This window comes from Oncorhynchus keta, chromosome 11 (assembly GCF_023373465.1).
Source record: "Oncorhynchus keta strain PuntledgeMale-10-30-2019 chromosome 11, Oket_V2, whole genome shotgun sequence".
In the NCBI taxonomy this organism is placed as follows: domain Eukaryota; kingdom Metazoa; phylum Chordata; class Actinopteri; order Salmoniformes; family Salmonidae; genus Oncorhynchus; species Oncorhynchus keta.
In genome coordinates this window covers 48,374,996-48,514,423 of record NC_068431.1, presented here as the reverse complement: position 1 = coordinate 48,514,423, position 139,428 = coordinate 48,374,996, and the positions used below count along the sequence as shown (strand labels likewise).

General features: G+C 42.8%; 12 protein-coding genes, 1 long non-coding RNA gene and 1 other non-coding gene across 31 annotated transcripts in view; 11 read left to right on the top strand and 3 right to left on the bottom strand.

The window, feature by feature from the left end:
* LOC118390452 (pyruvate dehydrogenase E1 component subunit alpha, mitochondrial-like) overlaps positions 1-8,686 on the top strand; it is a 9,195-nt gene extending 509 nt beyond the window's left edge. Inside the window, exons 2-13 of one of the 4 annotated variants that reach the window (XM_035781036.2) lie at positions 345-365; positions 1,113-1,901; positions 2,465-2,533; positions 2,615-2,788; positions 2,907-3,033; positions 5,286-5,377; positions 5,532-5,624; positions 5,715-5,870; positions 5,955-6,026; positions 6,130-6,197; positions 7,725-7,833; positions 7,997-8,686. In XM_035781036.2, the coding sequence (XP_035636929.2) occupies positions 345-365; positions 1,113-1,901; positions 2,465-2,533; positions 2,615-2,788; positions 2,907-3,033; positions 5,286-5,377; positions 5,532-5,624; positions 5,715-5,870; positions 5,955-6,026; positions 6,130-6,197; positions 7,725-7,833; positions 7,997-8,161 (1,935 nt within the window). In that variant the 3' untranslated portion in view covers positions 8,162-8,686. The remainder of the gene's footprint in view (positions 1-344; positions 366-1,112; positions 1,902-2,464; positions 2,534-2,614; positions 2,789-2,906; positions 3,034-5,285; positions 5,378-5,531; positions 5,625-5,714; positions 5,871-5,954; positions 6,027-6,129; positions 6,198-7,724; positions 7,834-7,996) is intronic. The other 3 variants (XM_035781037.2, XM_035781038.2, XM_035781039.2) reach the window with 3 other exon arrangements.
* Positions 8,687-14,796: 6,110 nt separating this feature from the next.
* LOC118390450 (ribosomal protein S6 kinase alpha-3-like) lies at positions 14,797-27,169 on the top strand. Of its 3 annotated transcripts, none has more exons than XM_035781033.2 (23): positions 14,797-14,921; positions 15,033-15,189; positions 16,382-16,426; positions 17,296-17,412; positions 19,134-19,215; positions 19,388-19,468; positions 19,603-19,682; positions 20,614-20,720; positions 20,954-20,991; positions 21,204-21,346; positions 21,488-21,558; positions 21,674-21,762; positions 21,952-22,016; positions 22,154-22,256; positions 22,932-23,056; positions 23,163-23,288; positions 23,392-23,481; positions 23,789-23,947; positions 24,989-25,150; positions 25,321-25,397; positions 25,526-25,643; positions 25,810-25,950; positions 26,042-27,169. In XM_035781033.2, exons 2-23 carry the CDS (start codon positions 15,124-15,126, stop codon positions 26,162-26,164), a joined length of 2,208 nt encoding a protein of 735 aa, XP_035636926.1. In that variant the 5' UTR covers positions 14,797-14,921; positions 15,033-15,123; the 3' UTR covers positions 26,165-27,169. The 3 variants fall into 3 exon arrangements, with proteins under 3 accessions (XP_035636926.1, XP_035636924.1, XP_035636927.1); XM_035781034.2 differs by having other exon boundaries at positions 14,879-14,894; XM_035781031.2 differs by having other exon boundaries at positions 14,868-15,189.
* Positions 27,170-27,699: 530 nt separating this feature from the next.
* Positions 27,700-33,732, top strand: LOC118390451 (eukaryotic translation initiation factor 1A, X-chromosomal-like). The gene is made up of 7 exons (XM_035781035.1): positions 27,700-27,923; positions 28,465-28,548; positions 32,419-32,522; positions 32,707-32,757; positions 32,876-32,957; positions 33,149-33,240; positions 33,432-33,732. The coding sequence occupies exons 1-7, from the start codon at positions 27,908-27,910 to the stop codon at positions 33,435-33,437; spliced, it is 435 nt and encodes a 144-aa protein (XP_035636928.1). The 5' UTR covers positions 27,700-27,907; the 3' UTR covers positions 33,438-33,732.
* Positions 33,733-36,385: 2,653 nt separating this feature from the next.
* On the top strand, positions 36,386-59,968 carry LOC118390448 (MAP7 domain-containing protein 2-like). Of its 4 annotated transcripts, none has more exons than XM_035781028.2 (19): positions 36,386-36,875; positions 39,242-39,343; positions 39,999-40,100; positions 40,959-41,036; positions 41,269-41,432; positions 43,188-43,287; positions 44,097-44,177; positions 50,824-50,949; positions 52,029-52,150; positions 52,277-52,392; positions 52,477-52,913; positions 53,029-53,179; positions 53,307-53,466; positions 53,611-53,715; positions 53,824-53,883; positions 54,221-54,263; positions 54,971-55,523; positions 56,690-56,942; positions 58,555-59,968. In XM_035781028.2, exons 1-19 carry the CDS (start codon positions 36,830-36,832, stop codon positions 58,597-58,599), a joined length of 2,844 nt encoding a protein of 947 aa, XP_035636921.1. In that variant the 5' UTR covers positions 36,386-36,829; the 3' UTR covers positions 58,600-59,968. The 4 variants fall into 4 exon arrangements, with proteins under 4 accessions (XP_035636921.1, XP_035636920.1, XP_035636922.1 ...); XM_035781027.2 differs by having other exon boundaries at positions 39,999-40,109; XM_035781029.2 differs by lacking the exon at positions 50,824-50,949 and having other exon boundaries at positions 39,999-40,109.
* Positions 59,969-64,791: 4,823 nt separating this feature from the next.
* Positions 64,792-73,179, top strand: LOC118390444 (serine/arginine repetitive matrix protein 1-like). Of its 3 annotated transcripts, none has more exons than XM_035781017.2 (9): positions 64,792-64,958; positions 65,877-65,938; positions 67,884-68,576; positions 68,805-69,416; positions 71,444-71,574; positions 71,728-71,833; positions 72,060-72,126; positions 72,352-72,453; positions 72,653-73,179. In XM_035781017.2, the coding sequence occupies exons 2-9, from the start codon at positions 65,889-65,891 to the stop codon at positions 72,788-72,790; spliced, it is 1,899 nt and encodes a 632-aa protein (XP_035636910.1). In that variant the 5' UTR covers positions 64,792-64,958; positions 65,877-65,888; the 3' UTR covers positions 72,791-73,179. The 3 variants fall into 3 exon arrangements, with proteins under 3 accessions (XP_035636910.1, XP_035636909.1, XP_035636911.1); XM_035781016.2 differs by having other exon boundaries at positions 67,884-68,606; XM_035781018.2 differs by lacking the exon at positions 65,877-65,938 and having other exon boundaries at positions 64,804-64,958; positions 67,884-68,606.
* A 1,198-nt stretch (positions 73,180-74,377) lies between these two features.
* Positions 74,378-77,405, top strand: si:dkey-71d15.2 (SH3 domain-containing kinase-binding protein 1). 2 transcript variants are annotated; one of them, XM_035781025.1, is made up of 7 exons: positions 74,378-74,762; positions 75,229-75,245; positions 75,456-75,556; positions 75,924-76,067; positions 76,200-76,465; positions 76,560-76,623; positions 77,069-77,405. In XM_035781025.1, the coding sequence occupies exons 1-7, from the start codon at positions 74,692-74,694 to the stop codon at positions 77,105-77,107; spliced, it is 702 nt and encodes a 233-aa protein (XP_035636918.1). In that variant the 5' UTR covers positions 74,378-74,691; the 3' UTR covers positions 77,108-77,405. The 2 variants fall into 2 exon arrangements, with proteins under 2 accessions (XP_035636918.1, XP_035636919.1); XM_035781026.1 differs by having other exon boundaries at positions 75,132-75,245.
* Positions 77,406-77,408: 3 nt separating this feature from the next.
* On the bottom strand, positions 77,409-91,195 carry lipia (lipase, member Ia). Of its 3 annotated transcripts, none has more exons than XM_035781020.2 (11): positions 91,055-91,195; positions 83,446-83,509; positions 82,790-83,160; positions 82,555-82,663; positions 82,341-82,442; positions 82,142-82,231; positions 81,795-81,962; positions 81,412-81,501; positions 81,094-81,202; positions 80,823-80,996; positions 77,409-77,821 (listed from the first exon to the last, which is right to left on the bottom strand). In XM_035781020.2, the coding sequence occupies exons 2-11, from the start codon at positions 83,498-83,500 to the stop codon at positions 77,737-77,739; spliced, it is 1,353 nt and encodes a 450-aa protein (XP_035636913.1). In that variant the 5' UTR covers positions 83,501-83,509; positions 91,055-91,195; the 3' UTR covers positions 77,409-77,736. The 3 variants fall into 3 exon arrangements, with proteins under 3 accessions (XP_035636913.1, XP_035636914.1, XP_035636915.1); XM_035781021.2 differs by having other exon boundaries at positions 91,063-91,139; XM_035781022.2 differs by lacking the exon at positions 83,446-83,509 and having other exon boundaries at positions 91,055-91,161.
* A 6-nt stretch (positions 91,196-91,201) lies between these two features.
* On the top strand, positions 91,202-93,947 carry rbm11 (RNA binding motif protein 11). 2 transcript variants are annotated; one of them, XM_035781024.2, is made up of 5 exons: positions 91,202-91,306; positions 92,448-92,610; positions 92,857-92,935; positions 93,036-93,132; positions 93,283-93,947. In XM_035781024.2, exons 1-5 carry the CDS (start codon positions 91,256-91,258, stop codon positions 93,631-93,633), a joined length of 741 nt encoding a protein of 246 aa, XP_035636917.1. In that variant the 5' UTR covers positions 91,202-91,255; the 3' UTR covers positions 93,634-93,947. The 2 variants fall into 2 exon arrangements, with proteins under 2 accessions (XP_035636917.1, XP_035636916.1); XM_035781023.1 differs by lacking the exon at positions 91,202-91,306 and adding an exon at positions 91,626-91,829.
* A 1,817-nt stretch (positions 93,948-95,764) lies between these two features.
* tmprss15 (transmembrane serine protease 15) lies at positions 95,765-107,430 on the top strand. 3 transcript variants are annotated; one of them, XM_035781014.2, is made up of 25 exons: positions 95,765-96,124; positions 96,337-96,476; positions 96,570-96,637; positions 96,755-96,891; positions 97,192-97,275; positions 97,391-97,510; positions 97,859-97,967; positions 100,885-100,994; positions 101,103-101,240; positions 101,532-101,681; positions 101,802-101,907; positions 102,011-102,179; positions 102,291-102,432; positions 102,658-102,747; positions 102,829-102,954; positions 103,090-103,233; positions 103,369-103,479; positions 103,598-103,730; positions 103,949-104,044; positions 104,321-104,370; positions 104,493-104,733; positions 104,997-105,178; positions 105,476-105,571; positions 106,436-106,575; positions 106,842-107,430. In XM_035781014.2, exons 1-25 carry the CDS (start codon positions 96,004-96,006, stop codon positions 107,001-107,003), a joined length of 3,165 nt encoding a protein of 1,054 aa, XP_035636907.1. In that variant the 5' UTR covers positions 95,765-96,003; the 3' UTR covers positions 107,004-107,430. The 3 variants fall into 3 exon arrangements, with proteins under 3 accessions (XP_035636907.1, XP_035636906.1, XP_035636908.1); XM_035781013.2 differs by having other exon boundaries at positions 101,799-101,907; XM_035781015.2 differs by lacking the exons at positions 95,765-96,124; positions 96,337-96,476; positions 96,570-96,637 and having other exon boundaries at positions 96,864-96,884; positions 101,799-101,907.
* Positions 107,431-108,168: 738 nt separating this feature from the next.
* On the top strand, positions 108,169-115,853 carry LOC118390442 (uncharacterized). Of its 2 annotated transcripts, none has more exons than XM_035781011.2 (6): positions 108,169-108,565; positions 108,723-108,844; positions 111,127-111,283; positions 111,421-111,727; positions 112,278-112,368; positions 113,202-115,853. In XM_035781011.2, the coding sequence occupies exons 1-6, from the start codon at positions 108,447-108,449 to the stop codon at positions 115,709-115,711; spliced, it is 3,306 nt and encodes a 1,101-aa protein (XP_035636904.1). In that variant the 5' UTR covers positions 108,169-108,446; the 3' UTR covers positions 115,712-115,853. The 2 variants fall into 2 exon arrangements, with proteins under 2 accessions (XP_035636904.1, XP_052313341.1); XM_052457381.1 differs by lacking the exon at positions 113,202-115,853 and adding an exon at positions 112,892-113,191 and having other exon boundaries at positions 108,170-108,565.
* A 1,715-nt stretch (positions 115,854-117,568) lies between these two features.
* On the top strand, positions 117,569-120,646 carry LOC118390441 (uncharacterized). The gene is made up of 3 exons (XR_004826950.2): positions 117,569-118,576; positions 119,008-119,086; positions 119,811-120,646. It is a non-coding gene; the product is annotated as an uncharacterized LOC118390441 (long non-coding RNA).
* A 724-nt stretch (positions 120,647-121,370) lies between these two features.
* poglut3 (protein O-glucosyltransferase 3) lies at positions 121,371-123,167 on the top strand. The gene is given in 6 exon segments (XM_052457535.1): positions 121,371-121,388; positions 122,049-122,203; positions 122,205-122,238; positions 122,395-122,419; positions 122,422-122,498; positions 122,660-123,167. Coding segments are annotated over 6 exon segments (453 nt in total). The 3' UTR covers positions 122,804-123,167.
* Positions 123,168-123,269: 102 nt separating this feature from the next.
* trnac-gca (transfer RNA cysteine (anticodon GCA)) lies at positions 123,270-123,341 on the bottom strand. Its single transcript has one exon. It is a non-coding gene; the product is annotated as a tRNA-Cys (tRNA).
* Positions 123,342-131,078: 7,737 nt separating this feature from the next.
* LOC118390440 (coiled-coil domain-containing protein 82-like) lies at positions 131,079-134,567 on the bottom strand. Its single transcript, XM_035781008.2, has 7 exons — positions 133,760-134,567; positions 133,373-133,583; positions 133,185-133,277; positions 132,964-133,088; positions 132,608-132,778; positions 131,959-132,147; positions 131,079-131,773 (listed from the first exon to the last, which is right to left on the bottom strand). The coding sequence occupies exons 1-7, from the start codon at positions 134,282-134,284 to the stop codon at positions 131,708-131,710; spliced, it is 1,380 nt and encodes a 459-aa protein (XP_035636901.1). The 5' UTR covers positions 134,285-134,567; the 3' UTR covers positions 131,079-131,707.
* Positions 134,568-139,428: the final 4,861 nt, after the last annotated feature.

Below are 139,428 nucleotides of genomic sequence, written 5' to 3'. Positions count from 1 at the left end.
AGAGCGCCTCCTCATATCACATCATTGGTTGTTTTTGTTTCTGTGCCACAATGTCAGCTATTAATCAAGATACCCAATGGTAAGGTCTTAATGATGTGAAAAAGCTTCTGACGGAAGTGCCAGTATGATGAGAGGATCAGTGTTGTGAAGGTAATCACAGGGAACTAAACATGTGTGATTGGCTGGCTTGGCCACCATGGATAACACAAGTCAAACATTTGATGTGGCACATAATTGTTGGAAATTTAGTCTTCATGTCTGATAATCTCGTGATGCTCTAATTGATCTTTTTCCATTATCTCAATTTTCCCCTTTGGTTCTCTCTCCTAATGGCTGCCTTATAGGGAGCCCAGGTTGTGTCAGAGGTAAGATGTGGTTTAACTCAAGTAAGAGTGATACAATCCCTGTGATGCCTGACTGCCTGTTTTGCACTCCAGCTTTAATCCAAATTATTTATTTCCCTTTCACATGGTATGTGCCATACCTAAACTCAATGATTACTTTTGTCCCTTTCCAGCATCCTTCAACATTGTATTTACCCAACCCGCCACTAGAAAAACAGTATTTAATTTTCTCTTTAAGAAATCATGCTTTACTATATTCTTATCCCTCACCTTGTTGATTTTTGAATATTGAGCTATTCATTTTCACATGCACACCGACCTATCTCATATAGCTTCTAGCTAGACCTACTTATTTCACATTGGCTAGTGGTGTCAGAGCCAACAGGCTAGCGCAGATGCTTTGCGCTATTTGGCTAAGCCAAATGTGGTCTGATTGGTAGGTACTGTTTTATGTTGTGATGGAAAGTAGTTTGGTTTGTAAGTTTAGTGCAGAGAATGTGGTGTAGAACTAGCCTATTTCTTTTTAAAGGGCTTTAATTGGTGCGGTAGTTATGTGGAATAACACTATCGTATTCCTGATGAAACAAAGAACTCTGATGCACTTTGTTGAGAATAGCTTTTTTTTAGTATTGAACTGGATCAACACCTTCAGAACAACCAAAATACCTTTAGATGTTTGAGCTGGAGGAGTTAACTGCTGCTGCTTTCAAACCTCTCAGTGGTTGTTGACTCTGCAGTGACTTATCTGCCTGGCTCTTCTCTCCCCAGTCCTCCATGCGCAGGGCTGTTTTGCAGCTGCTGGCAGTCCAGGGACAGTATGCTGACACAACCTCTCCACCTGATCCAGCACTACGACCCTACAAGCCAGACACAGATTTATACTCCATCTCACACAGTCTTCTAGCAGACAATTTCAAAAGACCAAAGACTGATCAAACATTTACTGAAATAGACCCCAGTGCTGTACTGACCACAGAACGTACAATTGCCAGCAGACTGCTGGCAGCACACCATGTGATCAATACGGACCCGTCAGTCTCAGAGTTATCCGTATCAGAGCAACCAAATCTAAACTCACCAGAACTCTTAGCAACTGGCCTGACTGTTTCAGAAGCAGAACCCTTCAAGGCAGATACCGCCACGACTGTTTCAGAATTAACTTTATCCGAACCCTTCGTGAGTACAAACCCATTTATTCCAGAATCAAACTCATCTGAACTGTCAGCTGCGATGGCCTCTCAAGTATCAGAATCGACTTTACCAGAGCCTCCAATAACCTCTGATGCACCTATCATAGCCCACTCTTCAACACAAGCAGAAATGGACTTTGACCAACTAACGCTAGAACTATCATCACCAGAACAACCTCTAAACACAGACCAACCGACTCAGGAATTAAACCCACCCGAACCTGACATCAATACAAACAGCAACACTTCCATATCTGAGCCTCAGCTGGCAGAGAGGAGACAGAATACAGACATAATGTTGCTTTCACGCCCTGAGATCCCCCTCAGCTTGACTGAAGACGCTCCTTTACCAGAGCCACAGCTTGCTGTGAGTACTGGCAGCCCCCCTGTCTCTTACACTCCTCCCCTCACCACTACTCATGCTTTTACAGTACACTGCATGTCCTTATGCACAGGTGCAGTGATCCACCTGTTTTCTCACACTAAGGCTAAGCACATGGAGTGGTGATCACTGTTTCCCTAGAGTGCTTGAATTGACTGGCTGTGCGAACCTGCTCACCCCTCTTTCTCCATTAAACATTCACATTTGAACACACATGAGATTTTTCCAGGGTGAATACAGTGTTCTGGATATGTCGGTTTTCAGCCAACGAGGCATTCTTGTTAGTTGATTGGTTCAGTGTTTGAGACTGACTTTTCACTGGCGATCTCGGTGACAATGGAGTGTTTATCCACACTAGTTGTGGTGTGTGGCTCAACCACTGGAAGTTAGCTATGTTTTGTCTTAAGGTTGTTCACTCCACCCTTTCTCACTGTTTGGGTCTGTCCTCCTGACTTGCCCAACTGCAGGTCTTGCGAAGTATATTTGTGATGTCTGGTAGAAGGTACCGTACACGTGGAGTGAAACCTCTCAATGTCCTCTTATTTTAGGCTGCCAGCATGGTGGCGTCGTCACGTTCATATGCTGATTTCACTCCTGAGGCCACCTTTGACATAAAGGTAAGACAAATAAAACTTTTTTTTTTTAGCTGATTGGTACTCACTTTTCGCCTTGATCTCATTGTGTGCTCCCTCCTACAGAAAGTTGACCTTCATCGTCTGGAGGAAGGCCCACCCCTGACGGCCACTCTGACCCGGGAGGAGGGGCTGAAGTACTACCGCACCATGCAGACAATACGACGCATGGAGCTGAAGGCAGATCAGCTGTACAAGCAGAAGATCATCAGAGGCTTTTGTCACCTGTATGATGGCCAGGTTAGAGTGCACACAATCACTCATGTATTGTATAAGCAAACGTACAGTCTCGCATGAACACTCAGACGCACTTTATTCAAATATAAACGCTCAGATTCTGTTTGTTATTCTATGATAGGAAGCCTGTGCGGTTGGCATTGAGGGGGGTATCACCCTGTCAGATCACCTGATTACTGCATATCGTGCCCATGGCTACACCCTCACCAGGGGCGGGACCGTCAGGGAGATCATGGCTGAGCTCACTGGTGAGTGGACTTGACTCAGTCCAATAGATAACTAATAGTGCTGAACAAGTACTGCTTTTTGAGGTCTGTTTGATTTATTAGGGAGTAACGGGTTTCATTTTATATACCGTAATTTCCGGACTATAAGCCGCTACTTTATTCCCACACTTTGAACCTCGCGGTTTATACAACGACGTGGCTAATTTATGGATTTTTTCCCGCTTTCACAAGATTCATGCCGCCAAAAAACTGAGCACCGTCACATAATGTGACGGAAATCGAGCGCGCTCAAACTTCCCATCATTCTGATTACGGTAGTAATTTTGTCACCCTCATCATGGCAAAGACGAGGAGAAATACATATGATGCAGCTTTCAAGTTGAAGGCGATAAATCTGGCTGTTGGAAAAGGAAATAGAGCTGCTGCATGTGGGAGCTTGGCCTTAATGAGTCGATGATAAGACGTTGGAAACAGCAGCGTGAGGAACTGACTCAGTGCAAAAAGACAACAAAAGCTTTCAGAGGGAAGAAAAGCAGATGGCCCAAAGTGTAAATCGTGCATTTAAGGTGGCGTTCCTTGTTCAGTGGGAGGCTTGGATGACAAGTGGGGATAAATCCTTCACTAAAACGGGCCGCAGACGAAGAGCATCTTATGGTCAAGTCTGCCAGTGGGTCCTGACAGCGTGGAGCATTGTCAAAAAATCCACTATCATCAACGGGTTTCGAAAGGCTGGACTGCTGCGTGTTGAAGGGGCAGCATGAGCTCAGCGGGGTATTTGCCTCCGGATGAAAGTGACGAGAGCGACAATGAAAACGATCCAACATCGGATGAAGCAATTCTGAGGCTATTCAACTCCGACACCGAAGGAGATGACTAAAGTGGTTTCAGTGCACAGGAGGAGGAAGATGGTGACCAATGACTTTCTTGGTAGGCTGTTTTAATTTTTGTTACAAGCCGTGTTTCGTTAAAGCCTATTTATTTTTGTTACAAGCCGTGTTTCGTTTAAAGGCTGTATAAAGTTCATTTGTTTCAATGTACCGGTAGGCACGTGCGGCTTATTTATGTACAAAATACATATTTTTTTAATAATTCAGTGGGTGCGGTTTATATTCAGGTGCGCTTAATAGTCCAGCAATTACTATATATATATATATATATTTCAAACATTTACATTAAATGCATTATTAAACTGTGATTAGCAAATTATTTTTAAATTTTATTTTTTAAAATGGAAATGCCAAAGCTAGAAATGATGAACATTCAATTGCAAAAACATTCCATTGTCTTTGTCAGGTCCATATAGGGGGAGGAGGAAATTACTATTACATAATAAAATATTTCAGTTGTGTATATTACTTAGTTTTATGACTATATATAATTTTTCATTCCTTAGTCATCTCATCTGCTCAGACAGTAGCAGCCAGCCAGACTGTTCTCCCCATACTGTGCTGTCTTTGGTCATCCTATTTAGCTCTGCTAGCCTTCCCTAAGTATGTTTTCTGATTTAAATAATTTTACTAGTTCTTCAAAGTAGATAAGGCATACTTTAAAACGTTCTATCCCTCTCTCGTTGTGTACATTACACTCTCATGCAGTGGTGTATGCTATCTGTGTGTATCTAATCTAACATAGTAAAAGTGTATCAATCTGTGTCGGAAAAGAACAGGCTCAATGGATTATGGTCAGTGTCTTTAATTACCACGGTTCTGTGCTGAACTAGGTTGAATATTTGCTTCATAAAAACTACTACTCCCTTCAGCCCAGCGTCCCATTTAGTTCTTTACTTAATTTCTCTCGTGACTGATTTGATTTCTCTCTAGAGAAACAGAACATTGGGCTCACCCCCAATAACTAAATGGAATTAAAGTAATTGAAACTGTCGGTCAATTATTTGTTTAATAACCCCCCCCAAAAAACTAACATTTGGGCTCCCGAGTGGTGCGTCGGTCTAAGGCACTGCATCTCAGTGCAAGAGATGTCACTACAGTCCCTGGTTCGATTACAGGCTGAATCACATCCACCCATGCTTGGGAGTCCCATAGTGCGGCGCACAATTGACCAAGCGTCATCTGGGTTTGGCCGTTGGTAGGCTTTCATTGTAAATAAGAATTTGTTCTTAACTGACTTGCCTAGTTAAATAAATAATCGCTTAGCACCAAGAGCTAATCATTGTACTTTGCACCTCTGATTTTGTCTTCTAAACCATTCAAACACCTCTTTCACTCATTGTTTTCTTCCCTCATTTCCTATTTTCTTCCCTTGCTGTCTCTAAGGTCGTAGAGGAGGCATTGCTAAGGGAAAAGGAGGCTCTATGCACATGTACACTAAAAACTTCTACGGAGGCAATGGCATTGTGGGAGCTCAGGTAATTCAAAGGCCTAGCGTTATTCATTCATCTTAGATTTGAAAGAATCCCTTTTTGATTTCCTTTTTAAACCTAATTTGTCTAAGCTGTATATCCCATTCAAAGATGGTGGGTTCTCCTTCTCAAATATAGCACCTGCCTAATCTCCCCTCAGGTACCGCTGGGAGCCGGTGTAGCCCTGGCCTGTAAGTACCTGGGCAATGACCAGCTGTGTGTCAGTCTCTATGGTGATGGTGCAGCCAACCAGGTTTGACATGCTTCTTGAAACATATGAAGGACAATCATTTCAAGTTTCTATTTGAGCCCAACTGTTGACTGAATTTGTATTAATCCACAGGGTCAGATATTTGAGACCTATAACATGTCGTCTCTTTGGAAGTTGCCCATCATCTTCATCTGTGAGAACAACCAATATGGCATGGGCACATCAGTAGAGCGCTCTTCTGCCAGCACCGAATACTACAAGAGAGGAGACTACATTCCTGGCCTCAGGGTAGACCGCTATCTAATACATTCACGCTTCTGTACAACATAAAAAAATGTCATTCTTAAACTCACGCAATGTATCTGTATCCAGGTGGATGGGATGGATGTCCTGTGTGTTAGAGAGGCCACCAAGTTTGCAGCTGATCACTGCCGATCTGGAAAGGTGAGCATCAAACTTACAGTATGTAGGGTTGTTAATTTTGTCTGTGTGTACTGTGTACAGGTTTGTGTGTTTAAGTCTGTTTCTCTGCTCCATCTGTGTTCAGGGCCCTATCCTCATGGAGCTCCAGACCTACCGTTACCATGGACACAGCATGAGCGATCCTGGCGTCAGGTAAAAGTTCACAGCTACACTGAGTATACCAATGACTCAAGTGCTTCCCACAGTGCCAAGTTGGCTGGATGTCCTTTGGGTGGTGGACCATTCTGTATACACACGGGAAACTGTTGAGTGTGAAAAACCCAGCAGCATTGCAGTTCTTAACACAAACTGGTGCGCCTGGCACTTGCTACCATACCCCGTTCAAAGGCACTTATATTTAGACTTGCCCGTTCACTCTCTGAATGGCACACATACACCGTCCATGTCCCAGTTGTCTTGAGGCTTAAAAATCCTTCTTTAACCGGTCTCCTCCCCTTCAGGTTTGACATGAAGTGTATTTCCACTGACTGAAGTGGATTAGTCAGGTGACATCAATAAGGGATCATTTCTTTCACCTGGTCAGTCTGTAATGGGAACAGCAGGTGTTCTTAATGTTTTGTATACTCTATTCTTGTTGGATTAGTAGATTACTGTTGTAGATTATTACCTACCCAGCTGTTATTTTCTCTGGAGAAGTTATTTGAACTCCCATCAGTAAACAACAAGTTTCCATCCAACCATTTAATGTGGATGATTTACCTGGTGCATAAAAACAACCACGACAGGGCTAATGGAAACGGGAAATGTCGGTTAAAATGTATAAATGTCGACAATTTGTTTGTTCGACATGGTGGGATCTGTTCAGACCCCTCTTGTTGGTGGAGAGAGATTTGCCATTTTAAAGCTAACTTACTGCAATTCTACACATTTTGCCATGTCTTATGTGTGTTCATATGATGCCGGAGTGACTCAACAAAATCAATTGGGGCCCCCTGGGGATCAAGCCCACTGGCCACGTAATCTGGCCATGATAAGATTTAGATAAGTCAGACTGACCAGCTATCTAGCAAACATGGTCAAGTATTTGATCATCTGGACATTTGAGTGTCTGGCATAGTATGTTTTTTTTATTTAACCTTTATGTAACCAGGTAGGCCAATTGAGAACAAGTTCTAATTTACAACGGCGACCTGGCCAAGAAAACAAATCAGTGTGACAAAAACAACAGTTACACACAAACGTAGTCAAAAACACAATATAAAAATCTGTATACGGTGTGTGCAACTGTATTAAGATTAGGGAGGTAAAGAAAATAGGCCATAGTGGCGAAATAATTACAATTTAGCAATTAAACACTAGAGTGATGTGCAGAAGATGAATGTGCAAGTAGAGATACTGGGGTGCTAAGGAGCAAAAATAAATAAATAACATGGGATGAGGTAGTTGGGTGGACTGTTTACAGATGGGCTGTGTACAGGTGCAATGATCGGTAAGCTGCTCTGACAGCTGATGCTTAAAGTTGGTGAGGGAGATGAGGCTCAGTGATTTCAGTGATATGTTACTGTGAGGGAGGTAGAACTGGGAGGTTACATACAGATTCGCAGCCATGGCCTTTTTTAGGAACATGGCCGCATTTTATATATATATATATATATATCTCTCTGCATTATCTTAGCTGCCATAGTGACACTGCATACCCCTACCCCGCTCTTTCCTCAGCTACCGCACACGTGAGGAGATCCAGGAGGTCCGTAGTAAGAGCGACCCCATCTCCATGCTGAAGGACCGTATGCTCAGCAACAACATGGCGAGCATAGAGGAGCTCAAGGTGATTCTCAAATATTCACTGATATACTAGCCATTCGATTCAGATCTTTGACTACTAAGTTTGAAAAATGCCTGATTGGAACGCATTGTAAATAGTTACAGCTGATAGAAGCATGACTTGGAGGATGTAATGACCAAACTTCACTTGTCCCGTATGTGTGCAGGAGATTGATATTGCGGTGAGGAAGGAGATTGAAGATGCTGCACAGTTTGCCACCACAGACCCCGAGCCCCCTCTGGATGACCTGTGTAGCCACATCTTCGCCAATGATCAGCCCTTTGAAGTGCGTGGCACCACCCCATGGACCAAGCTGACGTCGACCAGCTAAAGGCTCTTGTGCCCACCAGCTAAAGGCTCTTGTGTCCCCCCCCCCCGTCTCCTATGCCCTTCCCCTATGCTCCATCAATGCACTTATCTTTTCACACATCACATTCCTCATCTCAGCCAATGGCCTTCATGGACTCTAATCTTCTTTGCCTACCCCCTCCCACCACCACACACACATCCTCATCCCGTGCCAAGAACAACTTATGCCACCCATTTATTTTCCATTGACCCTCTGCCAGAGCCCTAATCCAAACACCGCACCCAAAAAGAGTGCCTGACTGGTGTCATACCTCATTGACTAACTCTGAGTCATTGCTACTTGCAGTGCTCATGCCACACGATTGGCTCTTGTCTTTTCTGTTGAAAGGCCACTTCAAACACAGCAGAGAAGTAAGAAGAGCCTTTCATTATCCTACTCCAAATGTTGTTCTGAGACTGGTCACATGGACCAATTGTCCTTAACATTACTGGCATAAGTATTAACTATCCAAATATATAACATTAAATAAAGAGCTTTATGTTGGGATGTTAACTTTTTTGATTTATCTTGCCAAATCAAACCTGTGCCTGTGGGATCTTGTTTGGAAGATGTCTCTAGGCTGTGTCACACTCGTAGCCGAGCACAAACACCGCAGATCCACATGAACAGAGGCTGAGTCTGTACATTGTGCTGTGATGCTTCAGAGAGAGGATTTAATACTGCTGACTTCATGCCTACACTGTGTCAGTCATACACCATTTTTGTAGACACTCTCCTTCTAAATCATAATGCTCTCTAGTTCCCTAAAATATTTGCTTTCTTCTAATCAGCCTCATATTTATTGCCGACTGTGTTTTGTACCAGTACTCAAACTATAACTGCTTCAAGCAAGAATAGGAAATGCCTCTTTTGGGAGACTTGGTGGTCAACTGTTACAGTGAATCATGGTCAGACTACAAAACAGTGGGGCACTACACATGGATCTGTCCTGGTCCCCCCCAGGATGTGTATGTGCGCAATCATTGTCTTTGTATAGTCTATCAACACAAATAAACTTAAACTAATTTACTTGCTTTGGGCTTTGTGGGAATATGTGGTCCCCTGGCTGTTGGTAGAGCACAGCACTTAAAATGGCGTGATTGTTGGTTTGATTTCTGCTGGGACCACCCATACAAAATTGCATGCATACATGTTGCTTTTGATAAGTCTGCTAAATGGCATATGCATTTTTTCTTTAAGAGCAAGGGATACATTCTGTATGTGTGTATATAGTTAAATTTAATAAGGTGTGTGTGTGTGTGTATATGTGTATATATATAAGTACCAGTCAAAAGTTGACACCTACCTATACAAGGGTTTCTATTTTTTTTAAATTGCATTGTGGAATAATAGTGACGACGTCAACTGAAATAACACACATGGAATCATGTACTAATCAAAAGTGTTAAATCCTAAATATATTTGAGATTTCTCAGTAGCCACCCTTTGCCTTGACAGCATTATACACTCTTGGTATTCTCTCCATTTAATTTTTTTTTTTTTACCTTTATTTAACTAAAGTCAAGTAGTTAAGAACAAATTCTTATTTTCAATGATGGCCTAGGAACAGTGGGTTAACTGCCTTGTTCAGGGGCAGAACGACAGCTCGGCGATTCGATCTTGCAACATTTTGGTTACTAGTCCAACGCTCTAACCACTAGACTACCTGCTGCCCCAGTCAGCTTCACAAGGTAGTCAACTGGAATGCATTTCAATTAACAGGTGTGCCTTTAAAAAACGTTGGAATATCTTTCCTTAATGGGTTTGATAAAGTAGGGGTGGTATACAAAAGAGCCCTATTTGGTAAAATACCAAGTACATCTTTTATTTCCTTTCACCTTGATTTAACCAGGTAGGCCAGATGAAAACAAGTTCTCATTTTCAACTTCAACCTGAACAATATAAAGCGAAGCACTGTGTGACAAAAACACATTTACACACAAACGTACAGTCAACACAATAGAAATATCTATGTACAGTGTGTGCAAATGTAGAAGAGTAGGGAGGTGGGCAATAAATAGGCCATAGAGGTGAAATAATTACAATTTAGCATTAACACTGGAGTGATAGATGTGCAAAAGGAGATACTGGGGTGCAAGAGGGTAAGTAATAATATGGGGATGAGGTAGTTGGGTGTGCTATTTACAGATTGGCTGTGTACAGTGTTCGGTAAGCTGCTCTGACAGCTGATGCTTAAAGTTAGGAAGAAATAAGACTCCAGCTTCAGTGATTTTGGCAATCCGTTCCAGTCATTGGCAGCAGAGAACTGGAAGGAAAGGCAGAAGTGTTGGCTTTGGGGATGACCAGTGAAATATACCTGCTGAAGCATGCGATGGATGGGTGTTGCTATGGGGACCAGTGAGCTGAGATAAGGTGGGGCTTTACCTAGCAAAGACTTCTAGATGACCCGGAGCCAGTGGGTTTGGCGACAAATATGTAGTGAGGGCCAGCCAACGAGAGCATAGAGGTCGCAGTGGTGGGTAGAATATGGGGCTTTGGTGACAAAACGGATAGCACTGTGATACACTACATCCAGTTTGCTGAGTAGAGTGTTGGAGGCTATTTTGTAAATGACATCGTCAAGGATCAATAGGATAGTCAGTTTTACGAGGGTATGTTCGGCAGCATGAGTGAAAGAGGCTTTGCTGCGAAATAGGAAGCTGATTCTAGATTTAATTTTGGATTGGAGATGCTTCATGTGAGTCTGGAAGAAGAGTTTACAGTCTAACCAGACACCTAGGTATTTGTAGTTGTCCACATATTCTAGGTCAGAACCGTCCAGAGTAGTGATGCTAGTCGGGCGGGAGGGTGCGGGCAGCAATCGGTTGAAGAGCATGCACTTAGTTTTACTAGCATTTAAAAGCAGTTGGAGGCCACGGAAGGAGTGTTGTATGGCGTTGAAGCTCATTTGGAGGTTTGTTAGCACAGTGTCCAAAGCGGGGCCAGATGTATTCAGAATGGTGCCATCTGCGTAGAGGTGGATCAGACAATCACCAGCAGCAAGAGCGACATCATTGATATATACAGCGAAAAAAGTCGGCCCAAAAATTGAACCCTGTGGCACCCCCATAGAGACTGCCAGAGGTCCAGACAACAGGCCCTAAGATTTGACACACTGAACTCGATCTGAGAAGTAGTTGGTGAACCATGCGAGGCAGTCATTAGAGACGCCAAGGCTATTGAGTCTGCCGATAAGAATGTCGTACATACCTACACATATGCTACGGTCACAAGACGCAGGCCTCCTAATTGTCCCTGGAATTTCTAAGCAGCTGGAGGCAGGGCATTCTCCTATAGAGCTCCAATTTTATGGAATGGTCTGCCTACCCATGTGAGAGATGCAAACTCGGTCTCAACCTTTAAGTCTTTACTGAAGACTCATCTCTTCAGTGGGTCATATGATTGAGTGTAGTCTGGCCCAGGAGTGTGAAGGTGAACGGAAAGGCTCTGGAGCAACGAACCGCCCTTGCTGCCTGCCTGGCCGGTTCCCCTCTTTCCATTGGGATTCTCTGCCTCTAACCCTGTTGCAGGGGCTGAGACACTGGCTTACTGGTGCTCTTCCATGCCGTTCCTAGGAGGGGTGCATCACTTGAGTGGGTTGAGTCACTGATGTGATCTTCCTGTCTGGGTTGGCGCCCCCCCCTTGGGTTGTGCCGTGGCAGAGATCTTTGTGGGCTATACTCGGCCTTGTCTCAGGATGGTAAGTTAGTGGTTGAAGATATCCCTGGTGTGGGGGCTGTGCTTTGGCAAAGTGGGTGGGGTTATATCCTTCCTGTTTGGCCCTGTCCGGGGGTATCATCGGATGGGGCCACAGTGTCTCCTGACCCCTCCTGTCTCAGCCTCCAGTATTTATGCTGCAGTAGTTTGTCGGGGGCTAGGGTCAGTTTGTTATATCTGGAGTACTTCTCCTGTCTTATCCGGTGTCCTGTGTGAATTTAAGTATGCTCTCTCTAATTCTCTCTCTCTCTCTCAGAGGACCTGAGCCCTAGGACCATGCCTCAGGACTACCTGGCATGATGACTCCTTGCTGTCCCCAGTCCACCTGGCCGTGCTGCTGCTCCAGTTTCAACTGTCCTGACAGCGGCTATGTAATCCTGACCTGTTTGCCGGACGTGCTACCTGTCCCAGACCTATTATTTGACCATGCTGGTCATTTATGAACATTTGAACATCTTGGCCATGTTCTGTTATAATCTCCACCCGGCACAGCCAGAAGAGGACTGGCCACCCCTCATAGCCTGGTTCCTCTCTAGGTTTCGGCCTTTCTAGGTAGTTTTTTCAAGCCAACGTGCTTCAACACCTGCATTGCTTGCTGTTTGGGGGTTTAGGCTGGGTTTCTATACAGCACTTTGAGATATCAGCTGATGTACGAAGGGCTATATAAATAAATTTGATTTGATTTGAATGTGGTGATTGACAGAGTCGAAAGCCTTGGCCAGGTCGATGAATACAGCTGCACAGTACTATCTTTTATTGATGGCAGTTATGATATCGTTTAGGACCTTAAGCGTGGCTGAGGTGCACCCATGACCAGCTCGGAAACCGGATTGCATGGCGGAGAAGGTACGGTGGGATTCGAAATGGTCGGTGATCTGTTAACTTTGCTTTCGAAGATTTTAGAAAGGCAGTGCAGGATGGATATAGGTCTATAACAGTTTGGGTCTAGAGTGTCTCCCCCATTGAAGAAGGGGATGACCGCGGCAGCTTTACAATCTTTGGGGATCTCAGACGACACGAAAGAGAGGTTGAATAAGCTAGTAATAGGGGTTGCAACAATGGCAGCGGATAATTTTAGAAAGAGAGGGTCCAGATTGTCTAGCCCAGCTGATTTGTAGGGATCCAGATTTTGCAGCTCTTTCAAAACATCAGCTGTCTGGATTTGGGTGACGGAGAAGCGGGCTTGGGTAAGTTGCTGCAGGGGGTGCTGAGATGTTGGCCGGGGTAGGGGTATCCAGGTGGAAAGCATGGCCAGTCGTAGAAAAATGCTTATTGAAATTATCGATTATCGTAGATTTATCGGTGGTGACAGTGTTTCCTATCCTCTGTTCAGTGGGCAGCTGGGAGGAGGTGCTCTTATTGTCCATCACTTTACAGTGTCCCGAAACCTTTTGGAATTAGTGCTACAGGAAGCAATTATTTTGGCAAGAACAGCTAAAATAAGCAAAGAGAAATGACAGTCCAGCAATACTTTAAGGCATGAAGGTCAGTCAAAACCATCAAGCACTATGACGAAACTGGCTCTCATGAGGACCGCCACAGCAAAGGAAGATCCAGAGTTACCTCTGCTGCAGAGGATAAGTTCATTAGAGTGCCTCAGAAATTGCAGCCCAAATGAATGCTTCACGGAGTTCAAGTAACAGACACATCTCAACATCAACTGTTCAGGGGAGACTGTGTGAGTCAGGCCTTTATGGTCAAATTGTTGCAAAGAAACCACTACTAAAGGACACCAAGAAGAAGAAAATACTTTCTTAGGCCAAGAAACACGAGCAATGGACATTAGACCGGTGGCAATCTGTCCTTTGGTCTGATGAGTCCAACTGCTGTGTCCTTGTGAGACGCAGAGTAGGTGAACGGATGATCTCCGCATGTGTGGTTTCCACCGTGAAGCATGGAGGAGGAGGTGTGATGGTGTGGGGTTGATTTGCTGGTGAGACTGTCAGTGATTTATTTAGAATTCAAGGCACACTTAACCAGCATGACTACCACAGCATTCTGCAGCTATACGCCATCCCATCTGGTTTGCGCTTAGTGGGACTATCATTTGTTTTTCAACAGGACAATGACCCAACCCACCTCCAGGCTGTGTAAGGGCTATTTGACCCAGAAGGAGAGTGATGGAGTGCTACATCAGATGACCTGGCCTCCACAATCACCTGACCTCAACCCAATTGAGATGGTTTGGTATGAGTTGGACCGCAGAGTGAAGGAAAAGCAGCCAACAAGTGCTCAGCATATGTGGGAACTCCTGCAAGACTGTTGGAAAAGCATTCCAGGTGAAGCTGGTTGAGAGAATGCCAAGAGTGTGCAAAGTTGTCATCAATGGGTGGCTACTTTGAATAATCTAAAATATAATTAGTTTTTGTTTAACACTTTTTTGGTTACTACATGATTCCATATGTGTTATTTCATAGTTTTGATGTCTTCACTACTATTCTACATAAAAAAAGAGAAAAACCCTTGAATGAGTGAATAGGTGTGTCCAAACTATATATATATATATATATATATATATATAGCATGGATGGGAGGCTCAATGTTGCCCAATAATGTTTGTACACTGTTTTGTGCTGCTGCCATGTTGTGTTGCTACCATGCTATATTGTTGTCTTAGGTCTCTCTTTATGTAATGTTATCTCTTGTCATGATGTGTGTTTTGTCCTGTATTTTGAATCCCAGTCCCCTTCCCTACAGGAGGCCTTTTGGTAGGCCATCATAGTAAATATGAATTTGTTCTTAGCTGACTTTCCTAGTCAAATAAAAATAAATGTTACACAATGACATGGCTATTTGACTAATAGGACCCCACTGTAATATAAGTCCTAGGTGACATTTGCCACCTCAAGGCATATTTGATACGTTTTAGTTTATTGCTTATTACCTGTCTTGAGGACGGTATCCTGTTCCTGCCAACCAATGGCATAAGGGTGACGCATTCCTCAGTCTGTTCTGACAGACAGGTACACCCAGCCACGGCGCCATATTGAGAACGGAAGTGAGAGATTTTGTTGTGGAAAAAAGTGTAAGCTATGTAGTTTCAAGAAAACATTAGGAGTAGTGATAAAAGTAGTGTATACTTACAGTCGCGTTTACATTGAAACCCTCTTACGATTTTGTTTTTCTCGTTGAACAGAGACCCCCCCCACCTCAAGAAATATTTGTATTTATCTCAACCCTTGAAAGCTTCAAGTCACTGGAAGCTCGCGACTGAACTCTTGTCGAAGATGCCATTGGCACAGTTTGGAGCAGACCCTTGGCAGAAAATGGCATTGGGCAATTCTGAAACAGAGGTAAATAGGCATGGAAATGAATGACCTATGGCCACCGTAGCTGTCATTTTGTCGTCAATGATTGCAGCGGTCTCTTGTGAGTTGACGTCCTCCCTAGAGTTTGTGGGACAGCAACCTCGTTTTGGTTTCGCACAAACGGATTTTAAAACTTAAACTATTAACAAAAGGACAGCATTGTGATCTTAAGTTATCTAATTTTCTCAAGTGCAGGTTGCTACATTGTAACAACAGACATTTGTGGCCGGAAGGAAGCTGTGGTGGGGTTAAACTTAACGCAATATACACTTGAGTGCACAAAACATTAGGAACACCTGCTCTTTCTATGAGACTGACAAGGTGAATGCTACGACCCCTTATTGATGTCACTGATGTTAAATCGGCTTCAACCAGTGTAGGTGAACGGGAGGCGACGGGTTAAATAAGGAGTTTTTAAGCCTTGAGACAATTGATACATGAATTGTGTATGTGTGCCATTCAGAGGGTGAATGCAAGACAAAATATTTACGTGCCTTTGAATGGGGTTCTGGTAGTAGATGCCAGGCACATCGGTTTGAGTGTGTCAAGAACTGCAACGCTGCTGGGTTTTTCACGCTCAACAGCTTCCCTTGTCTATCAAGAATGGTCCACCACCTAAAGGACATCCAGCTAAACTTGACACAACTGTGGGAAGCATTGGAGTCAACATGGGCCAGCATCCCTGTGGACCGCTTTCGACACCATGTGGTCCATGCCCGATGAATTGAGGCTGTTCTGAGGGGAAAGGGGGTGCAGCACAATCAGGAAGGTGTTCTTGTTCCTAGTGTTTTGTTTCACCTAGCTACTCACTCACTAGCTGCTGGGCTGGCTGACCTTTGGGTAATTCACTCACTACAAGGAACATGCAATGTTAATTGGACAAGTTCTAATGTGTAAACTAGGCTTATTAATAAATAGTTGTATTTATATGTTTTATAATCAACTAAACAATTGGCCCTGAAGCATATTTAGACAGTGTCCAAAAATACCTCAATTTTGAGTTTTTTATTATTTTTTATTATTAACAATAATAAATCAATACGAAGGTAGATGGGGGGACACAAGTACACATAAATAGTATACAAATGACAGTAGGGCTAGGGGCGTGGCTAAGGGGTACAATTATACAAGGACCTTAAGGGATAGAGAGAGATGATATGTTTTATGTGTTGTACAGGTCATGGATGACTCCATGGGGGATGATGATGATACTGCATGCAGTGTAAGTTAAAATAATATAAATATAATCTCAACTTCTGTCTTCTTCCTGACTGTCTAATTTCCACAGTTGGTGTGTTTATGTTGTGTTTTCTTCTTCTCTCTTACTCACTTGCTCAAACACCTACATTCAGGCACTCCACAATAATGCTGAGTACTATGTATTAAAGTGGCGTAGTGGTGGGGTCGTCTGAGTAAAAGGAGAAGAAAATGGTTAGCGAAGATGAGGGGGTAAAGAAAGAGCCTGAGAGTGACTGTGAAAGAGAGAGGGAGCATACTGTGTCTTTAGTCATCCTCCTCCACACCACCTCTGATGCAATGGGAGGGGGTGTTGGTGGCATGGCAACCAGTTGCAAGCTGTCAGTCCCGGCTGATCCGAGTGCAGCGCAGTCTCCCCCACCGCAGCCTGTCGGCAACACTGACACAGGGAGAGGGGCTCTGCTGGCCCAGCACCGGCATGGGGGATTTGGCCTCTGCTTGGGCAGAACACGGGCCAAAGAAGGACTTCACTGTAAGCTGGTGTGCTGTACGTGGGTCTGGTTTGGTGTTGTGTTTTGGTGGGAAAGCATGGGAGTTTATTTCTCCATCCTCTCACAGTAGGGCTCTCTGCTTTAGTGCAGAGAAAAGGTGCTAAGTATGCAGTCTCTTTATTAGTGTGGTTTTAAATCAAAAGGTTGTGAATATATTTGATTTGATTCATTCTATTGCTTTGTATATTTGCTTATTCTTTGCATGTCTCGTGTGTTTGTTTTCGTACTCACATCTGCTTTTGTTTATAGAATTGCTGTGTATTGTTGTCTTTTTCCATACTGCTGTGCTGTGTATTTGGGTCGCGCCTGGCTTTGGTTTGACTGTGTCTCTTTTCTTTCACAGGATGAGGGCTTTGTGAATGAGATCAGTATCACAAACCATGTTAAAGAGGGCTCTGAAAAGGCTGATCCGCGGCAGTTTGAGCTGCGCAAAGTCCTGGGACAGGGATCCTTTGGGAAGGTAAATTATTGTGTGAGGTTGACATTTATAGACCTGGTTGTAATGTTTATTTTTCTTAATGATAATATTATTCATATACAGTTGAAGTCGGAGGTTTACATACACTTAGGTTGGAATGATTAACTTGTTTTTCAACCACTCCACATTAACAAACTATAGTTTGGTCAGTTGGTTAAGACATCTACTTTGTGCATGACACAAGTAACTTTTCCAACAATTGTTTACAGATAGATTATTTCAATTATAATTCACTGTATCACAATTCCAGTGGGTCAGAGGTTTACATACACTAAGTTGACTGTGCCTTTAAACAGCTTGGAAAATTCCAGAAAATTATATCATGGCTTTAGAAGCTTCTGATAGGCTAGTTGACATCATTTGAGTCAATTGGAGGTGTGCCTGTGGATGTATTGCAAGGCCTACCTTCAAACTCAGTGCCTCGTTGCGTGACATCATGGGAAAATAAAAATCAGCCAAGACCCCAGAAAACTCCTGAAGGTACCACGTTCATCTGTACAAACAATAGTACGCAACAATAAACACCATGGGACCACGTAGCCGTCATACCGCTCAGGAAGGTCCCCTAGAGACGAACGTACTTTGGTGCGAAAAATGCAAATCAATCCCAGATCAACAGCAAAGGACCTTGTGAAGATGCTGGAGGAAACAGGTACAAAAGTATCTATATCCACAGTAAAACGAGTCCTATATCTAGATAACCCGAAAGGCCACTCAGCAAGGAAGAAGCCACTGCTCCAAACCGGCATAAAAAAAGCCAGACTACGGTTTGTAACTGCACATGGGGACAAAGATCATACTTTTTGGAGAAATGTCCTCTGGTCTGATAAAACAAAAATAGAGCTGTTTGGCCACATTGATCATTGTTATGTTTGGAGGAAAAAGGGGAGGCTTGCAAGCCGACGAACACCATCCCAACCGTGAAGTACAGGGGAGCAGCATCATGTTGTGGGGGTGCTTTGCTGCAGGAGGGACTGGTGCATTTCACAAAATAGATGGCATCATGAGGTAGGGAAATTATGTGGATATATTGAAGCAACATCTCAAGACATCAGTCTGGAAGTTGAAGCTTGGTCGCAAATGGGTCTTCCAAATGGACAATGACCCCAAGCATACTTCCAAAATTGTGGCAAAATGGCTTAAGGACAAAGTCTAGGTATTGGAGTGTCCATCACAAAGCAGTGACCTCAATCCTATAGAACATTTGTGGGCAGAACTGAAAAAGTGTGTGCGAGCAAGGAGGCCTTACAAACCTTGAGTTACACCAGCTCTGTCAGGAGGAAATGTGCCAAAATTCACACAACTTATTGTGGGAAGCTTGTGGAAGGCTACCCGAAACGCTTGACCCAAGTTCAACAATTTAAAGGCAATACTACCAAATACTAATTGAGTATGTAAACTTCTGACCCACTGGGAATGTGATGAAAGAAATAAAAGCTGAAATAAATCATTCTCTATCATTCTTACATTTCACATTCTTAAAATAAAGTGGTGATCCTAACTGACCTATGACAGGGACTTTTTACTAGGATTAAATGTCAGGAATTGTGAGGTGTATGTAAACTTCTGACTTCAACTGTATGAATTATGGTTGGAAGTATGATCATATCTCTAAACATTTGTGTAAATGAGACTGACAAATTGATGGAAGATGTTGTGATTAACAACTGAACTGATTTGTGTCTCTGTCTATTGATGTTCAGGTGTTCCTTGTGAAGAAAATAACAGGGCCTGATGCTGGACAGCTCTATGCTATGAAGGTGCTGAAAAAGGCCACATTGAAAGGTACACTAGTGCACAGATTTTTTTGTTTGTTGTGAATTTGTTTATATTGAATACTACTTTACAACTACAGTGTCTATCTTTTTGGGTTTAGAACTACTTTACAACTATCAATCTTTCTTGTTGAATTCTATATAGCCGGATTTCACTTATTATTCTTATCACGTATAACCAGTGCGAGATAGGGTCCGGACTAAGATGGAGCGAGATATTTTGGTGGAGGTGAACCATCCTTTTATCGTCCGATTACATTACGGTGAGTTATCAGACATCTGACCTGCCATATATATATATATATATATATATTTTTTTTTACGTCTGATGTAAAGAGAGATTATCAAAACTTACAGATGTGTTTTGAGTTGAACATGTACCCATGATTCTTCACAGCATTCCAGACAGAAGGGAAGCTGTACCTGATTCTGGACTTCCTCAGGGGTGGAGATTTATTCACACGGCTGTCCAAAGAGGTAAACCAAATTCTAATCCTGAGGGGGGTTTTCTACGATTTATAATTGTTTTACACTAAACACAAATATAAACGCAACATGTAAAGTGTTGGTCCTATGTTTCATGAGCTGAAATATAAGACCCCAGATGATATTCATAAGCACAAATAGCTTATTTCTCCCAAGAAATGTCACAAAACACAATGCCAGAGATGTCTCAAGTTTTGAGGGAGCGTGCAACTGGCATGCCGACTGCAGGAATGTCCACCAGAGTTGTTGCCAGAGAATTTAATGTTAATTTCTCTACCATAAGCCGCCTCCAACGTCATTTTAGAGAATTTGGCAGTACGTCCAACCGGCCTCACAACCGCAGACCACGTGTAACCATGCCAACCCAGGACCTCCACATCCGGCTTCTGCACCTGCTGGATGTTTGAGGGGGGGTGCTGAGGAGTATTTCTGTCTGTAATAAGGCCCTTTTGTGGTAACTCTTATTCTGATTGAGTGGGCCTGGCTCCCCAGAGAGTGGGCCTATGCCCTCCAGGGCCCACTCATGACTGTGCCCTTGCTCAGTCATGTGAAATTCATAGATTAGGGCCTAGAAGGTGGTCCTTCTGTAGCTCAGTTGGTAGAGCATGGCGCTTGTAACGCCAGGGTAGTGGGTTCGATTCCCGGGACCACCCATACGTAGAATGTATGCACACATGACTGTAAGTCGTTTGGATAAAAGCGTCTGCTAAATGGCATATATTATATTATTATTATTATATTATTACTAATGAATTTATTGAAATTGCCTGATTTTCTTATATGAACTGTAGCTCAGTAAAATCTTTTAAATGGTTATTTTTGTTCAGTATATTTAGAAAAGGGACACATTTTGAATAATTTATGTGTATTTTGTGTATCAGTAGGTATGTTATTTTAAATCGGCCTGTCTCCATACTCCCAGGTGATGTTCACAGAGGAGGATGTGAAGTTCTACCTGGCAGAGCTGGCTCTGGCACTGGACCATCTGCATGGCCTGGGAATCATCTACAGAGACCTTAAACCTGAGAAGTACCTATCACACTAATGCTATAAACATTGCTTATGCACATTAGGTACTTGTTTCTCTTCCAATTAGCAACCTGGAAAATACATGTGTATTATTCATATTTAAGCCAAACGTTATTTTGAGTCAAATCAACTTGGAGCGTAGAAGGGACAATGTTATATACTGTCTATTTACTGTGAGTTTCTGCTGGTGGATGTTGTTTTCCTCTCTGACTGAGATCACTCTGTCCTTTCAGCATCTTGTTAGATGAGCAAGGACATATCAAACTCACTGGTGAGTAATGCTCTGCTTCTATTAAATATTCATGCTTCATATTCACACTTAGCCTGACTCATTCACCAAGCACAATAGGAAAGCACTGCTAGTCATATTAATACCTTTGCATGTCATTTTAGGAGCCCTCAGTTTGCCTATGTACAGTTTTCTGCTTGATTATGAATAGAATTTAAGCACAGGCTCATTTTGCTGCCCTTTGTTTGTTCCAGACTTCGGCCTGAGTAAAGAGTCCATTGATCATGAAAACAAGGCCTACTCATTCTGCGGAACAGTGGAGTACATGGCACCAGAGGTCGTGAACCGCCGAGGACACACCCTTAGCGCCGACTGGTGGTCCTACGGCGTGCTCATGGTGAATGCTTGTTGCTCTTTTACCTTTTATTACTCTGGGATGTGTTCAAATATCTGACTGGTATCAAGTGTGCCTTCATATCTGCCTGTATGGGCCAATGTGTCCAATGGCTGACAGGACCACTGTTTTTGTCTTCCCCAGTTTGAGATGTTGACGGGAACACTGCCTTTCCAAGGGAAGGATCGGAAGGAAACCATGACCATGATACTGAAGTGCGTCCTCCCTCAACATCTCCCATTCTCTCGTACCAGTTTTACCATGCTGTTAAAATTGTTAGCCATAATTTGTTCTTCATCTACCATAGTACTTTTTTTGTTTGCACTGCAGGGCCAAGCTGGGAATGCCACAGTCCTTGAGTCAAGAGGCCCAGTCTCTCCTACGTAACCTGTTCAAACGCAACCCAGGCAACAGACTGGGTAATCAATCTCATCACTAAAATTTTATTTTCTGCTGTGTCTTGTAACTAATGGGTGGCTCAAATAAAACACACTCAAACGAAAAAACGCTAGTCCGACTTTACTGAAACAGCACCGAATGTTTGAACAACTGCAATCCTATTACCCCAGCTGTCCTGATGTGATGTGTATGTTTTTTGTTGTTCACAGGTGCTGGTCCAGACGGAGTGGAAGAGATCAAGAGACATTTCTTCTTTTCCACTATTGACTGGAATGTAAGTTTTTGGCTATTCAGATGTGTACCATCTGCCTACTACGCTGTCCTTATGTATTATACATGTATTTTTGTGTTTTTAACATGCATGTTTAGGTTTATTCCATTTAGCATCCCTTTTTCTTGGTATGCCTGTAGAAATTATTCAGGAGAGAAATCCATCCCCCCTTTAAACCTGTGAGTGGCAGACCTGATGACACGGTCTACTTTGACTCTGAATTCACTGCAAAAACTCCACGAGGTAAATAAAAGGTTCTTGTTTGGCGCTTTTACAATACACAGTTTCATAATCTGAACAGTGTTATTGGCGGCAGGTAGCCTAGCGGTTAGCGTGTTGGGCCAGTAACCGAAAGGATGCTAGTTTGAATCCCAGAGCCGACAAGATGAAAAATATGTCTGTGCCCATTGCTCACAGAGTTGCCGTTGATGGTGGCTGACCCTGCCTGTGATCCCACTCTCCCAGGAATTGGGATATGCAAAAAACTCATTTCCAATTCACACGTGAAATAGGACAAATAAAAGTGTAAGAACCATTTTGATGTGTGTTGTGGCTGTTTGGTCTTCTCACCACTAGAGAGCAGTCTCACTTGGGTTATGGGTCAGGTGGTGGGTCAGGCGTATAGGGTCACAGGCAAACAGATAGTAGGGCTGCATGGGTGAATTGGGAGATTCACATGGTTTTTACCGCTAGTCAACCCGGATTACTCGACCACAAACCATCGCCATCAAGTTTAATCTGTCATCGTGTTATTTTATGAATTAAATGGGAACATCGCCCAACGGTATATCACTCTTGCATCAAGTGGCGAATTGGAACTTAACAATAGCCAGAAGAATAAATACCCACTATCATTATAATTATTAATTGTGTCAATGAAAAGTAGCGAGTGGATTGACGTGAGGATTGTCCCTACAGACTCTCCTGGCTGTCCCCCGAGTGCCAACGCCCACCAGCTTTTCAGAGGCTTCAGCTTCGTGGCCATCTCGAAGGAGGAGAGTCAACCACCACAGACCACCAGCATGAACATGACCTCAATACAGGTACCAACACATACACATACATTATGGGGTATGATCTGCTGTTATTATATGGTTGTGTGTGAAAATAACAGAACTGGTCTCTGTATCTGAATCTTTGTCTTTTCAGCAACTCCACAGAAACGCAGCACCGTTCAGTGATGTATACGATGTGAAGGAGGACATCGGCGTAGGCTCTTACTCCATATGCAAACGCTGCGTTCAGAAGAGCAACAGTATGGAGTATGCTGTAAAGGTGAGTTGTAACACTGTCCTTAAACACTGTCAGTTTCTCCTTCTGGGGCTGCCCATGTTTAGAATGGTATGATTAACGGTCATTACTGATGTTATTATCTTAGATCATCAGTAAGGCCAAGAGGGACCCCACAGAAGAGGTGGAGATTATTCTGCGTTATGGACAGCACCCCAACATCATCACTCTCAAAGATGTGAGTCATTACATCCGCAGTATGCTCATGAAGCAAGCGACACTGTTTTGCTTTTGAGCCACAGTTGAAAGTTACAGCAAGATGGTGCTATTATTCTAGATTCACGTGTTTTGTAGTTTCATTGTTTGGCTAGTATGTCTATGTTCTGAGTGAGTTATGGGCTTATTTTCTCTGACTAATTACGCCACCTGTCTATGTTTCTTTTGTGGGTTTTTTTGTGATTGCGCTGAATACTCTTCTAACGACTCATGTTATTTGTGAGTATATCTCTAGGTAACAGTGTGAGGTTGTGCTCTGTTAACTGTAGGTGTATGACGATGGGTGCTCCGTGTACCTGGTGACAGAGCTGATGAAAGGAGGGGAGCTGCTGGATAAGATCCTCCGACAGAAGTTCTTCTCTGAGAGGGAGGCCAGTGCTGTTCTCCACACCATCACCAAAACTGTGGAGTACCTGCATGTACAGGGGGTAAGCAATCACCATCACTATGAGACATTACACTAATATACTATGCCTTCCATGTATGTATTATATTGTTTTTACCTAGAGCACTTCGGTACTTTCAAAGCAACATATGCACCTTTTCCTGTATGTGACGATCCACATATGATCTTGTCACATAATTTTAAAGACATACCTTATATCAATAACGCTTTATGGGTTCATAAGAATCCACATATATTTATTGAATTGAATGTGTTTACCTATGTCCTTCGGTGCGGCCGACCGTTCGCCTGTAACGAGAGAAATGCATCTTAGAATTTACGCCGACAGTCATTTTGGTTATGGGCGTGCCAACCATTTGTTTGTAGTGCTGGGCATGCTTTTTCTGAGCTAAATGAACATTTGAGGGCACATGCTATGGTAATGTAATGGCTAGATTGAAGGTAAAGAATTGTTTGCAAAAAGTACCTGTTTTTCTCGTTGTTGAAGAGTTCTGTTCAGAGAATTAATGGGAAATGGGGGCGTGTTTGAGCGCATGGTTATTTAGGGTACGAGTAATGTGGTAGTAGCTTATTCCGGGGGACGTACATGTATATATCCCAGGTTATTGACGATTAAAGAATGCTAGCACCTTTATTGAGATGTGTGCTGGTATAGGTACATATATTTAGCTGAACATTTCTGTATGGTATATCATGTGCTTTGAATGTTAATTGACCAGATATAGTATGTGTAAGGGTTTCCATTGGTATTGCTATAAGAAGCCTGTCCTCATTGAGGGACAGGACAGGGAACAGTTTGGCATGCTGCTTGTTTTTGTTTGAGGAGCTCTATTTGATCCAGTTTATTATTTTTCTAAATACTTTACATTTTGCTGGCTATTATTATCTTCACTTGCAAGTAAAAAGCCTCACTCTGGGCAAGAAAAATCCATTCATTTCATCGCTATTAAAATCCTACCGCATGGTCAACCTCACACTATATAAGAAATATGAGTTGGCAATCTATGAAATTTGACTCACTGACTTAGGATGTCACTGATGTAATATATGTCCCTCTGCTCAGGTTGTCCACAGAGACCTGAAGCCCAGTAACATCCTGTATGTGGATGAGTCTGGAAACCCAGAGTCCATCCGGATCTGTGACTTTGGCTTCGCCAAACAGCTGAGAGCTGAAAACGGGCTCCTGATGACTCCGTGTTACACGGCCAACTTTGTCGCCCCTGAGGTGTCTCCTCTACATGTTTCTGTGACTAGTACCTGCATCCTCAGCTAATGTTTGTCTGCTGTATAACTAGTCTGTGTTTTCAATTTTCAATATGTTTGTCTAGTATGTAACACAATGTTCTTTGCTTTCTGTATTCTAATGCAGTGTGCAATACTTAATGTTGTTGTTAGGTGCTGAAGAAACAGGGCTATGATGCAGCGTGTGATATCTGGAGTCTGGGAGTACTGCTCTACACAATGCTTACTGGGTATGTGTGCTCTATCAACTGTAATGCAGGCAATAGTCAATGATGTGCAATACAATTTAAGAGGACCAATTAAGTACTTTCATATGTTAGAGGTCCTTTTGAAGTATGTGTTTTTCTTGATGTTTCAGGTTCACTCCTTTTGCCAATGGACCAGAAGATACTCCTGAAGAGGTCTTAGCTCGGATTGGCAGTGGAAAGTTCTCTCTGACAGGCGGCTACTGGAACTCTGTCTCAGCAGAGGCCAAGGTATGTCTGGAACATCGGTTGGACGACTGAAACTGCATTCCATAGTATCCAATTACTCTATGATAATAGTTTCCAAAGTAAATACTTTGTTCCTAGCACAATGCACTTGATGTTGTAGTAATGGCAGTTTAATGCACAAACTGAACTTTGGAATTGCTTTCTTTAGGACCTAGTGTCAAAGATGCTGCATGTGGACCCCCACCAGAGGCTAACTGCTTCTCAAGTGCTGCGACACTCCTGGATAGTACACAAGGACCGGTTGCCCAAGTACCAGCTCAATAGACATGATACCCCTCATTTGGTCAAGGTAACAATAAAACTTTATTCAATGCACTATAGTCTCTCCTGGGTATTGATACATTTAAGACTCCAAGACTTTTCTCTTTTTCCTCCTACAGGGTGCGATGGCAGCCACTTACTCTGCTCTGAACATGCATGTTCCCCCTGTGCTGGACCCTGTAGGACACTCCTCATTAGCTCAACGAAGAGGAGTGAAGAAGTTGACTTCCACAGCCCTGTGAATCCATCTGCCACTACTATCAATCTCACCTGTTTAATGCTACTGCACCAGTGCATTCGTGAGTTTTGACTCCAGCTGTGTTAGAAGAACAGTGTGTAAGACCAAAAAGGAACTTGACAATGTATTTGCGTGTACAATCTTCACTGCCCACAGATCAAGAGTTACAAGACTGTATATATTATTTTATGAAAATTAGATATATTTACCAGAAAAAAAAATAGAATTAACTGTATGGATTCCTATAGGTCTGTTTAAACAGAGATTGAGTTAAGCACTGTGGGATGAAGGGGTTTAAAGAGGATTACAAGGATGTTTCCTCCAATTGCATGGGGCACAAGATGGCAAAAGCCAGTATCACCCCCCCACACCACCACTACCTATGCACTTGTGTAAATCTGAGAAGATACGATAGGTACTCAATATGGGCTATTGCTTATACCCATCTATCTGGCAAACTCCTCAATTCTACAACGATCAGTTTACCAAGACCCTTTCAAACCTGGGGGGAGAAAATGTGCTCACCTCTGCTGCTGCACTTTCTCTCAGACCTTTGTGTTGGGGCAGGGGTCAAACGTTTTTTTTGCTTTACTCAGTCTTTACATTTTTTTTGTCCTTCTCATGATTTATAAAGGGAAACACGTGAACAAGGGATATACTTATAGCAATTAGGATTACTTTTACAGTCTAATTTTAAGAGCCTATTAAGAATGTAATTTTGTATGTGGATGAATGAAACATTTTCTACTTGGTGTGCATGTTTGAGGCCACAGGACAGCTTTGTTTTAAAGGAAAGGGCTTTCCAAGAAGCTGCTGTGAAATGTAACATGCTAGATGGAGGTGAGAATAGACACTGTATTTCGCCTCTGCTTTGGCATCTGTCTATCCATGTTTAACAGATGAAAAAAAAAATTCTCAGGTGTAGTCCAGGCAAGTGTCTGCAGCTTATTTTGTAACTTTATTTTTTTTTTCAAATTATCACGAATAAATAAATATACAATCAACTGTATCAGTATTTTATTATTTCCTCCACTGAAAGCCACAATGTAGGAGACCAGAACCACTTTTTAGAAAAGAATGCTGCTTCACGCAAGGGCAGTATGGTGTCACAAGAGGAAGAGGTTTCGCAAGAAAAAAGTATATCTGGCCAAACTTAGTTAAGGAGATGGGAAACTCAATTGGATTGGTATTAACGCCCAGTGTGTAGTTTGCTCATACGTCGTCAATAGGACGACCAATGCATTCTGGGCTATAGGAAGAGATCTCCTTCAAGGAGAGAATGGGAGTCAATTGGGCGCTAGCTCCAAAAAAACATTAGCATGAATTTCGTGAAAAAGAAGTACAACATTAAATATTTTCCCGAGATAGCTAACTTGTTTTCTGTCATATCATATAGATTTGGAATCGTGACATTACGTACTTTCGAGGAAAAAAAGGCAGATTTCTTGATTTAACAATTTTTAGAAGGGATTAAGTGAGGATGACTTTAGCAACCTCGTGACGTCGCAGTACAACGTGAACACGATTGGTCGACAGTCTGCTGGTTGGGGCGTTATACGGTCCTCTATTCATTGATCAAGGAGATTCCCATCTCCTTTCTCTAATATCTCTGGTTTAGCTAGCTAACTTTGTAAAGAGTGTGTGACATCGTCAACGATTGGTTTCCATTCAATTTGAATAAAACTAGCTAGTTAATTTGTTACGGAAAAAACAGGACTCGTTTAAAGAAGTCTGTTCGTTTGGGAATATGCCGAAGAATAAAGGTACGCATCAAATATGTTGTCTTTGGTTGTTATTCCATTTCAGGGGGAGTTTATGCTAGCTAGCTAGCTCGCTTCCCGGCCCATGCTTAGCAACGTAACCGGAGGAAGGTACGGTATGGCATTGAACAAGTATTGAAAGCGTGGAAACGTTAACCTTAGTTACAACCATCCTCGTTGTTTATTTAAACGTAATTAGACTATTAAAATAAGGAATTCAAATGGCGATTATCCAGCTAAGTGAAGTGCCTTGCTTGCTTTTGTCACATTCTGTTGCGCCACAGAATGACTACCATCAACTAGTGGTAGGCCAACAATATCCCTGCCCAGCGGTTTCCATCATCTTGAGCCTCTGCCTTAATCGCGGTCACATTTAGTTAACTACCACATGTAAAATGGGTTAGTTAATCTTTGTAGCTAGATAACAGGCATGTGGTTGGTTTATTTATCTGTGTTTATTTGTCTTATGATGCCAATGAAAGGTGGAATTGGAATTACAGTTACCAGTGCCACATATTTACAATCTACCATCTTCTCATTACAGGTAAGGGAGGAAAGAATCGGCGACGTGGTAAGAACGAGAATGAATCAGAAAAGAGAGAACTGGTATTTAAAGAGGATGGCCAAGGTGAGTGCATGGACCCCCTTCAACCTTATTTAACCTGTACATTTAGCAAGCCGGTTTTGACATTGCTGTCAATCTGGCCTGCTCCGTGAGGGGGGGCAAAGGGGGCTTAAACCCACTCAATTGAAACGTGTGCCCCCCAGTTTTAGTTTTATGTCCCTATATAAAAAATACCAAAATTAAAATGAGTGAATGACAGGTTGTCACGAAATCTGTATCAGCACCATGGACAGAGAAAAAAGTGGGAGGAAATGCTGCTCATCTGTGGTAGGCTATGTGAATAAAAAGATACGCCTCCACCTGTAATATTTTAATTCATAAGGACAGGGTCAAGTTTACAGTAAAAGCTTCTTCCCTCAACTCTGCCCCACCAATACAGAGTTAGCTCTAACTAGCTAATCTGCCACTGCCACGATGGATATCAGAAATGAAACCACTAAGGTCGTTGTCAAGCCAGGCAGAAATTATGCTGCCAAACTAGCGAAATGCTTGTGCTTCTAGTTCCGACAATGCAGTAATAACCAACAAGTAATCTAACTAACAATTCCAAAACTACTGTCTTATACACAGTGTAAGGGGATAAAGAATATGTACATAAGGATATATGAATGAGTGATGGTACAGAGCAGCATAGGCAAGATACAGTAGATGGTATCGAGTACAGTATATACATATGTGATGAGCATGTAAACAAAGTGGCATAGTTAAAGTGGCTAGTGATACATGTATTACATAAGGATGCAGTAGATGATATAGAGTACAGTATATACGTATGCATATGAGATGAATAATGTAGGGTAAGTAACATTATATAAGGTAGCATTGTTTAAAGTGGCTAGTGATATATTTATATCAATGGTGGTTATGATATCGTTTAGGACTTTGAGCATGGCTGAGGTGAAAGCTGGGATCCTCTTTTAAATGGTGGCCTGTCAGATCTCATAAACATTGATGAAAGTTACAAGTGTTAAACATACAATTAAAGAAACTTCTCCTTAATGCAACCTCTTGTGTCAGATTTCAAAAAAGTTACAGCCATTTTCCAACCAAGGAGAGGTGTCACAAATAGCGTTAGAAATATTCACTTACCTTTGATGATCTACATCGGAATGCACTCCCAGGAATCCCAGTTCCACAAATGTTTGTTTTGTTCGATAAAGTCCATAATTTATGTCCAAATACCTCCTTTTTGTTCGCGTTTAGTCCAGTAATCCAAATGCACAATGCGCGGGCACTAAGTCCAGACGAAAAGTCAAAGTTCCATTAACGTTAGTAGGAACATGTCAAATGATGTATAGAATCAATCTTTAGGATGGTTTTTAACATAAATCTTCAATAATATTCCAACCAGACAATTCCTTTGTCTCTAGAAATTAAAGGGAATGGAGCTCGCGGCCATGCGCGAGACTTAGCTAATGGCTTTCAGCCAGGCCCCTGATTCAAACAGCTCTTATTTGCTCCCCCTGCATATAGTAGAAGCCTGGGAGGATATTGACCTCATCCCGTCAGAGGATGCCAGGTTGTTGCTTTCCACCTGCCTACCCCGGCCTACGGGGCGGCAGGATAGCCTAGTGGTTAGAGCATTGGACTAGTAACCAAAAGGTTGCAAGTTCAAATCCCTGAGCTGACAAGGTACAAAACCTGTCGTTCTGCCCTTGAACAGGCAGTTAACCCACTGTTCCTAGGCCGTCATTGAAAATAAGAATTTGTTCTTAAATGACTTGCCTAGTAAAATAAAGGTTTAAAAAAAAAAAAAAACATCTCAGCACCCCCTGCAGCAACTGGCCCAAGCTCCCCCCTCCTCCTGCTTCACCCAAATCCAGACAGCTGATGTCCTGCAGAATCTGGATCCCTATAAATCAGCAGGGCTAGACAATCTGGACCCTCTCTTCCTAAAATTATCTGCCGCCATTGTCGCAACCCCTATTACTAGTCTGTTCAACCTCTTTTGTATCGTCTGAGATTCCTAAAGATTGGAAAGCAGCTGGTCATTCTCCTCTTCAATGGGGGACACTCTAACCCAAACTGTTACAGACCTATATCCATCCTGCCCTGCCTTTTCTAAAGTCTTCGAAAGCCAAGTGAACAAACGGATCACCGACCATCTCGAATCCCACCGTACCTTCTCTGCTATGCAATCCGGTTTCCGAGATGGTCACGGGTGCACCTCAGCCATGCTCAAAGTCCTAAACGATATCATAACCACCATTGATTTTTTAAAAACAGTACTGTGTAGCCGCCTTCATCGATCTGGCCAAGGCTTTCGACTCTGTCAATCACCGTATTCTTAACGGCAGACTCAACAGCCTTGGTTTCTGTAATGACTGCCTCGCCTGGTTCATCAACTACTTCTCAGATGGAGTTCAGTGTGTCAAATCGGAGGGCCTGTTGTCCGGACTTCTGGCCACCTCTATGGGGGTGCCACAGGGTTCAATTCTCGGGCCGACTCTTTTCTCTGTATATATCAATGATGTCGCTCTTGCTGCGGGTGATACTTTGATCCGTTTCTACGCAGACACCATTCTGTATACATCTGCCCCTTCTGTGTTAACAAACCTTCAAACAAGCTTCAATGCTATACAACACTCCTTCCGTGGCCTGCTCTTAAATGCTAGTAATACTAAATGCATGCTCTTCAACCAATAGGTGCCCGCACCCGCCCGCCTAGCATCACTACTCTGGATGGTTCTGACTTAGAATATGTGGACAACTATAAATACCTAGATGTCTGGCTAGACTGTGAACTATCCTTCCAGACTCATTAAGGATCTCCAATCCAAAATTTAATCTAGACTCTGCTTCCTATTTCGCAACAAATCCTCCTTCACTCATGCTGCTAAACATACCCTCGTAGAACTGACTATCCTACCGACCCTTGACTTCAGCGATGTCATTTACAAAATGGCCTCCAACACTCTACTCAGCAAACTGGATGCAGTCGCAGTCTACTCACCATTGCGACCTGTCTGCTCTCTTTGGCTGGTCCTTGCTACATATTCACCGCCAAACCCACTGACTCCAGGTCATCTAGAAGTCTTTGCTCGGTAAAGCTCTGCCTTATCTCAGCTCACTGGTCACCATAGCAACACCCACCCGTAGCCCGTGCTCCAGCAGATATATTTCACTGGTCATCCCCAAAGCCAACACCTCCTTTGGCCACCTTTCCTTCCAGTTCTCTGCTGACAATGACTGGAACGAATTGCAAAAATCACTGAAGCTGGAGACTTATATCTCCAACAAGCATCGGCTGTCCGAGCAGCTTAACGATCGCTGCAGCTGTACACAGCCCATCTGTAAATAGCCCATCCAACCTACTACCTACATCATCCCCATATTTGTTTTTCTGCTCTTTTGCATACCAGTATTTCTACTTGCACAACCTCATCTGCACATCTATCACTCCAGTGTTAATTTATACATTTGAATTACTTCACCACTATGGCCTATTTATTGCCTTACCTCCTTACTTAATTTGCACACACTGTATACAGATGTTCTATTGTGTTATTGACTGTGTTTGTTTATCCCATATGTAACTCTGTTGTTTTTATCACACTGCTTTACTTTATCTTGGCCAGGTCGCAGTTGTAAAAGAGAACTTGTTCTCAACTGGCCTACCTAGTTTAATAAGGTGAAATAAATAAAGGCTACTAATGACCATCAGTGGCATCAGAGTGCAGTTTTGGAGAAGCCTAGTTACCGTGACTCAACGGTCATGTGGAATTTGACTTCAGTCATGACTGGTGACTGGCGGTAATACGGTCACTGTAACCAGGGAGTAGGGCGGTTAACAGTTCAGCTTTTACATTTGAGCCACCTCGTGACCCCCTCTATATGAATTGACTAACTGGCTGAACTTCTGTTCTAATCTAGAATATGCACAGGTGATTAAGATGTTGGGTAATGGACGACTGGAAGCTATGTGTTTTGATGGAGTCAAGCGACTATGCCACATCCGAGGAAAGCTACGTAAAAAGGTAATGGTGTACACAGTAGCCTATATAGTAGTGCCATTAGTCACAATATCCACCACGTGTTTTGGAAAATAGCTGTAGACTGAAGCTAATTGAGATCTTACGTGTACTGTATGCTGCTGGAAATATTACAGTTTCCATACTCCAAGCTGTCCTTGCTGACATCTTGTTCTTCGCTCCTGGGCAGGTTTGGATCAATACTTCAGACATCATTCTTGTGGGACTTCGAGATTACCAGGTAATATTAATAAAAAATGTGCAGTGTATTTTTTTTAATGATAATACAACCCAAGGCACTAGGAGGCCCAAAGTTCGGAGAATATGTCCTAATGGTTACATTACATTCTTGCCTGAAGGACCAAAAAGCCGATGTTATCCTGAAGTACAATGCAGACGAGGCCAGGAGTTTGAAGGCCTATGGGGAGCTTCCTGAACATGGTAAGTATCTTGGGCCACTAAAAAAGAGGGAATCAGGGAGGTTAATAGCATCTAACCTAAGACTAAAATGAAATAAAGCCAGGAATGGAGATCTGTCTTGCTTCCAATTATAGGCACATGTTCACTCTTTAATTATTATTTTTTTTAAAGTAGGCTAGTTTATTAATTGTGACTATCTTCTAACACCCTAGCTAAAATCAATGAGACTGACACATTTGGACCTGGTGACGATGAGGATATTCAGTTTGATGACATTGGAGATGACGACGAGGACATTGATGATGTAAGTAGACGATTCCTCTTGCTAGTTACAAGGGAAGCCATCCATATGTAATCATTTGTGTGATGCAGTTAATCAACTGAAATCATATACATTTGAGTGAAATGCGTTTTGCTCTGTCCATTTTGCTTGAATTCTTTGTCTGCTTTTGGGTCAGGTAACTTGGTAACATATGTCTCTCCCCTTCCACTCAGATCTGAATCAGAACTATTGTGTGCCAAGTCGTTTATGCAGAGGAAAGTGGACAGTTCTATACTGGCAGAGGCAGTGCAACCTTGCCAACAACTCCCTGCTCTCAACTCTCAGTTGAGGCAGCTCATTTCCCTTCTCTTGAGACTGCTTTAAGCCTGGAATCTGTCACTGAGAACATCAGCACACCTACTTTAGTTCACACACTTCATATTTTTGTTAGTTGTAATGTATTTTTATTCCATCATGTGGAATATACCCTCAAACAACAGAACAGAGTTTACAATAAAAACTTGAATCATTTTATGTTTGGTCTGGAGATTTGTCAAAAACAAAGGATCCCTCTCCCTTTTTTTATTTTATTTTTACCAATGTTTGTTTTCTTGATTTTGATTATCAATAAAATAAGTATCTTATTTGTGATAATTTCTATATGCTTTTTTTTTCTGTCTGGCAACAGAAGTCTCTCACTTTGTAAAAATGGTGAAAGCAGGTATAACTCATGTACCTGACATGTTGGTAAACCTTTTAGCCTAGTCAGGATTTGCGCAGCGCTGGAGAAATATTGGGCTGCTTTGACATTTCAGCCGACAGTGCAGGCAACTGCCAGATCTACAAAGAACCTTGCATCATAAATAACTACATGATTATTTGTGGATCAGTCAATTTACCCATGATACGTTACGATTTAGATCCTGTTGAACACTGCCATTCTCTAAGCTTAAGTTTTTTTTGCGGAAGCCCAGAACTTGGCTGGCTTTGCTATGAAGTCAGACTGACAGTAGGTAAGCCTACCTACCATAAAGCGACCTCCGCAGAATACCCAGTGTCGCTTGGATGCTGTCACCACGTTATCCACGCTTTCCACGCATTTCATTTCTGGGCAGAGGTTGAAAGGCGCGGCGCGTCTACTATAAAGTTTGATGCTGTATTATGTTCTTCCCTTCTAGTTGAGTCTTAATTGTGTTAAGGATTGGACCCTTTTTTTCAATATTAGCCTAAAATGACATACTCAAATCTAACTGCCTGTAGCTCAGGACCTGAAGCAAGGATATGCATATTGATACAATTTGAAAGGAAACACTTTGTAAATTTGAAATTAATGTAGGAGAATATAACGCATTAGATCTGGTAAAAGTACAAAGCTTTTTTTCCCCCCCATCTTTGAAATGCAAGAGAAAGGTATGTGTATTATTCCAGGTTAGGTGCGATTTCGATTATGGCAGCAGGGTATGTGCAAAGTTTTAGACTGATACATTTACATTTAAGTCATTTAGCATCCATTGCGTTTCTGTTCAAAATGTATCTAGTCTGCCCAAATGTACCTAATTGATTTTTTTATTTTGCCTTTAACTAGGCAAGTCAGTTAAGAACAAATTCTTATTTTCAATGACGACCTAGGAACAGTGGGTTAACTGCCTTGTTTAGGAGCAGAACGACAGATTTTTTTTACCTTGTCAGGGATTGGAACTTGCAACCTTTCGGTTACTAGTCCAACGCTCTAACCACTAGGTTACCTGCCACCCAATTGATACATTTAAGTTCATAACTGCACTCCTAACAATAGCATGGTATTATTTCACTGTAATAGCTACTGTAATTTGGACAGTGCAGTTAAATTGTCCCAATGGAACACACTATGGTACACTTCGATCCAGAGCATACCAAACATGCTCAACGGGTGACATGTCTGGTGAGCATGCAGGCCATGGAAAAACTGGGACATTTTCAGCTTTCAGGAATTGTGTACAGATCCTTGCAACACTGGGCCTTGGATTATCATGCTGAAACATGTGATGGTGGTGGATAAATGGCACAACAATGGGCTTCAGGTCTCGTCATGGTATCTCTGCATTCAAATTGCCATAGATAAAATGCAATAGTGTTCGTTGTCCGAAACTTATGCCTGCCCATACCATAACCCCACCGCTACCATGGGGCACTCTGTTCACAATGTTGACATCAGCAAACTGCTCACCCACATATGTACGTGCCATGCATGTACATGGTCTGCGGTTGTGAGGCCTGTTGGGACGTACTGCCAAATTCTCTAAAACAACGTTGGCGGCAGTTTATGGTAGAGAAATTAACATTCAATTCTCTGGCAACAGCTCTTGTGGACATTCCTGCAGTCAGCTTGCCAACTGTACGCTCCCTCAAAACTTGAGACATCTGTGGCATTGTGTTGTGTGACAACTGCACATTTTAGAGTGGCCTTTTATTGTCCCCAGCACAAGGTGCACCTGTAGTATGATCATTACGTTTAATCAGTTTCTTGGATATGCCACACCTGTCAGGTGGATGGATTATCTTGGCAAAGGAGAAATGTTAATTAACAGGGTTGTAAACAAATTTGCACACAACATTCTAGAGAAATAAGCTTTTTGTGCATATGGAACATTTCTGGGATATTTTATTTCAGCTCATGAAACATGGGACCAACACTTGACATGTTTATTTTTGTTCAGTATAGTAATTTAATGGCAACGTTTAAAGCTATTGAACGCAATTCAATACTTCGTTTTGACTTCATGCATTTAATTAGGCTACAGTTGGTTCTTCCATCAATGATGCAGTTTTCGGTTTGGCTATTTGTGTCAAGTGGATGTGGCAGTTGTAGCTTGTATGGCGCCCTGCCTCCCTCCCCCAGCGCCCGCAAGATGCTGCCCATGTCACCCGTACCTAAATCCGCTACTGATTTGTATTAGTATAAATAAATATCTTTGCCAAAATTCGTCATCTCTCCCATGTCTTATTCGACTAGTATTTTTGAAAGTGTAATAATAATAATGTAATAATAATTCAGCCATAGTTGTTCTGAAATGTTTATTGCTTGCCAACATTTTATTCCCTCTGTTTAATATCCTGACGAAGTTTGTTCTATAGAAAGTACTTTAATCTGATGTTTGCTACAAAATTAATGAAATTAGAAGGGGGGTTCTGGCAGGGAAGAGATTTTCTGCACACCGGAGGGTGAAGCGCTGCTGCGCTGTCGAATATTCATAATTTCCATCCAGTACGCCCTGAACTGGAGCGCATCATTTTCTCTCCGTGTGCCAACAGTTAACCAAGGATACCAGCTACGATCACACGTTACCTTCAAAATAGCAAACTTAATAGTAGCCTATGTTCTCATTCAGTAACCGCATTCATCCGAATACCCTCCTGCTCTCCTGACCGCCTGTGCACCGTTAGCATTCCGGCCGAGCAAACATATTGATTGCTGAGGCAGTGGGAAACGGATAGGCCTACACCCCTGATATAGTAGCCTATATTCTCCTCCTGCGCCTGAAGGTAGAAGCTGGCGATGCTGTTTCCCTAGACTTGATTTGGAGCCTTTCGCTGCGGGGTGTTTACGACATTTCATACATACGTTTGGTGGCATCCGCCGGTGACTACGAAGATGGCGGAGACGGCAGTCAATGCAGCATCCAGTGGTGCCTTGACAGGTAAACTGGATAAAAGACGAACGGTCTATTGTTAACAATATCCAATGTTTCTCTTCATATTTTTTTTTTGCTATGACATTTCTGTTACCTCAAATTGTGCATTTCACTTCATCCTCTAGCATAGGCTATAATCAAGCCTAGCCGAGGCCATTTGTATTGTCTGCTTTTATGGCCAGCTGTCTAAATAAAAGCTGAATAGCCTAGTTGTTAAATCATCAAGATGCAGAAGGACAACACGCACCTTTTTAATTGACAAATTGATTGGCTCTGTCACAGGCTACATTACGCGTATTTATATGTTTTGATCTATTTTTAACCCGCATAACCTAGATGTCGGTGTCCAATGATGTTTTTCTGTCGCTGGTACCAAAGTTATTATAGTAAACTAAAATGGAAACGAAAAGGAAAACCAATCATGAAAAAACGATTTAGTAAACTGAAATAAAATACTTAATAAGCCCGTTTGAAAAATCTTTAACTCCAAAACTAACTAAAATTAAAACCATAATGAAAATGTTTTTATTTAATTTTTTAATTTTTAATTTTATTTGTGGGGATGGGGGGGTTCAAGCTACTGAATCTGGTGGGTAAATGCGGCCAGGAGATGGCGATGTTTTCAAACAGATCTGGCTTGTGCGTCACTATCACTAAACTGTAACAACTGTAATTCATATTGTAATTTGGAGTATTATCAACAGTAAAATACTGTGAAAAGTTTTATCGCAGCATACTGTAAATTATGGTACATTTTGGGAAGTAATGGTGAACGGGGAAGTAATTGCTGTATTTTGAATGGTACCGTTATTCTATCACACAGAATACAGTAGAATACCTGATTCTTGAAGTGACCGAAAACCTTAAACTTTTTAAACCATACCAATTTAACTGGTATGTGGTAGGGCGGGTGCACAATTGGCCCAGCGTCATTGGGGTTTGGCCCTAGTAGGCCGTTATTGTAAGTAAGAATTTGTTCTTATCTGACTTGCCTAGTTAAATGAAGATAAAATAAAGTGGTGCCCCATTATTTTGCCCTTCCGGTGCTGCCCGTTTGGACGCCTTTGTTAAGACCTCTGGAAGTGTATGTGATATAAAACACAATATTCATTGATAGTCTGTAACATGTAAACACATTAACTATAGTAGCCAACCTGCTTGCACCAATCCCATGTCATTGCAGTAATATACTGTGAAATACAAATCCCATCTCCCCTCAATTAATTTTATTCATCCATTCGTTTATGCATTCATTACGATTACAGTAAAAACATTTTTTTTCACAGTAAATCGTCTAGGTAAATCGTTTAGTAGTACATGTAAGTAGAATCTTATTTGATTTGATTCTTCTTACATGTACTATTAACGTTAAAAAGCAGTAGATCGATGTTAACATGGGTGAGAGAGTTTCCACCCTAATTTTTGGGCACCAGTCTCGACGCTATTCCCTTTAAATCCAAGTCACATTGAGATGTACTTTATCACTTAAACCTGACCTATGACCTGACCCATCACCTTATTAATCGCTTAACTATTACTGCTACACAGTTGCAAGAAGTGACATCCCCCCAAAAATAAAACTATATTTAAAAAAACATTTGCAAATCAGGTCTGAAACTAAACTGAATTTAAAATTTAAAAAATTAAAAAACGAATAGAAATAAGAACACAACTGTAATAAACTTGGTTGGTACCAATGTGAGCAAAAAAGTGTGATTTGTACTCAAAAAGCCCAGAATGTAGCCTTGAATTTAGGGATGATCAAAAGCATATAGCTGCATCTGGGTTGAGGCCTTATTGTTATGGAGTGGACACATATTTAAAGAGGGGCATTAAACATGGATTCTCACCAGCACACAACGTCACAGGCCTTTCATCAATGGTTAAAGACATGTGACAGGTGTTAGTAGCCTACCTGTAAGGCCGGTCTAAAAACAGGACAATCAAAAGTGCTTTTTAATAAATATGCTTACTCTGGGTCTGGGAAAGAACCCCTCACTTCCTAGGTTAGTACCTAGTTTCCTCGTACAACCCAATGTTGTGATTTGATGGGTCGCTCCTTGACTGGGAGCTGTATTAGATTTTGGTGAGTGATGCAGAAGTAACAGGGCCAGATTATGGCTGCTGTGTTTAATCTAGTCCAGAATAAATCAATGGCCTGGCTGCCATCTATCCTAGACTTACAGTGGTGCAAAAAAGTATTTAGTCAGCCACCAATTGTGCAAGTTCTCCCACTTAAAAAGATGACATAGGCCTGTACTTTTCATCATAGGTACACTTCAACTATGACAGACAAAATGAGAGAAAAAAATTCCAATGAATTCCAATGAATTTTTTCTTCTTCATGTGTTTTCATCTTTCTCCCACCAAAGGATTGACTCAACCATCAGTTGCAGAGAAGAGATCCCAAAGCAACGGCCATGGCTCCCCAGCCCGTGTGGCACTCTATCCAGGGAGCCTAGCTGCGAAACACAGTAAGATGCCGATGGCTCACCCACACTCTTAACATTTTAAAATGATTTTCTTTGGCGCTTATCTGAATTGGAAAGGTACTTCACAGAATGACTTTCCATAATTACAACAATCACAATTTACCATGGCAGAATTGGGTAGATTTGAATTCTTTGGTACTTGAGTGTCAAGGGGAGTCATTGTTGAGTCATTTTATCATTTTAAGGATTACTATAAAACACTTTTTTTCCCCAAGAAGATGTTTTTCAAGATTCCTACAGTGACCACAATAAAAGCACAATTAGATGTTTATAATATGAACTGGTCTAAAATCATATTTTAGAGTGCAATTTCTGGCAAAGGCAAGATCCTTTTGCTTTAGTAATTATCATACAACTGATTAACAACTGATTACATTTTAAATAGTTTTTTTTGCTGGGACACCTTAAAACATAGCACATACACAGTCCATCCCTGGATTGCTTGGAAATTCAACCTTTTACGTTATCTACTGCCCTGGCTGCAATCGTTTTACCCTCAGAACTTTACTCTCACTGAACAAAGAGCATGGCACTGTCTCCCTCTGCAGTCTCAAAGTAGTACTGCAGTTCAGTGCTATGTACAGCACTGCCTTCCTCTGCTGATAAAATGTGGGGACTGTTGTCTCTCCTATATCAGATGAGGTGCTGAGCCCACCCTCGGTCACAGAGAAGAGGCCCCAGCTCAATGGGCTCCCCTCCACTTTACTTCTGCCAGGCAACAACACTAACAATCATGCAGGTAAACAGTGTAAGTCCCACCCTCACTGTGGTTGTTAGCTCCCCTGCACATCTCTCCCTCACTCGGTCCTCTCTATAAACATATCTCCCCTTCTCTGGGTCCTGGGCTCTCTATAAACACATCTCTCCCTCACTGGATCCTCTCTATAAACACATCTCTTCCTCACTGGGTCCTCTCTATACACACATCTCCCCTTCTCTGGGTCCTGGGCTCACTGGGTCCTGGGCTCTCTATAAACACATCTCTCCCTCACTGGATCCTCTCTATAAACACATCTCTCCCTCACTGGATCCTCTCTATAAACACATCTCTCCCTCACTGGGTCTTCTCTATAAACACATCTCTCCCTCACTGGGTCCTCTCTATACACACATCTCTCCCTCACTGGGTCTTCTCTATAAACACATCTCTTCCTCACTGGGTCCTCTCTATACACACATCTCCCCTTCTCTGGGTCCTGGGCTCACTGGGTCCTGGGCTCTCTATAAACACATCTCTCCCTCACTGGATCCTCTCTATAAACACATCTCTCCCTCACTGGGTCTTCTCTATAAACACATCTCTCCCTCACTGGGTCCTCTCTATACACACATCTCTCCCTCACTGGGTTTTCTCTATAAACACATCTCTCCCTCACTGGGTACTCTCTATACACACATCTCTCCCTCATTGGGTCTTCTCTATACACACACACACATCTCCCTCACTGGGTTCTCTCTATAAAGACATCTCTCCCTCACTGGGTCCTCTCTATAAACACATCTCTCCCTCAGTATCTCTTTGGAATGTCTCTCCTTGCTCTGTTTCTGTCTAGCTTGTCTGTTTCTGTGTGTTGATCTTTATATCCCATTCTCTCAGACGTGGAAGGGTATCTGAGGACAGATGACCGGATGCGTTTAGCCAAAGAGAGACGTGAGGAGAGAGATAAAGGTCTAGGTAAGTGATGTTCCTGACATTTTCTTTCAAGTATTGAGACTGATGAAAATAACTTCTTATTGAAACCAGTATTTGTATTGTAGCAGGTTAGCAAAAATGCTCTAATTTTGCCCGATAGAACCGGCAGCCAGTAAATGTGCAGTTTAAGGAAGCAAAGCTCTGGAATTGTTGTGGGTTGTTATAATGGTGTTTTAGAGGGTCGTGATCTGAATGTGTTGGTTGGTGTTTCCAGCTGTGCGAGAGCAGGCAATCAGGGAGAAAGAGCGGCGGGCTCAGCTGCAGTATGAGCGTACGGTGGAGGAACGCTGGAGGAAGCTGGAGGAGCAGAGACAGAGAGAGGAGGTCCGCAGAGCTGCTGTGGAGGAAAAGAGGAGGCAGAGGCTGGAGGAGGAGAAGGTCAGACTCATCACTTAGCCACTACATTAGGGATCATCAACTAGAGTCAGACGCGGAACAATTTTTTTCTATATATATATTTATTATTATTATATTTTTTCCCTCTATAAAATTGGGGTGCCAAATAAGATCACCTGTGGGCCAAATTCGGCCCGCGGGCCGCCAGTTGGGGAACCCTGCACGACATCTATATTCAGATTCCTTCGTCTCCAGTGCATGATGTAATCACCCTCTGTCCTCACACTCAGACAGCTTTTTCACCTCCAGTTCAGTTTCAGTAAAAAGTTTGTATGTTTATTGTACCGTTTGGATGTACTGTTTTTGATTGTATGTGTGGGCAAGTACAGCAACAGCCTATTCTAAAAGATACGCAGGGACATATGCTCTTTAATTTACTAAAATCCTGTGGTTCATTAATTACACTATTCTCTGTACTTAACGTTGTCTCCCAATCAGATATTAGATAGGATTTGCAACCCCACCCTCCCCTTCTAGATTAGTCCTTCCCACCCTGCACACCATTCAACACTGGCTTCTGGGAATGCTGGTGTTGGTCTATATGTAAATCTTAGGAACCTCATCAGACTCTAATGAATATCTATGTCATTCCATTTGCTTAATCGGATCCTAATCCTGTTTTGTCATTGCCCTCAATTCCTCGATGGGTCCCAAGCTATCTGCTGAGCACAAAGTTATCCACAGATATGTCTTTTGAAACCATGTCACAAACTGCCACTTTCTAAGGCCATTTATTGTTAGGATTTGTAGCCTACATTGATCTCACCTTTTAACCTTTCAAGAAAGACTTAATTTGGTTTAATAAGGTTACGTGAAATAACTTGATTTATCATTTTTGTCTGCTCTCGTAAGTGTATATGCACGATCAAGGATTTTTGTGACATGTTTTGGATGACACAGCATTTCCCTTGGCCATCCATCTCACACAGATTGATTATCTATGCGTGTTCCGATTAAATGGATTATATCCTCTAGGTGATGTCATTTTAGACCAATAGAAATTCCGGAGGAGCCTAGGGGTGTGGCTAATGTCATATTTTCGTTTCTGTGGTACTCATTTAAGATTTATTTGTTAAAACTTTTTCACCCGTGCTTGGTCATTCTGTATAATAATAATAATATAATAATAATAATATTATAATAATTTTGTTATTGTGGCTCCATCTGTGTGTAGTTCCATTTGCCGATACATGTCCACATCTTTTATGTGTTTCGATAGGAAGAAATAAAAAGGAAGAGCAGCAGGATATAGATAGGAGGAAAAGATGGAGCACATTTAAATGGAGAGATGTTGGCAATGGTTGATCACCCACCAGATGGCTTTGTCCCCTGCTCTGTTGGGCTGTGTACCATGGCAAAACTGTGGGTGGGGAAGGGTTAACTAGCTTGGAAGGAAGATATTTTACTCGGGGAAGTCTGAGTAGAACAGGCATCCAGAAAAATAAAAGGGGGGTATCAGATAAAGGAAAGGGGAGCTATTCTCCAACCTGTCAATACTGTTGCTGCTGCGAAACTGAATGTGTCAGAGTGTCTCTTTGTGTCTGCTTGGGTGTATGATCGGAGGGGTGGAGTCCCAAGCAGCTGTGGTCTGTATCTGCCTGCTCTGTTAAGACTGTACCGTGCTGTGTCAGAGGAGAGGTTGTGGTTATGGAGCGACTAGCCTGGTCCTTGTGTGGCCAGGGGAGCAGCTCAGTGACAGAGTCCCTTGTCTTCCCGGTCCTGGAACGGCACAACCAGGAGCGGCTGGAGGCTCTGATGAAACGCTCCCTGGAACGCAGCCTGCAGCTGGAGCAGAGGCCCAAACGCTGGACATGGGGCGGACCTGGAGGAGCACAGGGTGAGTCCACAACGGGGAGCTGGAGATGAGGGTGCAATGAGATGTGAATGATGAAGCTGTGACTGGAAGGGGGAATGGTGCGAGGCATGGAGGGAGGGAGGGACTTTCGGAAGGGACAGCAATGCATGTTCTAGGCTAATTCAATTTGGCATGTCCTTTCTGGCTTCTAAAGTGATAGGATACACATTTGGTGTTGCTCTCTGTCAGATACAAATCACACAAGTAATCCATCAGATATACTAACACATGATAGGTATTTTTGGGGGAAGCTGCTGCTAGCTGATGGCTCCTCTGCCCTTCGAATCGAGACTCAAGGTCAGACAGTGATGTCTCTGTGTCAGCCTGTCCCAGACATGTCGTAAACCATGGAAATAGTCGTCAGTCCAGTCAACCCCGAGGGGAGCAAAACAGACAGTTTTAAAACGGACAACATACTGGTTACTGCTTCAGGGCATTATTGATGGCTTCTATCCTGGGGCACTCCTCAGGGTTGTTGCATTTTCAGGATTATGATGGAGGACTGAGATACAAAAACATGTTCAAAACCGAGAACGCTGATTTTATGTGTGATTTGGATTGGGTCATAGAGGGATATATGGAGGACAAAAGGTGTGTATGTGAGAGAGAGCCTTTCTCCCTGGCCTGCTCATTGCCTCCAGCCTTGCTGCATGGGTTTACCTCCCCAGTTGTCTACAGGAGCGCCCTGCTGGGTGCAGAGGTGTATCAGGGGGTCATCAGGTAAAGACACAAGTGGCTGCTCTGATCTTAACGCTATGCTCTCTCTGCTCTGCTCCGCCTGCTGCCTATAGGTGACTGTGAGAATGCCCCTCTCCTTGCCTCCACCTTTCCCCATGAACTCGCCGCCCCCCTTCCTGCTGCCAGCGAATCCGGTAATGTTATGAACCCCTCCCGTTCGGTCCACCAATCCCCTGCCCCCTCCTTCTCTCCACCCCACAATGACCACTGCTCTCATGGCAGTTTGGCTTGAGGGGAAATGTCATGCCAACTCAAAGATTTTATGTATATTTCCCAGAATGCATGTGCAACAACTGAATCAGAAAGCATGAGGATATGTGTGAAAAGTCAATGTGTACCTTGTACAAGTACTATTGTACAAAGTGCACATTGACATTGTGTAATTGCTGCTTTTTATACATTTTTGACGTGTTTGCATATGCTCAGCTTGGGTGTCTTGATTTCTTAGTTGTATTTTGGTACTTCCAAGTCGATCCCGGGTCGAAAAAGAGCAAGCATTGGGATGAAAATAGAGGTGTAGGGTTTTGGGATTCAGAGCGAAGAAGATATCCATTAGGAAATGACAGACACTAGGGAATTTACGGTACACAAAGAGCCAAGGAACAGGGGACATGTACACCACTTCACTTCCTCCTTTTCATTGTTTGAAACCTCCTCTCCCTCCTTGTTGAAGGCATATGTCACTCAGTCAAAACACTCTGGTCGAGGTTGGACATTCTCAGTCCTTTTATGCATCTTACCAATCTCTATCTCACCCATACAAATACTTAGTGTTATTTTTTTTGTTTCAGAGAGCCCATCCCATCCCCATGAGTGAAAACAACCCAATAATAATGAAGTGATGAGCAGTATTTGCATTCAACATGCACAGGAACAGGTAGCCCTCCAATTTGATAAAGTACTACTACTCCTTCTACTAGTATCACCACTAGTACTACTACGACTCCTCGTAGTATCACCACAAGTACTACTACGACTCCTCGTAGTATCACCACAAGTACTACTACTACTCGTAGTATCACCACTAGTACTACTACTACTCGTCCTTGAAGTATGACCACAAATACTACTGCTACTACTACTCCTCATAGTATCACCACTTGTACTACTACTCCCTCATTAGTATCACCCCTAGTACTACTACTACTCGTAGTATCACCACTAGTACTACTACTACTCCTCCTTGTAGTATGACCACAAATACTACTGCTACTACTACTCCTCATAGTATCACCACTTGTACTACTACTCCTCCTCATTAGTATCACCCCTAGTACTACTACTCCTCGTAGTATCACCACTAGTACTACTACTACTCCTCTGTAGTATCACCACTAGTACTACTACTACTCCTTGTTAGTATCACCACTAGTTCTACTACTACTACTACTCCTCGTTAGTGTCACCACTAGTACTACTACTCCTCCTCATAGTATTACCACTAGTACTACTACTACTACTCCTCGTAGTATCACCACTAGTACTACTACTACTACTCCTCCTCGTTAGTGTCACCACTAGTACTACTACTCCTTCTCATAGTATTAACACTAGTACTACTACTACTACTCCTCGTTAGTATCACCACTTGTACTACTACTACTACTCCTCTGTAGGATCACCACTAATACTACTACTCCTCTGTAGTATCACCACTAGTACTACTACTACTACTCCACTGTAGTATCACCACTAGTACTACTACTCCTCCTTGTTAGTATCACCACTAGTACTATTACTCCTCGCTAGTATCACCACTAGTACTACTACTCCTCGTTAGTAACACCACTAGTACTACTACTCCTCCCCGTTAGTATCACCACTAGTACTACTACTACTACTACTCCCCATTAGTATCACCACTAGTACTACTCCTACTCCTCCCCATTAGTATCACCACTAGTACTACTACTACACCTTCCCATTAGTATCACCACTAGTACTACTACTACTCCTCCCCATTAGTATCACCACTAGTACTACTACTACTCCTCCCCGTTAGTATCACCACTAGTACTACTACTACTACTCGCTAGTATCACGACTAGTACTACTACTCCTCGTTAGTAACACCACTAGTACTACTACTCTTCCCCGTTAGTATCACCACTAGTACTACTTCTACTACTACTACTACTCCTCGCTAGTAACACCACTAGTACTACTACTCCTCCCCGTTAGTATCACCACTAGTACTACTACTACTACTCCTTGTTAGTATCACCACTAGTACTACTACTACTACTCCCCGTTAGTATCACCACTATTACTACTACTACTACTACTACTCTTCCCCGTTAGTATCACCACTAGTACTACTACTCCTCTGTAGTATCACCCCTAGTACAACTACTACTACTCCTCGTTAGTATTACCACTAGTACTACTACTACTCCTCCCCGTTAGTATCACCACTAGTAATACTCCTCCTCCTCATTAGTATCACCACTACTACTACTACTCCCCATTATCACCACTACTACTACTACTACTACTACTACTCCCCGTTAGTATCACCACTAGTACTACTACTACTACTACTACTACTCCCCGTTAGTATCACCACGAGTACTACTACTACTCCCGTTAGCATCACCACTAGTACTAAACACTAGTACTACTACTACTTGTTAGTATCACCACTAGTACTACTATTACTCCCTGTTAGTATCACCACTACTACTACTACTACTACTACTACTCCCGTTAGTATCACCACTAGTACTACTACTCCTCGTTAGTAACACCACTAGTACTACTACTACTCCTCGTTAGTATCACCACTACTACTACTACTACTACTACTCCCCTTTAGTATCACCACTAGTACTACTACTACTACTCCTCGCTAGTATCACCACTAATACTACTACTCCTCGTTAGTAACACCACTAGTACTACTACTACTCCTCCCCATTAGTATCACCACTAGTACTACTACTACTCCTCCTTGTTAGTATCACTACTAGTACTACTACTACTACTCCCCATTAGTATCACCACTCGTACTACTCCTACTCCTCCCCATTAGTATCACCACTCGTACTACTCCTACTCCTCCCCATTAGTATCACCACTAGTACTACTACTACTACTACCCCCTCGTTAGTATCACCACGAGTACTACTCCTACTCCTCCCCATTAGTATCACCACTCGTACTACTCCTACTCCTCCCCATTAGTATCACCACTAGTACTACTACTACTACTACCCCCCCTCGTTAGTATCACCACGAGTACTACTACTACTCCTCCCCATTAGTATCACCACTAGTTCTACTACTACTACTACTCCTTGTTAGTATCACCACTAGTACTACTACTACATGTAGTATCACCACTAGCACTACTCCTCCTCGTTCGTATCACCACTAGTACTACTACTACTACTCTGTTAGTATCACCACTAGTACTACTACTCCTCCTCATAGTATCACCACTAGTACTACTACTCCCCGTTAGCATCACCACTAGTACTACTACTACTTGTTAGTATCACCACTAGTACTACTATTACTCCCTGTTAGTATCACCACTACTACTACTACTACTACTACTACTCCCCGTTAGTATCACCACTAGTACTACTACTCCTCGTTAGTATCACCACTTGTACTACTACTACTACTCCTCTGTAGGATCACCACTAATACTACTACTCCTCTGTAGTATCACCACTAGTACTACTACTACTACTCCACTGTAGTATCACCACTAGTACTACTACTCCTCCTTGTTAGTATCACCACTAGTACTATTACTCCTCGCTAGTATCACCACTAGTACTACTACTCCTCGTTAGTAACACCACTAGTACTACTACTCCTCCCCGTTAGTATCACCACTAGTACTACTACTACTACTACTCCCCATTAGTATCACCACTAGTACTACTCCTACTCCTCCCCATTAGTATCACCACTAGTACTACTACTACACCTTCCCATTAGTATCACCACTAGTACTACTACTACTCCTCCCCATTAGTATCACCACTAGTACTACTACTACTCCTCCCGTTAGTATCACCACTAGTACTACTACTACTACTCGCTAGTATCACGACTAGTACTACTACTCCTCGTTAGTAACACCACTAGTACTACTACTCTTCCCCGTTAGTATCACCACTAGTACTACTTCTACTACTACTACTACTCCTCGCTAGTAACACCACTAGTACTACTACTCCTCCCCGTTAGTATCACCACTAGTACTACTACTACTACTCCTTGTTAGTATCACCACTAGTACTACTACTACTACTCCCCGTTAGTATCACCACTATTACTACTACTACTACTACTACTCTTCCCCGTTAGTATCACCACTAGTACTACTACTCCTCTGTAGTATCACCCCTAGTACAACTACTACTACTCCTCGTTAGTATTACCACTAGTACTACTACTACTCCTCCCCGTTAGTATCACCACTAGTAATACTCCTCCTCCTCATTAGTATCACCACTACTACTACTACTCCCCATTATCACCACTACTACTACTACTACTACTACTACCCCGTTAGTATCACCACTAGTACTACTACTACTACTACTACTACTCCCCGTTAGTATCACCACGAGTACTACTACTACTCCCCGTTAGCATCACCACTAGTACTACTACTACTTGTTAGTATCACCACTAGTACTACTATTACTCCCTGTTAGTATCACCACTACTACTACTACTACTACTACTACTCCCCGTTAGTATCACCACTAGTACTACTACTCCTCGTTAGTAACACCACTAGTACTACTACTACTCCTCGTTAGTATCACCACTACTACTACTACTACTACTACTCCCCTTTAGTATCACCACTAGTACTACTACTACTACTCCTCGCTAGTATCACCACTAATACTACTACTCCTCGTTAGTAACACCACTAGTACTACTACTACTCCTCCCCATTAGTATCACCACTAGTACTACTACTACTCCTCCTTGTTAGTATCACTACTAGTACTACTACTACTACTCCCCATTAGTATCACCACTGTACTACTCCTACTCCTCCCCATTAGTATCACCACTCGTACTACTCCTACTCCTCCCCATTAGTATCACCACTAGTACTACTACTACTACTACCCCCCTCGTTAGTATCACCACGAGTACTACTCCTACTCCTCCCCATTAGTATCACCACTCGTACTACTCCTACTCCTCCCCATTAGTATCACCACTAGTACTACTACTACTACTACCCCCTCGTTAGTATCACCACGAGTACTACTACTACTCCTCCCCATTAGTATCACCACTAGTTCTACTACTACTACTACTCCTTGTTAGTATCACCACTAGTACTACTACTACATGTAGTATCACCACTAGCACTACTCCTCCTCGTTCGTATCACCACTAGTACTACTACTACTACTCTGTTAGTATCACCACTAGTACTACTACTCCTCCTCATAGTATCACCACTAGTACTACTACTCCCCGTTAGCATCACCACTAGTACTACTACTACTTGTTAGTATCACCACTAGTACTACTATTACTCCCTGTTAGTATCACCACTACTACTACTACTACTACTACTACTCCCCGTTAGTATCACCACTAGTACTACTACTCCTCGTTAGTAACACCACTAGTACTACTACTACTCCTCGTTAGTATCACCACTACTACTACTACTACTACTACTCCCCTTTAGTATCACCACTAGTACTACTACTACTACTCCTCGCTAGTATCACCACTAATACTACTACTCCTCGCTAGTATCACCACTAGTACTACTACTACTCCTCCCCATTAGTATCACCACTAGTACTACTACTACTCCTCCTTGTTAGTATCACTACTAGTACTACTACTACTACTCCCCATTAGTATCACCACTCGTACTACTCCTACTCCTCCCCATTAGTATCACCACTCGTACTACTCCTACTCCTCCCCATTAGTATCACCACTAGTACTACTACTACTACTACCCCCCCTCGTTAGTATCACCACGAGTACTACTACTACTCCTCCCCATTAGTATCACCACTAGTTCTACTACTACTACTACTCCTTGTTAGTATCACCACTAGTACTACTACTACATGTAGTATCACCACTAGCACTACTCCTCCTCGTTCGTATCACCACTAGTACTACTACTACTACTCTGTTAGTATCACCTCTAGTACTACTACTCCTCCTCATAGTATCACCACTAGTACTACTACTCCTCGTTAGTATCACCACTAGTACTACTACTACATGTAGTATCACCACTAGCACTACTACTACTACTCCTCGGTTGTATCACCACTAGTACTTCTACTCCTCGTTCGTATCACTACTAGTACTACTACTACTACTACTACGTAGAATGTATGCACACATGACTGTAAGTCGCTTTGGATAAAAGCGTCTGCTAAATGGCATATATTATTATTATTATTATTATTATTATTATATATTACTACTACTCCTCGGTAGTATCACCACTAGTACTACTACTACTACCCTGTACACTACGACTTCTGCATCTGCTACTCACCACCACCACTGCTAATAGCTATCATCGTCAGTGTCAAAATATTTTTTGAGGCAGACCCACCCTACATCCTTTCCATTCTCCGGTTGTACTCACTAGTCTTGAACTAGTATTCTTAGCCCGCTCCTCCTCCCCGTGTGATTCTTGCACCTTCATTTATCTGTCTCATGTCCCTCATGGTCATTCGTTGTTTTGTTTTGTCGTCCTCATCTCCGTCCCCTCTTCCCAACACCTCCATTGACCCCTGACCCCTCCATCAGCCCAGCACTGTCACCTGAACTCTGTGGAGAACCTGATGGTCCACCGCCTCCTTACCCACACTCACTCCTCTATGGCCAGGTGCCACAGTTCAGCAGACCTCCATCTGCCCTGCCACCGATGCACAGGTAACACCTAGAGAATACATCTGGACTGACTATTTTTTTGCACATTGGCAGTAAATATTTCCAGACAGGTAATAGCCCCTAGAAACTTCTATCATTGGTGATGCAGAGAGTAGGGAATGCATGGCAGTGTTTGTAGTTCTGCAGATAGACACTTGTCTATCCACTTCATGTCAATGTCTGGCTTTTGTGACGTGTGTCTGAGGGTGTAGATATGCGTGTTTCCTGGCGGGACTGCTGTCTATAATGTTTTGGCGTGCCAAGGAGAAGAAATGCCTACATGCCAAGATACTTGCAAAAGTGTTGCTTAGTTGGGCATGCCTTATATGTCGTGGTAAAACAAAAATAGGTGGATAAACACAGATTGCCGTCCGCAAGAAGTAAAGTAACGCTCCTTATACTTTCAATCCCTTTTTCCAGTGGGTAAATGCCTGAGTAAAATAAAAAAGGTTACGCAACAACGTTTACATGCGAGTACCCGCTACTACACCTCTGATAATATGGCAGAGGAAATGTTGCGTCAGCATAAACGTTTTGGGCATCAACAGCGTGTGTGGATGTTTTTTTTTCTTCTTTTTTTTCTACATGCAATTTTATTTACTATTTGTGATTTTATTTTAGGCTCCCGAGTGGCGCAGCGGTCTAAGGCACTGCGTCTCAGTGCTAGAGGCATCACTACAGACCCTGGTTTGATCCCGGGCTGTATCACAACCGGTTGTGATCGGGAGTCCCATAGGGCGGCGCACAATGCCCAGCGTGGTCCGGGTTAGGGGAGGGTTTGGCCGGGTAGGCCGTCATTGTAAAATAAGAATTTGTTCTTCACTGACTTGCCTAGTTAATTAAAATGTGTGCGCATGCCGCACATCACTCCAACTTGGCCACAAATAAACATGTGAAAGAAAAAATAGTTTGTATGATTTGATTTAAACAATTGATAGTATTGTTAATGTCCTCCATACCTATACTGTGGGTATTGATCTAAAAACATAGAATTACTACTTTGTATCTCCTTTGACTACAATACTACTTCACTTGATTATTATTATTTTGACCTCTGACCTCTGATGCCTGTCGTTGTGCAGCTCCTTGCAGCCCCCACAGGTCACCCTATCGGGGCTCGCCAAGCCGGGTTGATCGACGGAGGCTCCAGGGCTCTCCAGAGGAGTCACCAGCAGGATCTCGCTCAACCCCTCAAACCCCCAAGGTCAGACTTGTCTTACTTGGTTATAGAATAGAGAGAAACCAGAGCAGAACCCCGCTAGCAGTTTTTAGGGCCATGTTGGCATGATTACATCCGGGAACACACACATTATCTTGTGTGTGCTTTCAGAAAGAGAGGTTACGCAGAGAGAGAAGGACTGGCTCCCCAGCGACAGGCTCCTCCGTGAGAAGAGCAGAATCCCCAGCCATGTACACCAGACGCTCAGCCTCCCCCGCCACCCCCAAGTAAGACTCGCTGTCCTGCTGCTGTATCCGTGTGGTATGTCCTAGTTACTATGACAGAGGATAATAATGTCCTTCTGGTTGTAGGTTGCTGCCTAAGAGCCGTACTCAGTCTCCCTGCACTGTGCGCCAGTACCACCCCTCTCCCATCAGGCACAGACCCACCACCCCGGTTCCCGACGGCAACAAGGAGGATGGACATGTTGAAGAAGCCAAAAGTCACAACAACATCAATGACAGAAATGTCTCCAAGCCAGAAACCCCTGTGAAAAGTATGTCTGATATCCAGAGCCCTGAGAAGTCTTCCCAAGCAGACAACCCTGAAAAAAAACTGGCCAAAACTGAGACCCCAGAAAAGAGATTCCCCAAAACCGAGACCCCCGGTATGAACTTAAAAGGTGAGATTTCTGAAAGAAAGGATTCTATGACTGACACATCTGATAAGAAAGCCTCCAAAATAGACACCCCAGATAAGAAGATGCCAAAGTCCACCAGCAGTGAACTGAATGCAGATAAGAGCACAGGTGAAACTCTACTGTTTACCAATCGTTTTGTGTATGTCAATCATTAATTACACCTATCAGTGCATTGGGCACCTGTTTCAATGCACACTGATGTCTGCCGTTGTCCTTGTGACAGAGCCATCGCCAGTGACAACAACAGGGAAAGGAGTTGCCGGGACGACAAACGCAGAGGAAGCATCCAGACTGCTAGCGGAGCGTAGGCGTCTGGCCAGGGTGCAGAAGGAGTTGGAGGAGAAACAACATGTTGAGCGGGAGGAGAAGGAACGGTCAGGAAACTGTGTGTCACCGTGTCTCTCTGTGTGCCCGTACATGATGCATCGATGGTGTCTGCTTGTCCGTGTCTGTGACTGAGAGGGTATACTGTAAGTCATCATGTCTGTCTGTGTCACTCAGTCTGAAGGCGGAGCAGCTGAGGAGGAGAAAGGCAGAGGAGCGGGCACGGCAGGAGGAGGAGAAGAGCAGACAGGAGGACCTCCGCAGGAGGAGAGCGGAAGAGGAGAAGCGGCAGAGGGAGGTCCGGGAGAAGGAGCTACAGGTCCAGATGGACAGAGAGGTCAGGGGTCACAGTGGGGGGGGTCACTTTATGTATGGTGATGTTTCTCTGGTGCATGTGCATGTTTGTGTGTAACGTTGTGTATATGCACAGTACATGTCTTACATTATTCCAAGCATAAATCCTGCGTCTTTATCAATACAGAAGGAAGAGGGCGAGTTTCAGGCTCAGAAGGATGCAGAGAGTCAGCGTCAGGAGAGAGAGATGCTGAAGCTGCAAGAGGAGGAGGAGAGACAGCTGAGGAAGAAGGTTTTTATGACTCCAAATTCAATTATTATTGAATTAATCAGTATATCTGATACCCAGCCTGTAGCTCTCAGTATATATCAAAGTCTGTATGTTGCTACGTCTCCACAGAGAATTGAGGAGATAATGAAGAGAACCAGGAAGAGCGATGAGAACCAGGAAGAGATGAAGGTACTGTAGAGATGCCTGCCGTTCTCATAGCTCTGCACGCCTCAAGCAAAGAGACCTGCTGACTCCTATATTACCCACGTGATGTTGTGTGATCTTGTCAGGTATTGCATACCAATACAGGATACACTTTGCGGCTTGTACCCCCCCCCCTCCCCCAAGAGCTTTTGTTTTCATATCTATGTTGTGATCATTATCATGATTAAATTGTATCATTGTTGATACATTGGTTTATGCGTCCTGATTACCGCAGGTCTTAATCGCACAATACTATACATAATTGTCCTCTTATTTGCTGTGGAATAATAGATGTTGCCTCCATCTGTGTTCCATATTGAAGCAGGAGGAGGGGCAGGTGGAGACTCAACCGGTCTCACCACCAGGTAGGTGACCCATTCACCCACTGATACTGTGCCTGCCTGCTCACCCCAGCAGGAAAGACACTATGAATGTATAAATGTAGGAGTCCCACCCAGTGGCAGCAGTGGGTAGTCTGGTGGGTGAGCGATCCCAGTACTTTTCCACCAATATAGGGGACTCCTGCATGGCTGTGATGTAGCAGTGGTTTTCCAATACCTGTCCTCAGGAGAGGATCAGATTCACTCTGCATCCTAGATTGTATTCAAGGCCATCCATTCAAGGTCTTTGGCTATTTTATAACTCCTCTGTCCCTGCCACAATGCAGCCCTCAGCAAGTAACTTTATATATTTAGAAAATGTAATGCAATTAAAGAGAAGGACCCATATGCATTTCTTTATTTTGTTTGCTCGTGTAGAACAGAGGACATTAGCAAATATGCCTGTCTACTTGAAATTGGAAGCCACTCTGGCTCGCAAAGGTAGCTCATGAAATGTTTCCCAAAGTGGTGCATATAGGTTAGGGTTAGGGCCATGGACTTAACTAATGTGACAATGCTTTTGTCGCAGTAAGATACAGTAGGTCGCTTAAATAGCCTGACATGATTTTAGAGGAGGCATGGGATTTGTGTGTAATTAGCATCTCTTTAATTTCAGCCATCCTTGGCCAGGTCATGTGGTGCCCTTTCTCTGGGAATAGTCCTGTGCAATGTGATATTTCTGTTCTCTACAGGGGATATGCAGATGAGCTCAAAGATGAACGTTGAAACGAATGCTCAGGTGAATGTGCATGAAAACCCAAAAGCTGAGTCTCAGGTTAATGGGCAGGCCGCTGCCTGCGTCAACAAGCAGGACAGTGCCCTGGTGAAGGGGCAAGCCACTGATCAGGTGACCCCACTGAAGAATATTCTGGAAAAGGGACAGAGCGCTCAACAAGTAAATGGACAGGGTGCAGCCCAGGCTCTAAAGCAAGAGAGTGTCTTAGTGAAGGGAAAGGTCCCTTCCCACGTGATCAAGCAGGAGAATGCACAAGCGAATGTACAGGTGAAGAAACAGGAGGGTACCAAGGTGAGCAGCCAAGCAACTGCTCAGCTCAAAACCGAGGAGAGTACTCAAGTAAACGTGACGTTGACCACACAGACACACAACGGACAAGGGGTGCAGACCAACAAACTGTCCCTGGCACTCCTACCAGTGGGCCTACCCCCACCTCCACTCATCAACCTGGAGCTTCTAGATGTGAAGAGCCGTGGGGCGTATGATGAGGTGCAGTCCATGGAGGTCAGGTAAGCCATCAGAGCAAGGCCATCTCTATCTACAGGAATGCATGATGTGGAACCAATACATTCTAGGGGTACTGGTTAGTATGAACAGTTACAAACACATTGCCCACCATGCCAGGAACCTAGCTATAAATGCGAGAAAGAGGTATATGGAAAGCATACCTTGGGTGATAGAAGGATGCCGGATTGGCACACAGTCAACAAAACTGATCTAACAAAGTGGATATTTGTACAAATCCGTCATGATTGATGTATTGTAACAGGCCCACGATGGGGTTACTAAAGTCAGATTTGGATACACGTTTGTTTTTGCTGCATAACATTTGTAAGTTGTCCCTTTTCAGGTTTAGAAGAAGTGATTGATAAATGCAAACACCTGTTCGTACCAGCTGCTAGGAGTGCTAGTGTAACGGATGTGAAATGGCTAGCTAGTTAGCGGTGGTGCGCGCTAATAGCATTTCAATCGGTGACGTCACTTGCTCTGAGACCTTGAAGTAGTGGTTCCCCTTGCTCTGAAAGGGCCGTGGCTTTTGTGGAGCGATGGGTAACGATGCTTCGTGGGTGACTGTTGTCTGTGTGCAGAGGGTCCCTGGTTCGAGCCTGGGTATGGGCGAGGGGTCGTACGTAAAGTTATACTGTTGCATTGATGCTGTTGACCCAGATCACTGTTTTTTTTTAATGCGTAATGGAGTTGATTGGTGATGGTGACATGAACATGTATTGGGGTTGACATCCATACAATAATTATACTCATATTTTTACCTCAACTTAGTGTGAAATACACATAAACAACAGCTGGGGGCGATGAGGACGTTCGGGATCTTTCCCCCACGTGTTTCCATGGCATTTCCATTGCTTTTGTCGAGTTCCAATGACCTCTTTACCGCATCTATGTTTGTTATTCTTAGAGTATTAGTGATATTGTCTCATCAGAGTCCTATTTGGACCCTTAGATTTACCACAGCCTTTTCTCATACCCTGAGGAATATTGATAGTAAAAATGGCTTCGCATTTAACAATTTGCATAATAAATTACTCCCCTCGTATCCGCCCTTGATTACCAAAGGACCGCATGCCCCATAGATGTACAGATATGGTCATAGTAGTATTTGATCGGGTGGAATAACCATTATGATATTCACAAATGTTGCTCCCTCTTCCCCTCTCAGCCCAGTTTCCAAGGAGGAACTTATCTCCATCCCAGAGTTCTCCCCAGTCAATGAGGTCCAGGAAAACGCCATGAGTAATACCCGAGCCCTGGAAGATTTGCTGGACCTGACGGGTCATGTGGCCTACCCCAAACTCTCCCATGTGGACAGCCTAGGAGACTGCAACAAGAACCTGATCGACGGGCTCTGCAGTCCCGGCGCCGATTCCAAGCTCATCCTCCACCCTCATACAAGCACAACATCCAGTTGCCAGGTACATAAAAATGCATGTGAGAATGAGAATAATATCTTACGCTCACATGTTAAAATACACACCGCTCAGGTTGCCACAATACCTCTCTCACGCTGGCATCTCAAGTGCTTGCACTGCACGTCATTTCAAGGTGGATAATTGGGTCGTATTTGGTTGCTTTGGTTGCTCAATGAGATTACAACCTATTTTCACCCGCTCAAAAAGACTGCCAAAAGATGGTTGCATTTCCAATGTGTCACCACTAAGCTTTCAACCATCTTAAAAGCACAGCAAAGTTCTACTGGGAATAAAATGTCAGATATTTTGTTTATTTATGCAACAGATTGTGTTATCACTTTGCTGCATCTAATAGCAGAACCAAATGAACTGGATTGCAGTTGAGAATGCATTAGAAGTACATCGTGCAAGTGATCAATGGCGTTTGAGATTCTGCGCAGATTGTTACAGCAATTGTGAACATATCCACAGACCTGCTATGACCTATACTTGCTATATTGAACTAGCACACTTTATATGATTACATACGAAGACATCTATAGTTACAGTAAACTCAATGTGGCCATGGATCTGTTACTTGTTTAATGGTTGAATTTTACATTAGTTTGTAAAAGAGCATTTACTCTAGACTACTTACTGTATTATAAAAGTAATAGTGAATTGTGTTTGCTTGACAATGCAACCAAATATATGAACATTTTAAAGGAGATAGAACTAGCCATAGGTACATCTGAGCTGCTGGCTTCATGCCATTCTCTAACTTTAGAGGTGTGAATCCAACATATCATTTGCTAACTTGTAGACAAGCTAATAGGCTATTTATTGTATTTCAAAAGTTCTATTGTGTTTGGTTGTCAATGCAACCAAATATTGACATTTGAAGGAGATTTTTATTCTGCTTGGATACTTCCATCTGCCACTCACTTAGTCTTGCTTTAATTCCAATTTGTCTACAAATTATAGGGAAAAAAACATATTCTTTAACTTTTATTTTTGGTTGTGATGGAGACAAATTTGAACTGAAGCCAGACTAAGTCAGTGGCAGATGGAACTATTCAAGCAGAATATACTATAACTTTCCTTAAAAGTTGATATTTGGTTGTGTTGTCAACCAATCATGACATTTGAAATCAACCAGAGCTTGAAATCCTGGGCCTATTATATTGTTGATTTTTTTTGTTGAATTCTGGGTTGAATTGAGACCATAACTTCTGATGACTTTGCAAATGCTATATAGGCCCTGGGTGGCTAGACTAAAGGGTAGCTGTAGGTAGATCAATTCTCCAGTAGGAGGTGCTGCCCAGCCTATAGTTTATATTCTGATAGTGGATATAACGTTGGAGATCTGACATTGTTTTAACGGTACAAATTCATCATATTTTATACATGGTTTGTCAACATTGAAAGTTGGTTACCATGATGATATCCTGTGGTTGAAATGTCACCCTCAAAACAACAGTTGAGGACTTTTTCCCAATCCAATGTATTTTATGTGGAGTCCGAGTCACAATACATTGACAAATTTTGTTCAAACAACGTTTATTCAACCAGTTTGTGCCCAGTGGGTAGCTTCTCTCAAACACACAGAATCTTATGATGACTTTTTAAATTTCAGAACCCTGGACTGGCAAGCCATGATGGAAGGAGCAGAGGGAAATGATCTGCATTATCTGATGTTATTGAGGATGGAAGTCTCTGCACCTCTTGAGATGAGAGAGAGAAGGCACTCTGAATGTAGTTTTGACCCTCCTTTGTTGGTCTCCAACCTTGAATGTCCATTAACCTTCAACCTTCTCCTATAATACATCTGTCCTCATAGCCTTGGACAATGGAACTTAAGTGACAGTAATATTAATAGATGTATTATACTTGTCAAATAATATCGTAATGATAGTCATAGATATCTGTGTCATGCCATGTATCGCTTAGAGCAGTTGTTAGTGTGGTGTCTGAAACGTGGGTGTGTGTGTGTCTCAGTGAAAGGAAGTGCCCATCAAGTAATTGACTCTTGACTGCCTGTTATGATCTGAAGCAGTTAGCTAAGCTAGTTAAATCTCATTTGAAAACAAAAGCTTTTATTCTGTAGTTGGATAGAAGCACAGACTGGTGATGTCCTCTCCTTAAACATTTGTTTTATAGTGAAAGACCCCACATATACAGATGTAGAATATCATATCAGTAAGTTGCCTTTGCTATTGCAGTATTCTTCCTCTTAGGATTGAAAGTTTCATATTGCTCTGAATCCACCTAATGTAGTTTAGAATGCACTGATCATTCAATTAGATTGTTCCACTGAAAAGTCTACAGTTTTCAATTCTGGCTGTGGATGCCTCAGGCTAGCTCGTATCTCCCTGGACATGATTAACTCCCAAGAGTCTCGAGCTTGTTGTTATAGTGTATGTTTCCAACATGCTGTGTGATTGGGTTTGTGGCATGTGTGCCATAATACTTGAACCCAGGTCAAATAGTACTGCAACTCAAAAGTCAACATAAAGAATCTGTACAATAACGTTCCTCATTATAATCCAGATTGCCATCAACCCATGCATTGCAAGTTTTGTGGTATCTTTTCTTCCTTTATCTACAAAGTAATGAGCTATGCATGATCCCTCAAAAGTCTGAAACCTCTGAGCTGGTATCATTTGTGTCTTAGATTGGTGACTTTGATTGCTACAAGTCAAGGACAAAACCTATCGTGACTTGCAGGATGCTGTGTTGTCCAAATTAAGTTTATTTCGGTGTGTATATGCACAGATGTGAGTGGTCAGTCATTGGTTCCACTTGGACTGTATTGTGTTTTGATAAATAATGCACCAAAAGGCGGCAAGATTTTTACTTGGAAGACTAAGCAACCAGGGATTTAGAAATTCAGGTTAAAAGAGAACACATTTGAACAGTTCAAACCTACTGTAGTGCGTCTTATTTCTAACTAAAGCAGCATAGCAGTTAATTAAAAAAATTGAACTATTGTAAACATTGCATGGGTCATTAGCATAAGATGTACCATTTAATAAACCTTCAAACAATAATGTATGGTGTGATATCTGAAGGCCAACATGGGGGGGGGTGCAAAACTGACATATGGAATTGTTTTAAGATGGTCATACTATGGATCATTTAGCTATTTGATTTTGAATTTTAGGACCCCTGTAGGGGGTCCTAGTACCTGTCAAAAGTTTGGACACCAACTCATTCAAGGGTTTCTTTATTTTTACTATTTTCTACATTGTAGAACAATAGTGAAGACGTCAGCACTGTGCAATAACACACATAGAATCATGTAGTAACCAAACACGTGTTAAAGAAATCTAAATGTGTTTTATATTTGAGCTTCTTCAAAGTAAGCCACCCTTTTCCTTGATGACAGCTTTGTACACACTTGGCATTCTCTCAACCAGCTTCGTGAGGTAGTCACCTGGAATTAATTTCAATTAACAGGTGTGCCTTGTTAAGTTGTTGAATTTCTTAATGAGTTTGAGCCCATCAGTTGTGTTGTGACAAGGTAGGGGGTGGTATACAGATGTTTGGTAAAAGACCAAGTCCACATTATGGCAAGAAAAGGTCAAATTAGCAAAGAGAAACGACAGTCCATTGTTACGTTAAGACATGAAGGTCAGTGAATCTGGAAAATGTCAATAACTTTTAAAGTTTCTCCAAGTGCTGTAACAAAAAACATCAAGAGCTATGATGAAACTGGCTCTCATGAGGACTGCCACAGGAAAGGAAGACCCAGAGTTACCTTTGCTGCAGAGGATAAGTTCATTAGAGTTACCAACCTTAGATTGCAGCCCAAAAAAAATGCTTCACAGAGTTCAAGTAACAGACACATCTCAACATCAACTGTTCAGAGGAGACTGTGAATCAGGCCTTCAGGGTCAAATTGCTGCAAAGAAACCACTACTAAAGGACACCAATAAGAAGATGAAAATTGCTTGGGCCAAGAAATACGGCCAATGGACATTAGACACGGGGAAATGTGTCCTTTGGTCTGATGAGTACCAATATTTGATTTTTGGTTCCGATGAGTACCAATATTTGATTTTTGGTTCCAGCTGCCATGTCTGTGAGACGCAGAGTAGGTGAATGGATCTCTGCATGTGGTTCCCACCATGAAGCAGGATGTGTGATGGTGTGGGGTTGCCTTTCTGGCGACACTGTCTGTAATTAATTTAGAATTCAAGGCACACTTGATCAGCATGTCTACCACAACATTCTGCAAACCATCTGGTTTGCGCTTAGTGGGACTATCATTTGTTTTTCAACAGGACAATGACCCAACACACTTCCAGGCTGTGTAAGGGCTATTTGACCAAGATGGAGAGTGATGGAGGGCTACATCAGATGAGCTGGCCTCCACAATCACCCGATCTCAACCCAATTCACATGGTTTGGGATGAGTTGGACCGCAGAGTGAAGGAAAAGCAGGCACCAAGTGCTCAGCATATGTGGGAAGTCCTTCAAGACTGTTGGAAAAGCATTCCAGGTAAAGCTGGTTGAGAGAATGCCAAGAGTGTGCAAAGCTGTCATCATGGCAAAGGGTGGCTACTTTGAAGAATCTGAAATCTATTTTGATTTGTTTAACACTTTTTTGGGTTACTACATGATTCAATGTGTTATTTCATAGTTTTGATGTCTTCAATATTATTCTACAATGTAGAAAATAGTAAAAATACAGAAAAACCCTTAAAAGAGAAGATGTGTCCAATCTTTTGACTGGTACTGTACACACACATATATATACATATATATATATATATATTAGTTGAATTTGGAAGTTTACATACACTTAGGTTGAAGTCATTAAAACACATTTTTCAACCACTCCACTAATTTCTTGTTAACAAACTATAGTTTTGGCAAGTCAGTTAGGACATCGACTTTGTGCATGACATAAGTCATTTTTCCAACAATTGTTTAGACAGATTATTTCACTTATAATTCACTGTATCACAATTCCAGTGGGTCAGAAATGTATATACATACACTAAGTTGACTGTGCCTTTCAACAGCTTGGAAAATTCCAGAAAATGTCATGGCTTTAGATGCTTCTGATAGGCTAATTGACATCATTTGAGTCCATTGGATTTGTACCTGTGGATGTATTTCAAGGCCTACCGTCATACTCATTGCCTCTTTGGTTGATATCATGTGAAAAGAAATAAGCCAAGACTCGACAAGTCTGGTTCATCCTTGGGAGCAATTTCCAAACGCGTGAAGGTACCATGTTCATCTGTACACAAGCATAAACACCATCGGAACACGCAGCCGTCATACCGCTCAGGAAGGAGACTCATTCTGTCTCCTAGAGATGAACGTACTTTGGTGCGAAAAGTGCAAATCAATCCCAGAACCACAGTAAAGGACCTTGTGAAGACGCTCAGCAAAGACGAAGCCACTGTTCTCCCACAACGTTATTCCTCTCTCCTCCAGCGTCCATCAATCACATGCACATTGCCAATTATGCAAATTAGGTGATGACGTCATTTAGCGACTTCAAGCGACTTTTAGGACAGCCAATAGCTACTTTCCTTACTGAGGAGTTGGTAACACTGGTAATTGGTAATAGTTTCTAGGTCAAACTGTTCAGATATTTTTGTGGGAGGACAGATTTTTGGGATGTCGCAGATGCGGAAGTGTGGTGGATTGAGAAGCATCCAATGCAAAAAATCGGAAAATTTGAGTTTTTTGATGCAGATGTGTTGTTATGTAACTTAGATTGACGCACTGGTGCGTCCAGCGAGGTTTAAAAACATCTGATAGAAATCTGAAGATGAAATGTCCAAAATAATACTAAATGCCAATGTCTTAAAGACACAGTCCTGGATCTTAAATGTCCACACCAGTAAAAATACACTCTTTCGAGCTGAAAGACTATGGTCAGAGTTTACCCATAATGTTGCATAACGATTTAAGTCAATAAGTCATTGTTTTAGTCAAAGTATGATGTATTTAGGCTTTAAGTGACAAATCTGAACTGGCCACTTCATGCAAATCCATGTGAATGTGGTGTCTTTTCCTATGATATGACATACAAATTATTTTCAGCCTATGTTTCGTTTTAGGGTTGGGATTTATTTGAATGTTACCACTCTCCAGCATGACATTGCAGCTATTTCTGACTAATAAACAGTTATTCCTCTTCATGATGATGAGCCAAACCCAAATTCATTCTTTTTTAGCCCCTTTTTCTCCCCAATTGGTAGTTCCAATCTTGTCCCATCGATGCAACAGACTCAGGAGAGACGAAAGTCGAGAGCCATGCATCCTCTGAAACACGACCCAACCAAGCTGCCCTGCTTATTGACACACTGCTCACTTAATCCAGAAGCCAGCCACACAAACGTCTCAAAGGAAACACCGTCCAGCTGGCAACCGACGTCAGCTTGCAGGCACCCGGCCCACCACAAGGAGTCGCTAAAGTGAGATAGGACAAGAAAATCTTGGCTGGTCAAACCCTCCCCTAACCCAGACGCTGAACCAATTGTGCGCCAACTTATGAGTCAACTGTGACACAGCCTGGGATCGAACCCAGGTCTGTAGTGATGCCTCAAGCACGGCAATGCGGTACCTTAGACTGCTGCACCACTTGGGAAGCCACATCCACTTCTTACATCTTACCAGAAAATTCTCATAATCTATTGGATAATTTGTAAATTTTCACACATTTGTTTAAACTAGTCTGTAAAAAAATATATAATAATTACAATTTAAATAAATAATTGTATCAATTTTAGGATAAGGCTGTAACGTAAGAAAGTGTCAAATGTCAAGGGGTCTGAATACTTTCCGAATGCACTGTATATTGGATCCTTGGACCTTAATGAGTATTGGCAGGTTCTTTAAGAGTACATCTTGAGCTACAGCTGAGGAATTGCAAAAATTCCTGTCAAAGGAAATACAAGCACACACAGGCTCCTGAGCCTTGTAGGAATTGGAATGTGACTGAAGGAATGGGATGCTATTTTTGTGTGTGTGTGTGTGTGTGTATTTTTCTCTGTTGTATGATGTCGGTTTAGCCCAGTTTCCTATAATGAGAGTGGTAGAGGAAGATGAGTACAAGGTGAGGGATCCTTGTAACCAGCAAGAGAGTGATGGGAAGAATATGTGCTTCAGTAAGGTGTGCTTTTTAGTGTGTATAGCCATGGTTGTTAATTGTATTGCAGAAATTAATCGAAAGTCACAGAAAATAGAGGTTGTAGTGGCAGCGCCAGAGAAGTAGAACAGCTGCAGGGGGTGTTGAGTGGTAGTGGAATGGGTGGTGAGTTTTTAGAGAGGGCTAATAGGTGGTAGGGTAATTTTCCTTAACTCCAATTTTGTATTGTTGTATCTAATAATATAATGTGAATGGCCTCACACACCAGTACAATAGGTGGTGGTGTATGCACCTAAAAGTTGGACGCGATCCCCCAACTAAATCCCAAAAAGAAGGTGGTGGCACGGGACCGCCATAATACCATAGAAGAAGAAGGCTCCAAGCGACAGTTCAAGTGTTTGCAGCAGCACACCCTCCCCATAGATAGAACAATGAGACAGATATTTCACTGGATGTTAAAATGTGAAGCATCCGCTAGGCGTTTCCGCTCACTACCAAATATGGTAGTGAGAGGAAGTCCCACAGGCGGGCAGTACGAGGAGATGGAAATAGATTCTGTAAATGCTCTCATTGCTGAAACATTTGATCTCAATACAGTTTTCTGTTCCCAAAACTAGTATATTATGAACAGAGTGGACTACGGTTTGTAGATTTTACCCTTTGCAAAAGTTGTTTAAAAATCGCGTTGTTTGGAGGTATTGCACACGCGCACTTCACAAAGTAGGCGTTCCTTAACGGAAATATACCAATGACGCTATATGCTTGTTCTGCCCACTTTGGGTCATTTGTTCCCTTTGAAACGAAAGGCTGTGGTCTATATTTACTTTAGTTGGTCTATCTTTGGTTTAGAAAATCTTAGCCCTCCCTGTACCGGACTGCAGAACGAAGGCGATTGAAAGTAACGCTATTTCAACACAAACTGAAAGGTAAGTTATTGCTATTATTAATTTTGTAATATCCCATTTAAAAACAACTCGTCGTATGTGGATGTATCCAAGAATAGTTCACCTTTCTAAGCGGCATAGCTAACATCAGCACAGATTTGGGGAGCTTAACGCGTTAGCTAGCCAACAATAGTTACACCGTTACGTTAGACTAGCCAGTTTAGTGTACAAATAACCAAATCATTTCAACTGCACCATGTTGGTTATTTAGCTATATGCTAACTAATGTTTGCTAACAAGCGCGATCGACTTGCGGTTGGCGAGACTTGTCTAGTTATATCGTTTAAACTATTTATAGGTAACCCGTTAGTGATATCTTGCCAATGCTAACAAGCGAACAACTTTTTAGCTAGCTAGTCGAGGTTGTTTGGCACGCTGCGTTTAGTCAACGTTATCCCACATTTCCCCACAGTTAGGCTGCACTGCTAGCAACTAGTTACTTTTTATAGTAACTGTTACAACTAAGTTAGTCGCATTGTTCTGACAAACCCATGTACCTAACAAGCAACTACTTCCTAACATTGTTTGCCTTTTTAAAATGGCTGCATATGTCGATGTGCTTTAGCTTGTTAATTTAGCGAGCTACTTATTTCTTCGATGGTGTAGTTCGTAGCAAAGACAGTAGAGTATGAAGATAGGCAGAAACTGCTTCTCCAATAAGTCTCCGATCACGCTTGTAGGTGTCGTGGCGACGTTGGCTGGCTAAGCGCAAGGAAACGCAATTCGGTCTAAAGGTCGTGTCACGCCGAACTGCGCATGTGCAGGCCGTCAAAATCAAACCCTAAATCTGTACATTGGTTAACGTTAGCTACCTGTAGTTTCACCAAGTCCGCTTGCTAGGCTTTATTGTTTAAAACGTGCTGTCACTTCTGTCAATGCAAGTATGTTTATTTTCTACAGATTATTCCGTATATGCCAAAGATGGTCAGACATCACTCAGGACCTCCTCGGTTCAAGCCCAGGTATTTGCAGAATATTAGTTATTGCAACAAACAAGGTTACGTAACAACAACAAACGGGTGTGATCATTCTACATTGGTCCCTGCAGTTTACGCTCAAACCGAACGTCCAGTTTCGATTGACGCATCAATCGGCATTTGAGCTGCCCACACTGTTTTTTCATAGACATTTTTCACAAACACAGTCCCTACAAAGTTATGTCCAGAATGTGACCAGTTTATTTTTGGATGCAATGTTCAGACATTCACAGAAGTAGCTGCAGCATAACACAATCATCCAAATCAGAAAATGTAGGCTGCATTTGTCCTAGTGCTAACTGAGGAAAGATTGACATAACACAAGCAGTCAAATTTGTATAACTATCGGCTGACAAACTTAAAAAACAATTTTTTATTGTACCTGTATTTAACGAGGCAAGTCAGTTAATCTTACTACGTGGGATGCTAGAGTCCCACCTGGCCAACATCCACTGTAACTGAAGTGTTATACATGGGTTTAAAGATTAACTTCTTGTTAATCCAACCACGGTGTCAGCTTTACAGCGAAAGCATACCATGCAATTATTTGAGAACAGCGCCCAGCAGACAAATCATTTCAAACAGTAACCAGCCAAGTAGAGGAGTTACACAAGTCAGAAATAGTGCTAAAATGATGATCTTCATATGTTTGCACTCACAAGACTCCCATTTACTCAATAAATGTTATTTTTGTTCGATAAAGTCCATGTTTATACCCAAAAACCTCTGTTTTGTTCAGTAATCCACAGGCTCAAATGCAGTCACAACAGGCAGACGAAGAATCCAAATAGTACCCGTAAAGTTCGTAGAAACATGTCAAACGATGTTTATAATCAATCCTTAGGTTGTTTTTAGTCATAATAATCAAAATTTCAACCGGACAATATCGTCGTCAATATAAAAGGTAAACAAGAAAGGCACACTCTCGGTCGGGCGCATGAAAAGGCTCTGGGACACTATAGTGTCCACTCATTCAGAGCGGTCATGCTCCCTCATTTTTCAGAATACAAGCCTGACACAAATTCTCAAGACTTGACATCTAGTGGAAGCCATAGGAAGTGCAATTTGAGTCCTAAGTCAATGGATACTGTAATGGCATTCAATAGAAAACTACAAAAATTTAAAAAATGCCACTTCCTGGATGGATTTTTCTCAGGTTTTCACCAGTACTTGAAAACGTGAATAAAACTGTAAATACACTATGCATGTTTGGTGCACAATGTATGCACTTACAGTAGAAACGACAACACAATATACAGAAAATAAGGAACTTGCTGATGTCCAAAGTCCAAAGCCCGACTCAAATTCGACACAAACCTTCAAATAGGTATGTAATGTCACATTATATCAACTTTTTATAGTGTTTTATTTACATTTTAGAGGTGATAAGTTGGACAGATCGAGTGGGGGGAAAAAAGCAATTTTCCCACACAAAATCTCTGTCTCACTATCACGCATGTCGCATTTCGCTTCCCTACCCGCTATTTTTAAAAGGACCCGACGGGGCTCATTGCCTGCTTGAATATTGAAGTGCTTGGGCTCTCCTCGAAGAGAGAAGTTTGTCCGGCGCGATCAATCCTCAAACGTAAATTGTCCGCAACGCTGAAATAGGCTACTTCTATGTGAATCAATGAGGCGGGAACACGCCTCAATTCAAACTTAAAAAATACAACTTGTTTGAAAATAGCCTATAGATAATTTGCAGGCAGCGCGTGTTAACTGTCCTGTTGCGTAATAATCACATTTTGGAACAGTGAGTGCATTCTGACATCACGTGCATGAAACAACTCACGCTGGGGCGACCGTTAGAGATATTTGGAAGTCATGTATGATAAGGTTAAGTAGCACTATTTTAAGTGTAGACATGGCTAATGATAAAAGAACATGAATTGTGTGGATGGATTCTTAAGACTGTTTTGTTATTCAACAGGTCCTACTCGGGTGGCTACAACAACACGCCACACGAAGAGCATTACAGCCCTCATCTCGGGAGTCAGAGAGGATTCCAGGGCCACCCAGGAAAGGCCCCTCCAAGCTGGAGAAATTCCAGAGGCAGAGGACACGCTCACTTTGCCAAAAGTCCCACACTGATGGGAGAAAGGCGGGAGCGACAATTCAATCAGTGGAGGTCTCAAAACCAGGATTCCTTCAACACATGCCCCTCTCAATCGGACCCCCATCATGGCCACAGGAGGGCACCCCCATCCAGGCCAAACTGTCCTCCCCAAGCCCAGCATAGGTCCTCCCCACACAGTCCTGCACAATGGCACCAGGGCCAGAGGGGAGCACCTATCCATGGACAACACCCAGGTCACAGATCCCCCTCACCAGACCATTACCATAGCCAACGCCCTGACAGGAGGCTGCCACCCTCACCATCCCCCCACAGTTCCTTCATGGGCGCCCACAAGCACCCAGGTCCTTCCTATGAAGAGGATAGGAGCTGGGGTGCCCAGCCACACCATAGCCCCGGGAAGAGGTTGTTTGAGTGCCCAGGTCGCGGGGGGAAGCGCTGGAATGGGCCAGGGCCCTTTCCCCACCCACACAATAGTGAACGTGGACCTTCTGGCACCACCCAGAAAAAGCCACGGGAGTTTCATGGCAGAGGCCCATATCCAGAGAGGTACAGGAGTGAAGAGGCCGTATGGGCTGGGTAAAATAAATGGAAAGAAAGTGTAAACTCACATAGTCCTCTACACCACAGAGGTCAAAATTATCATTCAGTGTTACAATGCTAATCAACTGTAAACCGGGGCACCATAAAGAAACGCTAAACCTCCTTTTCCTGCGTCCCCCGATAATGGATCTTCCAATGTAATCATTTGTTGTATTGTTTGTGATGGATGTGCAGGTGGTCTGCTGAGCGAGATCCCAGGCAACAGCATGGAGTGGTGGGAAGGGAGAGGGAGGGCAGCGGACGCCGCAGCGCTGAGTGGGCACAGGAAGGCAGCTCTCACCACCCTCCCCACAGATCCCCTGCATGGAAAGGCGTTTCATCTTCTTTCTACCAGAACAGCCCGCAGAGAAGACCAAGTGGACAACCTCACAAGCGCAATTTCAAGGAGTGCGGACCAGGCCTTGGTCTGGATCATGGTCATCCAAAGTGCCCTCGGAGAGAGATCCCACAAACCTTCTCTAGGGGATTTGGCGGCCGTCCCTTGTCTCTCGTGGACAAGAGTCGCTTGATGAAGGGGCGTCAAATTAGAGCGGAGTCGGTGATGCGGCTTAAAGCACCTCCACTTCGACCCAGAGGAGCAGATATCGAGAACCAGGAAGAGGAAGGTCCGCATGGATCCAGAGCAAATGCACGATCAAAGTTCGCTCTTCGGCAGGAGCGTTTCCAAGCAAAGGCTGGGCCGCTGAGGAAGAGGCCCATAACTCATCAGTCACCTGCCAAGTCTTCCAGGAACTCTGAGTCACACAAGGAACATGTGGACTCTCAGCGCGCCTTGAGCACACACAGGTACGGTATCTTCCTTCTCACTCTGGGAGCTGGGGCATGATGATGTTTGGAAATGGAAGTTACGGCGATGTCCTGAATCCGTTACGCTTTGAAATCAAATGTCCAAAGTCCTCTGGCAGTGAACAGAATAATTCACAAGTGTTTTTTTCCCCCTTTTTTTTTTTCTTCTGGGTGCCAGACATTCAAAGTTGAATTAATATCAGCCTGTTCATTAATGTCAGATTGAAAGATGCTAGAAAAGCCATATCCATACGTGTTGATGGGAGGCCTGTTCCTCTGATGCTATTGGGGTCTGAAGCTAGGGGTGCTGTCCCTCTCTGACCAAGTGGAAGAGTTGAAGAAACTTACGCACGCAGCAAGCACCCCCTCCCCCCAGACAGAACAGAAGTTCAGAAGAGTCCATCTGTGAAGAGGACTGCGGACAAAACCATACCCTTAAATCCGCTAAAAATGCCACAGTAGTTGCACACCAACATGACTCGTAGGAAAGGAGATGCTTTTCTTATCCTGGATGAGCAGTGACCTATGTAGGAGGAGACTCTGAAACGGACAGCTGTCATACTAATTCGTGTAACACGATCTGCCAGTTGACAAAGAGATATTTGGCTCGCAGGAAGTCAGTTTGAGCAATAACATTCAAATGGCATTGGAATATGCAGCAGCTTCCTTGAAGATGCCATCCAGAGGACTTTTGGGGATAGTACACTGCCACTGACAACATGCGGCAGAAGCTCTGAGGCTGTACAGCATCAAGAGGAGAGGACACTGCCGCTGAGGAATCTTCATATCAATATTTACTCAATGGTCCAAAGATGAGGTCAACGTGTGCTGCTGTTCCTGAACTGTTGGCCCCTTTTATGCTCTGGTAATACATGGATGCATACAATACTACTTGTATTTCTTAGGGACAGAATGCAGCCATGCAGTTGACTCACTACTTAAAAAGTGATTTTAGAATCATTACTCATTAAATGTCCGATTGACCTACAAGAAACAAATGAAGCGATAATGGACCACACCTTGGTACATTAACATCACACGGAACCTTATCTGGCTAAGCAGGTGAACAGTGGACTTTCTCTGCATGAAAGAATACATCAAATCTGCATCTATGCATAACATGTGCAGTGTTTTGTACAGTACACTGAATCTCATCACAGCAATGGTGGGATTACAAGTACAATTGGATGTCTAAGTGTAAACGACGGAATCCATTCCTACAAAGTGCAAGCTCCTTCACACCGTGCTCTGTAGATTGCTTGTTTATTGAAGCGTACTGGTGAATTTTGACCGAAGACTGACGATCTCGATTTGAATTGATCACACTGCTTGTACCAGACAGGAGCGCAAGATCACAATAACATACCCTTTTGAAATTGAATGTCCACTGATTGCAGGAGAGTTGCGATTTGGGAAGTGAGACTGAACTTAACGAAGAGAAGTAAGGATCAACTGAAGATCACCGATCATAGACGAATGGCTCGTTTGAACTGGAGAGGATTGACAGCCTTTGAGCTTCACTTCAAGTTAAAAAATGTGGACCCCCAAGAGACCGGGTCATCAAAACCATCAGCATCACTTGTCCATTTCATACACGTCAGTTTTCACACAGTGAAGGGTTCATTGGAAAAACAGCGTTAGGAAACCATGGACATTACATGCTCTTTGTAAGTACCCGAGTGACGATCAGCTTTTATTATGACCATTATTACAGTCAGTGATTTTATATATATGAATCTTTAGCCGCCTGCCCGTTAACTCCCTTCATCCCCCATGCAACTTCCTGTCATTCCATGTCCCCCAATATCTGTTCTAGTCTGTTTTAGCGTATTACATTTTTTTGTTCTACAGAATGACACCATTTCAACTTTTCAGGGCATTACTTAGACTAATGGAATCTTCCCTTACGGTGCAGGCTTCTCGTAATAATGTTCTGCTTGACTGCCTACCCAACCTTTGCCTCTCAGGCTTCACTGAATAGGATGCTCATCTCTTGTCATCCTCTACCTCGGCTGGTCTCTCTCCAGCTCTTCCTCTATAGACCGACGGTTGGCTCGTGACCTAGTCGTCGTGTCCCAGTGGCAAGCGCCGGGGACAAACTCCAGCTCAAAGGACAGCCCCCCAAGGGATAGAAGTCGACCACCAAAGAACAAAACCGGTAAGGGAACTGTGACATTTTGTTTAGTCATGTTGGCTAACAGTTTGTTTGATGCCCCTCGACAGGAATGTGACGTCTCTTGGCGAATTAAGATGATTCATGAATCATTGTGAGAATGCGACTTCTCTGACTCACTATCACCTGACTTTTCAGAGCCCTATTACAATTCAGATGAACAACTTACGCTGGATGAACGCTTCTCTAAAATTCATGACTCCAGTCCTTCCCCTTCTCCAAGAGACTGGAGATATGCAGAAAGGTAATCCGCCAATTGAAAGATAAGAAACTGGATGAAGATTATTGTAAAAAAGAGTTGATGTAAAGTGAATATATTGTTATGAATGGAATATAGCTGGAACCATTTTGTGGTTATGGGTTACATGGTATGATGCAGAACAATGGATGTGGCTTCACACAGCAATAACTGTAGTTTCAGTCAGGATTATTTAGCCAGATAATTCACTTTGTCTTGTTTCACATTTGAGGCAAACGGACATGCCACAGGAGAACCACACATCTGAAAGACCCTTCAGGAATCAAAGATCACCGCAGGTGAGGAGCACTTCCTGGTTTTGACTGGGCTCTTGGAAAACTGAATGTTCATCTCTTTAGTGTTGGGAGTGCTAACATGCTTATTGTAATGAGTGTAAGCTGTCAAGGGATGCCAATACCTTGAATGTTGCCTCCCATAGTTTTGGAAACCTCAGCGAGCAATTCCATTTCTCGATCAACTCCATTCCACCATATATGCTCATGCTTTACTCTTATGTCCCACAGAGACCCAGCTTCCGTCCCAGCAACCCAAATCATAAACCAGGTCCTCCTCCCCAGAGAAAGCCAGGCCCTGAACTGCCAGGTCCCTTTAGGAAGCCACTCATGGTATGAAGCTTTTTTTTTTTTTTAACAGCTCTTATAACTTTTGGTCAGTGACTTCTCTTAGCCCACTGACCTTGTTGTTGGCCTCCCTGACCTTTTTGAAAATATAGGTGGTGGTGTCTGGTGGATTAAGCTGTATGTCACTGAAAGACTGCAATTCTGACTAGTCTGTCTGAAATAATTTCTTCGTCCTTTTTTATAGGGAGGCTTTGTGCCACGTCCCTTCTCTCAGAGGCCAGTGTTCAGGAAGAGCCAGAGCATCCTGTCAAAATACCGCAACATGCCGACGATCCGTCAACGTGTACCTCCCAAAGGAGGGTCGAATTACCGCCGCTGGTGATCAAACTAGAGGGACTGACTGCACAGATTGGGGTTACACGCCCTGGCCTTGTGCTTCGGGCTGCCTCGTTGTCTTGGAGATGGCTCCCAGATGGAACTGTCCCTGTGCCCATCAGAAAAACCAGACATAAAATGTGTATTTTTATAACATAAGATGTGTTTTAAATATAGAGAATAGGCCATCTGTTTCTATTCTTCCTGACTAGTTATTATGGACATGGTTTTGTGATTTCACAACTGTGTTACAGCTCTCATAACATGTAAATGAGGTAATGGAGACTTTTCTTTTTATATTTTCCAGCATCACTTTTTTCCCCGATGCTTAGATTTGTTTGTGTTTTTGCTGTAAAGTGGCCTTAAAGACTATTCCACAGGGGCTGTTGAATATGATGCTCCGTGTCAAAAGTGTGTTTTTATAATTCTCAACCTGTTAATTTGCATATCATGCTCATTTGAACATTTTGTTTTAAGGTATTTCAAATAATTGGCTGGACATGCCTTGTGTGGAGGTTTCTCTTGTGCTGAAGGAGGCCCCCGTAGGACCTTTTTTGGGATGTACCTTCCATGGGACTGGGGAGATCTAGTTAGCATTTCACATTGACTAAAATTCCTTTTGAACTGAAGTGACCCAATGCATAGTATTGAGGTTCATGTGAACTACAGAGGCTTGATCCACACTGTCCCTTTACTGCAAAAGGAGTTTAAAACAACAAAAAAATGAATAAGCGGTGGACAGACTATAGCTGGGAAATTCTAGACTGATTCTCATTTATGGATGTAATAGTGTAGCTGGTTTGTATGTAAATTGAGTCTTGCTGAAAATTATATGGGGCTTGTATGACTTAGTTTTGTATGAGATGATACTTTAGCTTGTGTTATGGCTGAGTAGATAATTTAATCTCTGCCAAATTAGCTTCACCCCACTCCTGTAACACTGTTGAATAGAAAATAGTTAGGGGAACAATCTGAAGAAGATAAAAGCACCATTTAAAACATTGATGTGAAAGACAAAAAAAATCTACAATGAAAGAAGAAGAAGGGGGGGGAGTCAGAAGGAAAGTTTGCTCTTGTTTGAGAGGTGGAGAGAACTGTTCTGTTGGGTGTGCCATTTGCATTCCTTGGAGATCAGCAGTCAGACGAGCTGTTGCCACTTCAGTGTAGGCTAGCCATGTCCTTTCCTGTGATTGGTTACAGCTGTCACCTTAAAAGGAGGGGATTGCAGGGGTCTAGCTGCATTCCAGAACTGTCACAAAGGTTTGACAGCTAAAGGAAGCCCTGGGGGAATAACCGGTGTAGAACTATAGAAAAGTAAGATTAAGACAGTGAGAAAGAACCATATATAAAGGAGACAAAAGTACACAATGAGCTTATACAGTCAGGTCCATAATTATTGCCATTCTTGATAAAGGAGCAAAAAAAGACTATAAAATAAATAAGACAGATACTGAGCTATATTGTATATGTATTTTATACTAATACAACTTCTCATTTAAAGAGACTTTGTTCAAGTTTTACACTACACCTCTGATTCAAACTTATCAAGCTTTGATTATTTGAATCAACGTTTCACACATTTTGGCAGACAGGAATTCCATTTATATCTTCTAATCTCTGAATAATATAATTTCCCACAAATGACGATTCCTCTTGACTTTTCCCATTCAAACTCGAATTGTGTAACTGACTCTGAAGATACTGGATAATTGCGTGAGTGTCAAATGCCCTGTCGTCTGTCCCTTTAAATGCTCCCAAATCTTTAGTTCGGCAATCAGTAGTTCTGTCATCCTCAGGGACGGACTCAATGTTACTGGTAGTGAGCATGTCTGGGTGCTCCACTATTCTGTGCTAAACTTAGCCCTGGCAATAACTCCTCTCATCACACTAACGTGCTTTTGGGTTACAATGGAACCGGTGAATGGTGTAGAGTTACCACCAATGGAGCTGGATTGCGATAGGAACACTGGCCGAACAAGGTGAGCATGTACAATATAAATCCTATCTTGAACACCTAAGACACCAATCCATTGACAAGATCACATGTCTCTTTTCTGTAGCAAACGGTTACTGCTAATGTTTTGCACTGATTCTTCATTTAGATTTTTCAGTGTGCACAGTATCTACGATTATGTTACATTTGAAACAAGTTGTCCCTTACCGTTGGCAGCCTCGTTTATTTTCTTGAGCAAGAATGATTCATGCATTTACTTATCCTCTTGATATCTTACAAGTGTACATTGTGATGCTTTCCAAAACAGGCTTGAACGCGTGCATGTTCTGATTTACACGTGTGCTTGGAGAAATACCAGACACTGACTTTATTCACTCCACTCTGTCATTTTTAGATAGAAATTCTTAGCTTCTGGAGCTCTTTTCTCTCTTTCATTCTGTTACTCTACATATCACCTTGGCGTTCTTCTGTGTCACCATGGGCAACTATAGCTCTGCCCTCACCGCGGGTAAGCCAATCAACCATTCTCCAATCTTCTCTTACGTTCCTTTTTTTAAAACTCGTTTTAATTTAGTGGCTCAAGAATGGAAGAATGCCTGACATCGTGTTTTTATGATATTCTGTTATTTTACTTAAATGACTCCCACCTCCAATTGAGCCTTTAAATCAAATAAACTGTGTCTAATGCCGTCTTGTTTTTTGTTTTTTTCTCCCTAAGACATTGAAGATTTTGATGCTGTTGTTTCGGTCACTGAGACGCTGAATCAATTGGCAGCACACGTGGAAGACGAAAGGTTTCAGTCACAGATTCTGTCATTGGTCAGTATATTTCTGAACACCGATATCTGATATGGTTATTATTGTAGAGTAGTGCAGCATGTGATAGGGTTGTTGAGTCTCTGAGTAGCTTGTCAACTACTCACAGATCTGTTTGTGTCCCGTTTTGTCCTTGAATTAAATTGAACATTTTAAGCTGGCAGGCAACCCAAGCAAGCATGCATGCACACATGTACATTTGACATGTGCTAGTAAGTATTCATAAAGGGACTGAAGTGTTCAATATTCTGCAGGGACACAATTACAATAACCACCTGTACGCATAACAGGATATGTCATTTAAAAAAGTAAGAAGTCCTCATCTCCTTTCAATACTCATGTTTCTTTCTCTGTTTGCTGTTGGTCTCAGGCTGCTCAGTCTAACCCTGACTTACAGGAAGACGTACAGGTGGCCCCTACACAGGAGGGAGAGGTGAAAGAGGAGCTGGACCTCTCCTCTGTCATATCCCACATCAGCACCCAGACGGCACCTATAAACACCCCTGTTTTACCTGTAAGTCCATTTTCACCTTACTATGCTTGCTGCCCAATGACGATGTGGAATATAGGGTTGCTTATTCAGCCTCTGTTGCATTGGTTTAAAGACTATCAATTGTTTGTGCTGTTATGATGCGTTGGTGGACAGGTGATTGAAAAGAAGCCTCACCGCCCTCCAAGGCAGACAAGGCTCTCCTCTTCATCATCCACTGTTGCCAGTGTTCCCCACCCCTTCTCCACCCTCCTCCCTGGGGCTCTCTCTGCTATCCTGCGTGTGACCCTGCCCCCTCACCTCACCTCTAACACCAAGCCCAGGAGGGAGGCAAGTGCCCAGGGCCCACTGACCCTAGAACAGCTGCAGACAGAGCTCCGGGACCTGAGGGACGAGGTACAACTGATGAAGAGCCAGCACAAGTAAGTATTTGTTTATCTTTGCGTGTAACTACAGTATGTCTTGTATTGTGATTTCCAAGTGTGCCTCTGATTTAGGATTTCTCTTCTCTGATAGCAAAGAGATTCAACTGCTGATGAATGAGTTGGATGAGGAGAAAAGGATTCGTTTGTCAGTACAGGTACTGTGTGTCTGTCAGACATCTACATATGATCCAAGTACTGAATATCACTCTATTGGAGATGTACCTAACAGAGATTAGATGTTTACTGACACTATTAGGGCAAAATAGGGTTCTTCGTCCGTTGCCATAACTCTTTCTGGGTTCCATGTAGAAATCTCTGGAAATAGTTCTATATAGAACCCAAGGGTTCTACCTGGAACCAAAAGTAGTTTTTCAAAGGGGTCTCCTATGGGGACAGCCAAAGAACCATTTTAGGTTCTAGATGGCACCTAATACAATGTGTAGGCATTGTATTCTATATACATTTGATGACCAACCTTTCCTGACTGAAGACAAGCTCTGTTTATTACTGTCCAGATTGATGTAAATGGTTGTAATGATTTCTTATCATTGTGCTGTGCTTGCTTGCTGTTCCCTCAAGGTCTCGTGTGTCTTGTTTCAGATGGAGGTGGCACAGATGAAGAAGCACAAGTCCAAATGAGCTGTCGGGCTCAAACAGCATGACATCCCCAACAAAGTTTGAACAGGCGGTAATCTGTCTCAGCCTCTGTTTTGGTTTAAAGACTCAATTGTTTGACCAGTTTGTTGTGATCTGTTGGATAGGTGATTGGAAAGAAGCCTCACCACCCTCCAATGCACACAAAATGAATTATCAATGATTTATGAAACTCAAACTATATAGTGAATGTTGAAGTTAACTCATGAGCATCTTGTACAGAGACCTTTTATATTTGCTTATTTAACTTTTTTAAATAAAATTAAAACCAATCATGTTCTAAGTCTAGTGGTTTAAAGTACATTTTAATTTCTATTGTGGCTCTTCCCCTTTTTTTTTTAATTGACATTAAAATATTGTGGTTTATAGTATGCTTCCTCTACATATCATTCCACACAGTGATACAGACACAATCATAGTACTTTTCAATATTCTTGTAATAAATACAAATCCTCACACTTATTTAAAATGATCTGGACTCTTACTAGACTTAAGCCACTGAATACAAGGAGTTGACAGTGAGTAGCTATCTGGGTCAACCGCCTCACACGATTTATCCAGAGAGCCATCATATGGCCGCTGCTGATTCTGTACATCGTAGCTCTGCTATTGTCTCAGAAGTTGGATTCCTCACAGGGGATGGGTCTGAAGGTCAACTCTTTGTTCTCCTCCAGGATGACGTCATAGCGGCAGAGAGGCCTGTGTGTGTGTGACAGTAAAAGTGTAAGAATTAATAGGTGACATTCATGCAAAATTACACAAGGAAACAATGACTTGACACACTAAAAGTCACAATGGGCAAAAGTCTGGAGATGGCATATGTACAGTGCCTTCAAAGTATACACTCCTTGACTTCCCACGTGTTACAGCCTGAATTTAAAATGGATTACATTTAGATTTGTTGTAACTGGCCTACACACCCATAATGTCAAAGTATAAGTTTGAACCCTTTTATAAAATTTAATGCTGAAATGTCAAGTATTCAACCCCAATGTTTAGGGAAAAGCTTGGACTGTGTGCAATAATGGTGTTTAACATGAAGTAGTCCTTCAAAAAAATCATCTCTGTACCCCACACATCCAAGGTCCCTCAGTCGAGCAGTGCATTTAAAAACAGATTCAACCACGACTAGGGAGGTTTTCCAATGCCTTCCAAAGAATGGGAACCTATTGCTAGATGGGTAAAAATAAAGCGGATATTGAATATCCATTTGAGAATTAAGTTAATTAACACCATCCAAAATGTGTCACTACACAGACAGCCAGAGAGGAAAGAAATCGCTCAGGGCCAATGGTGACTTAAGTTTAATGTATCAACATTGTAGTTACTCCACAACACTAACCTAATTGACAGAGTGAAGAAGGAAGCCTGTACAGAATAAAAATATCCCAAAACATACATCCTGTTTGCAACAAGGCACTAAAGTAATGCTGCAAAAAAATGTGGCAAAGCAATTAACTTGTTTTGGAATACAAGGTGTTATGTTTGGGGCAAATCCAATAACATATTACTGCGTACCACTCTCCATATTGTCAAGTATAGTGCTGGCTGCATTATATATATATATATATATATATACACACACACTGCTCAAAAAAATAAAGGGAACACTTACATTGTGTTTAACTCCAAGTCAATCACACGTCTGTGAAATCAAATTGTCCACTTAGGAAGCAACACTGATTGACAATAAATTTCACATGCTGTTGTGCAAATGGAATAGACAACAGGTGGAAATTATAGGCAATGAGCAAGATACCCCCAATAAAGGAGTGGTTCTGCAGGTGGTGACCACAGACCACTTCTCAGTTCCTATGCTTCCTGGCTGATATTTTGGTCACTTTTGAATGCTTGCGGTGCTTTCACTCTAGTGGTAGCATGAGACAGCCTACAACCCACACAAGTGGCTCAGGTAGTGCAGCTCATCCAGGATGGCACATCAATGCGAGCTGTGGCAAGAAGGTTTGCTGTATCTGTCAGCGTAGTGTCCAGAGCATGGAGGCGCTACCAGAAGACAGGCCAGTACATCAGGAGACACGGAGGAGGCTGTAGGAGGGCAACAACCCAGCAGCAGGACCGCTACCTCCGCCTTTGTGCAAGGAGGAGCAGGAGGAGCACTGCCAGAGCCCTGCAAAATGACCTCCAGCAGGCCACAAATGTGCATGTGTCTGCTCAAACAATCAGAAACAGACTCCATGAGGGTGGTATGAGGGCCCGACATGCACAAGTGGGGGTTGTGCTTACAGCCCAACACCGTGCAGGACGTTTGGCATTTGCCAGAGAACACCAAGATTGGCAAATTTGCCACTGGCGCCCTGTGCTCTTCACAGATGAAAGCAGGTTCACACTGAGCACGTGACAGACTTGACAGAGTCTGGAGACGCCGTGGAGAACGTTCTGCTGCCTGCAACATCCTCCAGCATGACCGGTTTGGTGGTGGGTCAGTCAGGGTGTGGGGTGGCATTTCTTTGGGGGGGGCCGCACAGCCCTCCACGTGCTCGCCAGAGGTACCGAGATGAGATCCTCAGACCCCTTGTGAGACCATATGCTGGTGTGGTTGGCCTGGGTTCCTCCTAATGCAATACAAGGCTAGACCTCATGTGGCTGGAGTGAGTCAGCAGTTCCTGCAAGAGGAAGGCATTGATGCTATGGACTGGCCCGCCCGTTCCCCAGACCTGAATCCAATTGAGCACATCTGGGACATCATGTCTCGCTCCATCCACCAACGCCACGTTGCACCACAGACTGTCCAGGAGTTGGCGGATGCTTTAGTCCAGGTCTGGGAGGAGATCCTTCAGGAGACCATCCGCCACCTCATCAGGAGCATGCCCAGGCGGTGTAGGGAGGTCATACAGGCACGTGGAGGCCACACACACTACTGAGCCTCATTTTGACTTGTTTTAAGGACATTACATCAAATTTGGATCAGCCTGTAGTGTGGTTTTCCACTTTAATTTTGAGTGTGACTCCAAATCCAGATCTCCATGGGTTGATAAATTTGATTTCCATTGATCATTTGTGTGATTTTGTTGTCAGCACATTCAATTATGTGAAATGAATTATATGAAATGAAGAATATTTCAGTCATTCACATCTAGGATGAGTTATTTAAGTGTTCCCTTTATTTTTTGAGCAGTGTATATATCCTTTATTTAACTAGGCAAGTCATTTAAGAACAAATTCTTATTTACAATGACGACCTACCTTGGCCAAAACCGGATGACACTGGGCCAATTGTGTGCCACCCTATGGGACTCCCAATCTTGGCCGGATGTGATACAGCCTGGATTCAAACCAGGGACTGTAGTGGCGCCTCTTGCACTGAAATGCAGTGCCTTAGACCGCTGCACCACTCGGGAGCCCAATGAGCATGCTTGTAAGCATTAAGAACGCAGGAGTTTTTCAGGATAAAAAAGCAACAGAATGGATGCTTCTACAAAGTATTGACTCAGAGGTGTTAAATCGTTATGTACATAAATGACATTCCTTCATTTTCATTACATTTGCAAACATTTCTAAAAACATGTTTTCACTGAGAGAGAGAGATTTTTTTTCTTTTTAATCCAGTTTGAATTCAGGCTGTAACACAAAATGTGGAATAAGTCAAGGGGTATAAGTACTTTGAAGGTATAGTACTTACAGTAAATAAGTGACACGTGAGAGAAGCCCGAGATGAAAGAGGGTACAAACTAACACTGACCTGTCTTTACGCTCCAGGTGTGTGAGACGGATGCGGAGCACTCGTAGTTTGAGCTTAGGCTGTAATGCATTCCCTGTAGAGAATTTGATTGAGATCTTGTAGACCTTCTGTATGTCCTTATCAAACTGGGCCAATAATCTGTTCTCTGAGTACTTCTCAAACTTGGATACTTTACTGAAGGTGGAGAGAGAATTAAATGTTAATCGCTTCCCCCCAAGAGTGTGTATATGTGTAGTTTTGAGAATGATACAGTGAGAAAATTGTAACTTACTGGTTTATTGTTGCCTCTGTCACCTCAGCACCATTGTGTAGTTTGATGGTGATGTAGCCCCAGCGAGTATCGTGGTTCCATGTTACAACATCCACCCTGTAGTTTGTCCCTTAGAGAGAGAGAGAAGCGTAATTTCTTCCCACCAATGGCCTACTAGAGATCTCATTACGTTTCCAATCTAGTTAATCTTGTACATTTCGCCTGATCATTGAAAATAAGTGGTTAGAAGATTAAAAAAGACGGACCAAAGCAATATTCCCAGAAAGTCTCTCTTTATAGAGGTCAAATGTGTATGTAAGCCAATGATTGTCCACTTACTGCAGAATGGAGTCTGTTTATTGGTGGTGAAGAAAGCCCTGGTTTGATTCAGTGGCACAAGAGTATCCTTCCACTCAATGCTATCATACCCTGGAACAACAGATAAAACAGCCATGTTATGTCAATGTGAAGGGACACCGTCTTCCAAAGATGGATTGGCCTTCACCTGAAAGAACTGTGTGTGATTCAGGAATGTACGTTAGCTTAATCAAGGCACTGATGTTGGCGAGTTGGCAAACTTTTTGTGATTACGTGCGATTAGAAAAGCTTGAATCTAATGGAGAAACTCATGAATCTAATGGAGAAACTCGTGAATCTAATGGAGAAACTCATGAGTCTAATGGAGAAACTCATGAATCTAATGGGAGTTAGAGAGTAACAACCAAAGACTGGGCATCCGGCAGGTTTGAATTGATCACAGTCCATGCAGCGTCCGTCCAGGAATTCGGTGTAGGAAGAGCATGGGAAGGCCCTGATGTTACAGGTCCGGTTAATGGAGCCCAGATAGAGGAACACTGATCTCTGGTGGTCACACTTAAAATAGCTGGACCCTTGGAGAGTAGGAAGGGGAGAGGACATAATTACTATGTTTACCGTCACAGGAATGAACTATGTGATACACATGTCCTACGTCTCATTTGAAGGACGACATCTTCTGCAAATGGGATTTTTGAATGATCTCTCTGGCTAACCAGTTTGATTGTTATGCCTGTCTTACCAAGATACTTACCTGAGAAGATGGTCTTTGGACAGCCAGGCTGGTCGGCTCCACCGTTAGGATAGAAATCAATGTGGCCCAAAGGCTTCCTGAACCCAAATGCTGGTAATACAAAATGAACACATGAAGATACACAACAGAAAACACAATAATAGCCGATTCCATTGGTATTTAGTGAACGCCAAACATGCAAGCAGAGACCCATACATACCGTCCATGTCTGTGTGCACCACGTCCACAAACTGTGCATCTGTGGGGTCCAGGCGGTCCTCTGGGGGGTTCCCAGTGAACATAGGCCCCGCTGGATCTAGAGCTGATCAGGTCCACATCAGATCAGAACATTTGTAGGATAAATGTGTTAGCTTGCACTATTTATAATAAAAGCGGGGAGGAATGAGCAGAACATCTATTCCACTGATTCTAACCTGTGATCCTCCCAATTTTTCCATTGAATTTGGCTCCAACAAAGCCTGAGATGTGAGCTCCAAGACTGATTCCAATCATATGGATGGAACTAAGAGAGGCCCCATTCTCCTGAAACAGACAAAAATAGGCTAAATAAATATTAAGCTGTTATTACATACATAATACACGTGGCCCTAAGTATGGCCCTAAATAAGTACGTGAGATATATTATTCAGACTAAGCACCCACTCTTACCTGCATATTTCTGATGAAGGCAGTGAGGTTGTCTGCTGTATCGTGTGTGTAGGTCACAACTTTCAGGTAGTTGACATTGGTAGCTCCGCGGTTCCAGTCCACCAACAGGACGTTCATGTCTCCGCGGGACAGCAGCTGCTGTGTGACGTCATGGATCCAGACGGGCGGAGCGCCCGTAGGACGGTAGCCATGAATGATAAAGGTGGTGGGTTTGGTGACGTTGAACAGGGGCTGGGCTGACAGGTTGTGGTGGGACAGCTCCTGACCACAGATAAGATTAGCTCTGGTGTACAGCAACAGCTTCACATACAGGCTGGTCCCGATGATAGAGTGATGGAGGCCCAGATCAGTGAACACATCACATTCATGGGCTGAAGACGGAGTAAGTCAAAGGGAAAGAGAGAGAGAGAGAGAAAAAGAGTCAGAAAGGAAAATCACGGTCATTGTTGAATGGGAAGTTCCAGAAGTAGTATTTCCTGTCAGTGACTGGTTTCACTGTGCGTATGACCACCACCAAAAACCACTCTGGCTAAACAACCTATTTTAATTATGTCTTAAAGTTTCCAAAAGATCTTCTAACAGCTGGGGGAGTATTATTTGATGTCCCCACCCTAGGTTTTACGCAGTTAAAGTGTGTGTGTGTAAGTTCACCATACCGCTGTATATTGCAACAGATCCCAGCAGCAGTGCCAGGCACCACCAAAAGGACATCCTTCAGACCTGCAATGAGCCAGTTATAAGACTATTGTTACAATGGTTAGTGGTTACAAAATGTTACAAAAACAGGGTGAATCTCTTTCTCCAACTATTTTAAAGCAACACTACTTTTGTACATTGACATGAGGGTTATGCTCGGCGACCAGTTGACTAAGCTGAATATCTCTGTCCCTCTCTGTGTTCCCATTGGGTGACTACGGTGTGTTTGTGTACTACCTGACACGATATGGTGCATTCCTTTCACGGCGTCAATGCAGTACTAGGTGCATAAGGGCATGTCTGAACTCATAGAGTAAGCTCTTAGAAAATATGGTTCCAAAATGTTTTTTTTCAGCTGTCCCCATAAGTTAATTATTTTTGGTTCCAGGGAGAAGGGTTATTCAAAGGGTTCTCCTCTGGGGACAGCGGAATAACCTTTTTAGGTTCTAGATAGCATTTTTTTTCCCCTAACAGTGTATGCAAAGGATATCAGATTTCAAGATGGGGGAGTTCTCTAATGCAAGTGAGCTGTTTTTCATTGGAACTGGAGAAATGAGAAGTATCCTCTATTTGGAAAGTCACCCTGTCATCAGAAAAGGTCATGGACATTAGCAAATCAGTACTCTGGTCATGTAAATTGACTACAGATTAGCACTAGGTCATTTACTTGGTTGTCTTCTGTAGCGTGTGATCACCATCAGTGTGTGGCTTTTCTCGTTGCTACAACAAAATGACTGAAGAGAAGAAAGGCATTCTTTCAGACTCATCCCACATTTAACCCTTTTTATAAATAGTGATAGGTGTTAGTGATGGGCAATGATAAGGTAAATCTATATATCCGTTGAATTTTCTTGATCACATCGGTTTGAATGAATAACATTACAACTGTATAGACTTCACATCCACAGCTTGTGAAGTTTAGACAACTCGTTACTAATTGCCCTTTGGGCCAGGTATCAAATGTTCTGGAGGCCTAACCTTCCTAATCAGTTTGGATACAATGGGAAACCTGTTGATGGCCCATCAGCAGGCAGTTAAAAATACTAAATTAAGAGCCTTCGAGAGGATTTGTGCCTGCTGGAACAGTCATGTATGCTCTTTTACATAAAAGTGTAGGTTAACTGTAATGGAGGACTGAAAAATGTACTTACTATGACTGAGATTTGTGGTTGTTAGCACCTAGCTGTTTTAAGATGAATGCACTGTAAGTTGTTCTGGATAAGAGTTTCTGCTAAATTACTCAAATGTAAATGTAAATTGACTTGGTGGACTGTATATTCTTAGGTTTGGGATTGCTTAATGGGTTTGCTGATCAGGGCACAGATGAAAGACAGGTGGATTACCGTTGAGTTGGGTTTAATTAAGACAAGGATTCACACGGCATAGGACAGAGCACAGCACAGCGCAGTGTAGGATGTAACATGGGTTTAGTAGGCACTTATGGGTTAATGGCTTGATTGACAGCTTTGAGTGTCAATCAACTTCTATGTGGCTGTGGTTTGGGTGTTTGCCTCTGGAGTTGGTCAGAACGCAATGATGGCAAGACACTTGAAGGATAACAGTGGCCTATCATGGGGGGGGGCTAAGCGGAAAAATCTGAAACAATCATGCATTTTGTGATAAACAAATACTAAATTTGGCACAGATGTATGCTCCCTGAAAAGATTTAGATATGAAGCCAACCGAGATTTGGCCCTTGGGGGTATGGCAGACATTTTTCAAAAAGACCGCAGGCAATAATATTATTTTACAATTCAGGAGGACTGTTTTGAGAAGAAGGCACCAAATTTGTCACAGACCTCTCTTAATTCCCATAGAGCACCCAATTTCTTCCTTTTTGTTTACAAAGCCCCTTTGCACAAGCTTCCAACATATCTCACTTCCCTGTTAAAGTATAAAAATACGGGGCACCAAACCCATTCACAGGGGAGGCAGGTAGCCTATTGGTTAGAGTGTTGGGCCAGTAACCGAAAGGTTGCTAGATCAAATCCCTGAGCTGACATGGTAAAAATCTCTCATTCCAGGCAAGTCAGTTAAGAACAAATTCTTATTTTCAATGACGGCCTAGGAACAGTGGGTTAACTGCCTGTTCAGGGGCAGAACGACAGATTTGTACCTTGTCAGCTCAGGGGTTTGAACTTGCAACCTTCCGGTTCCTAGTCCAATGCATCTGCCCCTGAACAAGACAGTGTTCCCCGGCAGGCCATTCTTGTAAATAATAATTTGTTCTTAAATGACTTGCCTAGGTTAAATTCCTTTTAACTCTTGAGGTCTCTACCAACCTAGTTACCCTTTAGTTTTAACGCCCCCATGTTTGGAATAATTTAGAAACCTCATCAAATCTTGAATCCCTGGTGCAAATAGAGCAGTTTAGAATGCTGATGAGGGATGAATTCACTGAGACCTGCAAATGTTTTGGTTGATTGTGGTGGTTTATTAGTGTTGTTGAGATGTGGTGTGTCTGTATCTGCTGTATCTTATAGTTACTTTTTGGCTGCTTTATTGATTTATCATGTTGTGAGTTGTTTGTTCACAGGGCACCATTGTGAATGAGACCATGGTTTCAATTGGGCTCCACTGAATAAATAAAATATATTTAGATATGGAGCCACCACGGATTTGGACCCCGGAGGCCGTGGCAGCCATCTTACAAAATGGCTACTGTCAGTAATATAATGGTACAGTTTTGAAGACCTTTTTTTATATAAACCAAGTTTGGCACAGAGGTATGTACTATATTGTATGTATGTATATTGTATGTAAATATTTAAATATGTAGGTACCACATTTATGGCCCCTGGGGGCCGTGGCAGCTATCTATGAAAATGGCTGCCAATAGTACCATTATTTTATAATTATTTTAAGATAAAGGCTCTAAATTTGTCTCCACCACATATTTTGCCCCTGGGGGCTGTGGCACCTTACACAATGGCCACTGTTGGTAATACAATGTTACAATTCTGAAGGCCTTGTTTGAGATAAACACACTAAATGTGGCACAGAGGTAGATTGATGTACCCCGAAAAGATTTAGATATAGACCAACCACAGATTTGGCCTGGGGGGCCGTGGCAGCCATCTTACAGAATGGCCACAGTTCAGTTCAGAAGGCCTATTTTCAGATAAACACACCAAATTTAGCACAGACAGATACACTGAGTGTACAAAACATTAAAAATGCCCCCCCCCCCCTTTTCCCTCAGAATAGCCTCAATTCGCCAGGGCATGTACTCTACAAGGCGTCAAAAGTGTTCCACAGGGATGCTGGCTCATGTTGACTCAAATGCTTCCTACACTTGTGTTAAGTTGGCTGGATGTCCTTTGGATGGTAGACAATTTTTGATACACACAGGAAACTGTTGAGCGTGAAAACCCAGCAGCGTTGCAGTTCTTGACACAAATTGGTACGCCAGGCTAGGGGTGTGGCGGTCACAAAATTTCGTCAGCCGGGGATTGTCAAGAAAACAACTGTCGGTCTCACGGTAATTGACCGTTAATTAACATAAACACATTTAGCATCGCCTGGCTTCCACACAGGGCCTACAAGCCATTGATGACGACCTTTGCAACATCTGCATGTTAAAAAGTCTAATAAATCCATGTAATATAGCCTACACCTTCACAATAAATCCATTATTTATTTTAGACAGGTCTAAAGAAGCATGATATGAAGAAAATGTCATCTATTTCAGAAGAAAAGAATAGCATACTCTGAGTTGTCCTTATGTTAGGTCCTTATGTGGCTATGCCTTATGGCTGTGGGGTACACTTGTTAGTTTAGCAGATAATTCTGTGGCATTATTTTATATTATAGTATGAAGAACACAATTGAAAGAAGCTGAATAAAATATTCATATTTTCCAAACGATTTGAGGGAGTGTGCACATGTGGCTATTCTGTGTTGAGCGGTTAACAAATAAATAGATACTCCTATATACTTAATTTGTCACGGGCGTCGTAAGAAGTGGACCAAAGTGCAGCATGGTGAGCGTACATATTCTTTTAATTTATGTAAAATATCACCAACAAAACAAGGAAATGACCCTGAAGCTTACAGGGGCTATAGTGCCCCTAACAAAGATAACTACCCACAACTACAACAGGGAAAAAAAGGCAGCCTAAGTATGATTCCCAATCAGAGACAACGACAGACAGCTGTCCTTGATTGAGAACCATACCCGGCCAAAACAAAGAAAAACAAAAACATAGAAAATAGAACATATAATGCCCACCCAAATCACACCCTGACCAAACCAAAATAGAGACATACAAAGGCTCTCTCAGGTCAGGGAGTGATATAATTTAGAATTATTTAGTTGTTCTACAAAGGTTGGGCTATATGTTTTGATTTTTAATACATTGTAAGGCTGCATGGTGAGACTCTAAAGTTGCTTGAGTGCTGCATTGTACTTTTCTCCCTCAGCGCTGCACAATTCGAAGCACCTCTCGTGCACATGGTTCTGTCACATGATCGGGTCTTTCTCACAGGCTACAAGTGAAGACAGACACATTGGGGACGCAACTGCGCACGTCCTTATCCAAATCAGAGGTGCATATTGACGATTTCCTCAGCCAACAAGATGAGTATGCCTAACGAACAGCAAAAGCACCAGTCTAGGTCAATCTACTATCCCCCATAGTACAAAAGTTGAGCTATTCTATTCTGTGCCAGAAATAAATATTCCAAACATAGTCTGAGACAGTTGTGGGGTGCAATAAATCCCAAATTAATACAACCACTAGCATAAAAAAAAAAACATTTTTACGCAAGGTGGCCGACGCAACAGAAACAAACATTTAGCTTCAAATGTTGATAAACCATTAAGCTATTTCTAGAAATTATAAGCGCAACAATGCACACATGGCAGTAGGCTATAAGCGCCAATATTCCATTATCCCAAAACACAATCATCAAAAGTGACTGCAAATGTGATTATGTATGTAATGCTTTTATTATAAAGGTGAATTTTTAGGGTGAAAATTATATTTCCCAATCCTGAAACTCACATGCTGCTTTTGTATGCCAGTTAGGCTCCAAACCCCTTGTAAGCGGTTAATGTGCTTCGTTTTAAGAAGTTAATTGGCCACTTTGGGCTAGGCTACATGAGGTGTGCGACTATGATTAGAAAAATATGATTTTCCTGTGGTTAAGTTTCATGCCATACAGGTAGGCTATACTCCTGTTATAAAGACAAACAATGTGTTTAATATTAGCAAAGTTGAGAAATAAATATAGTAAGCCTATTCTATAGAAAGCTGATGGGATCCTCCTATTTTTAGTAGAGGCCATCACTTTGTTTTCTCACACAATTCCATAGCCTATAGAAATGCTGTGCAACATGAGCTCATCGATTACATTTATGTCAGAGTGATTAGAGGGACAATAGAGTGCTGAGTAAAAGGCAGTTCAGTTAGCAAGTTCGGTATGTTACGAATGACCATCAGCAGCATCAGAGCTTGGAAAAGCGCAATTACAGAGACTTAATGGTCACCACGAATTGCCTTCATGACTCATAACCAGCAGTGTGGCGGTAATATGGTCACCGCAACAGCCCTACGCTGGCACCTAGTACCAATCCCTCTTTATTCTGTTTCCTCCCCTTCATCTACATTGATTGAAGTGGATTTAACAAGCGACATCAATAAGGGATCATAGCTTTCATCTGGATTCAGCTGGTCAGTCTGTCATGGAAAGAGCAGGTGTCCTTAATGTTTTGTACACTCAGTGTATGTACAGTATGTACCCTGACACTTTTTAGACATGGAGCCACCATAGCTTTGGCCCCTGGAGACCATGGCAGCCATCTTACAAAATGCCATTGACACCCAATTAGGCTAGATGTTATAATGTATGTTATAGTTTAGAGACCCTTGTGTACATATCCTAACAACTTTATAACACGCCTGCCATTGTTTGATGTACAGCATTGGTTTATGTACATGAATACAGGATATCAGATGCGATCCAAAGCCATGAGTTACCTTTGCTTTATAGCCCCTAGTAAATTAGCTGGTTAATTCCAGGGCTTTTGATGTTGTACTCATCTCTTTTGAAAGGGTGTATAGTACACCTTTACTCGATGCTGCCTCAGATCAGTCACCACCAAAAGTCCAGACATACTAAATTGTGCCTTTAAATTTGTTCCAATTGCAGAAATTTCAAGCTACATAAATACACCAAAGATGGCACAGAGGTAGATGTATCTAAAAAAGGCCTTAAGAAATGTAACATTGCATTACAGAGTTGTAATTTTGAAAAATGGCCACCACTGACCCACAGGGGCCAAATCTGTGTTTCTCGATACCTACATCTTCTAAGAATCCATAAATCTACCTCTGTTCCAAATGTGGTGCCATCATCTCATAATGGTATTGCGGCAGCTATTTTGAAAGATAGTTGCCACGCCCCCCAGGGGCCAAATCTGGGGTGGCTCCATATCTAAATATTTTCAGGGAATATAAATCTACATTTGTGCCAAATTCGGGGCTTTTATCACAAAGTACATGATTGATTTGCTAAGCTGCCCCACTGATAAAGGTACAATATATACAGGGATATGGCTTGATCGCTAGGAAGGCTAGAAATTGTACCACTGATCTATAACTATGGATGTCGGAAGGTGCTTACGGGTGTGCTGTGCATGAAGTGACGTTACATCTAGAGTGAGAACAGCAAGGATAAACCGATATCATGATATGCCATGCTCAAACGATATCGATATCATATCCAATTATTGATATTGGTGCCCACCACTAATTGGCATACACATCAGCACAGACACCTTCCCAATTAGCAGCATGGATGCATGCGCATTAACATTGCATTCTTTGGAACTCAGTTTCTTCCAAGTTGCCTCGCCCTCCCTTTACAGTTTCACTTTGTGTGTGCATGAGAATGCCATAGAATCTATGTTTTTGTACACAGAGAGAGAGAGAGAGAGAGAGAGAGAGAGAGAGAGAGAGAGAGAGAGAGAGAGAGAGAGAGAGAGGAAAAACAGGTTTCCGACAATGACACCATTGACCCTGTGACAATGATTGCATGGTTATCAGTGTGAATCCGTGTGGGTGTGTTCAAAACTCGCATGGAAATGTGCATGGAGGCTGCTGAGGGGAGGACGGCTCATGGTAATGGCTAGAATGGATTCAATGGAATGGTATCAAATCAAATGTATTTTTCATATGCGGCAAACATGGAAACCACGTTCGATATCATTCCATTGACTCCCATTCTAGCCATTGTTATGAGCCGTCCGCCTCCACAGCAGCCTCCACTGGCACTGAGCTATATCTGAGTTCTCACCAAAACAAAAAGTTAATAATTCACACAAGCAGAAGACGAATCCCTGTCACATGTTGCTCACAGACACATCTTTATTTCTATTATTAGACTGCAAGTGTTTACAAAGGAATAAAAACACTGAGAAAATGCAATTCTCCATACTGTACAGGCTGTAGCCTGCCAACAATCCTCTCTATTACACAAGAATACTTCAGAAGAAGCTATAAAGGGAGAAATATAGGGAGTGGGAGAGAGACAAGCAGAGAAGAACTGACATTGTGGAAGTCTTACCTTGTTACCTTGAGAGCGCTAGTTCCCCGGACTCAGTGTGTCAAGAGGTCCAGACACTTCATGTTTGCATAGCTGTGTGCCGGTGCTCATTCCAGGAAGTGGACAAGGTGAGAAATCAGAGTAAACTCCCACTGTTCCCTGCCTCTCTCTACTCCCACAGGCCTGACCACGCCCCCCTGCCCCAGGACATCTTGAATATAAATGACAAATTCCTACTCTGGCTGGGCTGATAGCCAGTTATTCTCCAAGCAGGTAGTAGAACAATCAGAACTGTTCTTGACATTTTGACTTACCTTTCTACTGCTGTTGTTGAGTTCTATTTTCCACATCCTGAAACTCTTGTCAAAAGTTGAACATTGAGCATAAGGAACACAGAGTTATTCTGGAGTAATTCTGTGTTTTTTCTGTTATAATTTTGGTTTGCAATCAACTTGAACTTTTGATCATTAAATGTTTAGCACAGGATAAACCTTTTGCGCTACTAATGGGCAGATTGTCACCTGGACCTTCGGATAAGCAACAGCGTCCCCTAGTGTTACAAAAGGTGTACCTCAGATGTCGCAATGTACTGTTATTGGCATCCTTTTTACGGCAAACGCCGATCAATGTAATTTTGATCTAGCAGCAGGTTAGGGGTCTTCAGAGCTGGTGAAATTTAATTCAACAGGTTCCGAGGACCATTATGCAGATCCAAAAAGAGGCAGACAAAACTGTCTTTGTGGCTAATTTAGGCAGTTCAGCTAATGAGGAAATTATTTTCGAGCTATTTTTGCAGGTAGGCTCCTATTTTCCACAGGCTCAAAAACTTGACGAAATAAATGGCAATGGATGTGTGGGTGAAATAAAACCACTAGCGTTTACTCCAGCTGAGCTGTCTGTCTGTCTGGGTGTAATCATTAGTCCAAGCAGTTGCAACTAAAACGAGAGTTTCTATTCGACAAATTGAGGTATGTCTTTCACCGTTTCGTTCTGTTTTCTTCCGTTTAAGAAACGATTGCAACAGATTTGGCATAATGAATACACCCCCTGGTGACAGTGGTTGCAACCCAACTAAGCAGGTCTTGCAGTTGGCTCTCTCTGTCGGTGGAAGTTAAGTTGTGTTTTCAATTTAAAATACATGTTGGCCAAATTCGTTTCTCTTATGTTTCATGCGGTAGTGTCATTGGTTTGATTTCTATCAAGCCAAAGCACTTTTTACATTAAATGTGAAAAATATGCAGAGATGATAAGATTGAGAATCAGGATAAGGCCACATCCAGTAATGTTGGTGGCCACAGGTGAAATGCAACAAAAAGGAAGTTGCACAGCAATATAATGTCTTATCTGTAAAAAATCATTCATTATCTGTGTCTGGTGTTTCACTTTTACACCGTGCCTTGTTTCATAACACCAGGCTGGGCCACTGAAGAAGGTCACCATCGCCCGAGACCGCGAGGGTCGCCAAAGGTCATATGGGTTTGTGTATTACAAGCATGCTGAAGCTGTACCCTATGCCATTGCCTTGCTGAATGGCACTTGGCTCTTTGGCCGTCAAATCAGGCTGCAGTACGGCACCGGTAGGCCAGTGTTTTGTGTCATCATTAAGAATTGCAGCTTTCAACTCACACATTTGGACTTATGACGTTTGCAGAGCAGCAATTTAGCATCAGGACATTTCCAAAACCTATTCATTCATAATTTGCTCTGTACATGAAGCAGGTTGTGTTCTTAAAGTAACTGTTGTTTCAGCTACTTAGGGATATTAGTGCCTTGTATATAGGTAGGGTGGAGGTTTTTAGGCCCTCCCCCTTGCCCCCCTGTAGGTAGCTCCCACCAGGATGGGGGATCTGGACCTCAAGGCACAGAGGATGACCGTGATGACCCTTCACATGACACACCCAGGTGAATCGGGCCAGACCATTTTATATCCGAGCATCTTCGTTTTGGCTAATGTTATGAACAGATTGTATCTAATGCTTGACCGTCTGTTTATTCTTCTTAGTATGAACGTAGGCCTCCCAGAGTCATCTGTGTTCCACTTCACAGGGCGTGCTGATGGCAGCGTCTCCTACCAGGACAAGTTACACTGGAGCAACATGGTGAGGACTCCCTGGGAATTAGAGGGCAATATTTTCAACATTCAGTACTTTGAATGCATTCAGTTGTGCAACTGACTAGATATCCCCCTTTCCTTTCCTTGTAAAACAAATAAGGTGCTTGACTAGCAGTTTTTTTGTTGTGTGTTGTAGGTGCGTGGCTACCCTTCTGAGCAGTACCCTCTGAGTATCACCCCTCCCCAGCCTCACTACTATGTCCCCCCGTCACCCTTGTGTCCCCCTATTGCCCCCCTACTGCCCTGGCCAATGCCAGGATATCCCCAATGGGCCCTTGCACGACCTCCCTGTCCCAGCCAGGGTCAGGCCCTCCTGCTCCCCCTGCCTCCCAGCTCTACCCAGCCCAGCAAGCAGACAGCTCACCAAAGTGAAGGGCCTAAGAGGCAGACAGCTCAGCAAGGAGAAGTGGAGACTGCGAAGCTACGCAAACACAGACGAAGCAGGGAGAGCAGACTGCAGAGGCACAGGAACAGATGCAAAAAGTGAACACATACACTCAAATAAACAATTAGCATTGGTCATCAAGTTTAAACGTGTAGCATACGCTAATATACTAAGATGCCCACAAGCTGTGTGGTTGTGAGGATGGTCATTTTCTCAGCTTTACAAATGCACAAACACTATACAACCATTAAAGACCGGCTGCTCTTAAATATAGCCCACAGTATTCCTTTGAATATTCCTGTACAAATATATGTATATATCTGTTTACGCAGTTTTGTTTCATATGCCCCTGACTGTTTTTCTGTTTCATCGTCTGGTGTGTTTACACCAAATAAATTGCACATTTCCTAAAGGAACTTAAATGTTTGGCAATTTTGATTTATGCGAGCAGCACTTCTAACTGTGTGACAGAATTAGGCATAACTGTCATCATTCTCATTGTCCCCACCATGAAATCGGGGAGGGGACTGTGGATCTGTCTCCGTCCGTTAGTACGTTGGTTACACGCAATATCTCAGACGACAGCACTTGCCCGATTGTGACTAAACTTGGGTGAATGATGTGTCTTGCCATAGAGATCTGGCGTTTACAAAATTACACTGATTGGCCCAAGGCAGGAGCTATAGTAATGAACTGAAATGTGATAGTCACATGCGATCTCAACTGGGCCAAGGGGGGGCTGCATTCGTGGGGGACGATGTTTACTGTTGCTTTGTTTTTAGTTGGATGTGTAGGTAGATTCAAGGATGATGGTCACTTCGAGTAGCAGAAACTATTCCTTTTGCTGACCTTGCATCATGTAGCTCATTTAGAATAGGGCTTAAACAAATCTGGTGTTGATACTTGCACACGTTTATACTTTAATTCTATCTAAATATTCTATTTAGCTAGAATCACCTTTGGTCTACTTAGATATAATTACCTTAGGTCCGATGTAATGTTTATGACGGGGGACTTCTGGTATAGTTCTCCTTCATTTTATTGCTTTGGTAATAAACAATGCTGTATGAACTCTGACAGCTTTAGTGAAAGCTGAATTTAGCACATAGATTAAATAAGTAGCGAACTCTGACTTAGGCAATATCTGAGCCTTAGTCATTTACTATGAGGATGCACGTTGTCTGATGTTCCAGAAGGAATTCCATGTCAGAGAGGGCGACAGAGTGAGGTTACTATCAGAGGGTACCTTCAGTGATAAGGTGGCATTAATAGCTCACTCACGTATCAGTGTTCAAAGTCTACTTAAAAGACAGGAGTGGATTTATGTTTCAGCGATGGATATTATGTAGAATATAAACTATACCTTTCTTGTAGCGTGTATGTGTTTGATAGTTTGTGCGTGGACGTTGAGTGTACAAAATATTAAGAAAACCTGCTCTGTCCACGACAGACTGACCAGGTGAATCCATCTACAGTTATGATCCCTTATTGATGTCACTTGTTAAATCCACTTCAGTCAGTGTAGATGACGGGGAGGAGACAGGTTAAAGAAGGAATTTTAAGCCTTGAGACAATTGAGACATGGATTGTGTATGTGTGCCATTCAGAGGGTGATCAGGCAAGACAAAATATTTATGTGCCTTTGAACAGGGGTATGGTACTGTAGTAGGTGCCAGGCGCACCGGTTTGTGTCAAGAACTGCAATGCTGCTGGGTGTTTCACGCTCAACAGTGTCCTGTATATATCAAGAAAGGTCCACCACCCAAAGGACATCCGGCCAACTTGACACAACTGTGGGAACCATTGGAGTCAACATTGGCCAGCATCCCTGTGGAACGCTTTCGACACCATGTAGAATCCATGCCCCGAAGAATTGAGGCTGTTCCGAGGGCAAAAGGGGGTGGGTGCAACTCAATATTAGGAAAGGGTTCATAATGTTTGGTATACATAGTGCACCCTACATGTGTGTGGAGTATCGTCCGTTTGGAAGTTGTATTCTGTTATTTCATTGTATCACATGCTGACCGAATGGTCAGATTGAGATGGGTTCAGAGTGAAGGGACTGTGCCAACCTCCATCCTTTAGACCAACTTACTTATTTTGTCATTCTCAGTGCTCTTGTTATTAAGGACACTCATTAGTGATATCACCAGTGATGCAGCATAGATTGGCTAACACTTTGTTGTTCCAGTGACTGCACAATAAAAGGTTTTACTGCTGCCCCTCACAGAGATAAAGGGCCAAGCTCTTATGAATAAGTCGCCCTTCAGAGAAATTCTCCTCGGCGGAGAGTCAAAGAAGCAGGCTGTAGATACAACAGAAAACGTAGGGCGTAGTTGGAGACTCACTCCGCAGTGCAGAATCCTATGATAGTTCATGACGGAGAAAGTGATTGAATCCCAGGGAATTCTGTGTGAGGTGTCAGCTGAAGGACAAGAAGACCGTGTGAGTGTGTGAGGACGTCAGGGAGCCATGTGGCGTGGGAAGCGACGTTGGTCGTCCACGGAGGTGCTGCTGAGTGTCCTGTGTCTGACCCTGCTGGCGGTGTGTGTCAGTCTCATCATCATCACCTGGCTCGCCATGCAGACTGACCGTAAGAAAAAACACTCCAGACTTTTGTTTTCTTTCCTCCCATTTCTGTCACTAAAACAGTCAGTATGTTTGTATAGAAATCAAATGTAATACTCTATGCTGTGCATAACTTATGGGTAAAACATATTCATTTGCCATAGTTTTGTTTTTGATCTGTTGGTCTTGTATGGAGTGACAAGTGTCAGTCACTGACAGTATGTGTGTTTGTTCCAGTGGACCAGTGTGGTCTTGGTGGGACTGAGTCTGTGTTCAGTGGGAGGCTGGTCATTACGAGGGGGGCTGTGTTTACTGAGAAGCTGAGAAACAGGAGCAGTCTGCAGTTCAAGTCCCTGGCCTTCGACACAGAGCATCTGGTATGCCGGGATACCATACACACATGTATCATTCTCCTGTCCACTCTCCTACACACTTTAGCCTTGTATTATAAATACTGTATTTTCTCACAGATATCTGACGCTTACGGCCGTGGCTCCCTCAATAATGACTTCAAGGCCTGTGAAGTTTTAGAATTCAGGTGAGAATTCAGGTGTATAATGATGTTTCCAAATGACAACCTCATAGCATAGTTACATATACTGAAAGTGACAATGTCGTTATACCTTTTCTGACCATGAATCACCCCATGTGACAGCAATGGCAGTGTGGTGGTGAACTTTGACCTGCAGTTTCGTCAGAGTGTGGAGGTGAAGGAGGCGGAGCAGCAGCTGGTGGCTGGGCTTCAGAGCACTGGGGGCCTGGTGGTTAACCAAAATAGCATCCAGGTCAGAGGTATACAGTAAATATGGAAAGTATTTATACCCCTTTATTTTTTTTCCTCATTTTGTTACGTTACAGCCTTATTCTAAAATGGATTAAATGGTGTTTTCCCCCTCAACAATCTACACACAATACCCCATAATGACAAAGCCAAAATAGGTTTTTAGATTGTTTTGCAAATGTAATAAATTACTGGAAGTTTATGAAGTGCAACTCTTTATTTTTTATAGTTTATTGCAAATGTAGATCTATTACCACATTACTCATCCAGTATGAAATGAGAATTTGAACCGATATGATGTTTCTGTTTAGTGAAAGAGGACCTAACTACATACCAGCCGACCTCTTCAACCAAATGGACCACTACACCTCATCTTTCCACTACATCTTCTTCAGGTGAGAACGGAATCGATAGGAAACACTTACAGTAGATTAGTCGTACTGTAGTACTGTACCAGTACCATTTTTTATATTTTTATTGATGATGGCGAATGATGATTAATGTCCATAGGGAAATGCCCACCTTATCATATGGCCTGTGGGGACGGCACTACATGTGTGGCCACCATGCAGTTTTGTGATGGAGTAGACAATTGTCCTGATGGCTCAGATGAAAACCATACTCTCTGTGGTGAGTGTTTGAGACTCAGTCTTTGCTGATTATGGAGGCCTCGTAACCTCGTCCCTACACTCTTAGAGAAAAATAATTCCAAAAGGGTTCTTCGGCTGTCCCCATAGGATAACCCTTTTTGGTTCCAGGTAGAACCCTTTTTGGGGTTCCATTTAGAACCCTCTAGGTGAGATCCGTCTGGTGGACGATTAATAACGAAGTGGAGAAACATTGTTCTTGACTGTATAGATGGTACAGAGTAACAAGAATGCCATGTCAACTCATAATGTGGGGTCTGGTAATGTGGTGATGAGTGCATTGGTAGTATAACAGACTTGAACTGTGTGGATATCTCTCATATTTCCATAGCAACAAAGTGCGATGGCCAATTCCTTCTTCTTGGTCCTACGGGCTCCTTCCATTCTGAAAACTTCCCTCTCCCCTACAACAATGGCATGATTTGCCGCTGGGTCATACGGTAGTCCTGCTTCTCACACTAACTACACACTACTCACTTTCATATACTTTTACCTGACATACCAGTCCTACCTCTCGACTTTTTGTGCTACCTTAATTTAAAATATACATACACTGTTCAAAAAAAGAAATGTAACACTAAAATAACACATCCTAGATCTGAATGAATGAAATATTCTTATTAAATACTTTTTTCTTTACCTAGTTGAATGTGCTGACAACAAAATCACACAGAAATGATCAATGGAAATCAAATTTATCAACCCATGGAGGTCTGGATTTGGAGTCACACTCAAAATTCAAGTGGAAAACCACACTACAGGCTGATCCAACTTTGATGTAATGTCTTTAAAACAAGTCAAAATGAGGCTCAGTAGTGTGTGTGGCGTCCACGTTCCTGTATGACCTCCCTACAACTCCTGGGCATGCTCCTGATGAGGTGGTCCTGGACAGTCTGTGGTGCAACGTGGCGTTGGTGGATGGAGCGAGACATGATGTCCCAGATGTGCTCAATTGGATTCAGGTCTGGGGAACGGGCGGGCCAGTCCATAGCATCAATGCCTTCCTCTTGCAGGAACTGCTGACACACTCCAGCCACATGAGGTCTAGCATTGTCTTGCATTAGGAGGAACCCAGGGCCAACCGCACCAGCATATGGTCTCACAAGGGGTCTGAGGATCTCATCTCGGTACCTAATGGCAGTCAGGCTACCTCTGGCGAGCACATGGAGGGCTGTGCGGCCCCCCAAAGAAATGCCACACCATGACTGACCCACCGTCAAACCGGTCATGCTGGAGGATGTTGCAGGCAGCAGAACGTTCTCCACGGCGTCTCCAGACTGTCACGTCTGTCACATGTGCTCAGTGTGAACCTGCTTTCATCTGTGAAGAGCACAGGGTGCCAGTGGCGAATTTGCCAATCTTGGTGTTCTCTGGCAAATTAAAAACGTCCTGCAAGGTGTTGGGCTGTAAGCACAACCCCCATCTGTGGACGTCGGGCCCTCATACCACCCTCATGGAGTCTGTTTCTGACCGTTTGAGCAGACACATGCACATTTGTGGCCTGCTGGAGGTCATTCTGCAGGGCTCTGGCAGTGCTCCTGCTGCTCCTCCTTGCACAAAGGCGGAGGTAGCGGTCCTGCTGCTGGGTTGTTGCCCTCCTACGGTCTCCTCCACGTCTCCTGATGTACTGGCCTGTCTCCTGGTAGCGCCTCCATGCTCTGGACACTACGCTGACAGACGCAGCAAACCTTCTTGCCACAGCTCGCATTGATGTGCCATCCTGGATGAGCTGCACTACCTGAGCCACTTGTGTGGGTTGTAGACTCCGTCTCATGCTACCACTAGAGTGAAAGCACCGCCAACATTCAAAAGTGACCAAAACATCAGCCAGGAAGCATAGGAACTGAGAAGTGGTCTGGTCCCCACCTGCAGAACCAGTCCTTTATTGCGGGTGGCTTTATTGCGGTAGGCAATTAGCTATAATTTCCACCTGTTGTCTATTCCTTTTGCACAACAGCATGTGAAAATGGTTGTCTATCAGTGTTGCTTCCTAAGTGGACAGTTTGATTTCACAGAAGTGTGATTGACTTGGAGTTACATTGTGTTGTTTAAGTGTTCCCTTTATTTTTTTGAGCAGTGTCAGTCAAAAGTTTGGACACCCCTACTCATTCTATGGTTTTTCTTTATTTTTACTATTTTCTACATTGTAGAATAATAGTGAAGACATCAAAACTATGAAATAACACATATGGAATCATGTTGTAACCCAAAAAGTGTTACATATATATTTTATATTTGAGGTTCTTCAAAGTAGCCACCCTTTTGCCTTCTTGATTTTTTCACAGGTGGCAGGGTAGACTAGTGGTAAGAGTGTTGGACTAGTAACCGGAAGGTTGCAAGTTCAAATCCCCAAGCTGATAAGGTACAAATCTGTTGTTCTTCCCCTGAACAGGCACTGTTCCTAGGACGTCATTGAAAATAAGAATTTGTTCTTAACTGACTTGCCTAGTTAAATAAAGGTTAAAACATGTTTTTTTTTTAAATGACAGCTTTGCACGCTCTTGGCATTCTCTCATGAGGTAGTTACCTGGAATGCATTTCAATTAACAGATTCTTAATGCGTTTGAGCCAATCAGTTGTGTTGTGACAAGGTAGGGGTGATATATAGAAGATAGCCCTATTTGGTAAAAGACCAAGTCCATATTATGGCAAGAACAGCTCAAATAAGTAAAGGGATACGACAGTCCATCAATACTTCAAGACATGAAGGTCAGTCAACCCGGAAAAGTTAAATTACTTTGAAGGTTTCTTGAAGTGCGGTCGCAAAAACCATCAAGCGCTATGATGAAACTGGCTCTCATGAGGACCACCACAGGAAAGGAAGACCCAGAGTCTGCTACATAGGAAAAGTTCATTAAAGTTTCCAGCCTCAGAAATTGCAGCCCAAATAAATGCTTCACCGAGTTTAAGTAACAGACACATCTCAACATCAACTGTTCAGAGGAGACTGTGTGAATTAGGCCTTTATGGTCAAATTGATGCAAATAAACGACTACTAAAGGACACCAATGAGAAGAAGAGACTTGCTTGGGCCAAGAAACACAAGCAATGGACAATAGACCGGTGGAAATCTGTCCTTTGGTTTGATGAGTCCAAATTTGAGATTTTTGGTTCCAACCACCGTGTTTTTGTGAGACGCAGAGTAGGTGAACGGATGATCTCTGCATGTGTGGTTCTCACCGTGAAGCATGGAGGAGGAGGAGGTGTGATGTTGTGGGGTTACTACATGTTATTTCATAGTTTTGATGTCTTCACTATTATTCTACAATGTAGAAAATAGTAAAAATAAAGAAAAATCCCTTGAATGAGTAAGTGTGTCCAAACGTTTGACTGGTACTGTATATTTGTTATTTTTAGAGTTCAGAAAGGACTGGCTATAAAGATGAATTTCCACTCATTCGACACAGAAGAAGAGATTGATACTCTCAGTCTGTATGAGGGCACAGGACAGGGGAAAAATCTGACATGTAAGTATATAACACTCCTGAGCAAATATGTACTAATTTCTATTCAGCAAAATATCTATATAAACTACAGTAATAGCCCACATACCACCCCCTATGGCTGTGTTTCAGACCTGCTGTCAGGCCGTTCCCCAGGCACTGTGTGGCTGCTGTCTGACAAGGCCACTGTTGAGTTCTCTTCTGACGATTACAACAATTTCCACGGATTTAACGCCACCTACTCAGCAGAAGACATCAGCAACCTCTCTAGTAAACTTAAAGCAGCGTATCCCAAACTCGGTCCTCGGGATCCTAAGGGGTGCACGTTTTTGTTCTTGCACTAACACTACACAGCTGATTCAAATTATCAAAGCTTGATGATTAGTTTATTATTTGAATCAGCTGTGTAGTCCCTTGGGGTCCCGAGGACCGAGTTTGGGAAACCCTGCCTAAAAGATTTCCTTTGAAGTTATCAGAACAAACTAGAAGGAAGCTTGCAATATGATTTGGTTTTGGGTCTCTGTGAAATGGCCGTGACAGTGTTCCTCTCTGTCCTCTCAGATGAAGAGAGGCTGAGCTGCTCCTTTGAGGAGGGCCTGTGTTTCTGGAGGCAGGAGCCTGAGGATGAAGGGGACTGGATACGCACCAATACCCCAACATTCCCCCCTTTCACAGGCCCAAACTTTGATCATACATTTGGTAACCAATCAGGTGTGTCATTATGTGACAAGACATTACTTTACTTAGCTGAGACCATATGATTTCATGTCGAAGTCGCAATGCTGCAGTCTGTTTCTGTTCTGTGACTGTTATTGTGTTCTGACGAAGCAGGCTACTACATTGTCACACCGGGAAGCCCTGGCCAGTGGGAGAAGAACTTCAAGATCCGCAGCCTCCGATTAGCTCATTCAAAAGAACCAATGTGTCTGAAGTTCTGGTAAGTGACCCTCTCCCCCTCTATTCATGTACTGTCTGTGGATATCCATCTCTAAACACATAGCCTCTCACCAGATGTGTATTTATGCTACTTGTTGCTCCAGGTACCACATGTATGGAGAGAATGTGCATCGGCTGAGGGTGTTGGTAGAGAGACGGTCAACTTCTTTGGTCAGAGAAGCTTTAGTCATTGTGGTCTTCCAGAAGGAGGGGAACTATGGAGATAACTGGAACTTTGGCCAGGTCACCCTGAACAGCCCAGCTGATGCGACGGTCAGAGCACTCTGAATCCCACACTGTGTAATTGCCACGTTGTTATACTTGGCTGTGCGTGTTACGTCTTTCTATAAGGATCTGTCTCTTCGCTGCGATGTTCTTCTCCAGGTGGTTTTTGAGGCTCAGAAGAAGGGGGGTATGAAGAATGACATCGCCCTGGATGACATTAGTCTGACAAATGGTCCCTGTGGGGCCGACCCACCAGACCCAACAGTGGTTCCCACCCCTACAACACCACCTCCAATACCTTGTATGTTACTGTTAACCACATGGTCTTCACATGGAACACTTTGACACAGGCCGTCCATTCCGAACAGAAACACCCCATCATCGTTAACCAGCACACTCATCCACTACCACTGAGTCACCAACTCGCCCTCTCTCACCTGACAATCACTGTTCTGTGTCCGTTAATGTCATGTGTCCTTGTTTTCCATGGTAGCATCTAAAGCGTGTATTCCTTCCTCTTTCTCAGCTGACTGTGGAGGACCTTTTGACCTCTGGGAACCCAACTCTACATTCAGCTCCCCCAACTACCCACACTCCTATGGAAACAAGGCTTCTTGTACGAACTTAGTTTTTTGTTTAATTTTTTTAAATAATTGGTTGAAATGTGGTGTTCATACATCTGTTTATCCTGGGAAAGGTTTGTGGACTCTTCATGCCAGGGAAGGATGGAACATCCTGCTTCACTTCCTGGATTTTGACGTTGAGTCGACCTATGACATGGTGGAGGTGCGGGATGGGGCGGGGCCACAGTCTGAACTGCTGGGTGAGTCTCTGACCCTCCTCTTACTGTGACGTCCTTCCTACACGAGCCTCTGTCATGTTACCATGACACTGTTAGTTGTTATTGAATATGCAGATGAGGTTTACTGTGGTGAATTGATGAGTGTTTTTTTGTCAGGTGTCTTCACTGGTACTGATGCTACCTTTCCAGATGTGATCTCCACAGCCAATCAGATCACAGTGTTATTCTTTACGGACAGTACAGGGTACGGCAGAGGGTTCCGTGCCAACTTCACATCTGGATTAGCACTGGGCATGCCAAGTAAGATTTTATATTAAGTAACCAATTCAACATTCTAAAGTCCAAAATTAGTAGTTCTGAATTAACCTTACCTGATGTACTCTTTGTTCTTCAATAGCCAAGTAACCTAACTGCCTTTGTCATTTCAAATTCCAGAGCCTTGTGTCACTGGGCAATATCGGTGTCAGTCTGGAGAATGTATCTCCAATGCCAGTGTGTGTAACGGCCAACCAGACTGCGCTGACTCCTCAGACGAAGCTGACTGTGGTGAGTAAAACAAATGAAGCTGTGACCCTGTTCACACTCATACAGCAATTCATGCCAGTAAAAGTCACGTGGGCCAAAAGACTGGTAAAGTGGTTCTCCATGATTCTATGCGTTTTAGTGCATCAGGTATCAGTGGACAGGACGAGTGTCAGACATCTGCAGCTCCAGGTCCAGACCACCCGGTACACAACCTGTGGTCAACACTGGAACTCTCAGCTCTCCCACTTCATGTGTCGTTACCTGGGCTACAGGTGAGACCTCTGTATGTGTGTGTGTGTGTGTGTGTGTGTGTGTGTGTGTGTGTGTGTGTGTGTGTGTGTGTGTGTGTGTGTGTGTGTGTGTGTGTGTGTGTGTGTGTGTGTGTGTGTGTGTGTGTGTGTGTGTGTGTGAGTGTGAGAAACAGTCATTCTTTGTATGTTTGACAGAGTGAAGGACAGGGAGTCAGTCACTGTGTTAACATGTACTCTAGATCAGGAAGTGCCCTCCTCATACCATCCACAGAGAAAGACTCTCCCTTCACCACCGTGAGTGTGGCAGCCAACGGTACCCTGGACCTGACCCCCAGGTACACTACATTCAACAAACGGCTTTAATTTATGTTTTTTTTTAAATAAGTAATTTAGCAGGCGCTCTTATCCAGAGCTACTTACAGGAGCAATTAAGTGCCTTGCTCAAGGGCACATCGGCCAATTTTTCACGTAGTCGGCTCGGGAATTGAGGAAATCCAACCTTTCGGTTACTGACCCAACCCTCTTAACCTCTAGGCTACCTGCCTCTAATAATTCAACTTTGATTCAACAGTCATACCAGCATCCAACTTGTTTGCTTCTATTTCCCATAGTGAAAAATGTACGGGTGAAAAGGTTATATCTTTGGAATGTGACAACCAACGTGAGTATGAAAAGCATAAAGCATCAACATAGTAGCATGATAGTCCTCATTCACATACAGACATTGACACGTATTGACAACTGAACAAAATACACTCAAAAACACTATACTGTGCATTTTAGCGTGTGGCGTCCGTATGGTCTCCCAGAAGATGGATCGAAGTGGGTCCACTGAACGAAGGAGGGAGGAGAAAGGAGAGGAGGAGTCGGAGGAGGGTGGAACTGTCAGAGTGGTGGGAGGGACAGACTCTCGTAAGGGGGCGTGGCCATGGATGGTGTCGCTGTACTTTAGGGGCCGCCATGTGTGTGGAGCTACTCTGATTGACAACGAGTGGTTGGTCACCGCTGCACACTGCGTTTATGGGTGAGGAATACTCCTCTGCATTTATACTGTTTGTTTATACTCCCGTATTCACCTTTACTTTGTGTACACTGTAAATATACACTGTGTATACACCTGAGCCTCACCTTTCTCTGCACACAACATGTCACATGTTTCTGTGCATTTACCCTCAACTGAGTTTGACCTATTTGAGTACAGAGTAGCTCTACCATTGTTTTTCTGGTCCATACATTTGGAGTTTCACAGCCCATGTCTATGTTGACGGCTGTCTTTTTATCCTGCAGGAAAAATATTCACCTTTCCAACTGGGAGGCAGTTTTGGGCCTTCACTCCCAGGACAGTGTAGATGTCCTCCCATCACAGACCCGAAAGGTCGACCACATCATCATGAACAAACACTACAACAGAAGGACCAAGGATGCTGACATCGCAATGATGCACCTTCAAACAAACGTCAACTTCACAGGTGTGCAATCAAACACCCCTCTGCTCTACATAGCCTGAGAGTTTGGCCTTATGTCAGATTGGCACGGAGCACAAGGGGCCATGTCATGTTGTGTTCATATAAAGTGGATTATTAAGTAGATTATTAAGTAGATGTACCTCACATATTCACACAGATCCACACACACATGATTTAATATACACACAGATCCACACACACATGATTTAATATTCACATAGATCCACACACACATGATTTAATCTTCACACAGATCCACACACACAGGATATCATATTGACACAGGTCCTTCTTTTACAGATAACATTCAACCCATCTGTCTGCCAGGAAGTGACCAGCAGTTTGAGGCTGGGATGAAGTGTTTCATTACAGGCTGGGGAGCAGAAGTAGAGCAAGGTTAGGACTTTGGTGTCACTCAATCAAATCAAATTTTATTTGTCACATACACGTGTTTAGCAGATGTTATTGCGGGTGTAGCGAAATGCTTGTGTTTCTAGCTCCAACAGTGCAGTAATATCTAACAAGTAATATGTAAAAATACACTCAATCTAAAGTAAAGGAATGGAATTAAGAATATATAAATATTTGTACGAGGAATGTCAGAGCGGCATAGAGTAAGATACAGTAGAATAGGACAGAACACAGTATATAAATATGAGATGTCATGGAAAATATGTGAACATTATTATTAAAGTGACTAGTGTTCCAATTATTAAAGTGGCCAGTGATTTCAAGTCAATGTATAGGATAGCAGCCTCTAATATGCTAGTGATGGCTATTTAACAGTATGATGGCCTTGAGATAGAAGCTGTTTTTCAGCCTCTTGGTCCCAGCTTTGATGCACCTGTACTGACCTTGCCAACTGGATGATAGCAGGATGAACAGGCAGTGGCTCGGTTGGTTGTTGTCCTTGATGATCTTTTTGGCCTTCCTGTGACATCGGGTGCTGTAGGTGTCCTGGAGGGCAGGTAGTTTGCCCCTGATGTTGCGTTGGGCAGACCGAACCACCCTCTGGAGAGCCCTGCGGTTGTGGGTGGTGCAGTTGCCGTACCAGGCAGTGATACAGCCCGACAGGATGCTCTCAATTGTAAAAGTTTGTGAGGGTTTTAGGTGTCAAGCCAAATTTCTTCAGCCTCCTAAGTTAGTTCACAATGTCATTAACAGGTTAATCTGAGGATATGGTTGATGAAAAGCGCTATACAATTGAAATTGATCATTATAATTGATGTATGTGCCTGTAAATGTTGATATTCCCTCCAGGCACATCAGCTAATGTGCTGCAGCAGGCAGTGCTGCCCCTGGTGAGCCGCTCTGAGTGTCAGAAGCTGCTACCTGAGTACAACATTACAGCAAGGATGGTGTGTGCCGGCTACTCTGAGGGGGGAGTGGACTCCTGCCAGGTACATGGATTTCAATGGTCATAACCCTCTGTGGGCAGAACATGCTACATGTCTGTGAAAGAACTGCACCAGGAAAACTTTTAGATAGTATACTATCCCAGTGGAGCAAAATATGGTATACTGCCCCCAAGGCAGCACTTGATAGTAAAGTTAGGGTATTTGTGTATTGTACAGTACAATGCCAGCTGTACACAATGCCATCCACAGTTAGTAGTATCCATGTACAGTGTGCGAGAATTATGTCCAGTCTCTTCCTGTTGTTTTAGGGGGACTCTGGAGGTCCTCTCATGTGTGAGGAGGATGGCCACTGGGTGCAGGTTGGCGTGATTTCTTTTGGTGTGGGGTGTGGCCGCCCGCAGCGCCCTGGTGTGTACGCCCTGGTCTCCCAGTTCACTGACTGGGTCGTCCAGACCAGACGGCTCTCCTGACACGGGGGACACTGGGATTACAGGCTCCAGGGAAACAGAATATTCAGTCCTGAATTAGGATCATATGCAGTCTTGGTTACTAAATCAATCAATGTGTTTGAATAAGTACAATGGTGTAACACAGATTTACAGGGATATTCAAAATATGTACAAATAATTGTTTGCATTTCTATGCTATCTTATACTTATAAAAATCAGTTGTTGTACCTACAACACAAATGAGACTTCCCATGGCTGGTCCTGAAGAAGAAATGAAATGTTGTGAAATAATGACACAAGATGGCAGTATCTTGCGTATTATGCTTTGGAGATGATGTGTTTTTTTTCACACCACAATGCCTTGTGAATTACAGTGATGTTGTATGCATTTGATCTTAACACTAGAGACAAACCTTCTTACTGTCAATAAATGTTTACATGTTTCCTATTCCTTTTCAAGTCATTGAATGGTAAAAGTTGGGGCTGAATAGTTAGAATGCTCATGTACTGTATACACTGAGTGTATCAAACATTATGAACACCTAATATTGAGTTGCACCCACACTTTTGCCCTCAGAACAGCCTCAGTTCGTTGGGGCTTGGACTCTACATGGTGTCGAAAGCATTCCACAGGGATGCTGGCCCATGTTGACTCCAATGCTTCCCACGGTTGTGTCTAGTTGGCTGGATGTCCTTTGTGAGGTGGACCGTTCTTGATACACACGGGAAACTGTTGAGCATGAAACACCCAGCAGCATTGCAGTTCTTGACACAAATCTGCCTGGCACCTTCTACCATACCCCGTTCATAGCCACTTAAATCTTTTGTCTTTCCCATTCACCCTCTAAATGGCACACATACACAATTCATGTTTCAAGGCTTAAAAATCATTCTTTAACCTGTCTCATCCCTTTCATCTACACCGACTGAAGTGGATTTAACAAGAGACATCAATAAGGGATCATAGCTTTCAGCTGAATTCACCTGTTCAGTCTATGTCGTGGGAAGAGCCGTTCTGAATGTTTTGTATTCTCAGTGTATGTTGTGACTGTTCTGATAGAGGAGTGCGTTGCACGCCAGGTGCAAAATACAGGGATTATGTGTCCTATGCTTCTCACCACGGCTAGACGACACGCCCAAGGATCTAGCAGATTGTAGATAACATCAGCAAACTGCCCAGGAGACAAATAGAGTGCTGGCAGTGAGAGGGTGTAACCTGCTCTCTTCTCAGCTGACCAGCGACGTGGATCCACCTGCATAGAGTTATGTTTGTTCTTCGAGCATGAAGGGAGGGACAGACTAAAACACTGAGTACTCTGCAATGGGGAAGACGCAGACTGTAGAACATCCGTGGTTTGGTTATCTAAATGTCTGATTTTCAGTTTCCTTTCAACTTACTTTCCATTTCCTTTATCACCTCACCTGTAGTGGAATCAGTTAGTGATTGCTGCCAAGTTAGGAACTATGACAGTGTATAATTTGAACTTGGATCTTGGTTTCCTAAGCAATGAAGAGGCACATGCTGTTGTTGAAGTTCTAGAGAGAGACAAGCGTCTAAAGGAGATTGAAAAGGAGAGGATTGGGTAAGTGAGAGATCGTATACTTTAGTGTAAAAGGACAGCATTTGATTTTTTAAAGTTGGATTGAATCGTGGGTTTCTGTCTGCTTTTCTCTGTGTGTGTGTGTGTGTAGCTACATACTTTATGTCTGACTAATCATTTATACTTGTGTGGTCACCAGACGTCTGCTTGAGCAGCGGGGGGACAGAAAGTCTGTGTTAGGATGGCCGGAGAACCTGAGAAACCAGCAGACTAACAAGAGCAGTGTCCACCCATCCCAGGCACCACACAGCACTAGCATAGGTGAGGGCAGACCACCAGATACACTGTCTACACCAGTGGAGGCTGCTGAAGGGAAAACGGTTCATAACAATACTGGAACGGTGCAAATTCAATGGAAACCATGTGTTTGATTATTTGATATATGGGTATATCCCCCCCACATTCTGAAATTACCTGATGGGACTTTGATAAATGCAGAGAATTGCAATCAAAATAAACATTGTTTACATGACTAATGCTTTAACTGGCCTACTGCCATAATCAGTTTCATATCAAATCATTTGTGTGCATGTAAATGTGCTCACTGTGTTTCATATGTTGCATTACTAACTATGAAGCTCCTGGCCCTTATGCCAGGAAGTGCTCTGGTTCTACAGGGTTAAAAGTGTCCTCATAACTTAACAGATGTCTCATAACATGACTTTCCATATACTGTAATTATCTGTAAATATGTACTTATGGTTAATTGTTAACTTGCTCTGTCTATGACTGGCTAGACGTGTGTCAGGGAGAATAATCATTATTATGTACACTACCGGTCAAACGTTTTAGAACACCTACTCATTCAAGGGTTTTTCTTTATTTTTACTATTTTCTACATTGTAGAATAAAAGTGAAGATATCAAAACTATGAAATAACACCCATAGAATCATGTAGTAACCAAAAATGTATTAAACATATCAAAATATATTTTATATTTGAGATTCTTCAAATAGCCACCCTTTGCCTTGATGATAGCTTTGCACACTCTTGGCATTCTCTCAACCAGCTTCATGAGGTAGTCACCTGGAATACATTTCAATTAACAGGTTCTTAAAACTTAATTTGTGGAATTTCTTTCCTTCTTGATGGGTTTGAGCCAATCAGTTGTGTTGTGACAAGGTACGGGTGGTATTCAGAAGATAACCCTATTTGGTAAACGACCATACATCAACTGTTCAGAGGAGACTGTGTTCATGGTCAAATTGCTGCAAAGAAACCACTACTAAAGGACACCAATAATAAGAAAAGACTTGCTTGGGCCAAGAAACACAAGCAATTGACATTATACCAGTGGAAATTTGTCCTTTGGTCTGGAGTCCAAATGTTAGATTTTTGGTTCTAATCGTTGTGTCTTTGTGAGACGTGGTGTGGGTGAAAGGATAATCTCCTCATGTGTATCTCCCACTTGAAACATGGAGGAGGAGGTGCTATGGTGTGGGGGTGCTTTGCTGGTGACACTATCTGTGATTTATTTAGAATTCAAGACACACTTAACCAGCATGACTACCACAGCATTCTGCAGCGATACACCATTCCATCTGGTTTTGGGCTTAGTGGGACTATCATTTGTTTTTCAACAGGACAATGACCCAACACACCTCCAGACTGTGTAAGGGCTATTTTACCAAGAAGGAAAGTAAGGGAGTGCTGCTTCAGATGACCTGGCCTCCGCAAACCCCTGACCTGGTTTGGGATGAATCGGATCACAGAAAATCAGCCAACAAGTGCTCAGCATATGTGGGAACACCTTCAAGACTGTTGGAAAAGCATTCCAGGTGAAGCTGGCTGAGAGAATGCCAAGAGTGTGTAAAGCTTTCATCAAGGCAAAGGGTGGCCATTTGAAGAATCTCAAGTATAAAATGTATTTTGATTTTTTTTTTTTTACACTTTTTTGGTTACTACATGATTCCATATGTGTTATTTCATAGTTTTGATGTCTTCACTATTATTCTACAATGTAGAAAATTGTACAAATAAAGAAAAACCCTTGAATGAGTAGGTGTTCTAAAACGTTTGACCGGTAGTGTGTTAGCATGAACTGGAACTCTTCAAATAAATATATCTTAAATAAATCCCACAAAAAAATAAAAAACTCATCTGCACTTGTATTACTAGCGCTGACTTTGCTAATAACTACTTTAATGAGTTAAAATGAACAAACTACGACTGTGATATGTGGTTGTCTCACCTAGCTATCTTTAGATGAATGCGCCAACTGTAAGTCGCTCTGGATAAGAGCATCTCCTAAAGGACTAAAATGCCAAATATAAGGTGAGCCATTGACCCAGAAATGGCCTGAAATTGCCCTTAGGACAAGTGATGACTAATAAGATGTAAGAGATGGAATCTGATCTGCTACTCCTCCAATGAGAGCATGACTAGGTCACTACTGGTGACCTAACTGTAGATATTGCTGCTACTCATGAGGTTTGCCGGGTCAGGTTAGTCAGTCAGCTCTACTCTTTATCTTTGGCTATAATAGTTAGTAACTCACTGCTGCTTGTCCTGAGTGATATTTCAACACGTTGTCATTCTACAGAGCAGCAAACTGTGAGAAGTAAACCAATAAAAGGGAAGGATGACGGTAGCGGAAGACATACAACTCTGCGAGCCCGTCTCAGCTCCATGTTCAGCCTCAGGGTCCCTCTGAAGGGCAGCAGAGACCCGGGAGGGAAAAACAACAGCCATAACAATGGGTGAGCCTTTGTAACAAATAAGTAGCTGGTACACTTACAAACATGGTGGAAACATGCAGATTACTGTGACAATAGCCTTCAGAGGATGAAATTAGGGTAAAGGGATATTCTAATGCAGGCTTATCCCCATCCCTTAGGGTTAGCAACGTCTCCTCTTCTGGAGGACAAAGCTGCGAAGGCAAGAGTACTGAGGCAAAGCATGTGGAGGAGCAAATAGGTGAGCTTGCAGAGGAGCCTAACAAGGAGGTGCACACAGAGGAGGAGCTCACCGAGGAGGTGCACACAGAGGAGGAGCTCACCAAGGAGGTGCACACAGAGGAGGAGCTTACTAAAGAGGTGCACACAGAGGAGGCACACACAGAGGCGGCACACAGAGAGAAGGAGCTCACAGAGAGTCCTGCAGAGGAGGAGCCCACTGAGGATCACTCAGTGGAGTCTAATAAGGTACAGACTAGTGCATAATGGCCCTCAGTAGGTGTGTAGTAACCAGTGCCTGTGTGTTCCCCTCACCTTTGGGCCTATAATCTCCTTGTAAAGTATTGCTTTCCGCACTGCATCATAGTTGTCGTATTTCACACACCCCCTTCAGGGAGCCTTTTCAACAGCTTGGGTGTACCCTCAGCAGGTTTGCATGCCTATGACACATGCTTGGGTAAACTCAGCGGCTTGTGGCAGTTCTTGAGAACATATTCTAACCTATTCTCCTATATCTCTCTGTCATGTAAGTTAGCTTGATAGCATGTTTGCGTTCACAACCACATTTATTTGATTAAGCAACATTTTGATTAATTGGGAGTTGCACGTATTGTTGAGTTATTATGAGATTGGCCCATAGCTTTTGATGAACTCATGGATCAAAGGTTAAATGCAAATATTGATTCAAATCCCTCTATTGTATGTTGGTGCCAAGCACAGCATGTGATGTCTAAAATTAGACATGATTTGCATTCTTAAACTCTTTCTCTCTCTCTCTCTCTCTCTCTCTCATTTACAGGTGATTGGACCTGCTGCCTTCCCTGTGGGTGAAACAGGGAAGAGGAGAACAGATCTACTGGAAACAGGGGGAAAGCAGGAGAGCTCCACAGGTGTGTAATGGCTCCAGTCCTCCTCTGGTTATTTACTAAATGACAGATAGTAAACTGTGTGTTATGATTGCAGCTATGATGGCTCCTAGTTTGGACGGGGAGTGAAACAGACACTTAAACAGTTCACTTGAGCATTCTGTAACCCATGTAAACACAAATGGAGCCATATATGTTTAGATGTGGTTACTTCTGTTATCCTTGATTTGATATGCACTAAGTGTACAAAACATTAAGAACACCTGCTCTTTCCATGACATTGACTGACCAGGTGAAACCAGGTGAAAGCTATGATCCCTTATTGATGTCACTTGTTAAATCCACTTCAATCAGTGTAGATGAAGGGGAGGCGACAGGTTAAAAGATTTGTAAGCCTTGAGACAATTGAGACATGGATTGTGTATGTGTGCCATTCAGAGGGTAAAAAAAACATTTTAGTGCCTTTGAACGGGGTATGGTATTAAATGCCAGGCGCACCAGTTTGTGTCAAGAACTGCAATGCTGCTGGGTTTTTCATGCTCAACAGTTTCCTGTGTGTATCAATAATGGTCCAACACCCAAAGGACATCCAGACAACTTGACACAACTGTGGGAAGCATTGGAGTCAACATGGGCCAGCATCCCTGTGGAACGCTTTCGACACCTTGTAGAGTCCATGCCTGACAAATTGAGGGGGGTGTTCTTGATATTTTGTACACTCAATGTTTACAAATACTTAGTAAAGAAATTAGATTGTGTCTCAAAGAGGCTGGTTTCCTAGCAAATAAATGGTTAATAAAAATATGAACAACTGTGTCAAAGGTCAATGTACCAATCTTGTTCTCTTCATTGGCCAGCCATAGGTCAGAATCAGAGAGAGGACCAAGAAAGTTCTGGAGTGACTGGACCAGCGTTAGCACCACAGTCAATCAGCCACCCACCAGTGAAGCATGAGGATCCTACATCTAAACCTCGGAAAGGAGAACACATCCAACCATCAACTGAATTGAAAACGTCTATTCCCTTTAGCCCAAAACGGAACATATGTAGCTGCCCCATCCGCCCCCACCACTCTGACATTTCCTCCCCCTTCCTTGCACCTCAAGAGCAGTCCCTGCCCAGGACTGCCACTGTGGAGAGTCTTTCCCCTGAGGTTACGAACATTCCCTTTCACAGCCCACATCAACCACCAAAACTTCAGTCTTCTAACTTGAAGAGGAGCCAGCTTCAGAAGGCCTCTGGTCGGGCCGTAACACCAGCTCGCCATTTGTCCTTGATCAGGCCATGGAGTGTGGAGTCACCAGGAACGTTCTCCTTGCTAAGACCAAGCAGCTCCACCACACTGCCCACCTCCCACTATGTAGAGACCCAGGCTGAAGCCTCCGGCATCTCCTCCGACCTCCCCTCCAACCTCCCCTCTGGCCTCCCCTCCTCCTCTGACCACCAAGAGAGTTCAGTCACCTTGAGAGAGCACATTTCAAGAAGTCATCTCACCTTGTTCCCTGCCTCTGACCTACAATGTTTCCCACCCCAGAGCCTCAACAGAATCCTGCCTCATACTACACTGTCTCATTACCCTCTTGGATATAGGACCAGATTAAGCTCATCTTTGATATTTAACTCTCTCCCCGTGTCTAATAACACTTTAGATACAGCAACTGAGAGTCCAAAATACCTTAACAGGTCCAAGTCACTTGATAGACATTTAACCAAGGCTGTGTCTATGGATACTGCTGGTGACAATCACTCCCCCTACTCACCACCCAGCAACACAAGATGGATGTCATCTTCTGAGAGAATCAACATGTTGGCGAAGCAGCATAACTTAGCAGCCCAGGTTGGTTTATCAAAAGCCATCAGCCAACAGAGGATTCTGCAGACGAATGCCTCCGTTAATTCTAATAACCAAAGAATGTTCAAGCACCATGCATATTATTCAGGTGTATATGACACAGGTCCCAGTCTGGCAGTTAAGACTCATTCTCTCTCCAGCCTCAGCTCCAGGGCCTCTCACGGCCTTCAGTCACATCTTCACAGCCCCCCAGTTTCACCAGATCATATGACTGATCTCACCAGAGCCTATGGTGGTACACACAGTGCCCCAGCAGACACAAAACAGTTGATGATAGGGGAAAAAATAAAAGTCACTGGTTCAGAGGTTATTGATAGTGAAACACATAATATCAGTGAATTTAAATGTCAGACTTCAAATAAGGATCTGTTTGCATCTCAGATTAGAAAGAATAGCTTGGGTCTGCCTGCTCAGGAAGCAACTCTTGTCTCTGATAGGACTGAAAAAGAGCCCACTGGTTACAGAAGCAACCGGAAAGTAGATCAGGTACTGAATCGCCTCAGAATGATATTCAGTAGCAAACGTATTGAGGAAAGGAGTGTGTTGTTTGGTAGAAAGGGGAAAACGGTGCCATCAACACTTGAGGGAGCTAGTGTCATCAGTGAGAATAGACGGACAGGGAAGAGGTCTCCAGAGGTCAAAGAAGTGCTGAAACCCATTGACCTTCAACGTAATGTGGCAGGTCATCTGAGACAACAAAACAGAGGCTGCAATGGGCTGACAATTTCCACAGTTAAATTAGCATCCAAGAATGCACAGTTAGATATTCATGACAAAGAGAGGAACACAATATCAACTGAGAAAAATGGAAACCCATCGCTGTCAAAAGAAGAATTAAGTAGAACAAATCATCCACATTCACCCTATTTTAGTAGTCAATCCCATAAGGACTCTGGAAGTTCTAGAACCAGTCATTTTAGCCTCAACACAAAGAATGAAGATGTCTTCTCTAGCCCAATGGGTAAGGACAGTAGATCAGATAGGAGTAGAACTGCCTGTTTTAAACCCGCACAGCTCTCATACTCCAACAACTCTCCAATCACTACTGATTTTGGCCTGAAACATGGCCGCTCCATCTCTGTCACCAACATTTACTCAAACCGAACATCAAGAAACAGGCGCATCTCCACAGGAACTGATATGGCCCCCACAAGGTACCTAAGGAGTCTGGAGGATATCAGAGGGCCAGGGGACCTTGATCGCCCACCCAGGACCCTTTCCAGAGCTTTCTCTAGCACTCAGAAAACCTATATCAGTCTAATAAAAACAGACAGCCTCTTAAGCCCTAAGAGCCTGACATTGCCTATGCCTCTAAGGTTCAATGAGTCATCGACTTGGCACACAGAGATTTTAAATTCACTTATCATTGATCAGAAGTTGCAAGTCATTCAAGGCCCCATGGAACCCATCACTAGCTCCAGTTTGTCAGACTTTGAGGAGTATGACTCAGATACAACTACAGATGGAGAATACTACTTGAGCAGTGATGATTGGGAGAAAGAGTCAATACTCTAGCAAAGGGCGACCGTTTTGAGTAACATTGTGCAGATAGATATTTAACGTTTTTGTGAAAAATCATTTCTTATTGGCCTATGTATTAATAGTTGAAAAACATTAATAAAACAAATAATTAATCTGTACATTTATTGAATCCATGTTGATGATATGGTGATATATGGTAGTGAGAGGAAGCTCAGTGGTTGGCAGTGGGAGAAGATGGAAGGAGATGGATTTTGGCCGACATTCTGCAAATTTTATAATCGATAAAAAATGTATTTTATGAACAGAGTGGACTAAGTTTTGTTAGACTTTACCCTTTGCCAAAGTTGATTTAAAAAATCGCGTTGTTTAGTGCAAATGCGAATTGAGTTATTGCACACTCGCATTTCACAGAGTAGGCGTTCCCTAACGAAAATATGCAGACGAATATGGAACGCCGTTTGGGTCTTTGCGTGTCAAAAAAAGATACATGTCAAATAACACTATTTGACGCGTCAAATAAGCTTGTTGACCAATCAGGAGCTGAATATGGCTGCACCTCACATAGTAATTTAACGCGTTCATTATTTTTTTTACATAGTTATTACACATGGATTACACTATCACTAGTATTTTATATGTCACAACGATTCATCGATACGTATGCTATGATGCTGGTGAAGTTGTCTCGCGCATCTACAGTGCTGTTCATTAAAAAAAGCTAGCTAGCTCATGGATGCAAACAATGTTCTTCCCCAAAAACTGTGCAAAACTACATAATCTCTTTCAGTAGCTAATAGTTAGGTGTCATCTAAAATAACCTTAATTTATAAAACAGTTCTTATTTGATTAATGGTGGTCGGACCCATCTATGTGAAGCTAGCCACAATAAGGATTAGTCACAATAGTGGACTTTGCGGTTAATACAAGTATGTCATTGACAGTGATGCAAATGACCACAAATAATAGAATTATGTCATAATTGAATAGAACATAATAAACGAGGTTGGAATGTTGTTATATAAAATCAACAAAATACAACAATTAGTTAATTTGACAAAAATATGTTGAAATCACACTGGATGTATTAGAAAAGTATGCCATTGACAGTGATGCAAATGACCACAAATAATATAATTATGCCATAATTGAATAGATAATAATAAATTAGGTTGGAATGTTGTTATATAAAATCAACAAAATACAATATTTTGTTAATTTGACAAAAACATGTTGAAATCACACTGGATGTATTAGAGGGCATACTTATTTCACTGCACAGCCTTACCTATGGATTGTGGATCAATGACATGGGGTATCAGTCTACTCAGTAACACCCAGAGAATAGTAGCATCGTCGCTCTTATCACGAGACTCTGAAACAATTGAATTGAACCACATTTGTTGTCAACCTACTATGTGTATTGAACATTATTCCAGAGGGAAAACAATACTGAGTGGATGTTTTGGAGTCTGATAACTCTGAGGAGGGCGTTGGGAAAAAATATATTGGGTATTGAGTAGACTGATACCCCATTTCATTGATCCCCAATCCTTAGGTAAAGCTGTACAGTGCAATATGAATTTCAATACACACAATAGGCTGACTGGGGAGGTGATTTCACACAGTCACAGTGCCGCGATAAGAGCTACAACCCTAATGTTTGTGTAAACTCTTCACAGTTGTGTTCTGTGGGTGTCACCGAGTAGACTGATACCCCATTTCACATTCCAACCTTGTTTAACATTATCTAGTCTAAATATGGCATGATTCCACCAACTGTAACCTTCTGCATCACTTTCAAATAGGTACTCTTATTTTGAAGGCTAACAGCAAATTCCACGATTGTGCCTAATCCTTATTGTGGCGAGCTTCACAACACATTAACCGGTCAGGTCGAGCCTCACTAGCCAGATGAAGCTAGCTGACTGCTTATAACGTTAGCTTTGGGCTAGAGGGTTAAGTAGTTGGTTAGCTAACTGAAGTTCAATTTAAATAAGCTAATATTAGATAATACGAGGTTCCTTAGGAAGAGGCTGGTTTAAAGCTCATGTTACCCTAGCCCCTTTCATTACATTAGCTAGCTAATACTTACTCACAAGGATTCCTAAATAATTGCTAAGAATGATGAAAATGACTAGTTTCTACTGGTCTTTGTTTTCAGGCTGGTTGTATTGGTGTTAGCTTGGTAACTTTACCAAGCTAATGCTAGAACGTTTCCAATAGGATCTCGCTAGCTCGTGCTTGGCTCTGCCCACTATGACTCATTTGTTCCCATTGGAAACGACATGTAGCGGTCTAACTTGGTTTGTATTTGCGTAACCCTTATACAAATGTTAACTTTCAACTTCAATGGGGGTGGGGACATCCCTATAGGATTCCGATTAACACGGACCCTGAAAGAAGGAAAAGAAGTGACGTCTGGTAAAATTAAAAGGGAGTAATATCCGGCATTATTCTGTATTATACCATCAATATTTGGTCTCTGTAAACAGATAGTTTTTCCTGTGTGTATTTCATCAAACTTCCTCAATACACACAAGTCCATACATTGTGCAATCGCATTGGGCCAAATCACAAATTCACCCCCTTCTGAAGATGAGATGCTGCATGCTAAATTGGTACCCTAAAAATAAATATTAGTTAGGTAGCTACCTCGTCTCTCTACTTTTAGAAAGGAGCTAACTATGACTCTTAAATATAATCTACTCAACCCTATACTGAGCGTATTTCCGTTAGTTTGTATAGTTTTAATATTATTTACTTGTAACTTTCAGTTTTGTCAAGCTAGTGAAGTCAGACCTGAAAAATGTCTTTGTTTGGGGTCCAGGGCTAGACCCTAAAGTCGTTTTGCCCGTTTGATCCAGGCTGTCAACTCAGCTGGGGAAAACTTCTCTACAGGTAAGTGTCTGTGATAATATTAATATTTGTCTAACGCAGAGAGGATGAGGCTCTTTGTCTACATCAATTATTTCATGAATTTAATTTCTTCATCCGCTGGTCAGTCCCTTACTAAAGTTATCTTTGGGGAAACTGTTTAGTAACCCATCCCTTCGAAGGCAATTTCACCCCAAGATCAATTGAGATCTCATACAATAGGGAGTTTGTCATCAGATAAACGACTTGTTTTTGTTACTGTAGCCTATGCTTTATTGATGCACAAAATCGAACTCTTAACGTCTTAAACAATGTCCATGATTGGGCAGCCCTTTATTCCCCTATAGAGACTAATATTTGCGGGCTGAACATTACTCCAATTGTCCCTACGGTTATGTTCTTGTTCCTATAATCGAGGTGATTTAACTACTTTTGATCTCCTCTTTTACATGCAGGTAGACTCGTTCAGAAGCAGCATGTCCGCATCCACACCCACCTTCCCCTGGACAGAGGCGATGGTTCCTTTCTGATGAGGTACTGTTCTGCATTGGCAGATCTGTGTGATCGCTTGAGAGAAAATATCAGTTAACTCATCATCTAAGTCTGCCTGTTTGAATAATATAGATGGCAGTATGTTGATCTGTTATTTATTCTCACTGATTCCACGTGATGCTGCATCCTGTTGGTTTTATGTCCTCAGGCCCAGCCTATCATGGGTACTGTGACTGCTCAGGGCACAGTCGCGATTTTAGCATGTAAATCTCGGTGCCCCCGCATTTTTTTAATATGTATGCCAGCAAAGCCACTACACAACACTAAACAATACATTAATTGCACTATAACAGTGACATACAGGGCCTATATAAAGCTGTCCCAACAGCAGTCCTAACGTCTTACCACTGCTACACCTGGCAATCAGCGGAGCCTTGTCTGGCAGCAAAACAGTTAATTCAGCCTAGGGTTGCCAACTGTCCTGTATTAGCCGGGATGTCCCTTAAATTGGGCTGAATTGGTTTGTCCCATACGTGATCTCCCTTGTCCCGTATATTCATCCAATCACAGTATAGCGTAAACGCGCCAATTCCTGCAAAGTCATTTCTGTTGTAGTTCGGTCGTTTTGGCATAACATGGAAATATGGATAAACATGCAAAAAAAGAAAAGACTGCAGCTACAACAAACAATGGGAAGCAAACAAGAAGTGGGTTAAGGCTGTCAGTGGTGACTCCGACGAAAGCTTTCTGTACTTTATGTTGTCAGGAATTCTCAATTGGCCATGGAGGGGAGAGTGACCAAACTCAGCATGCATCCACAGAAATGCACAAGAAGGACACGCTAGCTAAAGGTGCTAGCAATATAGTCTACTGCGGAAAATTATGTTCTGCCTCCTACGGAAGGTGAGCCTGTGTATTTCTCAGTTGCCAGTGATGCCTCAAACAAGGGAAATAAAAAAATGTTTCCAGCGTGCGTGAGATATTTCTGTGTCTGATGGAGTGCAGTTCAAGTTACTTGACTTTTATGAAGACAGTGATGAAACTGCAAATGGCATACATCAAGCTCTGATGAACTGTCTGGAAAATCATGAACTTGATATTAGACACTTCACAGCCTATGCAGCAGATAATGCCAATGTCAACTGTGGAATACACCACTCCGTTTACCAGTTATTGAGCAGTGACAACAATCGCATTCTGAAAGCTAATTGCCCAACTCGCATAACTCATAATGCCTTTTGCCATCCCAATTGAATAAGACTATGAATATACACTGTTTATTCATTCCCATAACACCATACCCACACTGCCGTGTGACCGTGCACTGGCACGCCACCTTTTGTCCCTTATTTGGTAGTGAGAAAGTTGGCAACCCTAATTCAGCCTCATTTACTGCCTTTAAAAAAAACATAGCTGATATGGCTGATTTGCTTAAACAAATGTGGTTTTTACTGACAATTGAGATGTACAAACTATGGCATAAGGTGGGGGGAGTAGATAAGAGGCAATCAACCGTAATTTCGATTGACATTAATGAGCCAGCCTTGGACGGACATAGTCAATATAAATATTTGTTCAGACTTCAGTGCCTTCCCCTCCATTGACCTGGTCATCATTGCTATGCAGCCTCTTCTCCTTTCCTCCTTCTGATGACCAGGTGGTGAATCGCATCTCTGCATGTCTGGCAGACATATCAGTGTGGATGACGGATCACCACCTCTCAAGACGGAGCTGCTCTTCCTCCCGGGGAAGAACTGCCCGTCAGGAAGAACCTTGGCGTGATCCTGGTTCCCGGTGGCCCGTGTCCGCAGAGTGACCCTGCCTCAAGGATTCTTGTCATCTTTGGATTTTTGTTGGCTGGGCTCCCTGCCTGTGCCAAAACCCCTACAACTCATCCAGAACGCCGCAGCCCGTCTCAGATTAGTGGTGCTTGATGTACCTCCAGGCTCTGATCAGGCCCTACACCCAAACAAGGGCACTGCGTTCATCCACCTCTGGCCTGTCGCCTCCCTACCACTGAGGAAGTACAGTTCCCGCACAAAACTGTTCGCTGCTCTGGCTCCCAATGGTGGAACAAACTCCCTCACGACGCCAGGACAGCGGAGTCAATCACCACCTTCCGGAGACACCTGGAATACCTAGGATAGGATAAAGTAATCCTTCTCAGATTTAGATCACTATTGCAGGTGATTGCACAATTTGTAATCGACAACCAGGTCGCTTAAATGTAAATGTAATGTAAATGTAAAAATGCATTGACTTCAAGATATAGTCAATTTTTTTTCAAATGTCACCTTAATTTGCAGCGCCTTAGTTCTCTGATGAAATGTTCCTCTCACTGAAGGTAAAACGTTGCTTTGTCTTTTTTGTGTCATTGTATGTGTTCACTATTATTTATAGGTGAGTTTGTGTGTGCTGGTCTCCTCCTCACCAGAAATTCACATAATAATATATTTTCAATATGAGGTGAGGCTTCCTGATGTGGAATTTTACATCAATGTGGGAGACAGGCCAATGGAAACAAGGAAGCAGATGACATTCCTGGGGCTGTTCCAATCATCTCCTGGTGCGGTTCCACAGACACCATCCTCCCCACCTATGACAACACTCACTCCACCCTGGAGACCCAGTGACATTTCCAGTGACCTGCTGTCAGTCCAGGGCAACACAGGTTAATTCTGCTTACTTACACCTCATTTCTCATATGCACATTACTCCTTGGCCTCTTGGTCCAACAAAACAGAACAGGCCTTATTCTGTGGCCGGGACAGTCGTGAAGAGTGCCTACACCTGGTCACTCTGTCCAAGAAAAGGGGGAGGGATCTGGGCAAAACAAATCTTGTTGGATTCTTTGACTTATTCAAGGTGGGGGAACATTCTGAACATTCTACCCAAAGCCAGCAGGTTCCCAAAATAAAAAATTGGTAGCCACAATAATATAAAATAAAGGGGAATTCTAAACTTTCACACCTTGGCGTAATATACGGCCCTTTCCCATTTACAGTATAAGTATCAGGTGAACGTTAAGGGCACAGTGGCTCCTTACAGGTTCCCTTAGCTGATGCTGGGGAACAGCCTGGTGCTGAAGAAGAATTCACCAAATCACTTCTACACCCACCTGAAGAAGCCAGGCACCCACTACATCCCTGTGAAGAGGAGTCTCTGACCTCATCCAAAAGATTGAGTGGGCAATGGTATTTGAGTGGGCAATGGTGTTTGTGTCAATATGTATTTGCTACCATGTACATTTTGGGATACTTGAAATGCAAATGCATGTTGTAATGAATATGATCTAGCCAGGTTTTTGTGGATATTTGATTAAGATATAGATTTCTTTATTTTCCCTACAGGGGAATGATGATGAAGCACAAGCGATAGCAAAGCAGGCCAGACGATTGTACGACAGCTCGTACAACCTAACAGATTCTACTGTTACTATTACAGTGTGCTACAGGTAATTGTCTTTATTTGCTATGCATGCCAATGCTAAATCATTTCAGATAAATTAAGGTACTGTCATTATCCTTGATACGTTTACTGCAGTGTCAACTCTGATACTGTACTGTGTGTGAGAAAAAGAAACCCAGCTAGGAAAGTTGTCTCTTTCCATAACAGATGTACTCTGAGCGTCAGACCAACAAGCCCACACTGCATCCAGACATGAAGCGGGTTCCCCAGCCATCCGACCAGAGTGCCCTTTGCAGCTGTCAGCAAGAGCCTCAAAGAGATGATCCCAGCCTGGAGAAGGATGAACCCTGATCAACACTGAAAAGAAAGGGAAGAGACACTAGCTATTTCAATACAGAAAGTGCCTTGGACTTCTGCTTGCTTGTTGATGGAGATTCTATGCAATGAAGAAGTACTGTGTGACCAGGACTGCTTAGTGGATGTACCAACACTCATATAGATGATCAAATATTAAATGTGGTTTGAGCCAAACAGACCTTGTCACAGCTCACTTTACTGGGCCTGCTCACTTTACTGGGACTGTTTTATTGACGAGACCATTATGCGGAAGCATCTGTTTTCACTGACCTGAGTGATATTGCCATATAGATTGGTTTCTTTTTGGACTCTTCTGAAGCCACTATGATTGTGCAATTAAATGACCTATTTTCTTCGACGTACTGTTGTGAAAAAAATACAATTGTATTGAAACATTGATGGACGACCAGAAATGTCTTTAACTAGGGCTCAAATTCACACGTGCCATAAAACAAAAAAGAGGGGGCACCCGGATTTGAACCGGGGACCTCTTGATCTGCAGTCAAATGCTCTACCACTGAGCTATACCCCCTTCTGTCCGTTAAGGGAATATTTTAAAATATATAGCTACCTGCGTCACAGTTCAGCAATGACAATCTTTTGATTGTAATATTAATATTGACTTCACTTTCGACTGCTTGTGATTAGATTACCTAGACAACGTACTTTGGTTTTAGCTGTAGTCAATAGCTACAGTTAAGAGACAAACCAAGTAGCTATCTAGCAGGAAGCTAGTAGTAGCACAGATAGTAGACATTTTGGTTGAAGCTTGCGACTCAGAGCCTTGGCACCATGACCGGAAGTACTGTAACGTTAGCCAGCCAGCGCTATTGAATAAATAGACAAGCAGCCTTTTTACAATATGGCCAATTTTGCAACTGTGATAATTAGTGGTAATCATGGTGCGTATTTCAAGTAGTTTGCTAGCGTTGTTATTTACAATTATTCGAACCCAGTGCCATATAGCATATTACTATACAAAAAACGTAACATATTGACCCCATTTTGAGAGGTCAACGACAATGTTGCAGTTAGCTATCTAGCGAGGTAAGTTAACTGTCAATAACATCCGTCCGTGATTGGGAGTCCCATGGCGTCGCACAATTGGCCTAGCGTTGGCCGTCATTGTAAATAAGAATGTGTTGTTAAATGACTAGGCTAGTTAAATACATGTTAATTAAATGTTCCACAACTAACGTTAGCGACTAACACAAGCGAGCTTTGTTTGGTCCATACTATCTCTCGAGAACACAAGGGGTCTTACAGCCAGCTAGCTATATGTTACCATCTATTTAAATGGGATAGGTTCATACATACATAAACGTCCCTTTTTCAGGACCCTGTATTTCAAAGATAATTCGTAAAAATCCAAATAACTTCATAGATCTTCATTGTAAAAGGTTTAAACACTGTTTTCCATGCTTGTTCAATGAACCATGAACATGCACATATGGAACGGTCGTTATTAAGACACTAACAGCTTACAGACGGTAGGCAATTAAGGTCACAGTTATGAAAACTAGGGCCATTCCCCCCATAAATGTCATGGAACTTGCAGGTGTCTTGGTGGAAGAGTTGGGTAACATCTCACAGCAAGAATGGACAAATCTGGTGCAGTCCATGAGGAGAAGATGCACTGCAGTACATAACAGATACTGACTGTTACTTTTGATTTTGACCCCCCCTTTGTTCAGGGACATTTTATTCCATTTCTGTTAGTCACATGTCTGTGGAATTTGTTCAGTTTATGTCTCAGTTGTTGAATCTTATGTCATACAAATATTTACACATGTTACGTTTGCTGAAAATAAATGCAGTTGACTGTGAGAGGGCATTTCTTTTTTTGCTGAGTTTAGTTGTCAGTGTATTTGATTGTAACGGGACTTTCCTTATCTGCTCCCCAAAGATTGAGAAATTGAGAAATTCATTGAGCTCCTTCTCTACATATGAAAGGAATGGAGCCTGTACAGTAGAGAGGTGCAGGTTGCCTCTAAACACAACACAGATCTTGGGTTATTTTTCTATACCATAACTAATTAACTAGCAAGGTAACCTAATCAGCACTAAGAGGCAACTACATTGAAGTACATTTTCTACAGCCTAGTGTCTTCTCTGTATTGCAGAATAGTCGTGGACTATATGCACAACTAAAGGACATTGTTCCAGTCACAGGTCTATGTCCCCAAGAGGGACCTTATGGTGTCCAGGACACGCTCCGAAGCAGGTGAGTGTCAGCCAAACACATATTCAGGGGACACCTTTTTAAAGATTCCAATTAAAAAAGTATTGGCCAAAGCCCATTTACCGACACCCAGTGATAAATACGATATGTCTCGTGTTACTGTACCCACAGGTTTTCCAGCGTGGGGAATGAGCAGCTCCCCAGTTATCCACTGGAACTCTTAGAGAAAAAAATTAGACTTGCTGGTTTAAAATGGGCCGGTGCCCTACCCACACTGGCCCTACCTACTCACAAACACACATACAGTACCGTCAGAAAGTATTCACACCCCTTGCATTTTTTCACATTTAGTTGTTACAAAGTGGGCTTATATATCTAGATTAGATGTGGGTCATTGGCATGGGTCCCCAGATTCTCAAAAGGTTCTACAGCTGCACCATTGAGAGCATCCTGACCTGTTGCATCACCGCTAGGTGATGGGCGAACGGCCCAGTACATCACTGGGGCCAAGCTTCCTGCCATCAAGGACCTATATAATAGGTGTTAGAGGAAAGCCCATAAAATTGTCAGAGACTCCAGTCACCCAAGTTATAGACTGTTTTCTTTGCTAACGCACGGGAAGTGGAACCAGAGCGCCAAGTCTAGGACCAAAAGGCCCCTCAACAGCTTCTACCCCCAAGCCACCAATTGTGCAAGTTCTCCAACTTAAAAAGATGAGAGAGGCCTGTAATTTTCATCATAGGTACACTTCAACTATGACAGACAAAATTAGGAAAAACAATCCAGAAAATCACATTGTAAGATTTGTAATGAATTTATTTGCAAATTATGGTGGAAAATAAGTCTTTGGTCTATAACAAAAGTTTATCTCAATACTTTGTTATATACCCTTTGTTGGCAATGACAGAGGTCAAACGTTTTCTGTAAGTCTTCACAAGGTCAGGCAGATCTCCTCTAGAGCAGTGATGTTTTCGGGCTGTTGCTGGGCAACACGGACTTTCAACTCTGGCTAGGCCACTCCAGGACCTTGAAACGCTTCCTATGAAGCCACTCCTTCGTTGCCCGGGCGGTGTGTTTGGGATCATTGTCATGCTAAAAGACCCAGACACGTTTCATCTTCAATGCCCTTGCTGATGGAAGGAGGTTTTCACTCAAAATCTCACGATACATGGCCCCATTCATTCTTTCCTTTACACGGATCAGTCGTCCTGGTCCCTTTGCAGAAAAACAGCCCCAAAGCATGATGTTTCCACCCCCATGCTTCACAGTAGGTATGGTGTTCTTTGGATGCAACTCTGCATTCTTTGTCCTCCAAACACGACGAGTTGAGTTTTTACCAAAAAGTTATATTTTGGTTTCATCTGACCATATGACATTCCCCCAATCTTCTTCTGGATCATCCAATTGCTCTCTAGCAAACTTCAGACGGGCCTGGACATGTACTGGCTTAAGCAGGGGGACACGTCTGGAACTGCAGGAATTGAGTCCCTGGTGGCGTAGTGTGTTACTAATGGTAGGCTTTGTTACTTTGGTCCCAGCTCGCTCCAGGTCATTCACTAGGTCCCCCCCGTGTGGTTCTGGGATTTTTGCTCACCGTTCTTGTGATCATTTTGACCCCACGGGGTGAGATCTTGCGTGGAGCCCCAGTTCGAGGGAGATTATCAGTGGTCTTGTATGTCTTCCATTTCCTAATAATTGCTCCCACAGTTGATTTCTTCAAACCAAGCTGCTTACCTATTTCAGATTCAGTCTTCCCAGCCTGGTGCAGGTCTACAATTTTGTTTCTGGTGTCCTTTGACAGCTCTTTGGTCTTGGCCATAGTGGAGTTTGGAGTGTGACTGTTTGAGGTTGTGGACAGGTGTCTTTTATACTGATAACAAGTTCAAACAGGTGCCATTAATACAGGTAACGAGTGGAGGACAGAGGAGCCTCTTAAAGAAGACGTTACAGGTCTGTGAGAGCCAGAAATCTTGCTGGTTTGTAGGTGACCAAATACTTATTTTCCACCATAATTTGCAAATAAATTCATTAATGTGATTTTCTGGATTTTTTTTCTTCTTCATTTTGTCTGTCGTAGTTGAAGTGTACCTATGATGAAAATACAGGCCTCTCCCATCTTTTTAAGTTGGAGAACTTGCACAATTGGTGGCTGACTAAATACTTTTTTGCCTCACTGTAGCTTCGTTATTGTTATGTATTGTTGTGTTACTTTTTATTATTACTTTTTATTTTAGTCTACTTGGTAAATATTTTCTTCTTCTTGAACTGCACTGTTGGTTAAGGGCTTGTAAAGTAAGCATTTCATGGTAAATTCTACACTTGTACTCGGTGCATGTGACAAATAAAGTTTGATTTGATTTTTATTTGATTCGATATGTATTTAACCCCTTGACTTAATACATGTTAGAATCACCTTTGGAAGGGATTATAGTCTTTCTGGGTAAATCTCTAAGAGCTTCCCACACCTGGATTGTGCAACATTTGCCATTATTCTTTTCAAAATTCTTCAAGCTCTGTCAAATTGCTTTACAACCATTTTCAGGTCTTGCCATAGATTTTTATGCAGATTTAAGTCAAAACTGTAACTCTGAAACTAGAAAAAATCCAATTCAATTCACGTGGGAACACCAAACTGTTTAATGAGGCTTGGGCTCCATTCCGGTCTTACTTTAAACAGTCCATCCTCTGATGGCATTCCAAATAATACTAAAATAAGTCGGTGACTTAAGGGTTGGAGGAGCCTCTCTCTGTGTTTTTGCTGGGGGGGGGGCATTAAGGTCCATGTGCTTATTGATTGTGATCCGCAGATGCCTTGTTCATCTTGCTCGGGCAGAGACTGAAGTGTGAGCTAGTTTTTCCCAGTTATTTTTACACTTTGTTCACGCCTACATGAATAATCATTTTATTTTTTTATTATAAAGCATTGTAAAGAAAAAACCTGTCCAGTGGATTGTCGGTCTGTGGCCATGACTCACTGTGAGTGGTTGCATTTCTCCACCCTTATCCCTTGGCTGTTTACAGGAACAATGGTGAGGTGTTTGCTCTGTCCCTGTACTATAGATTGCCCTTTAACCTCTGTAGCCTTCTGCCTGGTATGTTTAACTTGTCTAAAGTATGGTATCTTTAAAGCTATTTTTATTTTTTTATTTTATTTTATTTTTCTAGTTGAGTATATTATTTATATTGCTTTGTCTTGTCTATGTGTGTGTGTGTGTGTGTAAAACTTAATAAACAGAGTTTTAAAAAAAAATTAAAACTGTAACTCTGCCACTCAGGAACATTCACTGTCTTCTTGGTAACAAAATCCAGTGTAGATTTGGCCTTGTGTTTTAGATTATTGTCTTGCTGAAAGGTTAATTCATCTCGAGGTGTCTGGTGAAAAGCAGAGTGAACCAGGTTTTTGTCTAGGGGTTTGCCCGTGCTTAGCTCCATTCCGTTTAATTTTTATCCGGAAAACTCCCCCATCCTTAATTATTGCAAGTATATCCATAACATGATGCAGCAACCACTATGTATGAAAATATGCAGTGGTACTACGTAATGTGTTATATCTGTCAATTAGGTTAGTATTGTGGAGTAACTACAATGTTGTTGATCCATTCTCAGTTTTCTCCTGTCACAGCCATTAAACTCTGTAACCGTTTTAAAGTCAACATTGGCTTCATGGTGAAATCCCTGAGCGGTTTCCTTCCTCTCTGGCAACTGAGATAGGAAGGACGCTTGTATCTTTGTAGTGACTGGATGTATTGATACCCATCCAAAGTGTAATTTGCTCAAAAGGATACTCAATCAGTGGAAGCTCCTCAGAGGAGGAAGGGGAGGACCATCCTCAGGGAATTTCATAAAATAAAAATGGTAAAACATTAAAGTTATCCTTTTTAGATTAACCTATACTAAATATAATCACGTCACCAACTAATTGATTGAACACTCTATTTTGCAAAGAAGGTCTACAGTAGCCTCAACAGCACTCTGTAGGGTAGCACCATGGTGTAGCTGGAGTAATGCTAGCTTTCCTCTGGGTACATTGACTTCAAATCAAAACCTAAGAGGCTCATGGTTCTCACCCCCTTCCATAGACTTACACAGTAATTATGACAACTTCCGGAGGACGCCCTCCAACCTACCAGAGCTCTTGCAGAATGTACTGTCATGTTGTCCACCCAATCAAACAATCAGAAAATGTATTTAGTACTGAGAGCATAAGCTACAGCTAGCACTGCAGTACATGAAATGTGGTGAGTAGTTGACTCAAAGAGAGAGAAACACAGTAGTTGAACAGTTTCAAAATGAAGGAGAAGCAAGAGAGAAATAGAGAGAGATTTAATTATTTTTTAAACTTTTAGTTTCACTTACTTAGCTAGTTTAGCCTACTGAAACACGCTGCTCAAACAGAGGGATGTTACGTCAGCTTGCTGGCTATGACTTTTCATCAACACCGGAACTCTTCCAAGTCAAGGTAAGCTTTTGGTTTTACAAATGTTTTGCCACCGGTGTAACTGCTTACTGACTGTACACTAACGTTACTGCATGATTGTAGCGGGTTTACTAACACCTTAGTTCTATTAGCTATGCTGACTATGACGTTACTTATATAGGGTGACAATGATGTAGGCTGTGTGTAGCAGTTTAGCTTGGAAAGGTTTTTGGTCAAATACAGCTGATGGTCACATACAGCTGATGTGTTGTGCATTGAAGTCCACATACGAAGGGACAACGTGAGAGGAGGAGAGCACATAGATGAGAGAAGGAATACAACGGGCTGCTATGAAAGTGAACTGCGTTTGCGCGTGATCAGGGGTGTATTCATTCCGCCGATTATGTTGAGAAAAAAAATCTTAAACGCAAGCAAATGGAACACAACGAGGATAAAACATACCTGAATGAGTCCAATAGAAACTCTCGTTTGCAACTGTTGGACTAATAATTACACACTATATCAGCTAGATGCAGGCAAGAGTGTGCAGGGTGGTATTGTCACCTCAAAAAAAATTATCTCGACCTGTGAGCACCTACATTGTAAACCGTCATTCCTAGGCTAGGTTTTAGCAACCTCATGATGGGTATAGGGAAAATTAGAGTATCATGTAGTAGCCTAAACCTATCGCTGTTACATTAAACTGGGTGAATTAAATATGAATGACAGTCATCCAATATGCTGTAATAGAACCAAGGCCATGCTCATGAAAAAATAAATTGTTCTCCCTCATCTTAAATGGCACTGACCACCACTGTTTTCAATGTCTGCTTATGAAAATTGTACCCATCCTACCAATAAGTGCCCTTCTTTGCGAGGCATTGGAAAACCAGGGTCTTTGTGGTTGAATCTGTGTTTGAAATGCACTGCTCGACTGAGGGACCTTACAGATAATTGTGTGTGTGGGGTACAGAGATGAGGTAGTCATTCAAAAATGTTAAACATTATTATTGCACACATAGTGAGTCCATGCAAATTATTATGTGACTTGTTAAGCCCATTTTTACTCCTGAACTTATTTAGGCTTGACATAACAAAGGATTTTAATACTTATTGACTCAAGACATTTCAGCTTTTCACTTTTAATTAATTTGTACAAATTGTACATAATTGCACTTTGACATTATGGGGTATTGTGTGTAGGCCCGTGTGTAGGCCAGCCTAAAACCCCAAACAGCAAGCAATGCAGAAGCACAGTGGCTAGGAAAAACTCCTTAGAAAGGCAGGAACCTAGGAAGAAACCTAGAGGAACCAGGCTCTGAGGGGTGGCCAGTCCTCTTCTGGCTGTGCCGTGTGGAGATTATGAGTACATGGCCATTAAAGCCAGATTGTTCTTCATAAATGACCAACTGGGTCAAATAATAATCAGTGGTTGTGGAGGGGGCACGGTCAGTACCTCAGGAATCAATGTCAGTTGGCTTTTCATAGCCGAGCATTCAGAGGTCAAGACAGCAGATGCGGTATAATTGAAAAAGGATGTCTCCTAACTATGTTACATTTGTCATGTATGTGGTTTCATTTGTATTGTTTTAATACTTTTGGTTGGCTTCTTGCATGTCTTTAAAGACAATCATATTTCATACTGCAATTATATGCTGATGGACAAGATATTGTTTAATGGAGTTTTTATTATTTCTTTTCTGAAGCATCACACAAGCTTTTTAATAGAAATGAAGCAAAACTCAGAAGAGTCGTACCATCTTTCTACACTAGATAGTGTAATCCACAATATAGAACATTACTCATGTCATTTGAGGTCATCTGTCGTTGCAAACTCCATTTGGCATTATCTTAACTATTGGATGGACAACACTGCTTCAACTAAGTAGGGAACGTAACCAGGATAGTTTAAAGAACTCAGGAGTAACATTTCTTTGATTTACAGCAGTACCAGAGTATTCTGCATCATCTCTCAAACTTTGCAGATACATTTAGTGCAGACGTATGTTATATACTGTAAGAGTTATGAGCATGATATAAAATGGTTGATATAATACAGAAGTAATAGATGTCTTCTTAAATGGTAACAAAAGGAGGAAATGGTTTTTAAAAGCTTCTCACTCATCTTAAACGTTAACATTGAATTGAAGTCAAATAAACAGTATATATATATATATATATATATATATATATAACATACTTCTTCCCTAACAATGTGCAGAATAAACCATAAAACTGTTAAATGGATGCCTATAATAGGATGTAGATATGGATCCTTTATCCTGTCTGTCGTAATCCTTCAGTCTAGCTTCTCCTCCTGGAAGTAGTCTGCATCATTGAGATGGTCCTGGAACTTCTCATATTGCTGAAAGAGAGATGTGGGAGTGAAGTGGTGAGGGAGTGTCAGTGAGGAAAATCAGAGTGTATTGATTTCTATTCCACAAAATGACAGCGTGGGGGAACAAATCAGAAGGTTTTCTGAAAAACAGATGTGGATGGTAATTCAATGAGGGGTACTGTTATTTTATGGAGGGCAAGTGGGGTACATACTTCTGAGATCCAGCCCCTCTCCTCCAGTTTGGTGAAAACCCTTTTCACTGTTTCCTTCACTGGCTCCTCTCCATTCTTCTCCTCCTCCTCCATAACTGTCCGGCAGTGTTGAAACAAGTGGTACTTGAAGTGTTTCAGAGCATGATACACCTCTGTTCGGCTGGCACAAACGGAGCCCACACTGAAAGCCTGCCATTTAGGAAAGACACATTTTATTTATTTTACCTTTATTTAACTAGGCAAGTCAGTTAAGAACAAATTCTTATTTTCAATGACGGCCTAGGAACTGTCTGTTCAGGGGCAGAACGACAGATTTGTACCTTGTCAGCTTGGGGACTTGGACTTGTAGCCTTTCGGTTACTAGTCCAACACTCTAACCACTAGGCTACCCTGCCGCCTAACCACTCGGCTACCCTGCCGTCACATGCAAGGTGACCTGTCATTTAAAACACTTAGACAAACAGCAAACCTGACGTTTCACAAAAGGATAAATTGGTGCAAGGTCCCATACAGAATTATTTGATTTGATGATGTACTTTTTGTTAGTGGGATTTTATGGGAAGCCAATGTCACATGTACTGTATGCTTTCTTCTAGGGACCGAGATGGATAAAACAAAGACAGTGTTGATTTCTTCTCAGATGTAGTACCTGTGTGTCATCGGGCATGAATTGGTCCTCTTCGAGGCTGTTGAGGTTGTACAGTTGCCCTGAGAGACGCACACTGAAACTGCATGGTCTCTGGAGCTTGCATGCCTCACAAACACTCCGATGCAATCCTAACTTCAAAAGCCGGACCTTGGGGTAACACTCCACACGCTCCTGCACGTGAACACACAAAAACACATACCAGTTTGCATATACTGTTTTTGAACATAATATAAGAATGGACGACTTAGCCAAAGTACAAGAATAGCTGTATACAGATGAGATCAGTGAATATGCAGCCAACGTTGCATGACTACACACAAACTTCTGTCTAAGTTCTCTGTGAAATGGTTCTTCACCTTGTACCGGTCGGTCCAGCGGCTCCGCTGTTTCAGGTTCTCCAGGCGAGGGAGGATTGTTCGCTCATCAAAGTGGAACAGCGACGCCTTCATCTCCTGAGCATATCGCTTTGTCCGATCACCGCCTGCTCACAGTTATCAACCAAATAGATTCCCTACACTTGGATCATGTAGTTGATTGGTGATGGTTTTTGAGACCGCTATTGTTTAAAAACACTTACCATAAAGAGACTTGAGAAAGGTTTCATCCAGGACGTTGATCATAAGGGCTTTGAGGACCACTTGAAAGTGATTGAGCTGAGACCCAGTGATGACTAGCAAAAGGAGGAAAGAAGCAAAGGAATCATACAACACAGTGTGCTTTTACCTGCGAATATTGACCCATGATAAAATGTGTCAGCTGACTCACACTGGCGTGGAAGAGAAACAGCTATTTCATCTGACACCTCCTCATTCTTGTCCCCTGTCTTATCCTCAACTATGAAGTCCTTCAGACTGTCGCTGTGATCCGCTGCCTCTTCTTCACTGCTGCCCAGCAATAGTTCGGGGGTATCCTCTTCTTCATCATTATCGCCACTAACATCTTCAGCTACTTTACCCTTGTCTTCATCACTTGAATCCTGGATATTTACAAGAGAACCACAGCAATACATGGGTTGTAAAACAATGTTCAACAACAAAGAATGTTTCCTCAGTCCATATATGGACAGATTATTGTGGGTATATGCAACAATGATTCTGCCCAAAGGATCAACACTTATGTCATGCTCGTTTACATGATATGGTGGTAAGATACCTCCAACGTGCCCCTGCGTTTAGGAACGTGGGACTTCATCTTCTTGGATAATGCCAGGAGTTTAGACTGGCGTTGCTTTCGTTTAGCTGCGGTCTGTTTAGCTTCGGCAACTTTTTTGTCCTTTTCTGCAGCACTCTCGTCCTCCGAATCGGAATCGTGGCTTTGTTGTTTTACGCGTTTTTTGGGAACGACTTTTCTTTTAGGCTTGGTTCCTACGTCGCTGTCAGAGTCGCTGGAGCTGTCTGCGAGGACGCGCTTCCGACGAGGACGGGACCTACCTTCGCTGGAGCTGCTACCATCGCTGGCAGGGCTCTGTTCCCCACTGGCAGGTGTACTTTCGCTCCCACTGTCCGAATTCTGATAGTCACTCTCTGAAGCGCTGATACTGGTCGTGCTCGCGCAGGACTCCTCGTCACTGTCATCAAGGATAGACGACGGCAAACCGATTTGAGCCCTTTTCTTCGAGGCTTCAGCTTTATTTTTTCGCAACGTTGCGAACACTTTACGCTTGTACAGACTTTCCATTGTTGTTTACGCAGTGTTGCCAAGTTAACAGTCCAAATAAACGTTAAATAACGTTAGCAATACTGGCTAGCTAGCTAGCAATTAGCTAATGTGCGATGCAGAACATGACCATTTAAAAAATAATGCACGCAATCATATGTAAACAACGTTAATCTGGGTTGATACCAAGTTTTAACCACGGTGAACCTTAAAAAAAAATCTAATTGTATCTCGTGTGCACCTTTTGTTTTGTTTTGTTGATGTTGTCGTGTGCTTCTTCCCACTTCCGCTCTCGACTCCCGCCCTCAACTCAAAGTGGCCTCTAAAATCATAGCGCCTCTCCCGGCCATTCTAGATAAATTACTCGTTTTCTTTTTTGGCCCACTGCTAGGCTAGTTGTTTGAAGTCCATTAGTGATATACACTATTCAAAAAATAAAGGGAACACTTAAACAACACAATGTAACTCCAAGTCAATCACACTTCTCTGAAATCAAACTGTCCAATTAGGAAGCAACACTGATTGACAATACATTTCACATTTTTATTTATTTTACCTTTATTTAACCAGGCAAGTCAGTTAAGAACACATTCTTATTTTCAATAACTAACTTAACCCACTGCCTGGGAACAGTGGGTTAACTGCCTGTGCAGAACGACAGATTTGTACCTTGTCAGCTCAGGGGTTTGAACTCGCAACCTTCCGGTTACTAGTCCAACGCTCTAACCACTAGGCTACTCTGCCACCCCCACAACATGCTGTTGTGCAAATGGAATAGACAACAGGTGGAAATTATAGGCATTTAGCAAGACACCCCCAATAAAGGAGTGGTTCTGCAGGTGGGGACCACAGACCACTTCTCAGTTCCTATGCTTCCTGGCTGATGTTTTGGTCACTTTTGAATGTTGGCGGTGGTTTCACTCTAGTGGTAGCATGAGACGGAGTCTACAACCCACACAAGTGGCTCAGGTAGTGCAGCTCATCCAGGATGGCACATCAATGCGAGATGTGGCAAGAAGGTTTGCTGTGTCTGTCAGCGTAGTGTCCAGAGCATGGAGGCGCTACCAGGAGACAGTCCAGTACATCAGGAGACGTGGAGGAGGCCGTAGGAGGGCAACAACCCAGCAGCAGGACCGCTACCTCCGCCTTTGTGCAAGGTGGAGCACTGCCAGAGCCCTGCTAAATGACCTCCAGCAGGCCACAAATGTGCATGTGTCTGCTCAAACGGTCAGAAACAGACTCCATGAGGGTGGTATGAGGGCCTGACGTCCATAGGTGGGGGTTGTGTTCTCTGGCATTTGCCAGAGAACACCAAGATTGGCAAATTTGCCACTGGCGCCCTGTGCTCTTCACAGATGAAAGCAGGTTCACACTGATCACATGTGACAGACGTGACAGTCTGGAGATGCCATGGAACATTGCTGCAACATCCTCCAGTATGACCGGTTTGGCGGTGGGTCAGTCATGGTGTGGGGTGGCATTTCTTTGGGGGGCCGCACAGCCCTCCATTTGCTCGCCAGAGGTAGCCTGACTGCCATTAGGTACTGAGATGAGATCCTCAGACCCCTTGTGAGACCATATGCTGGTGCAGTTGGCCCTGGGTTCCTCCTAATGCAAGACAATGCTAGACCTCATGTGGCTTGAGTGTGTCAGCAGTTCCTGCAAGAGGAAGGCATTGATGCTATGGACTGGCCCACCCGTTCCCCAGACCTGAATCCAATTGAGCACATCTGGGACATCATGTCTCGCTCCATCCACCACAGACTGTCCAGGAGTTGGCGGATGCTTTAGTCCAGGTCTGGGAGGAGATCCCTCAGGAGACCATCCGCCACCTCATCAGGAGCATGCCCAGGCATTGTAGGGAGGTCATACAGGCATGTGGAGGCCACGCACACTACTGAGCCTAATTTTGACTTGTTTTAAGGACATTACATCAAAGTTGGATCAGCCTGTAGTGTGGTTTTCCACTTTGATTTTGAGTGTGACTCCAAATCCAGACTTCCATGGGTTGATAAATTTGATTTCCATTGATAATTGTTGTGTGAATTTGTTGTCAGCACATTCAACTATGTAAAGAAAAAGTATTTAATAAGAATATTTCATTCATTCAGATCTAGGATGTGTTATTTTAGTGTTCCCTTTATTTTTTTGAGCAGTGTACATGTTTTGCTAATGTGCATCATGTAGACAAATAAGGTTTATTAATATAAAATATGTTGTTAAAAGCTTATTTATTTATGCATGCCTCAATTCAGAAATAAATGAGTAATCTATTTTTTTAACTGTATTTTATTATGGAAAAGTGGTAAATGTTCTTCACAAATAAGATAATCAAACAATATAGCACATGTAAAAAACACATGTCAGCAATAAGAAGGCTTTTTGACATTCATAATCAGCAAGAAAGAATTTTAAGCATTTATTAATTTCATGACCAGGTGAGAATCTGACCCTGCTGATAATTAGTACTCCCCCTTGTGATCAAAGATTACACTATGGACAATAAACTGGACACCTGAGTTGATGCCAGCTCCACCAGCTTAACTGAACAATCCTTCCTTGTGATAGCCAGTGTCCGGCCTGATGGGTGGAAGGCCACTTGGTTGCTAGGATGTGGCCCAGTTTCCATGGTTATCATGACTGCTACTTTCCTCATATCCCATAGTTTGACCACACCGTATGATTCATAGGAGGCAACAGTGTCGCCCAGTGCATTCAAGGTGGCATGGTTGCAGGAATGCTGGTGGCGATAAAAGGTCTGTGCACACAGTCCAATCCTGGCTTCCCACAAAGACAGGGTTTTATCAGCAGCTTTGCAGGTCCCACACCTTTGTGGTGTTGTCCTTTGAGCAGTAGGCAACAAAGTCACCACATGAGTGGAAGGAGCAGCACCACGTGGCATGGGAGTGGCCATCCAGAGTCAGGATGCAGTGGCCTTGGAAGAAATCCCAGATCCTTAATGTTGTGTCTCCACTGGTGGTGGCCCAGGATTCCACCATTTGGGTGAAAGCTGCAGCCAAAGAGCCAATCACTATGACCCTCTCCAGTCATGTTCATCTCCCCGACAGACGTACCCCACAACCTCCAGAGCTGGTCGTCACTGGAGGAGGCTACAATAAACTTGCGGGGGTGCAGGGCAAGGCAGCTTATTGGCAGGGTATGGACCTTCAGTGAGTTGGTGAGGCGGAATTCAGATGCTTTCGTGCCCTGTGATGGCAGAGCTTTTATTTGGCCTTAAGTAGGGGTTCACACAGTTGCTGACAGGAAACTGAGCTGTGTTTTTGGTTGGGTCTTTGTCATGGTCATAGAGGTCAAATCCATCATTCTGTAGTCGGACTCTATCCCCAGACTCTGGTATTTCTCCTGTTCTGGGGGAAGACCAGTGTGTATTACGCAGGGTGGCTTCCAGGCTGTTGGCCACATGTTTTGTCCCTCTAAACTGATGAGCATTTTCTGTTTCAGCCCCACTTGGTACCTATCACTCAACTGCTTCAGTGCATGCTCATATGAACCACAGTGCTTCTTCAGTTGTTTGATGCATTAAACAAGCCTGTTCTTCTCTTGGGCAAGACACTAATTCTGCAGGTGATGGAAATCCCTCTCTTTCTGAAGCTTGACCAGTGTTTCACCAGCTTTGAAAGCTGCCAGACATAAGCTGTCCCGCTCACTTTGCATATTCTTCGGCACATTGTCTATAAATTTGTTGTGCGTATATGCGTCAGGCACAAACGCCACGGTATTCAACAACCCCCTTTGCTCCATTTCGTACCACTCTGCTTGGAAGCAATCCAAAGCTCTGCTCATGCCCATTTTGACAAGGAAGTTGCGGATAAAATTATCCACCACTTCTGGAATGTGGGAGATGGGTTGCTTAGCTGAGCCTCTGCTCTGTAACACGGACCCCGTTTCCTCTGAGGCATCGCGCAATGCTCTTATCGCAGCCTCCACATCCTCATCCCCCTCTGCCATGCTCCTTTCTTCATAGGCCAGAACTTCCTCATATTGATAATCGTCTTTTGAGTAATCTGGTATCGACACCTTTTCGAGGTAATATGGCCCATCGACAGATTCTTGCGCTTTCATTTGTCGCAGCCATTCGTCCAACAACCCCTTTCTGCGTTTGTTTACCCTCCTCCATGGTCACTAATTTACGCAACATTAAGTTTGTAAATTCCCTTTGGCTATCTTCTACAGTTTCAGAGGACTCTCGTCTGAGTGTGCCAGACACGCAGAATAACTGATGAATTTACGAACGGACAACCTGACAACACTCGGAATTTACGAACGCCCAGAGCGCACTCTGGCACTCCAGATTGAATTTATGAACACACCCTAAATCTGCACAGTGTACATGGAATGTGATAGGCCTACAGCATGGGTGTCAAACTCATTCCACCGTGGGCAGAATGTCTGCAGGTTTTTGTTTTTCCCTTTCAATTAAGACCTAGACAACCAGTTAAATTGTAAAAATATTAATCTTATATGTGGTAAATGGTATGTGTGTACATTTGAAGTTTACATACACTTAGGTTGGAGTCATTAAAACTTGTTTTTCAACCTGGGGGGTGGGATCCACCTCTACGCAGACGACACCATTCTGTATAATCCTGGCCCCTCCTTGGACACTGTGTTAACTAACCTCCAGACGAGCTTCAATGCCATACAACTCTCCTTCCGTGGCCTCCAACTGCTCTTAAACGCAAGTAAAACTAAATGCATGCTTTTCAATCGATTGCTGCCCGCACCTGCTCGCCCGTCCACATTCACTACTCTGGACGGCTCTGACTTAGAATATGTGGACAACTACAAATACCTGGGTGTCTGGTTAGGCTGAAAACTCTCTTCCCAGACTCACATTAAGCATTTCCAATCCAAAATTAAATCTAGAATCGGCTTCCTATATCGCAACAAAGCATCATTCATTCATGCTGCCAAACATACCCTCGTAAAACTGACCATCCTACCGATCCCCGACTTCGGTGATGTTATCTATAAAATAGCTTCCAACACTCAACTCAACAAACTGGATGCAGTCTATCACAGTGCCATCCGTTTTATCACCAGAGCCCCATACACTACCTACCATTGCGACCTGTACGCTCTCATTGGCTGGGCCTCGCTTCATACTCGTCGCCAAACCCACTGGCTACAGGTTATCTACAAGT

Excerpts from the sequence above, each read along its gene's own strand:
- LOC118390450 (XM_035781033.2), top strand. The coding sequence starts at position 15,124 with ATGCCATTGGCACAGTTTGGAGCAGACCCTTGGCAGAAAATGGCATTG. Across the intron at positions 20,721-20,953 it reads AGAGACCTTAAACCTGAGAA|CATCTTGTTAGATGAGCAAG; the intron begins GTACCTATCACA and ends CTGTCCTTTCAG. Across the intron at positions 25,398-25,525 it reads CTCTACACAATGCTTACTGG|GTTCACTCCTTTTGCCAATG; the intron begins GTATGTGTGCTC and ends TTGATGTTTCAG.
- LOC118390451 (XM_035781035.1), top strand. Across the intron at positions 32,523-32,706 it reads GAGGAAAGCTACGTAAAAAG|GTTTGGATCAATACTTCAGA; the intron begins GTAATGGTGTAC and ends GCTCCTGGGCAG. Across the intron at positions 32,758-32,875 it reads TGGGACTTCGAGATTACCAG|GACCAAAAAGCCGATGTTAT; the intron begins GTAATATTAATA and ends TCTTGCCTGAAG.
- LOC118390448 (XM_035781027.2), top strand. The coding sequence starts at position 36,830 with ATGGCGGAGACGGCAGTCAATGCAGCATCCAGTGGTGCCTTGACAG. Across the intron at positions 40,110-40,958 it reads CAATCATGCAGGTAAACAGT|ACGTGGAAGGGTATCTGAGG; the intron begins GTAAGTCCCACC and ends CCATTCTCTCAG. Across the intron at positions 52,393-52,476 it reads GCCTCCCCCGCCACCCCCAA|GTTGCTGCCTAAGAGCCGTA; the intron begins GTAAGACTCGCT and ends TTCTGGTTGTAG.
- LOC118390444 (XM_035781016.2), top strand. The coding sequence starts at position 65,889 with ATGCCAAAGATGGTCAGACATCACTCAGGACCTCCTCGGTTCAAGCCC. Across the intron at positions 69,417-71,443 it reads CGCGCCTTGAGCACACACAG|CTCTTCCTCTATAGACCGAC; the intron begins GTACGGTATCTT and ends GTCTCTCTCCAG. Across the intron at positions 71,575-71,727 it reads ACCACCAAAGAACAAAACCG|AGCCCTATTACAATTCAGAT; the intron begins GTAAGGGAACTG and ends CTGACTTTTCAG.
- si:dkey-71d15.2 (XM_035781025.1), top strand. The coding sequence starts at position 74,692 with ATGGAACCGGTGAATGGTGTAGAGTTACCACCAATGGAGCTGGATTGC. Across the intron at positions 76,068-76,199 it reads TAAACACCCCTGTTTTACCT|GTGATTGAAAAGAAGCCTCA; the intron begins GTAAGTCCATTT and ends GTTGGTGGACAG. Across the intron at positions 76,466-76,559 it reads CTGATGAAGAGCCAGCACAA|CAAAGAGATTCAACTGCTGA; the intron begins GTAAGTATTTGT and ends CTTCTCTGATAG.
- lipia (XM_035781020.2), bottom strand. The coding sequence starts at position 83,500 with ATGTCCTTTTGGTGGTGCCTGGCACTGCTGCTGGGATCTGTTGCAATA. Across the intron at positions 81,502-81,794 it reads TGCCGGATGCCCAGTCTTTG|GGTATGATAGCATTGAGTGG; the intron begins GTTGTTACTCTC and ends CTGTTGTTCCAG. Across the intron at positions 80,997-81,093 it reads ACAGAGGCAACAATAAACCA|TAAAGTATCCAAGTTTGAGA; the intron begins GTAAGTTACAAT and ends CTCCACCTTCAG.
- rbm11 (XM_035781023.1), top strand. The coding sequence starts at position 91,737 with ATGCAGATCCAAAAAGAGGCAGACAAAACTGTCTTTGTGGCTAATTTA. Across the intron at positions 91,830-92,447 it reads TTTTCGAGCTATTTTTGCAG|GCTGGGCCACTGAAGAAGGT; the intron begins GTAGGCTCCTAT and ends TCATAACACCAG. Across the intron at positions 92,611-92,856 it reads CAGGCTGCAGTACGGCACCG|GTAGCTCCCACCAGGATGGG; the intron begins GTAGGCCAGTGT and ends GCCCCCCTGTAG.
- tmprss15 (XM_035781013.2), top strand. The coding sequence starts at position 96,004 with ATGTGGCGTGGGAAGCGACGTTGGTCGTCCACGGAGGTGCTGCTGAGT. Across the intron at positions 102,433-102,657 it reads AACACCACCTCCAATACCTT|CTGACTGTGGAGGACCTTTT; the intron begins GTATGTTACTGT and ends CCTCTTTCTCAG. Across the intron at positions 105,179-105,475 it reads AACAAACGTCAACTTCACAG|ATAACATTCAACCCATCTGT; the intron begins GTGTGCAATCAA and ends CTTCTTTTACAG.
- LOC118390442 (XM_035781011.2), top strand. The coding sequence starts at position 108,447 with ATGACAGTGTATAATTTGAACTTGGATCTTGGTTTCCTAAGCAATGAA. Across the intron at positions 108,845-111,126 it reads ACCACACAGCACTAGCATAG|AGCAGCAAACTGTGAGAAGT; the intron begins GTGAGGGCAGAC and ends GTCATTCTACAG. Across the intron at positions 112,369-113,201 it reads AAAGCAGGAGAGCTCCACAG|CCATAGGTCAGAATCAGAGA; the intron begins GTGTGTAATGGC and ends TTCATTGGCCAG.
- LOC118390440 (XM_035781008.2), bottom strand. The coding sequence starts at position 134,284 with ATGGAAAGTCTGTACAAGCGTAAAGTGTTCGCAACGTTGCGAAAAAAT. Across the intron at positions 133,584-133,759 it reads AACGCAGGGGCACGTTGGAG|GATTCAAGTGATGAAGACAA; the intron begins GTATCTTACCAC and ends GTAAATATCCAG. Across the intron at positions 133,089-133,184 it reads CTTTCTCAAGTCTCTTTATG|GCGGTGATCGGACAAAGCGA; the intron begins GTAAGTGTTTTT and ends AACTGTGAGCAG.